A 138,997-nucleotide genomic window follows, 5' to 3' on the forward strand; every position below is an offset into this window, starting at 1 on the left:
CAAGAGCAATTTAAACCCTGTCAGGGGGATTGAAGCCCTCTAGTGACAGGTCCAATGGTCAGCGTCCATTCAATAGCATGTGCATAGGAAAGTTCCTTGTGAGCGAGAATGAAAGCAGCTGGCAAGAGAGGTCCAATGAACAGCACACGCAATCCAGTGGACCAATCGAATGGACAGCACGCACGGTCCACTGGATTGTGAATGAAAAGTAGCTGCAAACTAGGCAGCTTCACACCAGTTAGCTAGTTAACCAGTCAGTTAATCTCTGTTGATTTACCAGGTGAATTAATATGAATAGCTAGATAATATAATAATGATGATCATGACCATACTGATGACAATTATAGGCTGATAATGACCTGATTAATAAATTATAACAGATATTTTTACTTCAGTGTTTTATTCACTTCACCTCTCTATGAGAAATCAAAATCATAAGTTAGAGTGCTGCTACTTGTCCTTACCAACAGGCTACACGTATAAATATGGAAGTAAGTAATTTATTTCTCTGTGTTCTACTTTGTTTCCATATGAGTCGTGGCAACAACATAGAGAAATATTTTCAAGAAGTAAACCTAAATAGCTGCTACTTTTCATCCACGCACGCTGTTCATTGGATCTCTCTTGCCAGCTACTTTCATTCATGTGCGCTGACCATTGGACCTGTCACTAGAGGGCTTCAATCTCCCTCGCAGGGTTTAAATTGCTCTCGCGGGCTAATCGGACCTCTCTTGCCTGGTAACTGGATCTCTCTTGTGCGAAAAGGGTTCGTTCCCTCTCACATTTTTCGCACAACTTTTGTCCACAACGGCGCCTCATATCCCTGGACTTTGCAGCATCTGACTCCATGATGGAAGTACAAATAGCACCTGATCATGATTACAACATTACTCCGACGACCTCAGTAATGGCAGATGAGTTGGCAAACGAGAACGAAACATTAAAGAGAAAAATACAGGAGCTACAAAGCCAGCTTGAAACTTTACAGCTGCAGTCCCATTTTGGGCTGCAACATCTAGGAGGATCAGGCGAAGACATTTGTTTTTACGGAAAGATGGTCCATATTTTTTGGAATAGGATTAAATTAAACTCTCTCTTTGTGTGTGTGTGTGTGTGAGCGAGAGAGAGAGACAGAGTCTGTCTAGTTCTTTATGTGTGTCTAGTCCTCTGTGCATGTGTGTGTGTGTAAATTGTAAATTAAATTAATTCAAAAAGCTTTAAGAAAATGACAAGTGACTATAGAGTTGAGTGATCTTTGAATAAATAAAGTCCTCTGTAGTACAGAGGATAAAGAAGCACTGTAAAATCTGTTAAAATACTCTACTGTCAGGTTTGGGACTTCTATACAGATTTTGGCCACCAGATGGTGCCATCCAGAACTTTTGTTAGTCATTTAGTTAATGTGTTTCACCCGTGTCTTGTTTGTTCTGTGTATTTAAGTTGCCCTCACTGTGTCGGTCTTTTTTCAGTCTTTACCTATTGACAAATTGTTGTCAATTTGTCCAATGTTTGATAGCAAAGTTAGCTGGTTAGCAAGATAGCTAGTCCTCTGTGGCTGTCTGTTAGGTAGCTACTAAGCTAGTAAGTTAACATACCTTTGTAATTATTGATGTAACTGGAGACATACATCTTGAAGCCCTTCCCTGGCTTACTCCTTGGTGCTGATGCCGCAGCTTCATTGGTCGTTATGTTTGGAAGATCTTGAAGACATTGCATGTAGAAAGTAATTTTGTTGTCTACAAACTGACCAGTGTCGGAAAAATGCTCGTGCTTACTGTCCTCGAAACAGAAATCGTACAGTGTCATCTTACACAACTAGTCAATAGAGAGTGAGGAAGGGTGGGTGTCCTTGGCTTATATTTTATCTAGCTGGCTACTGAATGTCAATGGCAATATAGAACAAAGACAAAGAAAAAGTTAATGAATCATTAAGCACGTTTTTGATTATTATTTCTTTGTGGTTGTTTAGGTAAACAATTTAGTTGACAAGGTACTGAAAGCAGAACTATATATCTTTCGCTGAAGCTGGAAATGCTAACCAATCCTCTGTGAAAGTGAAACACTTTCTTGTGAAAAATGATTGGTTTAGCTATCAAGTAACTTTTTAATGTATGAAAAAAAAATGTAAAGTGCCTAAGTCGTAGCCTTCTGAGTAGTAAAAGACCTGCGGATCACATTGTTTATCTCCATCAACCCTGAAGGACTGTCAGAATAAATGGATAAGTCTTTAGTTTGTTTAGTTTTGAAGAGGCGCAGGCCCATATAGAATTTTATATGTTAATAAGAGGACCTTAAAATCTGCCTTTGCATGAATTGGGAGCAAATGACGGGAAGCCAGGACAGGTGTACTGTGGTCAGACTTCCTTGTTCTGGTCAGGATTCTGGCAGCAGAATTCTGGACCAGCTGAAGACTTTTGATAATAGAGGCAAGCGGACCAGAGTACAAAACATTGCAGTAATCGAGGTGAGACGTGACGAATGCGTAAACAATGGTTTCTGCATCAGCCATACTTAGAAAGGGCCTAACTGTAGCGATATTACGGAGGTGATAAAAGGCAGTTTTGGTTGTGTTTTTGATATGAGTGACTAGCGAGAGACTGGAGTCAAAAATCACACCAAGGTTTTTAGCTGTAGAGTTCTGAGAGATGATGCAGTTGTCAAAATTTAGGATAAGATCACTAAAATGATGCTTATGTGTAGGAGGATCAATAACCAGCATTTCAGTCTTACCTGCGTTAAGCATCAGGAAATTTGAAAACATCCAACCCTTTACAGCACAAAGGCATGCATCAAGGTTAGCCAATTCAGAGAAGTCATTGTGCTTGATGGGCAAGAAAATCTGATTATCGGCAGCATAACAAGGAAAGTTAATGTTGTATCTACGAATAATGCCACCCAAAGGAAGCATGTAAATAGAGAATGAGAGAGGGCCAAGGACTGACCCCTGAGGAACACCATAGTTAAGCTCATGATACTCAGAGGTCACATTGATATAGTGGACACACTGCTTTCTCTCTGAGAGATATGATTTAAACCAAGAAAGCGCCTGGCCACAAATGCCAGTTTGATTTTCCAGGCGCTTTAACTATATAGTGTGATTAACCGTGTCAAATGCTGCACTCAGATCAAGGAAAAATAAGAATAGAGAGAGCACCAGTGTCCATGGCTACTAAAAGATCATTAGTTACTCTAGTAAGGGTGGTTTCAATAGAGTGAAAACACCTGAAGCCTGACTGAAACATTTCAAATTAACTGTTAGAGGACATATGGGCTATAAACTGAGCAACTACAATTTTTTCAAGTATTTTTGAAAGAAATGGGAGATTAGAGATCGGCTTTTAATTATTTAAGGCTTCAGGGTCAAGGTTCAGATTTTTAAATAAAGGTCTGATCACAGCCATTTTAAAAGCGGAGGGTAAAACACCAGATTTAAGTGACATATTTAGAACGTTAAGCATTGTAGGGCTGACAACCGAGAAAAACCTGCAAAGTTTAGCAGGTAGAGGGACGAGGAGGCAAGAGGCTCGATTAGCAGAGTGCGGCAATTTGGACAGCGCGTCTAGGGAGAGAGGGCTAAATTGAGTTAAAGGGTGCACATGCTGATTAATCTCAGGTGCAGTGACAGAGAGCATGCAGGCAGCCTGATTTGATAAAGTAAATTGAATATCAGGATGAATTACGTCTATTTTTTGCGAGAAAAATTCAACAAAATGATTTGTAGTAAAAAGGCTAGATTGAGGAGAGTGATTCTGGGTAAGTTTAGATACTGTAACAAAAAGGAAGCTGGTTATTTTAGTTGACATTAATGCTTTTCGAGTAAGACATGGCTTTGGCTGTGAAGAGGGCTTGTTTATAGTCTATCAAGCTCAACCTCTAGTTTAGTGGCCTGCCAGTTTCGTTCCAATGTTTTACGCACCTGTTTCAGCACGTGGGTATCATCATTAAACCAAGGTGTTGAGTGTTTTCGCCTATTTTTTATAGTTAATGGTGCTATCATATCTAGGGTAGAATTTATACTGTCAGTCAAGTTGTTGAAAGACCTTTGCTGATCATTGAAATAGTTGAGAGCAGTAGGAAGCAGGTCAGCGAGCACAGCAGTGGTGGAAGCATTAATACAACGGCAGCCACGTACCGTGGTAGAAACAACTGGTGTGAACAGGAGAGTTACTTGGAAAGTAATAAGAAAATGGTGTGAGAGGGCAGCGGAGTAGGGAGAGACGACTATGCGGGAGACATCTAGTCCGCAAGCTAGAATAAGATCTAAAGTGTTGCCACTGAAATGAGTGTGTTTGTGGACATATTGTTTAAAGCCAAAAGTGTCTATGATAGCTGTAAAAGCTTTATTAAGAGAATCAGAACTGTTACTGATGTGGACATTAAAGTCCCCCAGTATCAAGATTTTATCCACTCTAGTTAGAATAACAGAGATAAATTCAGAGAACCCATCTAGGAATTTACTATAGGGCCCCGGGTGATGATAGAGCACTACTATGAGAAAAAATGATGTAGTGCAGGATTGCTTCACGGAGAGCAGCTCAAAGGAGGCAAAATTAGGTAAGCTAAAGGTGTTGGGAGAAAATTTAGTATTATAGATCAGAGCTACACCTCCTCCTTTCTTTGCTGCCCAAGCAACAAAAGAAAAGGAATAGTTAGGGGGCGAAGCTTCGTTTAAAGGGAGAAAAACATCTGGCTTTAACCAAGTTTCACACAAATCTATCATGTCAAGGCTAAGATCACTGATCAGGTCACTAACCAGCAATGCATTATGTGAAAGTGATCTACTATTGATAAAACCTAACCTCAGGAGGGAGTTAGTTGAATTGGAAATAGATTACTATGAGATATGGTCCATCTTACTCTAGACCAAAGTGAGCTACATGGGCGTTAAAGTACACTAATGGGAAAAGTCTCTCCTCTAGCTGAATACCTAGTCATATTAGTCTTAACATTACAATGAACATTATTCACTAGAAGGATACTTGGAAGAGGGCGACGGTTTTCTTGTTGTCTCAGTACTCAAGCTCTTTTGCTCCACTTCCTTCTCCATTGCTGTTTACAAGGTGTAGCAGGTAGGCTAAAAGATCTAAACAATCTAAACAAATCTAAACAAATGGTAGACCAAGATGGTCGCTGAGTCTGTTGAGTAATGTTTGGCTATAAAAAGTGCATTCATTGTAGATCTCATTGTCAATCAAAGCCTGTGTGTTGTGGGTGATCATGATGTTCCAAAATATAGCGTTGTTGCTGAAAATATTGTGAATAAATTAACAAAGTTAAAGTTGAGGAGGAGCTCAGAGATCCATAAGCAGGCCCTTTATCAACCAGTAGGCTTCCTTCTCTCAGGAGATGGGGGATACCCATACCTGCAGCACCCCATCTCCATAATGACCCAATACCGTCAGCCTGTAGCAAGTAAGAACATCATCCCCTTCTCATTACACCTACAATCACACACAGGAAATTGTCATGTTGGTTACTGTGAAACAAATATTTTCAACTTAATTTTTATGTATAGGCTGAATGTAAGAAAGATACAACAGGCATCATGCAAAGGCCAGGGGCATCATCAAACATACCTTTAATGTCCTTAAAACACGCTGGCGCTCCATCTTCCTGCGGGCACTAGAGATCCAGCCTCTGTTTGTTCTTAAGGTCATTGGAGCCTGCTGCATCCTCCACAATATCTGTCTTTTCCATTGACGTGGTGCTGGTGCCTAAACTAGTACCGGGGCAGCACTTTTCCACTGAAAAAATACTGGTGCCGGTGCCAAAAAGCTGGCACCGGCACGGCACCCCAAAATTGCTGGTCCCTAAAGTTGGAACTGTTGACGTCAGTGGCTATGCAAATGAGAACCACACGAGAACCAATCAGTTCAGCGTGTGATGTGTTTGGTACATGACGCAAGGCTGGAGTAACAAAAAAAGTCTGACCAAGATGGCGATGGCTAAAGGCTATGTGTAGCATGAAAATATGTATATGATTAAAATATACATGGTCAACCTTTTGTATCTACATCAACCCGGATTGTTGTTTACATGTTACATGAACGTAGTCGGAGCCAGAGAGGGAGAAAAACTTTCTCAACAGCTCTGGTCGGTGCAAATAAACCACTGTAGACCTTCATTTAAGCACTCCAACTTTTGAGCTAGGTGACAGGCTTGCTTTTTGGGGGGGGGGGGAATTTTGCCCCCAGAGCAAAAAGTGGTAGAGTGAAATTTGCGAGGTGTTTTGCTGTGTGGAAGCCTAGTGTAAAAGTAAATTTATCAAAAGCAAGCAAAGCAGATGCGTTCTGTCTTCCATGATTTATTTCCCCACGGAAATTATCCCAACTTTCACTACATAAGGTTTGGTTCCCAAACCTGTGGAAATGCGAGCTGGTTTTCAAAGGGCACCAAGCCAGCACTGGCTCCGCACCAGCACCATCCTAGTAGAAAAGAGCTAGAAGACTCTGAGCAAAATAAAAGTGACAGGTATTAGATAAGCCCCCCCCCCCACTTTTTTTATAGCACATTCTAAGAGGCTGTCATCACTGCGCTAGTTGATGTCACACCATCCGACATTCAACAGTCAAAATCAAAGCACTGCCACATTGGCAGGAAAGTGGGAGTATTGCTGGGCAAATGACTGCTAGCAGCTAGTCTCTTCGCCCGCTGTATTTATACAGAGTTAACATGGTGGATAACTGTTGTGCACCAGGCTGCCAGAACAAATGGGGACAAGTAAAAGAGGGAGCATTTTATCGGATTCCTAAAGATCCTGAAAGACAACATAAGTGGACTACTGAACATGCTAGAAGCAAAGAAAACTGAGTGATGGGACACCACAAGCAACAGATGCTTGTGTAATGACCACTTCATATCCGGTACAGAATACAATGCTTCCTAACATTAATATCTTATTATATCTTATTAATATCTTATCATTGTGTGTTGTTAAAAATTATGTCCCTGCCTTGCTGATATTCCACTTGTCGGGCGGACACTGTGCAGCTTTCAGAAAGAAAAGGACATTTGTTAACCTTAAGTGTTCCTTAGTAATTAAAGTTCCCTCTTTTTCACCCTTCCTTATCTATTTCTGTCATGCTCACTCTGCCTCTCTATCCCTATCCCCTTTAATCGGTTTTCTCTTTATGGCCCAGGCCTCCCTGTGTTCAGGACCAATGCACACCAAAGCAGAAACCACTCGCTGTAACACCAAACAGACGCCAGGCTCGATGTTTTAGCGCAGCAACCCCCAGACCATTTGGTCAAATGCTGATAATTGCGAGAGACCAGATCACCTCGGGAGGTTAGTTTCCCTGTGAGAATGGAATTCAGACCATGCCACAGGCCCCATCTGCATTGCTCCACTCGGACACAAACTATGTAGAACAAAAGAGAAATGAAACCATATGATATGATCCAATAAATACACATATTGAGTCATAACTGTTCGTATAGTCATAAATGCGCGGTAAAATTTAAAAATAACCAGGAGCCAAGTCACGAGCAGCTAATTGTATGACCATCAGTGTAACTGTGCTGTTTTTAATGAAAAAGAAACCATATTTGGTCTTGTTCAGGAGCATAAAATGCGGCGGATGTAATTTTACTATTCTTTAATGGGAAAAAGTTATGTAAAATTATTTCAAGCTCAAATTATACTTCCCAAATTCCAAGGAGTGTCTCCTCCCTTCAGGCAGAGACACGCTCAAAAGGATAGGAGCACCCCCCCGGTTACTCCTACCTGAACGTGGCTGGGCCTGCTCTTCTTCTTCCTCATCCCTTTTCTCTCCCTTCCTCACTACCCCTTTTTGTGTGTAAGTAACTCCACTAGAACATCACTCAGATAGTTCTTTTGGTTAAGTGTGCCTCTTTGTGAGTAATGCCTCATACTCCCGTAGTTTTTCATTCATACATACTTTAGGTAACGAGGATATTGTTGTCTACCGTTACCCAGCCGGCATTTCAATGTTTACTCAATGTTGAGTCAACGTCATGGACCAAGGTTGAATCACCGCTGAATTTTGTTTCGATTTTGAAAATCGAACCAACGTTGATATCGTGACGTTATTTCAACGTCTTACTTTTCAACATTGGTGAATATAAGGTCTTGCGTCGACGTTGAATTAACGTTATATTAAATACTGATTTTGTAAATCGAAGCAACACATGATAATAATCACATATTCAGAAGAACAATATATTACAATGTAGAACTCAAAATATTGAACTTTATTTAAAAGTCAGCTATTGTATTTAAAAACAGAACAACCACCCTGATACCTCTGTCTACACTTCACCAAAATGGTGACGTCCCAAATTACTATCTGTAACATAAAAACTTAAAACATAGAAACAGATATCCCAAAAACACCAGTAATTATCTCCCAACACACATCTACTTCAAACACGTTGTCTAACAACAAACAGTGAACCTTGCCCAACAGAGCAAAAGGGGCGGGGCCAACGACCACTCTCCGACGCTACAGTATTATATAGTTTGCAGTTGGATCAACATGACAATACTGTCTGAATCAGGAATTTACTGTACATGTCATATGTTTTCAGTGCAGTTGTTATATGTAATGCAACTTGCTGTGCATAACTTGCAATACTACTATCCATATACTATAAACACAAAAATAAACAAATCTAAATAAGTCAATAGTAAAGCTTTAATGTGATCAAATGAGACACCCTGGAAAAAGATGTTATGGCACTTTCCTGAATAAATCTGAGGGAAAGCAGCTGTTACAATTTTCTTTTGCTTGTTGTTGAAGACATTATGTCGATTCAATGTACAGATCTTTCAACATCAATATTTGGACGTTGCTTGTGTTAACATTTTTACAACCATTAGCATTAAACATTGTTTCAACGTTTTTTCAATGTTTCAGCGTTCAGAGCGCTGTGCTATAAATAGAGTTTTTCAGAATATCTGTAATTTCACTGGGTTCAGGTTCCAAAATAAGGTTACAGTTATGGCAAAGTGATATTAGCACTAGGTCTAATATTCACAGTGAACCATTAACCAGATTTTCCTCATACCATTGGCACGAACACTCTTTTGAAAGATTCCTCAATTGGTGTGGCCCACTTGGACTTTTTTGACGTTACAGCTATCTCTTCCTCTCGTCCATGGTTACACTGTCACACGCTGAACAACCCAGCTGATACATGGGAGCAGCTCTCACCAAGTCCAGCTGTGCAATTGCAGTGGGCTCCTAAGACAACCCCATCATTCCTGACCATAACCATGGCTTCAACTGAGGGTCGTTCAGTCTTTGGGAATGATTCACCTGTAATAAAAATTTCATGGTGTTTGCGCAATAACTGCTGTTTGATCACAAAGGTATAATTTCATGTATGAATTGATGCCTTTTGAAATTCATTCACACAGTGATAATGTACTTAACTCTTAAGAGTTAAGCGTTAGCTAGTCTATATCGTCGATTTACCAATTGGTAAATCGACGATATAGACTAGCTAACGCTACACACAAGTTGGCACACAGATCACATTACACTGCCCATTGCTTATACTAACGTTAACTAAAATGAAGTGACGCTTACCCTTCCAGTGACGACAAAGCAATTTGTAGCCGGTAGACTCAACAGCTGAATATTTATCACCAATCCGGATTTTTCCATTTGTAACCCTCTAGGCTTTCAAAGACTTCTTGTCCGTTCCAGCTGTTTCAATACACGTGAAAAGCATCCCGGGGCATTATAAGGGTCAGTAATGTTTAATACAAAAAGTTTTGCAATAGCGTTCAACATCCTTGTAATTAAAGTGTGCAGTGAACTCTGATGGCTTGAAATCTACGCTGGCACCATTCATTTTTGCTCACATTTTTCCTGACAACATGGCGACGTAAACAAAATGAGTCGCGTAATCCTGGGAGCTCTGTAGTTGGAAATACCGCTTATAAGCCATTAATAAAAACATTACTGAAATAGCATGAGAACACCAGTGTTATTACACAGATTATTACAGACTAAGTGAGGCTCTTTTTCTTGGATGAACAAACAATGGTCTGGGCAGTGATGATCGGGAGCAAAGGCAGTACTGATTGTAAACAATATCCAAGAATATATAGGCCCACTCAAACAAATGTAAATTAGCAGTTGGTGGTGTTCCTAGAACAGGGAAGTTAAGGTGGATATATTCAAATAAGAGCATGTGCTCCAAAATCAGTCTCACATATTCTTGGGATATCTCAAAATTAATTTATATGCGGTCGTTTATTCGGGTTTAACTTCCACCGTTTATTTCCAGCTTCAAGTGTAGCTTAACACGTCGTTGACGACTCCCACCCTCAGGTTTAGCTTCCTAACTGAATTTTGGCACCCATCATTCGCTATATGCAGCTTCCTGCGCACAGCACTACATTTCCCACAATTCACTTGGCGAGAGGACAACATTTGTATCACATGAGATTTATAAGTAGGCTACAGCGTACTATAACTTGGAAGCCGGTATTCACCATACCACAAGATACAATGTCTTCAAATCCGCACACGCGACGACGCAAAACAACTCCAGGCAGTCCAGGTAAAACGAACAAAATATGTATTTGGTCATTTAGTACCGTGCACCCTTGAACACATATTGTCCAACAGTGCGGACTACAAGAGAGGCAATGAATTAACTGGCAGAGAGAAGTTTGCTTTGTAGCTGTTGTAACTGCTGATGTATCATACTCTAGTACTCGTTATTTTAATGTGTTTCCTGAGATATCGTTACACCATTACGTACGTGTGTGCATACCGATCATTTAATGCGTGGATACGTGCATTCACGATACATCAAAAAAGGTAATGGGCGTGTCAGTGATGTGAGACCACTTAAAGGTTCGTGCATGACTTTGCACTGGCCTGTTTTACTTTAGATCTTGGTATCTCATGTGTGTGCATGACAAAGTGAAGAGCGTGGAGAATGATATTGTGAAAGTATTGTGAAACCGCACCTTTATTTGCACTTCCCTGTCCCCGTAAACCATAATGTCCTGTGTCATTGCCCATGTATCCTAATTTAAACCTGACTTTTAACGTGTCTTCAACATGAAACTTTTTAGCTCCTGTTGTTTGTAGTCATTTGACTGATGTGAACCGCAGAAAAAATTTAACTCTCTCGATCAGCCCTTGGCTACCAGTGCCAAAGCCATACAGTCACTAGATGTGCATTGCAAAGACATTCTACTGTAGGCTATTTACAGATGGAGCCGCGACAGCTGACGGAACTTCAACACGTGTGTATGTTTTCGCGTGTACACAAACATGTAGACATGTTTGCCTATATATATTTACATGTGTATGCGTTTGAGGATATGTGTGTTTGTGTGTGTGTGGTCACATGAAATAGACAAGATTCCTGTTGAGAGAGTTTCTGTGTCAACAGTCTTACTGAGAAAAACACACACACATGCACACACCATTGATAAACTTTAGCATCCTAAAAAGAAGTAGTATCACTGTCCAAAGGAATTAGTGCTGCAGAAAAGCACAGAGCTGTTTGTTTACCTCAACGTTACGCCGTTATCACTGATGGTGTTTACTGTTTTGTTTGTTCATAAAGAACCTCCCTGCGACTGTCAGGATGTCAGAGGTCATGACCCAGAGTCCTTGTGTGACAGGGCACATGAGCCCCACCTCCATCCTGATACCCCTGAGGGTCACTCCTCCATCTTGCCTTGTGCCTCCCAGCCGTTTGTCCTCTACACACCCAAATGTCCATCTGCACAGAGAGGTGAGGCTCCTTAGCCCCAGTGTAAGGGGCTCAAGTGTCCTGTTGGGTCATCCTGTTGTCGTGATGTGTGTAACACACGGTTCTATCTCCCAATTTTTTCTCAACGTATTTCCTGCATACACTGAGGAAAAAAGGATTAAAGACTGGATTTCGCTAAAGCCTGATTGGCATTTTCTCTTAAAAGAGATTCTGCTATGCATTGCTTACATGTGAGTCAGAATGATGCTTGATGTTTAGATGGCAGAGGGGGTCCAGTTTTGGATTTAGCTTTCCATGCGAGTCAGCAAGCTTGTTTCCTGAAGGAATAAACCTTTTGTCTGTGCACCCCCTCTCAGTAGGACAGAGTGCACACACACCTGACGAAGGACCCGAAGACGGTACATGTAAGAAAACTCTTAGTGCTGAAAATGAAGTGGAGGCCCTAAAGCTTGCAAACAATTACAAGGTTGTTACTCTGACATAAACATCATCACACTAATTCCTGATTACCAGTGCTTTTCAACAGTTACACAAGTGACTTTGGTCTGTTTATGTTTGCTATGTGAAGTTTGGATTCAGAAAATGGAAGAGCCATGTGACAGCGCGTCCATTTGAAGACAGATCAGATGTAGTCAAGGAACTTTACAGCGAGCTCAATGTTATCAAACCTCAAACGGGTGAGGATGTCTTTCGTAATCATCTACCTAGTATTATAACCAGCACGTATGTATAAAACCAGTTACGCTATTTTTTTTTTTTTTAATAAATTCCTATTTTGTGTTATTACAGGCTCGTTATTTACATTTGGAAATGTAATGTACTTTTTCTTATTTGGCTGGTGGGTTTCTCTTGTGTACTTCTCTGTCGGCCTTTTGATGTTCTTCACACTGATTGGGTTTCCTTATGGTATGTACTCACTCAAGCAAACATTCTGTTGCACTTCGGTCATTATAAAAAGATCTTTTTATGGTAACTGAAGGCTAACTGTTTAGCTAAACGCTAACGGCTCAACTGCACGCTAACTTTTCAATGTTTCTCTTCTTTCAGGAAAGCTCTGCTGGAAGTTGTCCTGTTATTTTCTGTGGCCATTTGGGAAAACAATAGAAAAGGTTTTCTCTTTCACTCATAAATGAATATAAACTTTGACTTTGAACACTGCTCGCAATAAGTGAACAGCATAGACATTAAAGCCGAACTATCTGTCTTTGTAGTAACATTTTGGACCAGTTTCATAATTGCTCCCTGTGTTCACTTTGATAAAACGTATTTGACTTTCATTTCCCTACGCTGCTTCTCCATTCTCTGCTAGTATGTAAATCAGGGATCTATTCATCTCTTTAGCTGAAAGTCACTGAGAGAGTACTTACAGTTATATGGGATGTAATCACTGAAACAACAGTGTTGTTTCAGCAATCTTGTAAACAAATTTAAAGGAATTGAAACTCTTGATAAAGCTTAAATTTATTTCAGTAATCCTTAATTAGTGGCTATGCGTTCTGGAGACATAGTACACTCTCTCTCTGTCTTTCTCTCTCTCTGTCAGGCCACTGCGTCAGTGAATAGATACAGAGTGAAAATCTTTCGTGGCGAAGCCACACCAGAGGAGACTGAGGAGATCAAGGTGACTTCTCCTCTTCTTTTGCCCACACCTGTAGAGGAGATCACAGAGGAGACGCAGGTCGTTTTAAAGGATGAATGCTGCTGGGTGAGAGTTAGAGACAAAGACAGTCTGTCTTCATTCATCCCCCCCTCTCTTTCAGTTCACTACATTTCCTCATCTGTATCAACACATTGTCATCAGTAGCCACTAGCAATACCATCTTTGCCTCTTCCAAGGAATAGGATGGCCTCTGATTTGAAGTTATGTTAGATATTGGAAGTCTGCAAAAGTCACATGACCGGGGTCCTATGATTAGATGAAAATTAGAAACTAAATAAATTCAGCTTTAAAAAAACACCTCTTTAATATGCAGGTGCTATAGATCACTCTGGTCCACCTTATCTGTGTTACAGTAGTCAAAGCATTCTGTCACTGAGTAAATGTGGAATGTGTTGAGAGTGTCGTTTTGTTTTCAGAGGCGTGGCAGTATGTGCGCTTGGCTGTTCCTGGGTTACCCACTCATGGCCGTCACTCACATCCTGCTGAGTGTGTTGTCCTGGTTACTGGTCTTCACCATCCCTGTGAGCAAAATGAGCACAAGGACCCTGGGCACCATCCTGCTACTGCCGCCTGACCAGGTCCTCATCAGTTCTGCCAAAGAGGTAATGACCCCAGTCAGGTTAGGAGATAAAACAGTTAGTTCATACACTGACCAGGTCCTCATCAGTTCTGCCAAAGAGGTACAGACCCCAGTCAGGTCAGGAGATAAAACAGTTAGTTCATACACTGACCAGGTCCTCATCAGTTCTGCCAAAGAGGTAATGACCCCAGTCAGGTCAGGAGATAAAACAGTTAGTTCATACACTGACCAGGTCCTCATCAGTTCTGCCATAGAGGTAATGACCCCAGTCAGGTCAGGAGATAAAGTGTATGAACTAACTGTTTTATCTCCTGATCTGACTGGGGTCATTACCTCTGTGGCAGAACTGATGAGGACCTGGTCAGTGTATGAACTAACTGTCTTTTTTTTTTTTTTACAGTCCCCACTGCTGTAAAACTTTACCTGTAGATGTTATTGTGAAGACATTCGGTTGTAGCTGTGTGCATATGCACTAGGGTGTATACGCTTATTACAAGCTTTTTTATCCTCTTATACTATACTGGATTCAGCTGAGCTTTAAAAGAGGTTTTAAAAAATCACTAAAAATATCAAATTAACACCCATCTCCTCCTCAGAATCAATCAGGACAGAGCAAAGTCCTTCTCTGCTGTTACCATGCCGTCAACTGCTACTACTACAAGTACACAGTGGATGGGATCAACGTGTTTGCTGTCAGTATCCTTCCTGTTACGTTCATTCAGGTGTCAGTCTTAGTTTAGACCCCTTATGAATGGTAACTCACCCATTTACAGCCCGCAAGTGTTGTGGCTTAAAAAAAACTGTCACTCATAAATTCACTGTGTAATGTATGTAAAGGAAAGGGTTGGCTTGTAGGATGCTGTGGTCCCTAAAGACTGGCTTTTGTAAGGCCTGGGTTTATTAATATTAATATTAATACTAATACTAATCTTAATATTGATATTGATATTAATATTAATAATACTCTGAGTACCTGATGCATTAGAAATGCATTGAGTCATGCTTGACTAGTACTTGCTTTAGTAGTTTTTGCACAAGCTAAAATGTTCAGTGAAGGTTAAGTCAATTCACCCTGTTCTCTATATTCTTAATCACAGCTGGATTGTGTAAGCTCCCTGTTTTGGGTGGTTGCTTTTCTTAGAGAGCTGCTCTCCCTCAGATCTCTTACCTTTAGTCATTGTTGCACTGGTGATCGGCTATGTGGACAAAGGCAACCAGTTTGTCAGCTCTGAGGTGAAGTTTGCTACAGCCATCGGTTCCATCATCCCCTTGTCTTATTACATTGGAATGGGCATTGCTAGGTGAGTAAAAATCACACACACACACACACACACACACGAACACACAAACAGTTCTACTTATAAGGTTACACACTCCTGGCAGAATTTGTGGCCACTGGATCCCACAGACCCCCCCCCAAAAAACAGAGACCCACCTCCGTCTTTCACAGTGGGTGACGGTGTGTTTCTCTTCATGTTGACTGCTTTCTGGTTACGGGCCATGTTGACTGCTCTCAGTTCAATCTTTTTCTCTACAGACCAAATTACTTTACTCCACATGTCTGGAAGTTTCTTTAGATGCTGTCTGGCATATTGCAAGTGGGCATTTTTTGGGCTGTGTCCACAAAAATGACTTTTCTTCTGGCACTTCTGGTGTGCGGCCAATTTGTTTAAGTGCCTCTTTATTGCACATGTCAAACTGCAACTCCACATTGTTCTAGAGGATTTGAATCTACATTTGAATAAAAGTTGCCCGTGGGTGTTTCTTTGCATTTCGCACAATTTCCCCGGTGGTTGTCGCTGAATTTTTTCTTGGTCGACCTAATCTTGGTGTCTAAATAACAAATACTTTTCCGCTTTCTAGAATTGCTATCAGATTTCAGAAACAGAGAATTAGAATGCAAGTCTGCAATGGATTCACTGGTGAATATTGTGATGCAAACATTACAACTCAGACAAACCAACATAGACATGAAACTGGGGACTAGGAACAGAAACTTGGCACAGTCTGCAGACGAACAGCAAATGCATCAACAAGATTTTAGAGGAACTTTGAAGCACAAGGACCATGTATATACACAGACACTGATTACAATCAGACAAGATACAGGTGCATTAGATTACAGGGAGGTTGAACAGGGTGGAGCAATGCGGAGTTAACAGGGGTATGAACCTTACATCCAAGACAGTCTTCAAAAAGACACTGTTACAGACCCTCAGATAGATTAAGCAGATCACTGTCATAATCTTCACAATGATCAAATTTAACTTGAGCGTGCAATAACAGGCCCACAGCACAAAAGGGTGTGTAAACGTAAGACACCTTCTATTGTCAGACAAGCACTTTTTGTTTATGAAATACAGTGATGTCATGCCTGTTACAAGGATGACTAGTGTAAATTTAGATATCTTACACCTTACAACAGTGACTGATCTTCTCTCATTATTTCTTTTCTATTAAAAAGTTATTTTTGCAGTCAATAGCACCAGGGACGTGTAAACTTTTTACATATGAATGCTGAAACTGAATCTTATTGGTTCCTCAGTATTTCAGCTCAGAGTAACTTTGCATTGGGAGCTGTGGTGAATGCAACGTTCGGCTCTATCGCAGAGATGACTTTCTACATCACTGCCCTGATCAGGGGTCATCGCCAAGGCAACAAGTGCCTGCAGGAGATTGTTAAGGCGGCGCTGACTGGGACACTGCTAGGCTGCATCCTCTTCATTCCAGTAAGTGAATGACCCAGTAAAACACACACACACACACTCAAGCTATCACCTAATCACAGTGCCTAACACAGAGTGTTATTCTCTCTTTGTCTCCATGTGTGTCTCTCTCCCTCTCTCTGTCTCTCTGTCCCCCCCCCCCCTCTCTCTCTCTCTCTCCCTCTCTCTCTCCCTCTCTCTCTCTCTCCCTCTCTCTCAAAGGGAATCTGTATGATCATTGGTGGTCTCAAGCACAGTGAGCAGAGGTTCAACAGCCGCTCAGCTGGAGTCAGTTCTGCGTTACTCTTCATATCTGTAGGAGGTAAGAGCTTATCTGTACCCCAGAATGACAATTCCTGCTCTCCCTCTCTCTCTCTCTCTCTCTATCTAGAACATTCCCTAATACGCCAGCTGCCAACATTCATCTTGTACTCCTCTCCTTTGAACACACTTCAAAACAGGTTTAATCCCACATTTCTGAGAAAATTCAAGGCAACAGTCATTCTTTTTGTCATTTTAGACTAGGGCTGAACGATTAATTGATTTCAAATCGAAATCACGTTTTGAAACAATGCCATTTGCAAATCGCAAAGACTTCGATTTAGGATATACGTTATGCAGCGTGTCTGACCCAGGGTTTAAATTGTCGTGTCAATGGTTTTACAAATTCATGCCGTCCTTCTTGTGTGACAGTCATGCTCACCAATCAGAATTGACGTGCTCCTCATGTACCAGTCATGCTCACCTATCAGAAGTGACCCAAGGCAATTGCGTAAACGCCCACCAACAACAAACAAGTGAAACCCAAGGAAAACGTTACATTCGTGGTGCGGAAAAATGGCCTCCACTGAGCCGGAAGCAATGTTGGACAATTTAGTCCTGGAGAAAAGCAGCACTTCGGTGGTATGGGAGTATTTCAGGTTTGAGATGATAGATGTGCAACAAAAGAACATATTGTGCAAGGTCTGTTGCAGAAGTCACCACATCACAAGGCAACACCACAAAACTATATCAGCGCTTGAAAAAGCACCACAGTGTACGAGGACAAGTATACGGCCAAAAAGTCAAGTGAAAATAGTGATGCTCTAGCCCAGTCTCTAGTAAACAAACTACTATTTCAGAGTCGTTTGTGACTGTTACACCATATGAAAATCTCTCACGAAGGCACCATTAGGTAACGAACGCCATAATGCATTATTTCGCTTAAGACATGGTGTGTGTTAACACTGTGAGCAAGTCAATGACCTACCTATTTCACTGTCAGAGATTGTTTACAGAAATGTCCTATTATTTTCTTATTGGAATGGTTTTATTTTTTATTATTACTTTATTTATTTACCTTAACACAGCCACAGCTTTTGTGATAACTGCTCTATGTTTGTGCATCATATGTTCTATGCCAAATAAAAAGAATTTAACAAATACATGTAGGAAGCAATTCATATCTTTAAGTTCTCATCCCTGCATTAGAATATAGAGCAATTAATATTTTGATGGTATCTCATGTGGTAATGCTCCATCACATGCTTTAAATCATTGCACAGTGAATATTGAACTGAAGCTTGACTTTAAAAAATTATGTTGCAAATCACATTGCAATCGCAATATCTGTCATAAAAATCACAATTAGATATTTTCCCCAAATGGTTCAGCCCTATTTTAGACCTATTTTTTTAAAGTCTCCATCTAAGCTGTGAATGTGTAGTCTTTGTGTGGCTCTGGTCATTTTCTCCATTTTCTCTGTTTGCTACTTCAGGCGTGTTTGCTCCAACACTTTTCTCTAAAGCCTATGGGAATCTCGTCTGTGAGGGCTGCACTAACTCCTCCAACTCCACCAGCAATACCAGTGAATCCTTCATCTGCCGAAACTGCCACTACGACCTGGTCAGTCACCTGAGAAAACAGAAAAACAGTTTCAGGCAGAAATGAATTGACTCGTGCTTAAAAAATCAATCCTAAACGTTTACGTAATAAACATGTAACCTACATATAATCTCATGTATGAATATTATATTAGTCTGTACACTATAGCTGTTCTGTGTCCCTTATATTTCTGTTATCATTCGTCTATGCCCTTTGTTTCTCCAGAGTGAAAATAACTACAGCCTGTTTCATAGCCATATTGAGTAAGTGAACATGATCAAAATATTTACGCAGCACTGTGTTTGTAGGTTGCACTTACTTAATGGAAAGATGTGCTGAAATCCATCAACACTCTTTCATATGTAATCTCCTTCTTACATGCGCTTGCATCCGGTGTGTGTGTGTGTGTGTTTGTGTGTGTGTATGTGTGTTGTAGGCCACTGGTGTACACAGTTTCTGCCCTCCTGCCGGTTGCTTACCTAATCGGTCTCATTTTTACTCTGAAGACTCACTCTCATATCTATGACATTCATGTTGAAGAAGGACAAGGTAAGTACTTTTGCTTACACCTTTCCCCTCACTCAGCGCTCAACAGGGTTACTCCAAAAGACAGAACCAAATGACTACTTCCTAACTCAGTCATAATATGACAAACATGCTGCTATATTTGACCAGAAGTGACCAGAAGGTTGTTGTTGGTGATGTGCAAAGAGAACTACTATGTAAATTAAACTGGATGTAACACTTCTGTAGAGATGTATATGGGTTTGCATGTTGAGGCTGGTTTATGTCATATGAGTGTGTGTGTGTGTGTGTGTGTGTGTGTGTCTGTGTGTGTGTGTGTGTGTGTGTGTGTTCCTGTAGAGGCTGGTCATCTGGGAGCGGTGGTGCACTGGTCTCGATGGAGGGCAATGCTCATTCTTATCATGGCCACAGTGCTCATGTCTTTATGTGCCGACCTGACCACAGAGCACATCCAACCTATTCTCAACCACCCTGCTATCTCACAGGCAAGACCAGAATACACTACACACACACACACACACACACACACACATTACAGTACACACTCACACTGCTATCTCACATGCAAGACCAGAATACACTTTACACACAAACCATTCAACACACACACACACACACACACACACACACACACACACACACAACAGTACACAGTCATACTGTTATCTCACATGCAAGACCAGAATAAACTTTACACACAAACCACTCAACACACACACACACACACATTACAGTACATATTCACACCGTTATCTCACAGGCAAGACCAGAATACACTATACACAAATCGCTCATACACAAACATACACCCTTACACACACACACATACACATACACACAAATTACAGTACACACTCACCCCACAATCTCACAGGCAAGACCAGAATACACTGTGCACACAAACCGCTCATACACACACATGCGCGCGCACACACGGACACACACACATTACAGTGCACACTCACACTGCTGTCTCACAGGCAAAACCAGAATACCCTGTACCAGGGGTATCAAAATCCGGTCCTGGAGGGCCAGGGTCCTGCTGGTTTTTGTTTTTACCTCTTCGTTTCCTGTTGATTTTCACCTTGAAAACGGGTGTGCACGCTCTTCAGCCATTCAGAGATTGTAATTAGTTACTCAACAAGAAAAACAGCTGGACCATGGCCATTCAGGACTGGATTTTGACACCCTTGCACTATACACACAAACCACTCACACATACACACACACACACACACACACACACACACATTACAGTACACACACCGTTTACTCGCAGTGAAGACCAGAATACACTATACACACAAAACACTCATACATCTGATACATACCACATTACACACAGACCACTCTGTACTCATAAACCCCTCACTACACACACATACACACACACCACACTACCCAGAAACCACTGCGCACTTTCACACTCTACACCATACACACACGCACACACACACACATCACATCTCACATAAGATACATACGGTGTACCCACCACACAATACACACTGCTGTGGTTATTTCTCTGTGGTGAAAGAAACCATAAGGATCACGTCTGAAGGAAATAACTCAGTGACGGGTTGAGCTCTGCTCTGACTGACCTGTGTGTGTCTGGTTGTGTGTTTTAACAATACTTCATTGGTGTGACTGACCTGTGTGTGTCTGGTTGTGTGTTTTAACAGTATTTCACTGGTGTGACTGACCTGTGTGTCTGGTCTTGTGTTTTAACAGTACTTCATTGGTGTGACCGTTGTGGCCATGATCCCAGAGATCCCAGAGATAGTCAACGGGATCCAGTTTGCCCTGCAGAATAACATTAGCCTGAGGTGGGCTGCCGTCCAGTCACGACTCAGTTAAACATGGGAGCCTTTGGAACAGAGATATTTGTTCATTATAGTACCATAATGTACTATAATTGGACCATGTCATATATCATATAATACATAACAATACCATATGTACAATAAGTTTTCTGACCGCTGTTTGTCAGTTCAGTAACTCATTTATTTAACCTTTAGTAAAGAATATTTTTATGCATATAGTCTTTCTTTTGATCCGCTTCGGTTTGGTTTATATCTGTGTCTTTCTGCGGAGGTTGGTTTTGTTGTTGATCTCAGGTTATCTCTCCCTCTCCGTAGCTTGGAAGTTGGAAGCTGCATCGCCGTTCAAGTGTGTATGATCCAGATTCCCTTACTCATCCTCTTCAATGTCTTTTACGTGAGTCGTCTCTCAAGTGTGAAAATGTACCCACTCATTAATGCTCCAGACAGATCTGAGTGAAATGAAAATGAATTATATGTATCCCCTCTTAAAAAGTGAAAAAAATCACCGTTTACATTTCAGATAGGTTGCAGATAACCGATTAGGTTGTGCTGTTCATAACCAAGTTTACTGTGAAATTGCTTATGTTGTTGTTGTTGTTAAACAGGAAGTGGGCTTTGTGCTCGTATTCAGTGACCTTCATCTGTGGACCAGCATTTTCAGTGTCATCCTTGTCAACTATATTTTCATGGACGGGAAGTCTGATTACTTTCAAGGTAGGGCCATTTAATAAATGAAAATGGTTTAGTTTGTGTATAAATATCCTCCCTGACTGATTGTGTGGGTTTTATCATGTGGAAACTGAAAAGGCCATGCCACACAATTTGCTCTTTGAAACATGAAAATTAAACCCAATGTTTAATGTGTTCCTAATGTTACTGTGTGACTCGGTTTTGGTTGTTTTGACTCTTCATGTTTTGACTCTTCATCAATTCATTTCTCTGATTTATGAAAAATATATTTTTCTACACCAATTAGCTTCCATAAGCAGGGTCAATGGTCTTCCTGAGTTCTGCGTTGTTCTAGTTACTCCAGCCATGTATGGCATTTTAAAACACTACATTGTTTAAACTGAAACCTTTTCTTCTGTGTGTGTGTGTGTGTGTGTGTGTGTGTGTGTGTGTGTGTGCGCGTGTGTGTGTTTGTTCACCACAGGTACAGCTCTTGTGGTGGTTTATCTGATCTTGTTAGCTTTGTATTTCTTTGCTCCTTCTCCTGCGGGGTGTTGAGAGAGAGAGAGGAGAGTGTCTATGTCAGCTCTTCCCTTTTACTAAACGCCACTACTACTTATCCGGAAAACTCCATGAGGCTTCGTCGTACTCACATTTACAAAAAGTTGACATTTTTTATTTTAAACATAATTTGATTTAACTTCATGATTGTTCTGTTTTAAAACATAACTGGTTGGCCGATGAGTTTGTATTAGAGATTTGATGAGAGGACTGAAGTGAATATATTGCACTAAATTGAACTGAATGTTGACGAAAGTATCTTTGTAGAAGTTTTGATAATTGCACTTTATAGAGAAATTTGAATTAATGTCAGAATAGAACAAATCTGCTCTCATGGTCCTCTAATATTTTCATGGTACATTTTACAGTAAAAGTAACGAGTACATTTTTTTTAAAAGATTTTGTATAGTTTTGCCCTGCCTTATTCTGGGATAGTGCACTGTGTTAGCCTGTTTCTTGATGAAACGTGTGATGTGCTGTAAAGAAAAATAAAATCGACAGAAAAACGTGACTAACCAAAGTACCAAAGAATCAGAGCGTGTAGTATTTTTTACCGCTTCAGTCAGTTCTTTCGATTTTCCCATCTGGTTTTGATCTCATTGTGTACATACTGACCTTAAAATGTGAAGAGTAAAGTTCTTGAGGAAGCTGTAAGGTCAGGGGACTGAAAATGAATTTGTTCATTCTGTTTCCATAGAAACCAGCAGGAAGGGATGTAGAATGCATCCCTTCCCATCTGCTAAACAAATGTAATGTAACAGAATGCGAATGCACATTCTAATGGATTTTGTAGTTTGTAAGAACAGTGTGAGGTTTTGCAAAAAGTATATTTGGCACATGTAGTTTATGATTATGTTCTCTCTCTCTCTTTCTGTGTGTGTATGTGTATACTTGTTTTTACTAACTTAGGAAGACATTTTGCTGAAGGCACACATTCTACTGGGAATATCTTGTCAAACTGGGGTCAAAATCATAGTCCCCTCTGTTTTGTTTTGTTTTTTTTTTATTTTGGGGGGGGGGGGGGGGGGCGGGTTGAGGTAAGGGTTGTTATTTTGTCCTTTATAATGGAATTGAGTAAAGTGTCCCTAGAATTTAGCAAACTTTGTGTGGGTGTGTGTGTGCTTGTGTGCATTTTTCTTTAACTCCTCAAGATGGCAGTAATCTACTTCAATGTAAATGCCATCCACTGTGGCACTGCAGTCGTTATCTCATGATTTTAATAACAGTACATCCCTGAAAAGCGAGATGACCTGCAGTAATTCAGGACTCTAAGCTTCTGTCTTATAGACTGATCCTCTTTTTCCCCTCCCTCTCACCCTCTCTCTCTCTCTCTCTCTCTCTCTCTCTGTCTTTCTGGGATGTTGAATCCAGCTAGACAATTCCTGATCTCCGCTTGATATTTTCATGTAGGCCTCTTTCTCAGCTAAATGTACTCCACTACGGAAAATGCCAATGAAGTATTTAAATTCAGTTTTAAATTCAGATCTCAGGCTGAATACTTTTTTTTCTCTATTTTAATTAGAAAAAAATCATCAAGAACGCATTCGTGTATTCACACATATATTTGTGGAGCTCTCAACATGAGATTTATTTTTGTCCTTGCTCGGTCTCAAACGGCAAAAAGCAGTGGGGTGTTGATTGAGTGCATGAGAAGTACGACAGTTCCTTCACCCCCTGAGAGCCAAAGATCTGCCCTGTGTCTGTCCTGAGGGACAGCCAGTTTTAATCAGGGCTGCCAACTAACCTCAGAGTGAAACGAAACAAGGGTGTGTTTTTATTGGTTTACTTAATCAGAAAACATCATTAAATAATGGAACTCAGTTCTAAAGAGAAGCACAGTATGAAAGTTATAGGTGAGAGATTAAATAATAATAATGATAATAATAATAATAATAATTATTATTATTATTATTATTATTATTATTATTATTATTATTATTATTATTATTATTGCTGTGGTTGTTGTCGTTGTTGTTGTTGTTTTTAATTTTTTATCCTAGTTTGAAAACTCCACAGTATCACAAGAACGCAAAAGAAAATTTTCATCTTATTTACACTGAGGTGATAATTGAGAAGTTCACCATGATGATGGTGACGCTGAAATTTCCTCCTCAATAAATCATTCAAGGTTATGTATACATCAGAAATGAACGTGTAAATAATGACTTGCTCCCTTGTAAATCTTAAATTGCGAATTCACTTGAGATTGAGTGTTACAAATCTGTCGGTTTTTACATACAGAAACTCTAATGAGATATGAACACTTATTTATTGAAGAATTAAAAACACAAAGTTCGCTCAGGCAATATTTCCTTTGAGTTAATATGAGGAACAGAGCAAGTACATCGAACTGGCTTGAAAACAGTGAATAGAAAAGACAACCTTTAAAAAAAAAGAGAAGAAAAGAGAAAGAAGAATACTTATTACATTCGGAAACGTAGAGTTAAACTTGTTACACTGGATAAAAAGTGTCGTGGTCTTAAAAGTTAAGTTTTAGTCCATAAAGCTTTACACCTTGTCTTCAGGTTGTGAAACTCGTTTTGAAATTGGGGATTTACAGCTGCGTAAATGATCGGGTTTGTAACGGACGTCATGCAGCACAAAGAGACTGAGAGAATTTCCAACTCTCTGGTGAGCTTGCTCTGAAATACAAAGAAGGGAAAAGTACGGTACAAGAAATATTAACCAGAGAAAAAAAATGATTCTGTGCAACAGTTTTAAAGCTAGTTCTTCTCTATAATGGAATGTATCAAAGACCGTACATTTTCCAGTCGAAAAAATGTTTTAAATAACTCCTCTGTGGTTTTTGTGTTGTACAATATTAAATAAATTGTGACCAGTTGACTCTACCTCCACCAATGTCCACTACTTAAACGAGAATTAATTAACTTTCTATTACATTTTCCGAATTAATCATGTAGACCAATGTTCACTGCATCATCACTGTCGAGTGCATTGGCCCTTGTGAGGAGAGTAGCACAAATGCAATATTAAGTATCACGAAGACGAGCAGGTTTGCAAGTTGCAACCACATATAGCATGTTTGAAATCGAAATTAACGATTAATTCCAAATTCCTAATATACAGTTCACTGAGTTGTGTGAATATAAACATTTATTTTCTTCTTAAAGAGAGAGAGAGCGAGAGAGAGAAAGAGAGAGAGAGAGAGAGAGAGAGAGAGAGAGAGAGTTTCTTAGATGTCAGATGAGTTATACGATATTAGTATCAGTATTTTGCTGAAACTGTCATTTAACGAAAAACTTGTATGCATGTAATAATACATATTATGCAATGTGTAAAATAGAAACTATTATTATTATACTGCTCTTAGTGCTACGATATCTGGTGTCTGATGTGAGTTACAGACCACTAAAGAAGTTCTTCTACACATAAATATTTGAAACTTACGATTGGATCCGCGTTTGTGTGAATAAAGAAGTTCAAAAGCACTGTCGCAATCAGCGGTATCCAGAACAAGAGGAATGTTAAAATGATATAGCCAGAGCGCTTCGCCAGTTTGCTCTCTTTGTTTTTGATGCCCCTCTCCCTGTTGGCAAGGGATGGCATCATACAAACTGCACCCACGACTTCTTCGTTTTGATCTGCGTTTTCGGCTGGACTAGCAGAGGGCCGAGTTTCTCCGGCCGGCAGAGGTGACAACTCCTCGACTTTTGCATTGTCTTCTTTCGTCTGCGGAGTACCCTTGCCATCATCTCCCTCCAAATCTATCAGTTGTGGAGCATTTGTGTTTGAATTCATTTGAGATGAATCACGATTTTGATTGGATGCACTGAGCAAATGTTCAGTTTGGCCAGGTTTTACAACATCTGTTGTTTTGATAGGCTCGCTCGTTGCATCCCTGTTTTTTTCTGCAGTGTCCGAGCAACAGGGCACGTTTGAATCCCCGGGCGTCATCTTTCCATTATCAGTAGTTTCTGTAGCCTCAGGCACCAACTGAGAATCGTCCGGTTTTGTAGTTATCTCTGGTTCGCATTTAACTTTTTCCTTCGTCTGCTCCTCTTCCATCTTTTTTTCATTTTCTCTTTTTTCCCCGGGGGAAATAAAAGTTCCCTTGTCAAATACTTTTCTGCTGTGAGCTTTTACTAGAAAGAATATTCGAGTATAGAAACAAATAATGATAACTAAGCAAATGGACCAAACTGGGATTAAAACGTACAGTCCAAAAGTGTCATACGATTTTAGTGTATCTACATCCACACGTTTGCATCTCACGTATACGGGGGAATCCTTTGCAAACAATACACAGAGAACTGAGATGAGGATAGATATGGTCCAAGTCAACGGAATCCATGTCATAATGCGTTTTCGGCGTTCAGATGTCTTAAATGGGTGTGCTATGGCTTGATAACGTTCAGCGCTGATGCATGCCAACGTGAGTAACTGAACACAGCAACTGAGTGAGAAGGATATCACCTGACCGTTACAAAGAATAATCCAAATGTCTCCACCGTTGCGTCCACCCAGGATAATAACCAAGAGTAAGGGACAATCTGTCGCGCATCGTAGGAGATCAATTACGGCAAGGTTGACCAAGAGCGCATTGTTGGATGTCCGAAGTGACTTCTGATTGTACACGGCCCACGCCACGAACAGATTTGCTGCTATACCTATAATTAAAGTTAAGAATAGCACCGTACAGTTTACCACTATAAATGCAACTGTGATGCTGTTTTGCCATAGATGAATGCTCGTATTTCCCAATACATTCGTAAAATTGCCATTCATCTCCACAGAAGAGAAATGATGTCGTACGTCCTCACTTCCATTTCTTTGCCATTTTATTTAGGTGCCCTTTAATTTTAAAGACAAATTTCCAAAATATCACGTCTACGCCCTAGCTGTCCTGTTCAGTTTTGAAGTTCAGAGCACAACCCGCCTAGATCTTGCCTATAACAAGGAGCATTGTGACTATTGCCGCGAAACAACGCGAGTTGTGCAATTAACACCCCGCGGAGACTCTGTCTTAGGAGAATCAATGTTAAATAACTCCATTCGTTTGCCTTGACATAGTCATAGCTGGATAGCATCAGTAATTACAGCCACAGAGGGGGTGAAATTAATTGGATCGTTTTTAAATGTTGACGATAAGATTGGAGGAGAACTCTGAGTAGGTACACGGCACGTATAGTCAATTTATGCACTAGTAGTTATTCCAAAAGGATATGATTAATCTGATTTTTGGTGTGATATTTTGGCGAGCACTGCAGTATAACGTGGAACTTTTCTTATTATGCCACCACAATAAGTCCATTCATATACTCTCGGTGTTAATTATACACCGCAATTTTGTTTTTAAAAAGTATAAATGTGGGATACTGGAAATTCTAATCTACTGATTCGCACATAGATGTGTCTCAACTAAAACGTTAATATCTGGTTAAAAAAATAGCTCTGAAAGCCTTTTTCGACGCTTCTGTAACCACAACCAACAAATTAAAAATTCTCTAATGATAGTTAATAGTTTAATCATAGAAAACTATATAACAGAGTAACTGACAGACTTAAAAAAAAGGTAAAAACCCCCCCAAAAAACAAACAAAAAAAAAAAACAGAAGAGAGAGAGACTGCCGCATTTCCACTAGAGGGGGGTGGAGAACAACATCTAACTGAACCCTTCAAGTTTACCTGACTACTATTTTAATTGGTACACCTCTTTACCTATCCTTTTGTCTAGAGCAGGGCTTTTCAATTGGGGCATCACAAACCATTAGGAATTCACGAGGTACTATGGGGGTTTGTGGGACAGTGATGTAAATCTCACTATCGAATTAAATTTACTTAAGGGGATGTCTGGGGAAAGTTATTTGGGCTGACCGGGTTCACCTGGCAAAAAAACACTGGAAACACCTGATCTAGAGTATTGAAAGTCTCTTTTTTATCACAGTTCAATGGTAAGTTTTGAAGTTCTCTTTGTCTTGAGTCTCCTGTGTTCATCTGTGGCTTGCCTCTGTGTTATTCTAACTGTCAGTAGAACTTCTATTGATTTCACCTCAGCGTCCTGTTTCAGATTCTACAGATAGATTCACATGCTGTGTACTGTGGTGATCGAGGTTTTTACAGAATCAGAGCCAAACAGACTAGCATCCTGTTCATTTACCTAAAATTATTACCTGAAAATACCTTGGTAGCAAATTAATACATTACCCAGGAGTTTCCACAGAAAAAGGTTACATCATCAAATTCCATAATCCTATTTGTAGATTAGCATGTGTGATACTCTTTTGTTCATAAAAGTCAAGCTGTCACAGCCAGACATTCTTAGATTAGGATTATATTAAGATGTACTGGCTTGTACGTTTCAATTATCAGCTCTCTCTCCCCTGAAAACCCCTAGTGACCTATATTATCAGTGAAGCAGTATGTGGGTAATATACCATATATGACCAGTCGACAACTCGTTCACGCTGTTAAAATTTTAATAATTGATCACAGTAAATGGATTTTGCTGTAAATTCAGAATGAAATATAAACAATTACACTGAAGCTGATCCTCTTGTGAAAAATGTTTATTAGTCCACAATCATAGCTGGCACAGTTTCAATTGGTTTGGACTGTCACTGTTGTTCACGATGTCCATATTGCCTTAATTAGAAAAAAAATTATATCAGGGAGACATTTTTCTGTAATCACTTAAAATTCTCTCTCTCTCTCTCTCTCTCTCTCTCTTTTATGATGTATTTTTAATAAGTATATAACAAAGTATTTACAAAGCGTTATAATGATTTTAACATTTCTAAACAAACCCACCCACCATCAATTACATTCTTGTTAACATAGCTATACATTTACTAACATAATGCATAAAATCTAAAAAAAGAAAAAGAAAAAAAAAAACACCCCACCATTATTAGATCACCACTGGAAGGTGAAGGACACTGATGGTTTTGTGACATAGGAAATGAAACTTCACTGACACATTTTTAAGCTGTTACATCAGAGGTAGATCAGATGGGCACTATCCTGTTGTTCATGCTAGTGATCCGACTCCTGGGCGCTGAGATCATCTTTACACTCTCATTCGGAGACCTGTGGGGGATGTAATGGCCACATGACAGAACCTCCAGAGCGCAGTCTCGGAACTAGAATTGACCAAACACATCAGAGAGTCATCAGCATGGGTCAGACAGTGGGAAAATGTGTTGTACATGGGAAAATGAAAGATATAACGAGGACTTCAAAAATAGTTCCACATTTTCCATTTATGAAGTTGAGTACCGAATTTCTTCCAGGGCATGAAAAATCCTCACTGAGACCTTCTCCATTTTAGCCAGTAAACTATCGATGGCAGCCAAACAATATTTCATTCATGTTTAACTTGAATTCAAACTCTCAGATGTTATGTACTTTTGGGATAGTCTACCACTGACGTTATACATAATTAGAAACACACACACATACACACACACACACACATACCTCTCAGCTGCACTCCTCATTAGGTTTGTACTGGAGATGAGAAGATGCACACCACCTAATGTTAACACTTCACAGACAAAAACACACATACACATGACAGACGTGCACACCTGCTTGTTACTCAGGAAGTAAATGATGGGATTGTAGACAGGGCTGGTTTTGGCGAAATACATGGGCATTGTAGCGACCAGTGGTGGGATGTATAGCTCAGGATCGACCACGACGATTACAGACAGGACGGTGTAAGGCAACCAGCAGATGAAGAAGGCTGCGATCATGGCCAGCACCATTCGAACAGCACGCTCGTTCTCCTCCAGACTAGACCTGCCTCCCTGAAGCTCCACGCTTTTGTTCAGCTTCAGGGAGTAAATGAGAAATAATTACGTTTACAGTGATGTTGTCTCACATGTAGGGAAACATTGAGCTTATCTCTTGACCGACGTCATTTACTGAGATAGCTTAGTACACGGAATCTGTATGGACACAGCTTGTGACTCCAAGTTAAAGTATTCTAAAAAAAAAAAAAATGAATAACAGATTTCAACACAGGGACCATTTTTACATGCATTAGCAATAGCAACAAAAACTAAAGAGAAAACAGAGAAGTCGTGATTAGCTTTCTTGCAACCTAAGTACCTTCCTCATGAAGATGAGGACCTTGGTGTAGCAGTAAATGATTATGCCAGTTGGCAGTAGAAAACAGAGGATCGTGTAGAGAATGAGATAGCTGTAGTTGCTCCAAGATCTTTCCTCCCAGCCAAGAGAACACGACGTCTGAACGCCCTCTGGCCCATACGAACTCCAGCCCAACAGCGGGGTCACGGCCCAGAAGAGGCAGAATGACCAAACGAACATGAGGCCGTAACAACTCCTGCGCACGTTAAGTTTGAAGCCGGCCATTGGCTTACACACCACGTTGTATCGCTCATACGCCAGCAACGTAAGTGTGCAAAGAGAGACCAGACCTGATGGGAAAACGGAGCACTTATGAATCACGCTGGAACGGATCCATAATGTGTAATTTACAAGTATTTTGTTTTTACAGAATGTTTATAATGATTGCTTATAATCAGTTCATTTGTTTTTCTGTTCCAAAGTGGAATCTGAAGGTCTTTCATTCCTCCTCATCATTACCTCTACTGCAAGAATAGTCAGTTTTAACAACAGGTTATCAAAGTGAACGCACTGAAAATCCATTTCAATATCAATTGACTTGCAGTCAATAGCCTCCAAGAAACTGTCTGAAAAAATAATTTTTACTTACCAAAATAATTGACTGCGAATCCTTGAAAAACACAGAATTCATCACCTAAAAAGAAAGATCCTTGGTAGTTCGTAACGGTCACGATCGCAGAACCACAACAGGCGATCATGAGGTCAGAGACCGAGAGACTGAGAATGATGACGTTCATTGCGTTCAGTAGATATGTATTTTTTAACATGACGGATATCACTAAAGAATTGTTAAAGACTGAGAAAAGCGTGTTGATAAACATGAGAAAAGACAGTATGCTGTAGCCCACCCGGGGAAATATGGTGGGTTTCACGGTTGGCATTAGCCTTAAATCGATATTTGAAGAACTGTTGCTCTCCATTGTACTTCAAAACCACCGTAGTGTGTGGCGGATACCGAAGAGTGTGCGCTGCTCTCTCGTTGCCATCGGATCAGAATACCATGTCAAGATTGTCCGTCTACTTACCCTGCCCACCGCATGAATCTAATTGGAAGCATCTGGCCATCTGTATCTCTGTCTGATCCCCTTTAAAAGTCATTTCTCAAATTGCTTTTGTAATATGAAGCTGCTTTGAGATTACATCGAATTAATCTAGCCTGTATTAGATTAGAACATCTTGAAGCGACAATGCACAGGCTAGCATCCGGAACTGACTCAAGAGCGCGTGGCACCTGGCAGGTCAGGCCATAGGACAACCAAAAACATGGATTTCTCTCCAAAAAATGGGGTAGTATAATAGACGGCAGAGTTATATCTTAACTGAACATCGTTTAAATAACACAAAATGATAAATATAAGGCTTGTGTTAATATGAACAATAATATGCCATTCAGTTAGAAAAAATGATACAAAATGAAAATTAGTATGCCAAACAGAAGTTTAGAGAGAAGTATTGTCATTTAATATGATGGATATTATAATAAATATCACAGTTAAAACAGTCTACATTTCATGTGCACAACAGAAATTCACAACCAACCCTCCTCTCCAACCAAAAAAAAAAGAAAGAAAGAAAAAGTAAAACCAAACGATCCCAGGCATTGTATCCACTGAAGGCTTCCATATCAAATAAGGGAAAATGGCTGTTCATTTCTATACTTTAAACAAACATGCTTATTCAGATTTTTTTTTTTTTTTTGGTTAAAAACTGTCCCAAGTAGAAAGAGAATACACATTCAGTTCAAGGCTTGTCTCAGTACAGAATGTGAACAGGTCTCTGATCAAACAATGCCATGCTGTATATTTAAGACCTATGGGTCTCTGAGGAAGAAAAATCAGCTAGAACTGACCGTAAAGCAAACATTTAATTCAGCAATGTCATTATCATTGGTCAATGACATAGCTATGAAGCAGGAAGTTATTAGGCATAGTGCTATCACAGACCAGAAGGCTCAACAAAACAATAGTTTAAAACTAACTACCTTAAAATCAAAGTGCAGAGTTTCACATGACTTTCACACCATGAGGATCTTTTACAGCAATGTTTCTTTGAAATAACAAATTACAATCACTGAAATAGATATTTACTGACAAGAGCATCTACTGACACTTCATTCCAGTGGCACAGTGCCTAAAGCACTGTCAAAAAAAATCTCTATGAGATATCAGTAAGGCATTTTCAAAAGTGAACAAAACTGAAAATTCAATTAAATAAACCCCACATGAACAGGGTCTCTACGTTCTTATGCTCTGATCTCTCCTCGTTTTTACAAAGGTTAGGAAAAACGAATTCCCAGATTTCCAAAAGTTCAAGTATTTCCTCCTCCTACAGACTTCGAGTTGAATAATTAATTCCACACTGCCCTAGCATTGAGGGCTCAAGTGATGTTCTCCGAAAGCAGACACTATTGCTTGTGACTAAATTTCACAGCGAGGCACATTCTCTAAAAACAAGAGCCTTTAAAAACACTCCTTAGTGACCAAACATTTATTCAATAGTTCTCTCACCGATATAAAAATAAATTCACACTGGCTTATTGCTTTACCACAAAACCACTGCTCACATTTTCCATCCTCTCAATTTCTTACCAAAACCCCATTTTGTAATGAAATACATTATTACCGTCATAAATAACAATACTATTATATGTACAGTACAGATATATTGTCGATAATAATTTCAAAGTCAAAAATAAACAGGAATCTTGAATGAGAATAAGTCACTTTCTCTCAGTAAATTTTCACGCTTCAGAAACAGCCCAACAGATCTTAAAGACTATAGAAAAACTACTGTGACCATCCCCCATGCCAAAAATTTCTCCATTTTATATCACAACAACCAAGTTTTGTTTTTTTTTCCTCTTCCACCCTTGCCCTCTTCTAATACATCAGTTTTTTCCTAATCTATGATACCCATCACAAAAAAGATCTTTTTAGAATTCTGACCTCCCATTGAAACATGCAGCTATGAAGAGAATATGAAACTGAAAGAGTGTTTATGCCATCAGATGTATGGAACATTCTAAACGTTTATTACAGCGATAGATGTGGAACATTCTAACTCTGAATTTGGACAGAGAAACGAACACAAAACATACATTAATACAGCTGATCTTTTTACTGTTTATACGAGAAAAAAAAGTCAGTTCTTGAGGATTTGCCTTTCAAGTTTTTAGTCTGTGATCAAGTGCCAGTGTTAAGTTCCAGACCTGTGAGTGAGGGAGTAAGGGGTATCTCTCTGTTCTATTCGGAGTCTTTGTCCACCCTGTGGCTATGAAAGGGGATGTTCATAGCCCCGGCACTGGTCTGCTCTGGCCAGAAGGGTGACTCATGCTGGAGAGGGGTGCGGCGGGGGTAGAAGGTGTGCTTCAGGTCGTAGTTGAGCAGGCAGCTGAGAGAAGCCATGTAGATGTCGGCGAAACGGGAGAGTCGACGGGAAAAGTAGGTGGGGTTGTGGTAGGTGCGGAACAGACTCCCAAACTGAGCGTTGAAAATGTCTTTTGTGCGTGACCTGTCACAGCATAATAAATGTTGTTTGGTCAGTGTGACACTACATTGTTGAATTTATAACTTCAGTAGGCCACTGAATAGGACTTCATGGCTTATGTTTGATTGCCCAGTGTGTTTCAGGGACATTAACAAAGCAATTTTAACAAAATTCTTCCTAAGAGTATTTGAAACAAAAGCAGTTCCCAAATGCTACCTCATGTCTTCCCTCTCTGTGATCCACTGCTGAATCACCGCTTGGGATGCTGGGTCTCTGTGCACCTGTTAAAAAAAGCAGAAAAGGCATTTAATCACCAACCTCTATACTGACTCGCTCAGAAACTTCTCCAGGCATGAGAAGGAGTCAAATATGGTCTGTCCTCTATAACAACATGTAGCAATGTAGAGAATTGATCTATGCCCATACAAGATGAAAAATTCATGTTTCCAGTACCTATCTTTAAGTGATATTTTATATGGCTGTATCAGACCCACACACTGTTCTAAAGTGTTCATTTTTTGAGGGGATAGTAAAAAAAAATGTGCTGAGGTGCAGTGAAACCCTGGTGGGAGCGCCCTCTGCTGGCCTGACCTGCATGTGCTCCAGCAGTGTGGTGAGAGCCTGCAGCCAGGTCACAGTGTGGACGTACTCCTCAGTGTTCATGATCTTTATCTCCTTACGCAGCTCAGGGATGATGGCCCCGGTCCTCCAGCCATGCTTCAGCGTCAGGTCCTGACGAAAAAAGGAGCATGTCACTCAAACGCACAGCAAGTGTTTAACAGATTACATAAGTGTTTATCACCAATAATATTACAGTAGTGACATCCACTGATTCCCTGTCGGTCACTTTTTTCTTAATAGATAATCATTTTCAACAATCATTATCATAACAATATAAGCATTATAATCATTTCCATTCCTCTCTCACAGTTCATGTTTGACTCAAGGGTACTCTCTTTTTTCACATTTTCACTTTCTCTCTCTCTCCCCCAGACACACACACGCATACACACATGCGCGCGCACACACACACGCGCGCTCGCGTGCGCAAACACAAACGCATGTGCAAACACACACGCACAAGTTTGTACTCATATCCTAGTGGGGACTTCCCACTGACTCCAAAGTAATGTTTTGACACGTTTCTTTTTATCAGTAACAACAATATAGTTTAGAAAAATGTTGTTCTCCTAGTGGGAACCAGGATTTTGGTCCCCACCAGGCACTTTTTTTAGATTATGCCATTTTACTCCTATCTTACTTGGAACTTGCCGGTCCCCAAAAGGATAGCAATACATAGGGCACACGAACACACACACACACACACACACACACACAAGACAGCAACAGACGGCCTGAGAACACATGCACCCAGAGGCATCATCCTGTTCTATCTATAGCAATGAGGGGTGAAGTCAGCGTGAGAGGGCGGTTCTGCTTACCGCTAGGTCACTGTAGATGTGATCTCCGAAATACAGCACCTTGGATCCCCTCCAGCCTGTGAGCCTTAGAAACTCATATAGGTTTCCCTGAGTGACACAGACACACACACACACACACACACACACACACACACACACACACCCTAACTGTTAACAACACAGTCTGAAATACACTTAACACATTACATATGTACTGAATATATGATATCAAAATTATCCCTTAAAAACTACTCAGTGACATGATCAGTTCTTTTATTATGGAAAATGACATCAGTGTTATCTATCAGCATTTAGAATAAGTCATTTCCATATTATGGAAGAGACTGTCATAAAATGAATCACTGGATAAACAACTATGTAATGTCAGAATAATATGTAGGATCTGCCCTCAGCCTGATGTCAGTGCCAAGACTGTTTATAATATATAAAGTCAAAATAACACAAATGATCCTGGACCAGTGTGATATCAAGGCCTAATACTGTTTTTACCTGTTTGTAAATTTGCCCTTTTTCTAAGTGATGAATCCTGTCCCATAGCAGCACTCCTTTATCAGTGACACGTCTGAATGGTCTTCAGACACACAACAAAACACACAAACACACAAAGAAAGAGAATTCAGTGCCAGAATCTATTGTACAGAACTGAACTAACACAGTAAATACTGCAGTCCACTAACAGAAGTGTTTGTGGTTGGCATGGTTAACTATCCCCTCCTTTTGTGCTTCATTCAAGGCAGGTTTGTCGGGATGACAAAGATAAAACTGTGAGGGGGGCCTTTACGGCGTCAGAAACAACGTTCAGACGAGTCTGCGTCGGCACACTCGTATGTAAATGAAGCCCCAGGGGCTACCGAACCATTTCCATGTGCGACAAAGCAAAACTTACTTTCTCCTGTCGTTAAAGAAACCGGGTTTGTCTGCCTGCACTATGACAACGTCAAAGAGGTCCCGCCAGTCTTTGCCAACGATGTAGTTCATTCCACGATTGCTGGAAATTCACCAGAAAGAAAAACACAAAAAAAAACCCCAAAAAGAAAAACAAAAACAAAAAACAAAAAGCAATGTCAAGACAACATCATTCAACCAAAAAACAAAAAGCAAAGTGGAGACAACATCATTCCACTGCAAAAAGCTCACTAAATTGTATGTAGGGGGTTTTCTGGGCAAAACATTTTAGTACTTACACAAAGTCAAAGGGGCTGTTGGTAATCAGGAACATTTTCTTTCCATTTTCAGAGAGCTTCCTCAAAACAGCATGTGTCTGCTCACCATAACAGATATACTTCTCTACAGACAAAATGTAAAAATTAGATAAGTCCAGTTCAAATGCTACAAAGTCAGATATTACGCAGATAAAAACCAATTCTGACAATCTTTACACCATGAGCTGAAGAGGCTCTTCACAAAGCTTTGCAAAATTATCTTCAAGTGCTGCACAGAGGAAATATTCACATTTCACAATAACACATTTCCTTTTGTGTCATAACAACTCATCTTTTTTTCTTTTTCAATTCCTACTCAACAAAGGAACACAAAATCCTTACAAACCCCTCCAAAGAGATAAGTGTTGGAAAATTACCGATGTCAGCCTCCACAGCCCGATACATAATTCCTCTAACATGGACATCTCCTATGGCCTCCTGTAAGCAGAGATACAAGCCAGGAACAAAAGATCAGAACAGCCAGACATGAAAGAACAAAGATACAGTGTTACTGATGTAGCTGAACTCATCACTCATGTGCGTGGCCTTTTGCATGTGGCTCACAACCTTGTCAAAGTCATATTTATTTTTCAAGGACAAGATAAAATTTTGTCTTTTATAAGAGACATGCTATCTAGTGTGAAAAGAACACAGTGGAACTTGCTCACAGATGTGTCAAATCTGTTCTAAATGAGTTTTTTTTTGTCTCTCCCTTTGAACCACTTCATTTCTTCCATTTTTTGTCTTTCTTTGTCCTCTCTCTCATTCTATCCTCCTCCTCCTGCTCACAATAGAACTGCTAGAGCACTGTAGATCAGACACAGATAGGAGTGTAAGAACCATCTCTCTAAAATTAGACACTTGCTTTCAAAGCTCAAAGATCCAACACACAACAATCATAAATAGCAACATTTCCTGTCACATTTGTCACAGCCTTTCCATAAGGGGGCTAGCATAAATCATTCTAGGATTCATTCCGTGCCGAAAACAAAAATTTGACCTTGAAACTGCCAAAAGGAAAAAAATGATGACCTCTAAGACTCGTGTTACTATTTCTGAAAAGTGAGTTGTGATCAGAAACTGACTCCTAACTTCTGGAGGTATTTTAAAGTTTAGGTTTACTGATATTGAGCATGAAAAAGGATTTTGATCATTTTAAGCAATAAAACATTAAGAATATGGGTTTAAGTCTTACTTTGACGTCTTTGTAAAGATGCACGGGCTCGTAGTCAATGTTGTGTTTCATGAAGTAGTCGTTGACACAGCAGAGCAGAGTCATCTCTGGGAGGGAGAAGATGTCCATGAACTGTTTCATAGTGTGACCATGGGAACTCTGAACAGACAAAAAGGCATCAGCACATTAGGAGAAGACCGGTACATTCTGTCACCCACGGCAACAGACGAATTCAATTATACGACAATGAATGCAATAACACAAGAGGCAATTTATGTTCATTGTGATAGGACATAACTCAAATAGGAGATATGAGAGACATACATGTGTCCATTAAGATATGATATAATATGAAAGATATCTCCACACCTTGCCATAAAAATCACTCATTATCTCCAAAGGAACGTGGGAGCCCTCATATAAAGCAATGACTTCTTTGTCTGACACAGGGTGAAGGCCCCTAGGGGAAGACACCAACACAGATGCCATTCACATCACTTCAGATTATTATGAAACAAAAATACATGTGCCCAATGGGCATATATGTCCTCAAATAATTCACGTTTAAAGTAACAGGATTAAATATTTAAATCAACTGTGTTTTGTGTTTGTTACAATTCAATTAGTACCTGTATACTGTTCCCAACTGGATATAATGGAAGGCATCTATCTTCATTAATAAAGCCTAGGATTGAGAATTAAGTATTAGATGTTTTCAACAAATTCATACATCCACACTAATAATATAGATACATTATCATCGGCAAGAGATTCATGACTGTTGACTCGCCTCATACAACACTTCATTTTAACAACTAGAAAGAGTTTCCATCTAACAAGTGGAGACTGAAAGCTTTGATTTGTTTTTTTATCGCACCATCTTAATGAACTGATCTAAAATGTGCATTCACTGGATCTGACTCATCTAGATAATTCTCTCACTGCACTGAGATCAGACAGGCCCACTCACCTTCTGGACGTCATAATGCAGCCCCCTAATCACAAAATTCGGGATGTACTCATACTCTCTCAGTCCCTCTGGGTACTGATGCAAGGGAGAGAAAGCTTGTTAGCCAGAGTGATGGACAGGACATATCCGGCAACACGAGCCAATTTACTCTGCTTTGACACATTCTACCACTAAGTGCGAAAGTAACCTACATACGACTCTATCATTTAACAGAGTCTTGCGCAGCATCTCAGCATATCTGTTCATATTTTCGGTTTAAATTATGCCAGTGTACACACACACACACACATGCAAACATACACACATACATTCACACACGCACACATTATCATACACACACACACATACACATACACATATGAGAATGACTGAAGGACAGAGGGAAAATGAGAAGCGTTTCCGCAGTTTGTTGTACTGACCCTGTGCTCTTCGATGAGGATGTCTCGTGCGATGTTGAAAATGAGCGTGTGAAGGTGACTGGAGTAGAACGCTAGAGTGTAGTCGTAGTCAAATCCGTAGATTTCAATGTCTTGTAAACTCATTTCGTTGTTGGCAAAGATGGTATCAGGGTTCACAAAATTATTTGATATAATTGGGACTAAATCTGAAGGAAGAGGACAACGAAAAAAACCTTTTTTGTTGTTGCTCAACGTATTAAACGGTTTTTAAAATAATTTGAAAAGAGAAACAGTCGCTCGTTGTAAAGCGCAGATCACAGTAAACCGCATGTTTACTTGGAACCTTATAAATTTCCAGTGAACTGTCATTTTATTGGAAGGAGTATTTATTCGTAGGAAAATCTGATTGTTGCTGTCAATCGGTGAAAACATGAATGTCAAGCTTTCTGAGGGCGACATCAGCGACTGATTCAAAGAACTTATTTTTATTTCTTTTGCTGTCTTAATACTAGCTTTAAGATCAACCACAAGACACGTACTCCGCTGTCATTAAAGAGATAAACTCCACCATGGAAATAAAGGGTCCATAAGACAAGATTTCACTAACTCAACATACCTTCGGTCTGCTTTTTGGTTTCATTGTAGACAGACCACAGCCAGTTGGTCATATCGTCGCCGTCCACAGAAGTAGTGCACATGTTCAGTATTGGTAGCCTTCCCTGCGGACTCCAGCTTCTCCGGGTTAAGAGACTAAATTTCGGTTCCCCTGTGCGAGCTCTCAACGGCGCCCGGGTATTTAATAGCCATGTTCCAGACTGTGTATGTAAAGCGTTACAGTGTGTAAGCAACCTCTGAAGGCCATCTTTGCTTCTAATAAGGCTCAAAAGGGGCGACGGCAAGGTCGGCATGACTGTCTCCTACCCCTGGAAACAACCGTTCCTCAACGAGATCAGACACCTTTACGAACGGTGGCGTTCAAGACCAGACCAAAATAAATTCAGGCGTCATACCAACAAATGAGTACAACACTTCCGGTTTTACACCCTCACTCTCAGCTTCACAATAAAAGTTACCGCTTATCAAACGCGAAGTTGAAAAATACTACTTTATACATATTACATTTATTATATATAAGCGAATGTTTTCATGGTATGGCTGAGTAGAAAGATGCCTGTCTGTATTTCCTGTTTGCTTTTTTAAAAACAGGAGTCCGACATGCGATGTAATTATATGCAAAAACCGAAATGTTTCCAAAGATTTGCAAATATTTGTTTGAAACTGTTCAGATGTTTAAAATTCTGAAAAACTAGTTAGTAACTCAAACTTGTGAACAGTCTTTACAGGGATTTTCTAGGGTTCATGTATACCACATGCCTTGCTGGCTGTTATCTGTGCAATTGCTGATATCTGTGCAATAACAAAGCTAATTCTATGGTAAAATAACTCCTATATTACTATTTTAGAACTTATATTACTTAGCAGGTTCCTTTCTGATATTTTCTTTTATTGCAATAAATGGAATGCACTAGGTATAGTACACTGGAAGAGTCAGTATTTCAATATTCTTTTCATTTAGTTATGAACCTCCATCAGCTGTAATGTAAAATACATTGTAAACATATATAAACTGTATAAGTTCAAACAACTTAGAAAAAAATGTGTATTGTAATAACTTTAATTGACAGTAATAAACATGGTAATTACTTGACAAAGAAACAGTTAATATTTATATGCCTTTCAGCTGTGAAATTACAAACATGTTACAGAAGCACTGTTTAACTGTACATATATATACAAGCAGTCACTGGCTTCTTCAAAGTGTCTCTATGTTTCTGAAACAGACTCTTTAGCTTTCAGTCCCAGGAGTTCTGTCCTCAGCTCTCCAGGCTTTGGTGGTACTTCTGGGATAGTCTTGAATACAAAAAGAAAATGTCAGTAACACTGAATTTATCACACTGAATTTAACACAGTGATTATTAACTTTCATTAGGTATTACAGAGATAGAAGACATTGACTCTTACAGTATTATAATGTAACCATAATGGGAAAACAATGAGCATGGAAATATGTGTTCTGAAGTCTCACCAGATCAGGCCTGTAGTACTGATGAACAACCTGTGCTCCAGCAAACATGGACAATATACTTGCCCCAAGCATCCGTAGGTACCTCGGCCAAGACACACCTGCGGGCATCTTTAAACTGAAGATAAGGGCACAGTTTATGTACATGGTGAAGTAGCTATATCATCTCAAGTCTCTGGCAAACATTATTTACATCATAAGACACATTCAACTTGACTTCTGTATTTTAGTTGTGGGTACATGCTATAGGTGAATTCCCCAAAACAATTAAATCAAATCACCCTGCAAACTGTGTTTTTAGTGTAACTACCAAACTACTAAAGATTTTTATCCCAGGGGCTCAAATATGGAAGAAGCTCAGTTTTCGTAATTTAAGTTTTAGATTAGTGAAATAAAAAATTGTTGAGTATTCAAATCGAAATTTCGTTTTTCTGATTACAATACACTCTGATTCAAATATATTAGTTGTTCAGTTTTTGTTATGCCTTGGGCATACTAACTTAATGAGACTGTTGGATTTTAAATCTTAACTTGGTCAAAGACTCTTTTCAGACTGTGAAAATTAGCCAGTTGTTTTGGGCACTATGTAAAAAACAAAAATCTCTCAGACACCAGTGTTGTTTGCGGATACAAGCTCTGCTTCTTTTCATATAAATGTTTCACAGTCTTACCAAATTTAAGTTATCCATTTCCCAATTTATTTCCTCTATGTGCTCAAAAATATTTGCTTTGTCTTGCTCGGCAGTTTAATTAGAGAGCTAAATGGGATTTGAAAAGCGTGTCAATGTGAAAGCTAAGTAGTGCAACAAATGACAGATGACAAACCACGTCAACAGAACAAACCTTCCTGTCGCATTGTATATTTGATAAATGTGACTACATGATCTTGCTAGCTTAGCGTACACATGACCTCCACAGAGACCCTGCTGTACTATGCTGTATTTTCTGCACCTTCAATAACATGTTGAAATCTAAAGCTCCTGTAACTTTGTAGAAAAACACATAACCGATATTTGACCAACCTTTAATAATTTCAAGGGTCCGATACATCAAGGCTTTGCCTACATGCTGTACGCCGCTGAATCTCCAAGCATTAGCTTATGTCACATGGACGCATTGAGTGACGTGCACTTTCAGCCAATGAATTATTCTGTTAAGATGGTAATTCCCCACGCAAGAGGGAACAGCATATGGATATAAACAATATTTTATTAGTGATCTGTCTCCACATCACATATTATATTCCATTGTAACTTTTTTATAAATAGAAACAATCAATTTTTATCGCATACACTCCATAAAGTTGACAAATTCAATTTTCACAAGTAAAAACAAACACGACTTCCCCCTTATTTCATGATTAGTAGCTTCTGAACTACGACGGACAGTTGCGGCTATTTTTGCAGATTTCTAGAACACATGATAAGCATCATCACCGTAGTCCAACTTGACTTCACAGCGTGCAGTTGTACTTTGTATCTGTTTTAAAGGATACAATGGATTCACGGTCGTGAGTTTCTGGCCGGCAGTGGTTTACGTTTTTTATGATCCCTTTGTAGTAGTACCTGACAGATGTTAATTTGATTTACCAGACTAGCTGATGAATAAAAAGGATTGCCACCAAAGTACTTGGCAGGTATGTTTATCTTGCATGTACCTTAATGTGTAACACAGTGGTTACGTGTATCTCTTTCATTCACTAGCATGATCTTTGCTGGCATGCTAGTGTGCGAGCATTGAATACGTACTAGCTTGCTAGCAGTGACAATAACAATAGCTTTGGCTGAAATTATACTGTGAACTTGCAAGTTATGAATGAGAAGCTTTTCTATGCAGCAAGACAGATTATTTAAACTAACTTTTCTGGAATGCCTGTCTGGTTGTTGTCCGCGATCCTATTAAAAACAATGCATAGAAGGTTTTAGCTTGAGAGCTAATTCTAAGAAGCAGATTTAGTAACACCAGTATGAATATTAATCTATTTAAGTAAATCCACCATATAAGATGGAAGAAAACCAGTATGCATCTCTGGCGGGTACTACGGATTATCTTCAACAGTGGTGAGTTTTCCCCGTCGATGTTCAGGGTCGGACAGTGGAGTCGTTGCAAATGTGACGACTTTCTTCCTATGATCTAAGCAGTGTTGTTCCGTCTCTTTATGCTTTCAAACGGTGTCAGTACCAACGTCTGTCAGCAAACGCAATTCTCACAATCGTGATGTTAACCTGTTATGTTGTTTAGGTGCGTTTTAGTTCTTTTGCGCTCCATGACATACCACTTTATCGTATAAATGCTACTCATACCCCGGTCTCTGAAAGTGTGTGAATCATATCCCACTTGTTTTCAGAGGGATTTTGATAGCTGTCTATTTAGTCATATGTTCCAGTGGATTTAGCGTCATTTCCTTGTAGATCATGGATCATTTTAGAATTATGAAAACTGGTTTCTCCAATATCTTCTCAGGTTCCAGTCGAACCAACATTACCCTCAGGCACACCTGGTTACCCAATACAACCAGATGGTTAACCCAGCTTACTGTATGGAAGACCGCAGAGAAGAGAGGATCATGACGGAACTGTCTGTCCATCAGGAAACAGAATATATTCAGCAAGAGGGTACTGCCACATTGGAGATTTTAGTTAAACTGAAAAGTTGCATATCTGTGAGGTACAAAAAAGATACACGGCCAATCAGATTACCTTTTCCTGTCTCCTTCTCCTAGCAGCCCCTGCAAAGGGCAAGAAGAGAGGAAGGCCCTCCAAACAGACGTCTGAGGAAAATGGGCAGCAGAAAGGACATGTTGATGAGTCTGCGAAGAAACCCAAGAGGACACTTGACCGGTTTAACGGCATGTCGGTGGCTGAAGTCATGACCAAAACCCTGCCAGACATCATTACTCATAACCTGGACATACTTATCGTAAGTCTCCTCCCATTCACTCCTGTGCATCCAGAATCTGATGTTAACAGTATTTTCTTCATCATTGCCGTTGGTCACGGCATAGCTCAAGGCTATTACTATTACTATTACCTGAGAATACATATTTAAAAAAAAAAAAAATAACAACAACTAATTTTCAATGGCATATCATGAACCGTGTAAATGTAAAAGAAATAATTTCCCCCCCTGTCAGATTGGCATCAACCCTGGACTATTGTCAGCCTACAAGGGAAGACATTACCCAAATCCAGGAAACCATTTCTGTAAGTCCCACCATATACTCCCACATTCCTTTAATCATATATACCATCTGTATGCTACCACTGAGTGAATAAAAATGACTCTCTCTCTCTCTCTCTCCCCATCTCGCTCTCTCTCTCTCTCTCTCCCTCTCCCCCCCTCGCTCTCGCTCTCTCTCTCTCTCTCTCCCCTCTCTCTCTCTCTCTCTCTCCCCTCTCGCTCTCTCTCTCTCCCCCTCTCGCTCTCGCTCTCTCTCTCTCTCTCTCTCTCTCTCTCAGGGAAGTGTCTCTTCTTGTCCGGCCTCACAGATGAACAGCTGAATCACATGCATGATCAGACCCTTCCGGAAAGATACGGCATTGGTTTCACAAACATGGTGGAGAGGACAACGCCTGGAAGCAAAGATTTGTCAAGGTACACTGGGTGGTCTAAACTCTGTCTCTCGAATGGCCATGAGTATTAATGTGGTCCTCTGTAGAACCAGGAGACTAATGGGCTATATTAGGCCACTGGGGTGAATTGCATGGAAGCATCACACTAAATTCTATCTGGAATTGATACACTTATAGGCAAGACCAACAACAGAGTTGGTGAGAAGAATGTGTAAAATGTGTATGTAAAAAGGTTTTATCTAAGAAGAAAGTTTAATGTGTCTGGTTTTTTCATTATTCTGCAGCAAAGAAATTCGAGATGGAGGACGGCAACTCTTAGAAAAGCTGAAGAAATACACACCAAGAATAGCAGCCTTTAATGGGAAAGGTAAACATGGACTTTGCCTTAAATACATTCATTAATGCTATAATAATAGTGGGAGAAATTGGCTTAAAATGGGAAAGCCTGTCTTCTAGACAGATTACAAACTACATGCTGGACCTGGAACTGCAGAGATAGCTTGAAAACATGGCCAAAAGGCTGTTGCCAGTCTAATTTTTAAACTATCTCTGTTTAAGAACCATATGACAGGCTCATGCTGAACCACTAAAATGTAGTGGCAATGGACACAATAATAAGCTAGAATAATGGTGTTGTGCTCTTATTAAACCATATGAAACATGAAGAAAACTAATGTATTATACAGCTCATCCCATTAAAAATTAAAGTCACTGAAATTTCATAATAACTTACTAAACTTCACTGAAACTTTTAAGGACCATTAAGGGGAGAAAATGTATTTCAGAAAATGTATTTTTGTTTTGAAATTAAAAAAAACTGTCTGTTTTCTCATTCCAGGTATTTATGAAATATTCTGCAAGGAAATCTTTGGAGTGAAGGCTAAGAACCTGGAATTTGGTCTACAGCCATACAAAATTCCTGACACAGACACGGTAAGGGCAATTCTCAGTCACCAGATGCTTTGCATGGGGCCCTGTGGAGCCATGTTTACTCTATATGCTTTTCAGTGTTTAATTTTTAATTGTTCCAAGTCAAAAATAGCAGGCAATTATCATTAGCTGTTAAACTGTTTACTGAATTTGTGTAAAGGTTGCTGTCACTTTTACACAGGTTTGCTACCTTATGCCATCGTCGAGTCCACGTTGTGCCCAGTTCCCTCGCGCCCAGGACAAGGTGCACTTCTACATTAAGCTGAAGGAGCTCAAGGACCAGCTGAAGGGTGATGTCAGGAGCCAGGAGGTCCAGGAAACCCGTTACACATTTGACCTAGACATGGCCAAAGGTAACGAGACAGTCAGTACTTTACAGTTTGCTATAACCAATGGATTTTACATAGTCACTAGGGCACTGTCCTCTTAGACACTCATTTATGACAAAGTTGAATTGTCGGCATATGTTAGACCAGTGAAATCAGACACATTCTCAAAGGATAGCAAATTATATTTAGATACAGTAGAAATTAATTTGTGCGTTGTGTTACAGAGAAATGTCCAGTTGGTAGACAGTTGTTTTGCTGTCTGAGACTGATGTTGTTTTCGTCCTCTTGTCTCTCTCTCTCAGAGGATGCCAAGAGGATGGCTATTAAAGAGGAGCAGCACGACCCTGGGTACGAAGCTTCCTCCTGCAGTGCAACCTACAGAGAACCAGCACAACCCACCAGCTTCTATTCCTCACAAACAGGTAAAAAGCATGTCTCAAAAAAAAAGAGCTTAGGCCTCATTTATAAACCTTTACATTGTCTCAAAGGTCATGTATACTTCCATTTTTCTCTTGCAGAAGTTTGTATTTATAAAAATCTGACTAATCTGACTTATAAAATCAACAAGTGACAAATCTTGCATCCCCTGTTTATGGTGGCGATGATTTGAATGATTTTCAACACATAAGAGTGTAAGATCACATCAAGTCATGATATGTCATCTGCATTACAACAGTCATCTGTTATTTCCTATAGTTTATGTTTTGCACTGGCTTGATGGAGCCTCTGTAAGACATGTCTGTACAACAGGGCAACACTGATTAGCTGTTAGTAAGGTGTAAGGGCATGGATTCCGTGTGGAGGATCATTGTCTCGTGTTTCAGGTGCCAGTTATAAGGATTACCCTTCACCACCATGCGAGGGGACATACAACCAGTGGACGATGCAGCCTCTTCCAGATCAAATACCAGATATCAGGTTTACCAGTCCTCCTGGAACAAGCTGAGACCTCTGATTAAAAAAAAAAAAAAAACCTGGGTTATGCCCTCTGTTGAACCTCAGAGTGTGTGTGGCTAAAACAATGTTGAAGAAAAAGAGGACTGTGTCACAAAGCTATTCACACTCCTTTTTACACTCATGCAATTTTCATTCATTTGTTTTTTTGTACGTTTTTTTTTTTTTTTAATTAATTATTTTATAAGTGTATTTGATTTAGGTCATGCATTGGATTTGTGGTTATAAGTTGGGCTAGCAGTCTGATCCAGAGCCACTCTGAGCTGTTACTCTCTGTGTCAGAGATCATGTGACTCTGTGACTGTCTTTGAGTTAATTGCCTTGAGCAGACCATGGCATGAGCCGTCATGCTTGGGACACACACCCATAATCCTCTAGTCTTCTACTACCCCCTAATTTCTTATTGCTCATGAGGGGAGCACACTGTAACATCTGTTTCCACTGACATCGAAGGAACATGGTAACACTCAGTGGAATATTGTCAGTGTAAACTTCAAGATTTTTAAAGATTTTTAAATTTCACAATTTTTATCAAGGTCCGCACACAATTCATACAAGTGTAGGTTCACTTAGGGTCAGTTTCATATAACTGAATTGTATGCTAAATGGAGATTCTCTGTTTGGAAATGGAACTTAGACAAGGACGTAAAATTAGTCTTTGTCGGAGAAACCAGCCCTGATAGGTGATCTTTCAGACATTGTTTTAAATAGGCAAAATTTCACTGGAGAGGGGCATCATTTACAGAAAATCTTTTTTAGCCCTGGGATGTATTCCAGAAAGCAGGTTTAGTGAAAACTCTGAGTTAGTCAACTCAGAGCAAGTACTACACCTCCTAATAGAAAAGCTCTATGGCTTTATTTTGCTAGGACAATGAAGCCATAGGGATCTTCTATTAGGAAGTTTACTGCTTACTCTGAGTTAACTAACTCTGAGTTTCCACTAAACCTGCTTTCTGGAATACCCCCCTGGACTAGGCTAAATCTGTGTTTGTAAAACGGTTACTGAGGATATTAATGTAAGCCTGAGGTAGGAGTGCATCACCGAATGCAAGAAGAGACTTTTTTCCTGGTTTTGGTCTTGACTGTTAATCATGGAAAATGATGTAGAAAAATAAACTGTTTCTGATCATGCACAAAGGATCTCGACTCAGAGTTCAGCAGCTCCATTTGTAATATATTTGTCATTGTTTAGTTTCTGAGCTGTCATGATGAGTGAAAGGATAAATGGCCTGTGTATTTGACTGGTAGCCCTCAATTTTCAATGTTTATTTATTGGTGCTTTTTTTATTTGCTGTCGGTATGCGTTCTTATTTCTGTGACATATGGTATTATGTGTGTGTAAAGTAAAAAAAAAAAAAAGTCATATAAATTCACTATGAGTAATGTTCCTATGGGAACTCCAGTAACTCTGGAACTTTTTTATGAATCCTTGCAAATTAAAGACAACACAGTACACAGTGTGTTCTGGTCTCTTGCTCTCCCTTTTTTTTCCAAAATAAAACTAAGGTTTGGATTTTAGATGCCTGAAATCTTTTGCAAACAATGAATAAGCAGGATAAAATACCTTGCAACATGTCCCCTCTTTAAAGATAAATATCATTTAGCCCAGAGATCAAAATATTTTGTTTTTGAACATAATGTCCAATGAAATATTTTTTGACAGAACTTAAAAGCAATCCCTAATATTACATGGCATACCCATCCTGACCTGTTGCCATTTGTGTTTTAAAAATTTAACAAAATACCAACTCAGTGGTCAAAAAGAAAAAAAGAAAACCCAGGGCATCTACTTCCCATGTTGCCTCTCAAATCACTGGTAGGTCTTTGCTCTGAATAGGCACCCCTCAACCCTACATGAGTCACTCATCATTGTAATGACAGCATATAATCTTGTTGTTCAGAAAATGTAGGTTTATTGACAATAAATAAATTGTAAGGCTTCTTTCAAATGTCTCAGCTCTCAGGACTGTGATTGGCTGTTTGATTCCAGTAGATATAAGAATCCCAGTAGAGGGTGTGTTTTTGGCTTGCTCTGACAGGGCCAGTAGCTTTACCTGTATAAACAGGAAGTGCTTTCTTATTGCTGAAAAAATCTGTGCATCTGATTAATACTTTCTCTATGAAAGGATTTCAGCACAACCCTAGGTAAAATACATTATTAAAACCCCTGAAAGTTACATGCTAAATGCCAAATGCGGACTCATCTATGAAGCTCTCGTTTGGTTGGTTTTCTATAAACACTATAAACTTCTATAAACTTTTTTATTGCAAGAATTGTAACAAGCACTACTGGACGTGAAATGGTCAAAAACCGGACACTTAATTGTGTTTGACCTTTTCGAATGCGGTTAGCTGACTCTTATTATGATATACCTAAACAAAAAAAGCAAACATAAAAATCCCATAAGGGACTGAACCACCAATAGTCAACAAGCGTAGAGTTCAAACGTCCACGCAAACCAAGACAACAGTGCATGGGTGGTACGCCAAATCGGTCAGTCAATTAAACATTCATTGAAAAAGCAAACGATAAACGATGACGTCAATCTATACATAAGATTGAATGAGTAAATAGTTTTCTGACCTATCATCGTTTTATAATATTATGTGAAGTATCAGCCAACAGGTCGCTGGTGAACTGGATGGTTTCAGAGCTTCTCCCCCATTTTGTGAAATGGTAGTTACCAGCGTCAAAATTGACTAGCCACCGTACAGCCTTGTCTTTGTTGCTTAACCAAATTAGCTAGCAAGATTTCCTCGACGAGTTTGCTTTTTTCGCAAGTTCACCAGCGTGCATTACTCTCATCAGTAAAGGTATGTAAATGTTGTGTTGATGAAAAGGTACGAAGTGGTCTCCCACTGCGAAAGACCTAACAAGTCATTGTCAAGCTACAGTTAACCATCGCGCTAGCCAGCCGCGGCAGATTGGTGAAGGCTAGTAATTCAACTGAACTGACTTAGCCACTGGCGAACTGACAAGCTATACTGCACTTGAAGTACGTCAATAAAAAGTCCACAAGACAAGTTGTATGACTGAATGGCTGGTGCTACTCATTAGTGTCAAATATGATAGCTGAATGTTTATATATATTACATTCAACACTTAGGTCCGAATACTAATTGGCAAGACATTTCCCACGAGTTTTCGTAGGAAAAGCATATGCTTATTAAAGGGCCAGCTTCCTGATTGTACATAAGTAAATGTAAAAATAAAAGGTTAAATCCCTTTTTACGAGATAATTAGATCACTCTTTAGGCTGTATAAGAATATTACACCACTGTGTATCTTGTTCAAATTATGATTAACTCTGTGATGAATTCGGTTCCGTGCTTTTAACAAGCTCGCCAATATCACTTGCTGGCTAGCGATGGTTAGCTGGATAAAAGTATTCCCCTGTCAGTTGCTCCTAACCGTTACTTCACGTAACATCAATATGCATATTACTTCATTTAAGTAAATCCCCTTAAGATGGAAGAAAGGCGCTATGGATCTTTCCCTGTTCCCTCGGAATACCTTCAGCATTGGTGAGTTGTCCCCTTTGTGAGTGAATGGCGCCAGGATTTTGCGCCTGTCTGGTTATGGATCTTATCCACAGTTCTCTACATCAGTGAGGTTTTCAGAAGAGGGATGCTAAATTCTACTGCCCTGCCTGTTTCAGACACTTAATAACTGGACAATGATAGTTTTGTCCTCACCCCTCGCATCAAAACCAGAACGGGGTACACCATCTATTTTGTTGCCGATTAAGGAAGTTTTAGCTTTCAAGCTCTTGATGTTTCAGTAGCATAGTGTTCAATGTGTGACTTTTTCTGTGAATGGAATTTTGAAATTTTGGCCAAGTTTTTTTTTTTGTTACGTTTAGTATAAGATATACATTTCTTTATTACTAATTTTTTTATTTATTTTTTTTATTTAGAGATTAAACTAACACTGTAATTGTTTTCAGCAGCGTCCTGAGCATGAAACCTGAGATGGAAAAAAATCCAGAAACCTTTCCCACAGTTCAGTTAAATTTTAGGTTGTACATTATGGAATCTGTGCAGATCTGTCCTGAGTGCTGTGGTGTTGAGTGTTTTCAGTCACGCACAACCTTAGTTTAGTTTTTGTCTCTCTTCTCTGACTCTAATAGGGTACAGTCCACCCAGCAGCACCTCCAGGCTCTGCATGCACAGTACCCGCACATGGCTCATGCCACCCAGTACATGGAGGGGCCCCCAGTGGAACAGGCTGTGAGGGAGACCTCTGTCCCACATCAGGAGACTGTGGCCCAGGAACAGCCTGCCGCACCACAAAAAGGTACTGAGAGGTCTTCTCATGCTGCAAGGATACTTAAGAGATAAATAATACAGTTTTATTACAGTTTATTATCATTTTTGTATTATTATCATTATTATTATGTTATTATTATTGTATTACAGGATACATTACCATTGTTGTCATTATTGATATCATCATCCCAGTTTGACGTCTTAGCTTTACTTCTTCTAGGTAGAGAAATGTAATTTGATTGGTTGCCTTGATATTTAGGCATTGCACCATATTTGTATGTGTTTATGAGTTTTTTGGGGTTTTTTGCTGTATGCATACAAGTTGTGTTTTGTGTAACTGATTGGAGATACTCCTGTTTTCCCTCTCTCTAGCCCCAGCCAAAGGGAAGAGAGGCAGACCGCCTAGCAAAGAGCCTAAAGCCAAACCTGGGCCCAAACCCAAGAAGGCGAAGGAGTCTGCAGATGGCACAGTAATAGATGGCAAACAGGAGAAGATAGATGAAGCCTTTAAGAAGGTGAAGAGGAAAGTCGATCGTTTTAAAGGCATGACTGAGGAAGAGGTCATGACCAAGACCCTGCCCGACATCCTTACCTACAACCTGGACTACGTCATTGTAAGTACTTAATGTCAATTGCTATATAAGGATTTTCAGTACATTTGATTGTGTGTATTGATGCACATAAGTGTTGCATGTGGAAAGCTTTCAAGATGTCACCTGGATATGAACATGAAATCTTTCTCTAAGCTAAACTTTATGATTTTAGAGGTTGTGCTGCTGTTGACAGCTCTCGTTGCTCATGTGCCTGAAGATGCCGGGATCATTAGGCATGTGTTAATGCAAACCTGAACAATTCAGAGTGTTTGAGTCTCTTTTTTTGCCTTAAATGTCCTTCAGATTGGAATTAATCCAGGACTGATGGCAGCTTACATTGGCAGGTGGTTTCCTGGGCCTGGAAACCATTTCTGTAAGTTGCATAAAGCATTTTACAAACTTAACATGTGCGGAAAGTTATGTCGTACCGCATTGAACTGTCTCAGATTATTGCATAGTGTTTTTTAATAATGGTAAAAGCCTAGTTTGTCTCTTGGAATAGATACATTTTTTTCTGCAAGGAAAATCAGTTTTATTCCATTGTGCAGTTGCGTTGATGACCATGGTGCCTCAGTCATGTGTGTGGGTGACTCAGATCATCCTCTGATGTCCACAGATGGAACAGGAAAGTGGCGTCTCTCACTAAAGCTGTTTTCAGGAAAGATTTTCTTTTTTGTTTGTTTTTATCCCTAGGGAAATGTCTGTTCCTGTCTGGTTTCACCAGTGAGCTACTAAATCATATGCACGACCAGAGCCTGCCGGAGAAGTATGGCATTGGCTTCACCAACATGGTGGCAAGAACCACACCGGGAAGCAAAGATCTCTCAAGGTCTGCCTGTGATCACAAATCAATATAGAACTATAATCGACATTATGAAGAATAACAGAATTTAAACACAAACTTAATTTAATCTTTTTTATTATTTGTTTGTTGGTTTGTAGTAAAGAGCTGAGGGAAGGTGGCAAAATCCTCGTTGAGAAGATAAAGAAATACAAGCCGCTCATAGCAGTTTTCAATGGGAAATGTAAGTGTGTGTGTGTGTGTGTGTGTGTGCGCGCGTGCACATGCGCATGCGTGATTCCCCTTAGAAATGCTTTCTCCCTACTTTCCATCTCGAACTAACTCATATCTCATAGCTATTTAAAATTAGGCTCATACAAATGCTAGGAAACATTAGTTAGTTAGAGCCCAAATCCAATGTCAGCTTGTTTAATTCACCTCTTTATTTGAGAATGCAAAGCACTAGCTTATTATTTCCCCCAGTTTGACATAATATATACTGCTTATTTCTCTGTGGAATATGATTCACATTAAATATCCTATTTTACTAACCAGAACCTGACAGGCCATCTGTAATTAAACAAAGGACAGTCAGCACACTGTGCGTTCCCCAGAAAATGAGTGGTGGAATTGTTCTAACTGGAGCAGACAGATGACTGTACAGACCTAAGAGACTAGAGACTTGACTCAGACCCATGACAGAGACTTGATACTTGACTTACTTAAAATGACCAGTCTACAACTGTGATTTGGATAAATGCACAAGACAGAAGAACTTCCCCTCAGTTAGCTCATTCAGTTTCTAATTCACCTGTAATGAATGACCATGGCCTGCAATATCTGACCATCACCTATAACGAACCGTGACAGTTTATAAACATTCAGTTTCTAAATTACCTGTAGTGAATGACCGTGGCCTGTAATATATGTCCGTTACCTATAATGAACCGTGACAGTTAAACATTGTAATATATGGCCATCTTCTGTAATGATTCGTGATGGTTTATAAACATTCAGTTTCCTATGTTTAAGGTATATATGAGATGTTCTGCAGAGAGATCTTTGGGAAAAAGCCAAAGACTCTCGAATTTGGCTTGCAGCCACACAAGATCCCAGATTCTGACACGGTAAGATAGTTTGCCACTGAACTAACATTTACAAACGCCGTGAGGGGAAGGTTGCCTCACTTTTCTAACATGCGTGTAGGTGTAGGTTTAACACGCTGATTTTTGATCTGATTTTCGTCCTGGTTGACAGGCCTTATACCTGATGCCTTCCTCAAGCGCTCGATGTGCGCAGTTCCCCCGCGCCCAGGACAAAGTGCACTTCTACATCAAACTAAGAGAACTCAGGGACCAGCTGAAGGGTGCTGCCAGACCTAAAGAGGTGGAGGAGGTCAGCTACACCTTCGACCTTGGCTTGGCCAAAGGTAAGAGACCTGGATACAGGTTAAGAGATGCCGTTATACATGGATACAGGCTCTTTTTAACAAGGCAATTCAAACTGCATTACTGCTGGCCTAAGCCACTAGCACCTGTAGGATGTACCAAGAAAAAAAGCAGTTATTATGGTTTAATGTTGTAAGACGGGAAAAGAATGCTGGCACTTGTCTTTTGTCGTTTCACTGTCTTTTTGACAGTGATGGGTACGTCTTTAGTACAGTGTCAATTCCTTGGCAGTTTTGATTAACTTAGGCTCAAGGCTTACACACACACACACACACACACACACACACACAGAAGTGTTCACAGTCACAGAGGGCGTTTGTCTAATTGCTTTTTCTCATGAGTCTCTGTGCTTTGGCTCTCACAGAGGATGCAAAGAGAATGGCTATAAAGGAGGAGATGTATGACCCTGGTTATGAAGCGGCGTACGGAGGAGCATACGCAGAGCCTGGGCCTGAAACAGGCCCCACCAACGGACACTGTGACTTCTCCAAGTCTGAGCACACCGGTGAGTACATGGTTCTGCTGGACAGCTGCTTCATTCCCACTGGTTACAACACATCGAGTTAACTAATTTACATATTTTGCACTTAAAAAGTTGCAGTTTCCTAAGCATGTTGCCTGTTTGCATTCACAACAAATCTGAGTTGTTGTGGACATTTTTAATTCATTTTAACTATGAGTGAACCCTGACGGCAGCATTGCACATTAAAGTGGTTTTTATTTGATTAAGCAAGAAGCCAAAGGTCAGTGACCGTGATTCTGTAAGGTTAAAACAGGAGTTCTCATGATCATTGTTCCTGACTCCTCAGGGACGACCGGAAAGGCATCCTCAGCCACCGGCCCAGTGGGCCAGGTCCCCGATGGCCAGTGGATGACCGAGTCCTTCACCGATCAAATCCCAGACATAGGGGGCCCCTCCCAAACCCGGGCAGGGTCGGAGGCCGTATGAGGGAGCGCCTGGAGCCGCATCATCAGGGCCTATGGGAACAGTCTGGTGCCACGGACGTGGTCCGACTGACTAGACTGGCTCTTAAGACCTGGCCACAGGCCTATGTGGGCGGCTTTCGGCAGGCTGTTACAGTGAGACATCAGACTAGACTGTGTTAGTAATCGACCTGAGCTAGAGAAGGAGATGGAGGGTGAGACGGTAGCCTGTAAGCACTGAAGGATTCAACTCCGACACTGGGAAACGACTTCCTCCCACTTATCCTCAAGACAGTGAACCTCAGTCCACCAGCTAGTTCTCCTTAAAACTCATCATGCATTTTTCCTCCCTGACAAAAAGAGGGAGTTTTAAATACTATCTCAACTATGAATTTAAAGTAGAAATATTAGAAAGTAGTCATTTCTATCAATGGTTTTAGAGGCCAAGCAAAGTCTTTTTTATCTTCCAAGATTATATTCTGGAGAGATATGAGCACTGCTGGACTTTTTTTTTTTTTTTTTAAATCATGTCATTTCAGGGACTTGTACTTGATTGTTTTCTCTTCTGGAAATATTGAAGTCCATTATTTAGTTAGGTCATTTAAATTTGGATGTAATTTACTGCTTGTCGCAGTAAAGTTGTTTACACCCTCTTGTTCCGAAATCTCACAATGAGACCACCAAAACAGTCAAAAGAATGAATGACAATGTTTTGTGTGTGTGTTTTTGTTTTTGTTTTCATTTGTTTTTTTTATAAGTACTATGGAAATTTTAACTAGATGTGTTAGTGAATTTATTAAAGCAACAATGCTTTGAGGTTTTTAATGTTTTCGCCATGTAATAAGGGTGAGATTCACCTTTTAAAACACACTGAATACTCCCAGCCTCACGGGTTTTGTTTAGCCATTCGTGAATACATCAAGGTTTTTAAAATTACACTTGTTTGGACTGCCCTTGGCTTTGTTCCAATTACTTCCAGGTTATGGAAAATTTACAAGGTTTTCCTATTGATTTCTTTCCTTTCAAAGATGGAGAGAAATAACTCAAATCTGTATGCCTTTAAAAAAAAATGTGATTTAGAGAACAAGTGGAGGAATATGTTGGGTTTGTGTTTACTTTTCTTCTAAACTTCTCAAGATTTCTGCGGTGCTGCATTGTGTTTCATGTGTCTAGCACAGACATGCCACCTCCTCTGGTACTGTAATATGCAATACAATACAACAGGTTGGAAGTATTGTCACTTTGCATTGTTCAAAAGAGTTACACCAATCTTAACACACACACTATCTTATTTTGTATATTTGTTGTCATGCACAGAAAGGTGCTATTTTTGTTTTACCAATGACTTTTAGATGTTTTCTCATTAAATATTTGTGTTTTCCAAGTACTCCCTGTGAGTCTTTTGAATTTCAGTTTCTTAACCATTTGAAATTGTTGTGTAGTATTGCTCTTCTGTAAATAGTCTTTCCTCTTTTTTCCAGTTGAAACTTTTCTTTACACCTTGGCTTTGTCCTCTTGTCAAATTAGAGAAGATTTTTTTGTTGTTGTTGTTTTTCTGACACTTGTGGGTATTTTGTGCTCCTGTTGGGCAGTGGTAAGTAGAGGAGATTTTAAGGAAGCTGTGACTGAAACAGCTGTTGGTGAGGGTGCTTAGGCAGCGGATCTCTTCCAGAAGAATCCGCGTCGGCCCAGGGTGGAGGAATCCTGGTGATCAAGAGCCCGAAAACAAACTGCGACACTTCTACAGAGCTTTCTCACTAAAATAACAAGAAAAGAGAGAGTCTCTGTTTCAAGTCTTTCAACCACCAAGGGCCCTAACAGTCATTTTTTACACTAAGTGTTTTCAAGCAGTTTGCTATATGTCAGAAGAGTACAATCCCACTGGGACTAAACAGATAGTGCGCAACCAGCTGAAAAGAAATTGCTGTGTTTATGGATTTTTAAGGTGTTTTCTCAGAGTATGTTTCCACAACACAGCACCATATGGGGGTTGAGTATGAAGCAATTGTGTCTCAAAATTTGCAGTAGTCCTACAGAATCAGTCAGTTTGTTAGTGATCTGAATATTTGCCTATTCCATTATTATGTTTGGGGGTTTTTTGGGAATGAACAATGATACAGTTTTGCAAATACACACCGTTTGGAGTCTGTTCGTTTGCACAAACGATGAGGAAACTCCCAGAACCAGTGCAGCAGTTTGAGTAGCCACTCTGAGATCCAGTTACCCAACCTGAATGACACCCATCACAACTTCACTATAACATTACCTAACACCCACACCCGATCATTGGTCATAACCTGATGCGTTTCCAGATATGAGAAGATTCATTTACAGTTGGATGTCAGTAACATCACTGGGGAGTAAGACCCCGTGTACCTCTGAGCTGTGACGTAGGCTGCTTCCAGAGGGAGTGTACAGGGAAGCAGGATGAAGGAGACCAGCCTCACCACGAAAAACTGCCTCCGAAACTCTTCACTGGCTTTGCAAAACACTAAGGGAGGGATACAACTTCAGTTTTGAAATCTGCTCCATTATTTGTGGCAGTTGTGTTTGTGTGTGAGACGTGAATGCCGGACAAATTAAAATAAGTATTAGTTACTTGCATTATCTAGAATAAGTGTTCACTCACGTAGTGAATTTGCATAACTGGTCATGAAAGGCTGACTGCATTCATTCCCATACCTTTTTTCATAGGCTCAGATAGTAGGCAAACAGTTTTATCATCGAACGGCCAGTGCTGTTTATTCAGAGGCCTCTGAGTCTCCATCCTCTTGCTTGTGTTCTTTGTTTGCTGCTTTATCTCTTCATAATCAGTGGGTGACATGTCGGTCAGGGTGACAGCAGATAATGAGTACTTTATGAGATCTGAAACAAGAAAACAAAATGTTGTTGATAAAACAACAGTCATTTGAGCATTTTTGAGTAATTATATTTCAATTCTCCGATAGCTATCTTGTAACAACGGCAACTGATTGGCCTAACAATGATTTTTAAGATTTCACTAATTTGTAAACACAGAGAGATGACAGAGCTAGAAGATGAAAAGGACTCACTGTTCTTCAGCAGAAAGCAGAGTGTATCCCTGTATCCATTCTGACAAATCTCAGCCATAATCTTTAGAAGTTTAACACAAATTCAGTTTGAATGCTTGTGAAAAGACAAAAAATCTGTTTGATGTGCTGAAACATAAAAATGTCACTTCAGGTACTTTTTAAAAAATATTTATTTTGAACTTTAACTTATGGTACCTCAGGTTCTGGAGGGAAGAAGCCACTGGCCACACAGAACACATTGTCATAGTTGACGTATATGCTGACGTTGTTGTGATAGACTTCTTGAAAGTAAACAGGACCATCTCTTGGGCAGATGTCACTCTCTCCAGAGAATGCTGAAATTGTGATGGTGTTTTTCAGCTCGGAATAAGGAAGATTGTCACTCAAAGCACCATCCACATAACGCTGGGGGAAGAAATGACAAATAGGTATGACATTTACTCACTCACTCCCTCAATGGAGTAAATGCATATACCCAAAAGAGCTGCAGTGAGTATTGGAAATTCTCCTGAGAAATACTGAATAAAAGGTCTACCACTCACAACTCCCTGATAACTGGGAGGAATCACACCACAGAATAGAGGGAAGAAACAGCTACACACCAAAGCCTGTAGAAAAACAAAAATACATCCAGTTACAGACTTATATTGACAGAGAAATGAACTGAAGTAAAATACAGTTGGAAAAACTAAACTTTATTAAACAAACAGAATGGTGTCTGAAAGATACACAAATGTGTTTGGCTCTAATAGTGTTCCTACTAGTTTAGAAAGAAAGAATTATTTTAAAAACAAATTTGTCCCTAATGCATCCGTGCTCTCTACTGTTTTATTATTTAATCATTGGCCAAGGAAGTGCAGGTCTTGAGTAAACACTAAACCCTTCAAGCTGTTCATAGTTTAAATCTGTTTCAAAAGTACCTTTACCTGAATAAGGTCCTGTTTGCTTTCAAACTCTGAGATCAATACGTTTCTCCTATCAGACACACGTGTGACGGACACATGAAGTCTTCCAGAGGCAAGGAGATGAGAGTTTTCAGGCAAGTCACGGTTCAAGAGCTCACGCACAATTTTCAGCAAGTTGAATGACGGTCGCGCGGGACCCAGGGTGCCTTTTCGGGCTTCTTTAGCAATTTCCATTAAATGTTCACAGCACTTGGCTTGAACAAAACAAAACCATTTCAATTAAGCTACGGAAAACTGTTTTGTGGTCTTATAAGGTTCCTCACGAACTTCCCATAGGTCACAGTTTCCAGGTTACCACCACATATTGTTGTGTCTGCAGTTATTTTAACAGCGTAATAAAATGATAGGTCACACATGGGCTATCTTCTTTACTATACACTAACATACTTTTTACAGCAATGCTCTGTCAAAAATGATAATGGAAGACAACTATCTTACGTGGAGTTTACTATCTGAGACAGATGACTATGCTGGCACGAACCTGTCGCGTGTATGAATAGGCCTACAGGCAGTGCAAACGTAGCGTTGTAATGACTTAACAATATTTCATACACGCTTAGATTAAATGGGGGTTACTATTATCCATTTGTAGTTGCTTTCTCTTCGCAATGGTTGCAAGTATCAGGGTATATCAACAGTTTTTCAGTTCTTGACAACTCCGTTTACGTGCAGACATTTTTATTCTGAACGCTAACAATAAAATGCCATTTTTAATTTCATGAACAACCTACCTGGGGACATTCGACAGACTATCATGGCACTGGTTAGAGCACCCGACGAGGCCCCTGATATTTTTGCAGCCCTATCAATAAAATTATTTGCTCGTTCCAAAAAGCAGCAGTAAACGCCAAAGTAATACACTGCCATAAACCCGCAACCAGCGAACGACATATTTAAATCTTTATCCAGCTCCATTATCCAGCCAATTCGAGACGTCTTTTTGATAGCCTAAAAATATACAAATAACACGTGTTTCCAGTAATGCAGTAGGCTACAGCCTATAGACATACGCAAGTAGCAAAAGACTTTAATAGTAAATACATGTCATAATTTAATATGCATTACGTCAAAATGTCACGTATTCTACTTTCTCAAAAGACCGTATGCCACCTGTCATACGGTATTAACCGAAAAACGGACTGTCGATGTACTTTACACTGTGGATGCACTTTAAACCGTACGGGAAGCGATTACCCGTTTAGGTTACTATCCCACAATCCATCGCTTTTGACCAGGACCACATATAAACGTATATAAAACAAGGGAAAAACAAACTGTATTACACTAAGGAAACGAGAGTGGTGAATCGAGGATGAGAGATGTTTTTATTTGTTAACTTTCTTATGGGTTGGTGCGTCGTTGACGCACATCATATTAACAGTGGGCACCTCTGTGGTAAGCGCTTTTCCGCTTATTTTCAGCGTCTCCTGACTGAAGTAGATATTTTGATCTATGGACAGCTGCCCTAATGCAGTCGCATCAACGTGAAACGCAAAAGGTTACGTCCCTTTCGAGACCGAACTTCATACAACGACAAAAATCTTGAGTCTGCGCGGCCATAAGATGGTCAGGTGTCAAATGTCCTTCTTGCCAATGAGAAGTTTGAAGAGTTGCAACAAATGTTCAGAATGCTTTTTTTTCTTGACAGGAGCGAAATTTGTATTCATTTCCTTACATTCAGTTGTTAGTGCGTTGTATTTTAGCCGGTATACTCGGCTATCGGTTTTGTTGCGTCAATCTTGTATCTGGCACGCCAAGTTTAATTTTGATAAACTGCTTCTTCAGACTCGTAAGGTAATAACATTCGAAATATAGGCTACTGTATATAAACATAGTGATGCACTTCGCTAGTATCACAGGCCTATATTACAAGCATAAATGGTAGGCCTAATACTCCCGTGCAATTACAATGTAATGACCCCCCCCCCCCCCCTGAAATTATGACTTAAAGAAACTTGGTCACCCTCCCCCATTACAGTAACTGTAACTCAGCCCCTCATAATGTTGTCACTGGATTACTAATTCAGTGCCAATCACTACACAGCTTTTCTTTTTTTTTTAAATCATGGTCAGATGGTGCTGCATAATTTCTCATATTACCAGATCACACCTCCAACTTATCTGTGAACAGGGGGTTGCCATGGTGTTTCAGAGAATCTCTTGAAGAAGCTCAGGCTTTGTCAAACCAGCTGAGTCCGATAAACCAGCTGCTCCTCTAGTCTAATGTATCTACAATTTGGTGCTTTGTATTTCAAAGGCATTGAAGAGGGGATCAGTAAGAATTAAAATCAGAAGCACCTTCCTCTCTTTAACTTACTTTACTCTATGCGTCAGCCCCTTAAACATGGACTTATGAGTGCATCTTTTTTCAGGCACTTACTATCTACTTATATGGAGAAGTTGTTTTTGATTCTTGGTAAAATGACAAAATGTTAGGAACAAAGTGTAGTCAAATTTTGGCCCTGGGCCCTACTGAGGATCACACATGTAACTCTAAGGACATCTCAGGGTGTTCTTACGTAGCTGATGCGGCAGGACAGATGATTGGCTGAGGTTCTCCAAATGGAACATTTAGTCTCGGTATAGCTTAATGGATTTAAAGAGGCATCGTTTTCCAGGACTTTTGTTGAACTGTTAAGAGGATGTGTCTCTCTGCATGGTACCACATGAGCTTGTTAATAGAGTTACTAAGCTGTCTGAGAACAAAGGTGTATCTACAGGAATGCCCTTAAGGGGGTGGGGCTTGTGTATGTCTGTTTTGCCTGACTTCTGTCTGACATGGGTAACTACTGTGCCATTATACATAGTATAGTATTTGAATGTAAAGATTACTCATAGTCTGACAAAATGGATGAGCATCTCATTCCAGTAAAGATGCTTTGGCATTTCTGTAATCGATCAGAAAGGAACAGGTAGTTGCGATAGTGATTACGCTGAGTTTGTTTGCTTTAAGTTTATTTTCTTTCTTAGAATTAAGTTTCTGGATTTAAAAGACTCCTCTCCTCTGCCATATATTCATAGACAAATCGTTATAAAAATTTGAATAAAATAATTGACTATTTTGAATATGGTGGACCTATTGAATGTGTGAGACACAGAGAAGAGTTGTTAGTGACATCAAGACATGAACTGAGAAATCCTGACATTCACTGAAGTGGACGCTCAATGTTGTAGAATTATGGATACAGCATAAAAGCATATTTTATCATTTGTTGGCACCTCAGATGGTTTTTCCACCAAGCACTTTGATTTTTATTCTTCTGTATTCTTCGCTAAAGACGGGCTCTTTATGAAGAAATGTAAAACACATTTCACATTACATAATGTGCTATCATGGATGTGGCATTGTCAGGACTAAATTTCCAAATAAATGTTGTTTTTTAAATGCTTTTGAAATGGTTTAAAAACAAACACCAGCAAATACTATGTGTACGTAAGTTTTTACATGTTTTTACATGTGACAGAATGAACTCGTTGACCAGCACTACAATAAGACTCTTCTTGCTTTTGGGTATAACAAAGTCTTAAACAAACGCAAAGAGCTACATTTTATGATTACCGCCCTATATTTTGAGGTCAAATATTTTAGGTAGTGAAAATGCGAAGTGCCTCTTGAACTGACGCAGCTGGTGCGTAAAAACAAAGTTCATCTCATACCTTGTACCTGTCGAAGTCTTAAATAATCTGGGTATATTCGTGTAATGCTATCGTACTGCAAACATAAATGTTAAATCCACAGACTGACATTTCGAACGAGACAGACAAGCAGCTGACCCCTACTGTCAGCTTTAAGCTTGAATTTTAGACAGGTGCTGTAGTGCTGTCCTCAATCAACCCGTCGGCCGAAAAGCCTATCCGTTTCATTCCAGCCTCCCTTCCATGTAACGTCACGTTATTTCCCATAATGCTATAGTTACTTCAGAGCGCATGCGCGATACATTCAGCAAGCGTCTTCCAAAGATGGCGGGTGCTCGAGATCCTCTAGAAGATATGCTCTACTCCGAAGTGGATGAAAAAGCAGTCAGTGATCTTGTGGGTTCCCTAGAGTCGCAACTTGTTGGGCAAAATAGTTTAACTGCCTCTCAGAGCGAAGTCAGGAGAGCAGGGGCATCAGGCACTGTTAATCACCACTTGGGAAAATTGCTACCCGCTCAATTGGGAACCACACAGGAACAACGCCAAACAGGACTCCACAAAGTGGAGCAAATTCAGGAGGTCAGTTCTAAAGACTTCAACGAGAGGATATCGATTTCTAATTCTGTTTCTTCCTCTCTAAATGTTTCCAACAACACTGGGTCTTCGGTGATAGCTACGAATCGTTTGCAATCACATGCGATATCAAACAACATAGTCCCCAATCCAACACCTGGAGTTGTAACTTTGCCATCTCCGATCTGTTCAAGTGACGCAGCAGTTGTAGCACAAACAAATACTGTCCCTAACAACAACCATATTACTTCAACCATACGGACTGTTTCTTCAAGAATACAGAGTGTCAACGGGAACAGTGGGACCGTAACGTTAAACTCTCCCGTTGTTGCTTCTGCGCCCGGCTCTGTAGTGGGCTTACAAGCCGAGGTATCCAGAACGGTAGCAGATAGTAGTGTAAACAGTGTTGTCATTGGCTCTGGAGCGGGTAACGGTAGCTCCAACATGTCTGTTTCTGAAAGCGCCAATACCGTTGGTGTTGTTGCGCAGTCCAATCATGTACTATCACAGCCTGTTATTTCTACAGAAAGTCACGCGACCTCTGCGATTGCACTGAACCGGCCTCCGAATCCGGCTGTACCAAACACTGTACATAACGCAAGTGACTCACAAGGCTCTGCGCTGCCTGTTCAGGGCGTCAGAACGGTCCCTCCTTCTGTCTCAGGCGGGCCATTAACAAATACTGAAACTAGCGTAGTGAAGTCTGACTCTCCCAACCACATAAAAACCATCGTCCCAAACCATCACTCTAACAACTCCGCAAACTTACAGCCCATTACTCCAGCTCCAGTTGTTACTCCTACCGTTACCGTGCAGTCAGGTTCTGTGGTTGCCCAAGTTCCAGTGGCAAGCACTCCTGCCAGTGTCACGACTTTGGCAAAACCGACGACAAATGTAGTAGGTCAGACCACCACTCTGTTGAGACCCTGTGCCCCATCAACAGGAGTAGCCACGGCAACGCCACCCCAACGACCTGGGGTTGTGACCACTCCCAGGGCAGTGGCACCTCAGCTGATAGTTCGTCCTCAGCAACAAACGACTATTCAGTTACCTCCTGGATTCACAATACCACCAGGTAAGAGTTTAAAGTATTTATGAGCTTGATGGTTAAATGGGAAAAAGTAGCAGTAATGGAGTTTACCAGATCTCTTTCAAATGTGCAAGTTGGGAACAGTTTCTGTTTCCACGATCCAGAGTCGTTGCTGTTGTGTTTAGCTCTGTGATTTTGTGTTTCTGGGCTCCAGGCATGGTGCTGGTTCGCACTGAGGCGGGTCAGTTGGTTATGGTACCTCAGCAAGTTCTGGCCCAGGTCCAGGCTCAGAACCAGGCTAAGAACAACTTGTCTCCAAGACCTGCCACTCCTACCGCTGGACCCACCTTCAGAGTCACTGCTCCTGCCGTGCAGGTACGATTAGCATGCTTCATAAGACTCTGCACATTACTCAAAGTAGAAGCGTGATTGTAAGTTTACAAAGCTGAATACTGAACATGGTAAATAATTCCCTTGCAGTCCCCTGGCACCCCACAGGCCGTAAGATCGGCTTCCCCTGCCCAGGCTAAAGTGGTACAGACTCTGAACCCCTCAAGTCCTGCTCTCCAGGTACCCCTAGCAGCACCCCCGTTGTGTTCCTCTGCCCTTTTTCGCCTCCCTCCACCTTTACTTTTTCCCATTTCCAGTGTGTGGACAAGACCTCATGTTAGACTCTTGAAAAGTGAAAAGTACAGTTCATCCTTATCCACTTCCCATGGCATTTTTTGAATGAGATGTCTTCACTGGGGTCATTGAGGGATCTACTGTTGTGAAAACAGTACTTGTGGTAAAACAATGGTCGGTAGTGTGAGTTGTTTTATCTCTGTAACAGAAAACCTCGGTGATGACGGTCACTCCCCCTCAGAAACCCATGTCAGTGATCACAGCTGGCCAGAGCACCCCATCTACCAAGACCTCCGCCTCCACACCCAAACCTGCTGTCACACTGCAGACTAGCAAAACGACCCCGGCAACGTCAGCCACGCCCACATCTGGAGCCCCTGTCCTCTCTCAGGTCACAGCTTTTCTCTATGCCTCTCTCTCTCTTATTCTCTCTCTCTCTCTCATTCTCTCTCTCTCTCTCTTTCTATTGCTGGCTATTTCCCTGTCTGTCTGCCTGTCTCTCTCTCTCTTGGTTGCTCTCTCTCTCTCTCTCTCTCTCTCTCTCAGGGAACAGATTTTTCCCTGGCACTAACTTAAGCACTAGTTCTCTGTGAACTGAAATAGAAGTCATAGAAATCCCAATAGTGGAAGTGAAAATTTGTGTCACATACTTAAAAAAAAATGTCTGAAACAGACTTTTGGTTTTAAACGCATGTTAAATCTCTGTTTCAGGAAATGCAAGAAAATGTGAAAAAGTGTAAAAACTTCCTTGCCACTTTGATCAAACTGGCATCACATAATTCCCCCTCTCCTGAAACGTCTCGGAATGTGAAGGCGCTGGTTCAGGACCTGCTGGTGAGTTTCATGGGGTCACTGAGTCGGTTATGGAAGAACATCCTCCATGAACATACACAGGGGAGATGTTAGCTTCTACAGTGCTTACTAGAACTATGAACTCTGTTTTAAAGGACCCTAGTAAAATTTTTTATCATGTTATACTTTGTGCCTAACTCAAGAATTCATTAGTTTTGAAATTATTTGATGGTTAGTTTTTGAAATGTATTAATTTATGAACATTTCTGTGTTCTATTTGTTGACAGGATGCTAAAATTGAGCCTGAGGAGTTTACAAATCGTCTCCAGAGTGAACTGAAATCTTCTCCTCAGCCTTACTTGGTTCCCTTTCTCAAGGTTGGTCTGTTGGCTTGTTCGCTAGATGCCCGTTTTTGTCAATAATAATCACTCTCGGGTCTTTTCAGTGTTCAGCATTTGAGAAATCGTTGTATTATTGGTGTCCTCAACACCATCAGGAGGTTGCTCTTTATGTGTTCAGCTGTTGTGAGCAGAATTCATCTTAACATTCGTTGAATTTTATTCTTTTTTCCTCGGTGGACAGAAAAGCCTACCAGCACTGCGACTCACCCTCCTCAACTCCCAGCAGTCTCTGACACAGCTGTCGTCTCCCCCCACCCCGGCTGTGACGGTGGTTAAGGCTTGCCCCCCCAGCACTCTGGCCACTGTGGTGCCCGCAGTCCGGCCTGCCATCGTCTCTGCCGCTGCCCATGGCCAGACGGCCACTCTGGTATTTTACACAGGGCTTTGTCTTCACAAGATATGCTCACAACTCATAACCGCTGTACTCACTGTTAACACCCTCCTCCTGGTTTCTGTCCCTCTCTCTGTTCTCCATAGGCCCTTAAGAGGCCGGGCACTCAGGTGAATCAGACTCGCATGCCTGTGGTGATAACGCAGACGATGCGACCGCAAGGTACGATCCCCTTGGGCACCGCTTTCTTCCATTCATCGTCGTCAAATGTATCAGTGTGAACGATGGACAAGCCAGAGATGGCTCTGGTACTGATGGGATTGAATTGTCCTGCGCTCAAACAGTCAGATCGCTGGAATAATTCATAACATAGTGGTTGATAGAGGTGCACCGATACCAATTTCTTAAGACCGATACGAGTACCAAGTATTTAGTTGTAGAGTATCAGACGTTACCGAGTACAGACACGAGTACTTATTTGGTGGGGGGAGGGGGGGGTGGTTACCAAGTATGAGTGTTTAACTTGCTGTATTGGCCCAATACGAGTACCAACGATTACTATTGGTGCATTACTAATGTTTGGTAAATTATCAACCATGCTCATACTATAAACTTACATTAGGTGTTGATATGTTAGAATAAAAATTCCTCTTAAATAGATCTACTAAATGGGTAGGTGGCGATAGTTTTTGTGTGACTGATGTCACTGTTGTTGTGTTTTTTTAAAATTATAAATGTGAAATGGAATTTTTATACAGAACAGCTTATGTGGGTTTTCGGTTGGTTGTTTGATGCATTTGTTGATTGTGGTTTTGTTGTTGTGGGAACAGTGGGGAGAGGACCAACAATACAAGTGAGGGGCCCTGTGGATGTTACTGTTCAGGCCTCAGCCAATCAGAAACAGAAGCTGAATGACCCTGGGGGTGGAACTTTCAGGTATGAAAGAATGTTGACATCTCAAATGCAGAATGGCAATATGGGCAAATACAATATGTCTGGATGCCACTAGGAGGCAGACTTTGTCTTGGTTTGAGGGGATTTGTCAGAGTGAACACCAAAAGCAAACAATAATCTCTATCTGGAAGGGCAAACCTTAATAACAGATTTTGACTAGCAGGATCTTGTATATTTTTGCTTGGATACGGTGGGTGTTTTGTGCTTAATATGACTCAGCAGATGTTTGTAAACTGGCTGTTTTCCCACAGTTACAGTTGAAGACAGCGTCATGTAAAAGTGTTGCATGGTGGAGGAGATGAGTGCTGGCCACAAAGTTTTCCTCACCCACATGACATGACATGCAGATTTTTGTTTTCCCTGTATTTCTGTTGTCATTTCCCTCGTTCCTGCAAGATCTAAATTATCACAAAGGTTTTAAATGGTCTCCATTCTCAGCCAAACAAATGATATAGGGAGCACGTAACTGAGTGGTTTTTAAACCCAGTCAGTCGGCCACTAGGGAGGAACAGGGTCCTGTAGAAGGAGCGTCTAAGGTTCCAGAGGCAAAGAGAACGTCTTTGTGATAAATGCAGAAAAAGTACCTGGCCAATACCTTGACACCATTTAGATTGAATCTGTTTCCTCCCTGTCCCATATCCATACTGTTGCCTCTGCTAAGAACTTTTGTCATTCAGATAATTTGGCTGCAGGTTTTTTTTTCCCTCCTCAATGAGCCTCAAACAACATGTAGCCTCATTGGTCAGTGTGTATGACTACTTAAACCTAGCTTAACACATGAGTCTATCCAGCTGTTGTTCGCACTTAGAGGTAATTAGAGGTAATAAGTTTATGAGCTATTATAACTTGGCAGGTGCATTGGGTTAATTATTGAGCAATAGACTGTTTTGGTATTAATGTTGGAGAAGTGGCAAACACACAGATCACTGCCCCAGATTTAAAATGCTTTAGTCTGACTGCATTGCAAATTCATATGGTAAAAAAAAATACTTGAAACACAAGTTTATTTTGTCGTTTTTTCTCTGCTTTCTCCTAGCAGGGATGACGATGACATCAACGACGTGGCCTCCATGGCCGGGGTAAACCTGAACGAGGAGAACGCTCGTATTTTAGCCACGGGCTCTGAGCTGGTGGGAACCCAGATTCGCTCCTGTAAGGACGAGGCGTTCCTGCCCACGGCCCTGCTCCACAAACGCATGGTCGAGACGGGTACGCAGCGCTCACACACACACACACACACACACACACACACACATGCTCACACTCAGATACACACACACACGCTCACACACACACACACACACGCTCACACACACACACACACACACACACACGCTCACACACACACACACACACACACGCTCACACTCAGATACACATACACACACACACATACACACACACGCTCACACTCAGATACACACACACACTCACAGAGCTCAGCATGTAGACACAAACTCACACACTGTTCAGTCTACACAGACACACTAACACACCATTCAGCTCTGCAGACATACCTTACAGACAGGTACAAATACTAAGACACACTCACACACACAGTTCTACACACAGATGTATCTTGCAAACACTTACAGACACAGCTCAGCTTACACAAACCCCAACACAATGTTCAATTCTGCAGACCTACCTTACAAACAGGCAGAAACACTAACACACATTCACATACATACAGTTCTACAGGCATATCCTACAAACAGGTACAAACACTAACTAACAGCTCAGCTTACACAGACAACACACAAACACACTGTTCAGTTCTACAGACCTACCTTACAGACCTGTACGAACACTAAACATAACCCAACTGCACTACTCCATCCTAGAAAGAGGTACCAAACCCTAAGAGACAACTCCAGGAGACGAACCCTAGACATGCGCACATAACTGAAACAGCTCATATTGCACTGTGTACACTCATCCTGTGGACTGAGAGAAAAACGAAACCCACACAGACATTCTATACATACACAGCCCTGTTCTGTGTGTGAGTCCAGCCCACCTGCAGACGCCTGATGCTAATAAATTGTCATAAGAGCAGCTTGAGCCAGGGAGCACATATGCACCTGTTACATAAACCCACAGGTTCTGCTCATTGCATGCCGCCTCCCAGAGGAGCAGAAAGAGAGAGAGAGAGATTAGTGCCAGAAAAGAGTGGTGACTGCTTTTAGTAGCACGGATGCCAGTTATCTCTTATAACTATAAAATATGTGGCTATAGTTTCCATAGTGAAGATATGACTGTGTTTTTCAGACTGACCGTCTGGCTGTAGTTTCTTGAATAAACATTTGGCCATAGATTCTACAGTAAACATATGACTATATGTTCTATAGTAAACATTTGGCAATATTTTTTATGGTAAATTTGTGGCAGTGTTTTCCATACTAACATTGTGGCTATGTCTTCCGTACTAGCCATGTAGTTCTGTTTTGTATGGTACTCATTGATATATTTTATGTGCTGAAGATATATTCAGTCATATTTGATATATTTTGAATGCACTGATCAGTTAGTGCCAATATCAGACAGCGCTGGAAGAGAGATACTCTGATGCAACGTTTGAATGCTTTGATGATGTTTGTACTTGAGCCATAATTGTATAACTATGTCCTGTTAGTTTCACACAAGGTTTAGTCCAAATCCCTGTAAATCAAATTCAGCAATCTCGATTCCATAATAATGCCTAATAGTGCTGGTCACACCCTTACCTTTGACTGGTCCATGAACCTGCCTTTTCAATCCTTACATTTACAGGCCTTTTTTTTCACTTTCGCTTTGATAGTGGAGAAGGATGGACATTTGGGGTGGGGGTGGGGGACTGTTAGAGGAACTCTCCTTTGAAAGGCAGAGTTGTGGTGTCATTGGTCATGTCCTGTCCCCTCTGTCTTTCCTTAGTGAGTGTCCAGCGTCTGTCCATTGGCTCTCCCCTCTCTCTCTCTTTCTTACTCTCTCTCTTTCTCTCTCTCTCTCTCTCTCTCTCTCTCTCTAGTCTAATGAGTTGTATGTTTTGTGGAGGAGCAGAGACCTCAGGCTGTGTATGAATAGTTTATGGGCCTCCTTCTGATGGCTCTCTGTCAGTTTTGTCATGCGTGCTCAAGTAAGAGGATCCTCCAGGCGTTTCCCTGACAAGGTCACTTATATACACACACACATGCATGTTCTTATTGACACAAGTAATACATCAACTTTTACTACATAAATTCACACACCCACCCACACATACATACATACATACATACATACATACATACATACATGCATATATCTACACACATGTGGAAGTACACAGTAGTATTTACATACATGCTGAAAAATGCACATTTTTCCCTTTTAATTTTTTCCAGATTTATTTAGTTTGGCGCTGTGTATGATCAAAAGATTTATCCCATAATAAAACCAAATTATGACTGATTCATTTAGGAGGGACTTCCATACGAGTCGCAACCCCTTAGCTCGGACCTTCTCAGTTATCTTCACCTTACTGTACCATCACTTCTGCTAGAGGTTAGCAGAACAGAGGGAGGCGGGGGAGCAAACAAACAAACAAATAAATAAATAACTAAAGTAGAAATGCGACCAAACCGAAATGTGCTCTGGTTCCCTTCTCATTCGAAAGGAAGCAGCCTCCATTATTGTATTTAACCAAATTTTCTCTTCCCCTCTTGCGCCTGATTTAGTACACAGCGCATACCAATGAAGGCCCCAGGTCATGTGCTATTACATGGAGCCTGGCTTTGGTTGTTATGCTGTCGCTGGCGGGGGGGTGGAGTGTGTTAAAAATGTAAATCTTCCTCTGGGGTGGGTGGGGGCGGGGGGCTCTGTGTGTTCTGAGGCTTCGGCTTTTTACGGCTGGAGGGAGAGGCAGAGAGGGAGGGAGGGATGGGCCGGGGACGAGAGACACGATACCACCTGCTGGTTGCAACTGCCAACTGACTAACTGAGCCTCATCTGGTCTGACTCTGAGAAGAATGTTCTGGAAAGGACACGTAACAGAATTCAGCCGTTATGAACAGTTTTACTGGTAATATCTTCAGTTTTTTGGACGTTTGGGCTGCCGGTGTTGGTTTTTTTCATTTGAATAAACAAATGCAACATTTAGCGTAATAAATGTCAGAAAGTTTCTGGATGTTCCATTTTGGTGCTAACAGAACACTGCCCTCTTCCATTTTTTGGAAGTCAAAACCTCGTGTAGTCCTTTTCTTTCCTTGTACAGCCATTTCTAAGTGTGTTTTAATTTCGCCCTGTGTCTTTAGCAAGAAGATTTGGTGTGACTGAGGTGTCAGTGGAAGCAGTGAGCCTTGTTTCTCACGCCACCCAGGCCAGACTGCGTAACCTGCTGGAGATGGTGTCTGCTATCTCCCAGCACCGCGCTGACTCGTTCAAGGTAAGCCCCGGAAAAAAAAAAAAAAAAGGCCAGGTCCTGGCCAAACGCTAGTTTGCCGTCAACAACAAAGTTCTAATTAAAGTCCTTTCGTCTGTGTTCTCTCTCAGACAAGCCCCGACTAATGATTACTGTTATAAGTCATGTTTATGATGGATGACTGTAATTGTCTTTTAGTATAGATCTGCCTGTTCTCAACGGCTTCCAGCAGCTTTTTTTTTCCCCCTCTTTTTTTAATTCCAGACGGAACTAGGAAAAAAACCCAATCCCAAGTCCCGCTAACTGAATCAAATTTGATGAATTTTGATGTGTGTGTGTGTGTGTGGGGGGGGGGAGTATTCAAACGGAGAAACGGCTGTGGAGGAGAAAAGGGAGATGGAGATGGGTGGCAGAGAGGAGAGACTGTTATGTAGTTTCTCTGTGATTAGGAGAGGAGCAGCTTCTAACGAGCGCTCTCGCTGTCTCTGTGAACGCTCACTCTGTTGACATCAGCGAAAAAAAAAGAAAAAAAAAAAGAGGGGCAAAACTTTGGAAGAGATGTGAAACCTCCCTGCGTGAGAGAGGTGCAGCCTCAGCTCCAAACACAGAGAGAGAGAGAAAGAAAGAAAGAAAGAAAAAGGAAGAGAGATAGAAAGTGATGAGACGAGTCAAATATGAACTCTGTTCTGGGTTCATAAATGTCACGTTTTTCAGAGTGCTGATCCAGGAGCAGTTTTTGCCTTTGATAATCCTCATGAAATACAATTATATGTACTAAAGGGGAAGTGTCAGTGTTACTCGTTGTTACATATGGGTTCTGGTCTAATAAGTCTGTATTTGTGAGTACTTTGAGTTTGACATTTGGCCCTCTGTCAAACTTCACACATGTAGAGCTTTACCTGCAAAAACTCAAAGCACAAAGTTCTAGTTTTGTCTGGTACCCCATAATTCTTCAGTCAGCCAAGAAAAATGAGGAGATGGGGGATAGGGGGGAAATGACAGAAAGAACTTGAATCTAAGGATTCGCTCCTATGTTAGAGCAAAAAAAAAAAAAACCAAAAATGTTGTAACAGTCATGAGGAGTTGTAAATGTCTGTAAATGACTAATCGTCAGTTTTTTTTTCTACAGGACGAGCAGCATTACGAGCAGTCGTCAGACGTCAGAGCCCAGCTCAAGTTTTTCGAGCAACTGGAGAGACTGGAGAAGCAGAGGAAAGACGACGAGGAAAGAGAGATCCTGCTGAAAGCTGCCAAAGTGCGTTTGAGTGACGAGCCCTCCACCAAACCTTTGCACCGCGTGGCTTTGTCGTATAGATTCAATCTGAGTTAACAGTTAGTACTGAGAAATTATAGAGCATACATTCATTTGCGGTGAACAGTATTGGCGCAGTAGGCTTTTAACACTCGTTTAGCTCACACTATGAATGCTAATGCTCAAGCCGCGGCTATTGTTTAGCGGCTGAAGCCCTTTGAGGGGGAAAAAATGCTTGTTTGAGTCTTTGCCGTCACATAGCAGTTCTGACTGTTCCTCTGCCTCCTGTCTGTCTCACTAGCCTCAAGAAACTTCCTCTCAGAGCTACTCGTACTGAAGTTTAGCTAGGTTAAAGGTTTAACGATCTCCCGTTAGTTTTTAGCAGTGGTTTAGCAATTAACCATGTGGTCTTAAAGATTACCATTGTATTACTGATACCCATTAGTCGCACCAGTATGAAGAGTTATCTGTATTTAATTGTATTTTCAATACTATATTAAACATTTTGTGTGATGAGGAATATACAGTTCTCATAGCAACATCAGCAGGGTGGCAGAAAGCTCCCAACACGCATTGCTCCAGTTCAGGTTTAACTTCGAATACTTTTTCGCTGGTTAGACCGGCCCATGGGAGAAGCAGGGAACATAAAAGCAGAGGTAATTAGTTGATGCTTAACAACTAGGCGACGCCGTCGCCAAAGCGCTAACACTCTTGTCCAAAGGCTCAGCGTGGCCAGATTCCCAGTGCTGCCATGTCCCCGGTCTAATTATATTTTTGTCTAATTGAGACGTCAGACAAGCAGGCAAGCAGAACTCCTAAAACTGCAACACAACCCGTCTAAATACTGCGACCGGAGCTGAGCCGTTAGCATGCACAGAGCTTCAGATCACCTCATTTCAAAACATCCACCGTCCGCATTATTGGTTTCCTCAAGCTCTTTCTCTTAGACGAAGCCCTGGAAACATCCTTTCGTAGCGATAATTGACATAGATACATTACATATTACATAGAGAAAATCTACAGACATATTTGATCATCTCCAGTAACAAAATTTCCTGCCTATACTCAGGCAAGGCGGAAAAAATTCAGTTAGAGTTTTGAAATCAGTAATTCAAAAGAAGGATAATATTGTATAGACTAAAATATGTTGCGGTCCAATTAGGGTCCTTTTGTTTATGATTAATGCAGATTTTAACTGAAAGTTAGATCAGGATTTTTAAATTATACAACTCTTTGATATTTCGGCAACAGATATTGAAAGAGTTTCTCACCACAGATTTATTTTTCCATGCTTCCCCTCTCAGAATTTTAACCTGTGTGTGTGTGTGTGTGTATGTGTTTATTTCTGCTGTGTATAGAGTCCTCTTTCTGAATATTAACCTGTGTGTGTGTGTTTGTGTTTATTTCTGCTGTGTATAGAGTTCTCTTTCTGAGTATTAACCTGTGTGTGTGTGTGTTTATTTCTGCTGTGTATAGAGTCCTCTTTCTGAATATTAACCTGTGTGTGTGTGTTTGTGTTTATTTCTGCTGTGTATAGAGTCCTCTCTCTGAGTATGAACCTGTGTGTGTGTTTGTGTGTGTAGAGTCGCTCGAGGCAGGAGGACCCAGAGCAGGCTCGACTCAAGCAGAAAGCGAAGGAGGTAAGCAGCGGCGGCAGAGTGGAGTTTTATCACACCTGACAGTTCAGGACACAGACACATGCGTTTTAAATGCCATGACATGCAGAGCACTTTACACACGTGACGTCAACTATGCTGACGTCTGCTTTGCAAAGTTTCCGCTCCGCAAGTTTCTACGCGAGTAGCTCGGCCACGCCTCAAAAAAAAAAAAAAGTTTCCCTCTCTCTTCCTCACTCTCTCTCTCTCTTTCTCCCTCTCTCTCTCTCTCTCTCTCTCTCTCTGTCTCTCCCTTTTTGTAAAGAGTTTCTTTTCCTGCTTTGGCTTGGCTGCTTTGAGTGACCGATGTAATGGTTTGATTGTGGTCACACTGTGATGTTTTTGATCACATTTTGCATCACATGTAAGCTTTGTTTGTGGAGCTGATGAAGACAGAGGTTGAATCTTCTGATGAGTTGTCCTACCTGGAAACAAGAAATGAGAGACCCAAAGGAAATGCTCTCTTAACCAATCAAAACCCGCTTTTCTTCAGGGATGCCACACTTCAGTGTTCTGTGTTGAAAAAGACAGAGGGCGCTATGGGTGACGCAGGGGGTGCATTGGTGACCATTTAAAGGAGAAAAAGTCATTTGTTGGAGTTGGTTTCTCTGGAGCTTGTTGGTGTTACGATACGGTGCCTCAGTGTGGCAAACCTGGGTGCTGTTATCATGCTCTTAACGATTTGTTTTTATTGGTTTCGTAAAATCCTATGCAAAGGCAGGCAGGAGTCTTAGCCTTGGCTTTCCCTAAGCACAGCATTAGACCATCAGCAATAGGGATAGGTCGGCTATTTTATTATTTTTTTTTGTCTTTTCTTCATTTAATTGGTATTGGCTTTGTTCAGAGCGGTATGAAGACGTTTAATCGATGGCTGTTTTCTAGCAGTCAGTCTCCTTGAGAGACTATAGAGTCCATGGCTTTGTTTTACTCAGATTAAGGAGCGCGTTTCGCATCGTTTGGAAGATGTGTTGCTTCTGTTTGTTTCAGCACTGTTTTGTTTTTCTTACCTGCAGGCATATCATGATGGAGCAGCAGTATTTGAAGCCTCTTTTGGTCTTTTTGTGTGCTGTGTGTGTGTGTGTGTGTGTGTGTGTTGTTCCTCTGTTGGAGATGAGAATATGGCTAACTAGCGTAATGAGAGAGAGAGAGAGAGAGAGAATGCGAGAGGAGATTCATGCCCGAGAGCCATATGACAGCTCCACGTCTTACTGAAGGCCTGTCTGACAGCCTGGAGGAACAAACACCCCTCCTCTCCCCTCTTCTCTTCTCCTCTCCCCCCTTCTCTTCTCTTCTCCTCTCCCCCACACATACACACTGTATTTTTCTTCACTCTCTCTCTCTCTCTTTCTGTCTGTTATTGGCTGTCTTTTTCTCTTTTTTGTGCTCTCTTAGTCCATCATGCACACTCTCTCATTCTCTCTGTCCCTTGCTCGCTCTCTTTCTCCTTTCTCCAACCATCTCTCTCCCTCTCTCTCCCTCCCTCTGTCTGTCTCTCTCTCTCTCTCTCTCTCATTCCCTCTCTCTCTCCCTCTCTTTCTCTAATATTCTTTCATCACACATACCCTTAATCAGTGTTAGGAAGACTGAAGGTGTTGGGCTAAACCAGTGTCTAGTTGTTAGCCCCTGGCCTCTTCTCTTGGCTGGGGAAAATGGATATTTTTGAGGTTTCGTTTGAGTTAAGATACATTTCTAAGAAAGCTGAGGCCCAAAGACGGGCAAAAAAAACCTTGGTGCTGTTTTGCTGCTGGAGGGTTACTGGCCCATTCCGTTATTATCACGTTGGCTCCTCAATTTCTCTGCCATTCTGTACTGACATCAGACGTGTGTGTATGTGTGTATCCATTCACTCATTTAGGTGTGTGTTTGTGTCATTTTCATCACATTGTTCATGTCTGTTCTTATGTGTGTGTCTGTTTGTATGCATGCATTTGTCTGTATTTGTGTGTGTGTGTGTGTGTGTGTGTGTGTGTGTGTGTTACCATATGTATACAGTACGCAACAGAAGTGAGTACACCCCTGTACAATATCACTTAAATGTCAAATGATTCAAAATTGTATCACCTCTCATTAATTGCATTATTTCTAAATTGACAAGTAGAGTATTTCCTCTTATGAACAATCAAAAACAAATACTTTAGAAAGACTATGTTGAAAATACATGCCTCAAAGTAGAAACTCAGTGCAACAAAAGTGAACACACCTGTGATCAGTGACACATGAATTAGAAAACCTGTCATCATTGAAACAAAATTGAGTACACCTGTGATTTCCAGTTCGTCTAATTGCTTGAACATGATTATAAAATGACCTGTGAACACCAGAACTATCTCAGTTTTGGACCTATGGGCTGTGTCTATCTGCATGTCTGCATCATGGCTCCACATGGAAAAGAACTGCCAGAGGAACTGAAAAATCTGACTGAGACTTCACAAAGATGAAAAAGGATACGGGAAGATCAGTGACCAACTAAAAATCAGTCAAAACACAGTTGCAGCAGTAATCAGGAGGTATAGAACAAGCCATAGTACCAGTAATCACAGGCTCGGTGGCCGTCCTCCTAAAATGACACTGAAAAACAGATGGGCAAGTACTTCAGACCTGGCACAGGGGTTATCAGTGGAAATGGGGGTGTATGTGACAGACAGCGTGAAGAACATTGCATAACATCAACCTCTGTGGGGGTCTCCAGGAAAAAAACCCTTGCTTGCTCTTCAGCACAAAACTGCAAGATTAAACTTTGCTCAAGAACATGAAAAGAAGCCTGATGAAATATTGGGAGTACATTCTTTGGTCAGATGAGACCAGATAAATTTGTTTGGTTTAAATGGGGTCCAGCATGTTTGGCGTGAACCTGGCCAGGACTACCACAGTGAATGCATAGCCCTGACAGTGAAGCACGGAGGTGAGAGTGTGTTGAAATGGGGCTGCATGAGTGTAAAAGGTGTTGGGGAGATGACATTTATAGATAGCACCACGAATGCCTGTGGATATACCAAAATACTGGCAGACAAGATGACTCCCAGTCTCCAGAAGCTTGGCAGAAGAGGAATATTCCAGCACGATAGCGATCCAGAGTACACTGCCAAAATCACACAAGAGTTTCTGAAGAAGAAAAAAGTGAAAACGATGACCTGGCCAAGTATTTCGCCTGACTTGAATCCAATAGAATACCTTTTGGGTATGACAGAACATCTCTCCAGAAGTTTGTGCGATACTGGTATCCTCCATGCAGAGGAGGAGGAGGAGGAGGATTGAGTCTGTCATCAAAAATAATGGTGGACATACCAAGTATTGATAAATGAGAAAATTTAATTATTATTATTGTTGTTCCGGTAATGGAATTTCAGCCAATAATTTGGATCCTTAATTTCCCCCCAATACGCATGGCGTAGGCCCTTGCAACTAACTGTTTCCTGGAATACTTGCAAGCTTGGTGCCTCTGTCGTCAGAGCCGTGAACATGTCAGCAGTGTGGATGTATTTCACTGTTTTCAAGAGAAGACAGTAGAATTGCAATTTGCCAGTGAATGTTCGGCTGAAGTTCCATGAGGAGGAAAGAATGTGAAGAGTTATAATACTAATCTAATCAGCCATCTTAAAACACGTCATGGCAACAATGTCTTCAAAGAATATGAAACTGCTAGCATTACCAAGAAAACCAAACCTGCAGGAGGCGTAGCCATTTCCATGTCGGAGGCATTTGATGAGGGCAGAAAATTTGCCAGACAAACTTGTTTACACAACTGTTAACAGTGGGAAAATCAACCGATCAGTCTAAAACATTAACCTTTTTGTCCTCTTTACTTTTTACAAGTTCAAGAGTGATGTTATCAGTTATCACACACACACACACACACACACACATACATATATATATATATATATATATGTATGTATATATGAGCGGTGTAACAAAGCATGTGTATTCGTCCTGGACCGTCACAGTACGGACGTTATGGTTGGATGCGTGCAATGGCACGGAGAATACACGGTACTCTATGTGCAAAGATGGCTGAACACAGTGCGGAACCAAATTTCACAAGTGCGAGTCTCTCATTTCACTCTCTCATAGTTGTTTTGTTCTCTTCTTTCTAAGATTGGGATCTGGTTGTGGTGCAAATATATGACGACATACGTTTTCAAGGACCTTATGTCCTTGTTTACCGGTACATTGTAGTAAGAAGTGAGCCACATTTCTTAATGAAAAATAGATGGCAATGCTGGCTGTGAATAGCCCACGATTGGCTACACGCTGCTGTAGGCGGCCATGTGCAGTTGTGACGTCACAAACACTCGGAATTCAGAATGGGCTGTAGAAAGGCTTGTTTTCCTCACATAGATTGTACGGCTGTATGAAGAGAAGGCATGTTTTCATACTTTGGCAATGTTTCCATAGCACTTTCATCTGAATGAATTCAAAAGGGCAAGGAAAATTGTGATTTCCATTCTATGGCACCTTTAAGGCACTACAGGCTGCACCGACTGTCTCAGGGGGCACTATACAACACTAGGTGGAACAAACTGTAACTTGCACGACTGTCTTTTCAAAGTAAATGAATGAAACCTAGCCTTATGCATTTGGGTTTTTTTGTTGTTTTTATCCTGTTGTACCGAACCATGATGTCCAAACCGTGGTGTGAACCGAACCGTGACTTCTGTGTACTGTGACAACCCTAGTGTGTGTGTGTGTGTATATATATATGTGTGTGTGTATGTATGTGTGTGTGTGTATATTTAATATCTTTGTGTACGTGTGCACGCATGAACATACAAGTTCTTTGTTATTGAATGTTTCTATTGTTATGTTGAGTAATTGAGACTGCGCTTATGTTATTCACTTTATTAATTAGCGGGCCTGACGGTTATGGAGCCTCCAGGGCGGCTGCAGGCTCTAATCCAGAGAATAGTTGAGTAGGCGCCACAGTCAGCCATTGCTCCTGGGCCAGACCCACCAATCTGCCGTCAGCTGTTGAAAATACTGGAACTCACCCATTCGCCCGCCACGCCAACCATTCTCACGACGAAGCCACGCTTGGCCGTAGTTTTCCATTTCATGTTTATTTTTTTCATGTCTGCTGCTTTGGCAGGTTTTGGTGATAGTGGCGTGTTTTTCCAGCAGACCACACATTTGTGTGTGTGTTTGTGGGTTTTCTCTCTTTTCTCTGAGGCGAGTCATTCTGCCCGGCTGGAGCGACGATAAGGATCAATGAGTGTTTGAGAGCAGTGCTGGCAGGGCCTGTTCCTCTCCTGACCCCTCTGAATAATCAGAGTCCAACAACCATTTCTCCCCTCTTTCTCTCTCTCATGCTCTCTCTCTCTCTTTCTCTCTCTCATGCGCTCTCTCTCTCTCTCTCTCTCTCTCTCTCTCTCTCTCTCTCTCTCTCTCTCTCTCTCTCTCTCTCTCTCTCTCTCTCTCTCTCGCTCTCTCTAAGACGCTCTCTCTCATGCTCTCTCTCTCTCTCTCTTTCTCTCTCTCTCACTTTCTCTCTCTCATGCTCTCTCTCTCTCTCTAAGACGCTCTCTCTCATGCTCTCTCTCACCCTGACCGCCAAGAGAGAACAGTGTATTTAACCAGCCCTGATATCTCTTTACTTTCTGTGTTAGGAACACACAGACACTCACACATAGACATGCAAACACACACACACACACTCACTTCCGCTGCCAGAGCCCTTGAGAACAAATGCTTGCTCTTTTTCAGTTCTCAACAGAATACAATTCCTGTCATAATCTCAAATAAATTCATAAGTACACAAGATGTAATTATAACTTTTTTTTAATTTTAATTTGTGACTTATACACAGATTTGATGGACTCTGACAGTTGTGTACCTTGTGTGTGTGAGTCATATTTCTCTGTTATAACTTAGACACAGGCAGCGGCTAGGGTCAGTTTTTCGATGACTGGCCATGGGAAATGCGGAGACCTGTATCAAAGATGGTTAACTGGGTTTGTACTTTACTCCACGTCAAAGGAATGAATGTGAAACTTTGGCAGTGCCTGTGGCTACAGGCTGTATGCAGATCAGCACAGGCACCAACAGCTTCTCTGTGTTTCTAGAACCTTCCTTTTAGCACTAATGGAGCCGTGTGGCGCAATTTTACACTTTGCCCCATTAATTCCTCTTTTTCTTTGTCTTTTTCTTTTTGACCCAACCTACTCCCCTCTTTTGTGTGCCTTTCCTAGCTGTTAGGGACAGGTCAGAGGTGGCGTGTGGTATTCTCGCTAGAGCTGTGTGTGTGTGTGTCAACTTGGTTTCTCCAAGGCAACCATGCGTGTGCATGCAATGTGCACGACTTCCCTTTCGATTAGCATAGCCCTGACTTAATTAGCATGTAAATGTTGTCTTGAATTAGTTTTCTGTCAATTTCCCTGTGTGGATACGTGTTGGGTATGGCAAAGGAGCTGTAAGCTGTGAAACATTTATTTAGCTAAATTATTTGTTGTGACGAAACAGTGAAGCTCTAACTATTTAGAATCGTGGAAGAGTTGCCTTTTTAAGTATGGGAGAAATTGCCAGAATGCCTGTAAAAGATGCCCAGAGTTACAAGAGATATAAAGTGTGGAACATGATTATATTGTTTATCTGAACTCTAATTGTGTTGCTAGATCGGTTACCATACGCATTGGGCATCTGAATGCTTTTGAAAAATTCTGAAGCTGAGCTTTAACCAGTGTTCCATCAACATCAACAGCCAACACTGAAAAAACGGAATTTTAGACAGAAGAATGGTCACGCCGTTCCAACAGAATTCTAGAATCTATGCCAAGGGTCACTGAAGCTGTTACGTTGGCTAATGGTGACTGACATTAAATGGTAGTGTTTCCTTTATTGTGAGTTTTACACACATGCACAGGCTCTAATGGCTGTGTGTGTGTGTGTGTGTGTGTGTGTGTGTGACACACAGGCCTTTCTTGCTGGCAGTGTTTTTGTGTGAGTTCGTGGCCGCCGTGGTGTGAGTGTCGGGGTGAAGAGAGGTGAGGACGCTCTCTGTGTTCCCTGCCCTGCGGTGCTCTCTTGGAGCTGGGAGAACAGAGCACGCTCAGACCGCCCCCCCTCCCTCCTTCCTCCCTCCCGCCCTCCCCCTCCTGGCATGGCTGCCTCTGTCACTGCCTGCCAGGACCAAATGACTTTACCTGGGGGCTGTGCTTTTGAAACCATGCTCTCTTTTTCTCTCTCTCTCTCTCTCTCTCTCTCTACCCCCCCTCCATCCCCCTCCTTCCCTCCCCCTCCCTCCCTCCCTCATGGAAAGAAATTGAATTAAGCACCCAGATATGGCAAAAGCATTTAGCTGTGCAGTGCAAACACACAAGTTTCTGACCAGCGCTGTTAAGGAACGCTCTTACCTCAGTGCCGTGCTGTAGACTAGACTTTAATTCTGTTTATACAAAATGGAGAAAAGTCTCTAGTTACCCAGGAACTCTGACTCTGAGGTGGAGTCAGAGTGGAAGAATGCATAGTCCCATTATAGCCAAAAGATGTCAAACATTTATTAAGTATTAATGTCTGACTGTTGGAAGAATTGACTCAATTCAGACACGCCTGCCTTTTCCCATGTGAGTGTGGCTGAGTAGTACAGTAACATAGTAACTGTGGATGAAAAGGATGCATTAAGGTAGTGCACCATGTCTGTGTTGTATATGAACTGTCATAAGTTCATATATTAATTTCATTGTTAACTTTTGTGTGTGTGTGTGTGTGTTTATGTTTAGATGCAGCAACAGGAGCTGGCTCAGATGAGACAAAGGGATGCCAACCTCACAGCGCTTGCCGCTATTGGACCGCGAAAGAAACGGAAGCTGGACAATCTGGAAGCCTCTGGGACAGAGGTAAGACTACTTCACCTCTCTTTACCCCTGGATTCTGTAGTCTTACACCTCTCCTTACCCCTGGACTCTATAGTCTTACACCTCTCCTCACCCCTGGATTCTATAGTCTTACACCTCTCCTCACCCCTGGATTCTATAGTCTTACACCTCTCCTCACCCCTGGATTCTATAGTCTTACACCTCTCCTTACCCCTGGGTTCTGTAGTCTTACACCTCTCCTCACCCCTGGATTCTATAGTCTTACACCTCTCCTCACCCCTGGATTCTATAGTCATACATCTCTCCTTACCCCTGGATTCTATAGTCATACATCTCTCCTTACCCCTGGATTCTATAGTCATACATCTCTCCTTACCCCTGGATTCTGTAGTCTTACACCTCTCCTTACCCCTGGATTCTATAGTCATACATCTCTCCTTACCCCTGGATTCTGTAGTCTTACACCTCTCCTCACCCCTGGATTCTATAGTCATACATCTCTCCTTACCCCTGGATTCTATAGTCTTACACCTCTCCTCACCCCTGGATTCTATAGTCTTACACCTCTCCTCACCCCTGGATTCTGTTGTCTTACACCTCTCCTCACCCCTGGATTCTATAGTCTTACACCTCTCCTCACCCCTGGATTCTATAGTCTTACACCTCTCCTCACCCCTGGATTCTATAGTCTTACACCTCTCCTCACCCCTGGGTTCTATAGTCTTACACCTCTCCTCACCCCTGGGTTCTATAGTCTTACACCTCTCCTCACCCCTGGATTCTATAGTCTTACACCTCTCCTCACCCCTGGATTCTATAGTCTTACACCTCTCCTCACCCCTGGGTTCTATAGTCTTACACCTCTCCTCACTCCTGGGTTCTATAGTCTTACACCTCTCCTCACCCCTGGATTCTATAGTCTTACACCTCTCCTTACCCCTGGGTTCTGTAGTCTTACACCTCTCCTTACCCCTGGGTTCTGTATTCATGTTATGGAGAAGAAAGGCCTGGGTGTGGGCCCATGTTTTAGGTCTCTCCCTACTCTCATGCACTTGCTTCAGCCTGTGAAGGCCTTAACAGGCTGATGGAGATGGTGCTGGAGCGAGGGAGAAATCTAAAATGTGATGAAAGTTTCAGACACACCCCCTGCTGATCACTAGTTACCACAGAGAACAAGAGAAGGGCCTGATCAGAACGGAAGACCAAGAGTGTCCTTATAGAGCGAAAAAAAATTTCAGATTCAGACATTCAGTTTCATTCTCAGACTTCCATTACAATTACATATTACAAAAATGGCCTAATAATTCCATTGTACTACTATATCAGCTCTTATCACTTTATAAACAAAGTTGACATGAAACCATAGCAATCTCTGAATTGGTGTTGGGGGGTATTTGGTGTGTGTGTGGAAGAACCTACTAAGGACCCAACAGAGAACACACATAATATCAGCGTACTGAACAGAGGCTTCTATTGAATAACCTGCCATTTAGAGCTTTATGGTCGCTGTAGACGCTGATGCTGTGCATTGCAGTCAATGTAGCCTGTATGAAAAAGCATAAATAACCCAATAAAAGCATTACTTCTGCTTTTTGACTGCACTGCTGACCTCTTTCACTACATTTTATCTTCATCGCTTCATTATAATCTTATCTTTTAACCCTCCCCCTCTCTTCTTTTTCTCCCTAAAATCCCCACGTGGCGGCTGGTTTTGTAGAACAGTGATATGTAATTTTTTTTTTCTCCACTTTTAACTCAATGAACCAGACTTTTATTAAGTCATGAAGAACACATAGGCTTGCACACATGTTTCAATAGGAAAGATGGGACCCTTCTCTCTTGATTTTCTTCACCGCTTCGCGTTTCTGTCTTTCACGTCCGTCCGCGGGAGTGCCTGCGGCCGTCCCGTTTTCTCTCTCCCCTCCCACCCTGTCTTCATCCCTCTCTCTCTCCCTCTGTCTCTGTGGAGTAAAGTGAATGTGACTTCTGTAAAGGGGTCAGTGTTGGCCCCGAGGGGCCCGTGGCTGGGACTGCACTGAAGGGCCAACCACAGATTTCATCTCTGCAGAAATGCACCCCAGGGCGGGGTCTGCGTAGCCTGGGGCGGTAGCCAATCGGGGAACCGGCGTCACAGGGCTTCCGTGTCGATTACCCTCCTTGTCCTTCATGTCAAAAAAAAAAAAAAAAGGAAAATATCAGCAAGAGAGCTGTCCGTTTTCTACCAAATAAGAGCTGCCCACAGACTTGATCTCTGCTTCCAACAAGGGCCATTTAGAGAAGAATGTCCCCACTTCCTCTTTTTTTTTTTTTCCCTTGGTCAGTTGAAATTTAAGGACCTTTGGTTTGTGAATTTGTCCGTGTGAAAGAGATCTTGGTGAGCCTTTGTCTAGACACAAAAGGCCTAAGGGTTTTTTTCTTCTCTCTTTTTTTTTTTTTAATCTGATTGCCAGTCCAAAGCAGGATGTCTATCTCTTTGCCGATCAAGCGTTCAGAACAGCAGGAAGGCCTCTGGGAGAATGGGGTGGGGATGGGATTAGGATTGGGGGGTGTATGTGGAAGAACCCTGAGGCTGGATTAGTCACAAGGGCAGGTGATGAGTACATTGCCCGGGGGAATGTTCCGGGCTTTAATAAAAGGGTGCGCGGATGCCGGCGGCCTTCCATTCCAGACCTGTCCTCAGGGGTGGAACGGGGCATGTCGAGAAGAGCAAAATCGCCCGTGCTTTCACCAGTCATTCACGCCAACACACTCATTCCACCCAACGGAGGTCAATGAGGCTGTTGATTTGAATGGAGAGATGAGAAGAGAGGAGACAAAGAAGATTGGAAAGAAAGGGAAAAAATGGATAGGGAAGAAAACAAAAGGAAGAGAGGGGATTTTTGAAATATGCAGCATCTGTGGTGTATGCATCTTTTTCTACTTTTTACTCTTTAATTACTGCAGCGTGGTGATGGTTTGGACCGATCTGCTCAAGACGTGTCATTAACTTTAATCTGCTCAGATCAGAAAAGAGAATGAATTGGGGGGGGGGGGGGGGTACTAGAAGAAGGAAAAAAAAAAAACCCAGAGGGATAGGGAAAAAGAGACGAAATGAGGTTCACTCCAGAGCAAGATATACTGTTGCCCTTGCCTGCGGCTGAATTAGCAGGCAGCTCATGGAAAACAATCCTAGGCTGGGAATGAAAGGAGAGAGAGAGAACCATTAAAAGCAGCCCGGAGCCATAGACTGCAACCAATATCACTAAAGCTGCTCTCTCCACTGAAACCAGGGCTTGCTTGCAGGCAAACTCTGTAGAGTTCTATAGCCACAATTAAAAGCTCACCCCCTGCCAGATCACCCAATGGGAGAATTGGAAGCGGGGGTGGGGGAGGGGTATGTTAGAGTGTGTGTGTGTGTGATTCGAGGGTGGGTGGGGGGCAGACACAGAATACCAAAGACTAAAGATTAAAATGTGGAGTCCCGAAAAAAAAATCTGCTGCTTTTCTTTGGTGCGTTGATTTCAACCCCAGCCAGTCGTCGAGTGGAGAAAAAGTCAGCGCTGACGTGGCTCCATCAGCATTCCTCTAATGGCTGGACACCACCTCAACCCCTGCCCCTGAAACACGCGCGCACGCTCACACACACACACACACACACACACAAATACCTCCCCCCCCCCCCCCCCCCCCCCGGAGTATCCCGGCAGGTTTAGTCTGTGTCACTGGAGATTTACCTTCCTAACGAGATTAATTAAAATGACTCGAATGGCCAGGGCACCAGGCGTTCACTGTTACTTTTTTTTTTTTTGGCTCACAGAGGCCCTGAAGCCAGTGTCTTGACAAAGTGATGTTGGCTACATGGTCACTAGACGCCCAGTGTCCACTCCAATAAGCGCTCTCTCTTCATTGTAAACAAACAGATTCCTCACCGCGCACCAGACCCCCCAGTTTCTACCACATGTGTACACACTCAGAGTCTTTGTGTGTCGTTTTATCCTTAGCGGCGTTAAGTGAGAGCGAGTGCGGGAGTTGGGTCGAGACGGTCTTTTCATGTGGAACATACTGAATCACGTGGAGTGTGTAATCTGTGGGTTATCTGCATGTGTTTTGGCATGATAACAGACTCTTTATGTTCCTTCTTATCAGTAGAGAAGGGAGAGATTCAGTGGAATAACTTAATGCCAAAGATTGCCTTTTTTTTTTTTTTTTTTTATGACTCCTGGCTACTGATTCTGTCAGCATCGCTGTGGTTTTTTTTTTTCTTTTTTTTTGCAGTCTTTGGGTGTCTCTCAGATGGATTTTGTTTGTCCCTAACTGTCTTTTAAGATTCAGTCATGCTGATATACCATGTTTGGATTTTAAAAAGAAATGCATAGCTGTGGTTAATATCTCCATCATATTTTAATGTTACACTAATATTGTTTTTTGGGGGTTTTTTGGCGGGGGGAATTCCATGATTAAACAGTTTCCTCATCTCACAGTTTTAATGTGTCTACATATAAATGTAATGCATAAATTCCATACTTTTGATGGCTTTTATGCTGATTTTTATGCAGTACCACTATCAATATGGCATTATTAACTAATGAATATGCAGAACTGTTCACCTGCTCATGGTGATGTCCTTCGCTTTTCTGGCCTACATCAATGGAGAGCATTCAGCTTCAGCAACAAAGTCCTGCCCTGAGCGTTTTTAAGATGCCCATGTCAGAAATTAATTAGCTTCCCTGTTAATCTCCAGAATTAAAATGGTGAGTTAGTCAGTTAGTGTGAGAAAGCAGCGTGTAACAGTTAAGGTCAGTGAAGTAGGATTCACTCAAATGCTTCATAGATTATTGTTTGTCTTAAAGCTTTAAATCACACAAACATACAGCAAGGGAGACTGTCACCACGGTAAAACCAGACAAATCCGTTTATTTCTCTTTTCAGTCCATCTGGGTTTTTCGTAAAGCTTTTCAAATGAATTTTTAAAGAAATACAGTCCGTTTGAATTTGCATTCATCTCTGTAACGCATAAGATTGCTCTAATTGGTTCTTGTTCCTCTTAGCTTTGTTAATAATCTCAAACTGTGGTCTTGATAACCAGTGGTAGCCAGTGTGTAAGATGAACTGCTGACTGTCTGTAAATAAATAGGCCACTCCATTTTTGTGGCTAGATTATTGGCTTCCTTTTCTCTGCTGAAATAGCTGGCCATTAGGAGAAGTAATTTGTGCCTCAGGCATCACTGCCAGGCAAGGAGATGGTGCCGAGTATATATCACACAGAGCCAACACTGAGGATAAAGAGCAGTCCTACACTCTCCTGAAGATACTGTACCCTTTTTCTTTCTTTTGTCTTCTTCTCTTTTTCTTTTTTCTCTCTCTCTCTCTCTCTCTCCTTCTGACGAGGGCTTGGGTACAGAGACACATTGATCTATGAATATCCCCTCAGCGATTATTAAATATTAAATCCAAGTCACACTTCTCTCTCACTCTCTTTCTCTTGCTCACGCGCTCTCTCACTTTCTATTGCTTGCTTTCTCGCTTTCTTCCCTCCCTCCTTCTCTCTCTCTCTGTTTTATTCTTACAGCTTCTCGTTTGATCAGTTTGATCAAGTCACACTTGGCTTATGATAGGGGAAAAAAAAAAACCTTCAGCTCTAGGATCAGCAGCTTTCAACACTGAGGAATTTTTTTTTTTGGTTATTATTTTGTCTTTGAATTTCAAATGGAGTGGACAATGGTTACGATCCAGTTGGCATGATTTATCTTCACAGTTTAACAGTTGAAGGCTTTCTCTGGGTTTACTCTCTGTAGATGGTTTAAATAAAAACCTCGTCTAGTTGACAGTATCTCACTTATATGGAGTGTCGTTATCCTTCTGTCTTTGGTTGCAGTTGTTGGTAGTCTGTAAGCCTCATATAAAAGTGAATGCACTCTTAGTGTAGTGAGGTCTATGGAATTGAATACAGGTTCTCCTCGTGTTACCACAGTGACTCTAAGTATGAGCCGTAGCCAATGACGTGGTGTCACAGCTCCCTCTTGGAATAGCAAAGACTATTTAATAACATTTGAAGCTTTTTTCCCTTTCATACTTGACTTCCCTTAGGTTAAGGTTTGGAAGTAGCGATGGGTGCACTGGGTGATTTTTTTTTCACGGGGTGGGGGGCCTTCAGAGACCCTAAACAGCTGTTGTAGCTGCTGAAGTATGAAGTAAGATTCCCTAATGGCAAGCGGGGGTTCCTTGGCTGATGTCCATCAGTCTCTCATGTTTGAAGTGGTTTGTGTATTTGTTTCAGTGTTTAGCATGAAGCAGTTTGTGTATTTTTTTCAGTGTTTAGTAGGGGTGTAACAAATTTCAAGTATATCGATATATCAAGTATCGCAATATTATGTTCTGTGATACTGTATCGATTCTCAAATAACACTGTATCGATTTTTAATCAGTAGTTCACATGCAAAGATTTGTGGCAGACAGAGGTTCATTTTGTATTGTTTAATCCCTTGACTGCTAGATGGCAGTGGTGTTATCTATCTTCAGCCATTTGACTGTTCCACTCCAATTTAGTAACGTAAACTGAGAGGATGTAGCATAAGGGCACATCGCTAACATTAGCATTAGCGAATCTAATGCTACTGTTAGTGGTAGCATTAGGTTTCCTAATGCTAATGCTACCACCGATGGCTGAATCTGAAAGAGTTAAGCTGGCTCCCGTGGCATACAGAGTAGAAGCGTGTTTCAGTGTTTAGTCTGAGGCGGTTTGTGTATTTGTTTCGGTGTTTAGTCTGAGGCGGTTTGTGTATTTGTTTCGGTGTTTAGCGGGAAGCAGTTTGTTTATTTGTTTTGGTGTGTAGTGTGAGGCCGTTTGTGTATTTGTTTCAGTGTTTAGTGTGTGAGCTGTGGAGGTACCTGTAGCTCAGCATGGGTCTGACTGCTGTGAGTTCTCACAATTCCCTGAATCCAATCCAGCAAAACTGGATTGGATTCAGCTTTGGTTTTTCCCATAGCTGTTGCAAAAAGGCAGTTGCGCCACTGTTTATCCATGAATTTTTGAGAAATAGAGAATTCCTCAAGGCATGAGAGCTGCTAGGGATGAGTGTTAGTCAGAACTGTGTGTGGTGGTGTCTTACATTCACCATTTATGACCTCTCTGTCAGTGCAGGACAAAATGGGGCCGTTGCTTAAGTTAAGGATATGTCTAAGACCAGTCCTACCTTTGACAAACCTTTGAGCAAAAAAAAAGGAGAAAAAAGACTTGAAAATATTGGAAGAAGCATTCTAATGCAGGTGTCCAAAGAAGATACTAGATATAGCAATCATTCAACAAAAGATATGTCAAAATTATTGGCACCCATAAGATTCTTACAAACAAACAGAAATATGCACTGACCTAGTATTTTAGATTAATCTTTCAAAAACTGCACTTTGGGGTTCTGATGCTTCCCGTAAAGCTTCTATGGGGCATAAAGATGAAGTAAGACGCAATAATGTTCTGGGGTGGTCTAGGACTCTTTAACATCCTCAGGCCGATGTTAGTCACAAAGTCCACTAAGGACCAGGATGTTTTATCCAAAACCCTTGTGGCCTCTGCCAAAAGAGTAAAACTTTGCTTCAGTTGCTCTTCCAGCAAAATAGCAACGCCAAGCACACATGAAAGTCCACAAAGAATTTATTAATTCACCAGAGAAAGTCAACATTTTGCAGCGGTCATCTCAGTTTCCGAATTTGATCCCCATTGAGTCCATGTGTTTTGAATTGAAGTCAGTCTTTGAACACGGAACAAAGGATCTTGAGGATGTTGAGAGATTCTGTACAGAAGAATGGGCTAATGGTTCATCCTAGTTTCTCTCTAGTCTCATGAAACATCATCACTCTACCCTTCCAGGGGAAGAACATGCAAGATGTTCGGAAGCCAAAGGGTGCCAATAATTTTGACTCACTCTCACCAGCCGCTTTATTAGAAACACTTAACTTGTAGTTATACCTTGTAGGTGTACAGGTAGAGACTATGGTCCATCTGTTGCCATGTACAATTTGTATTTCCCATCCATTGGGCCCTTCATTAATGGTTGGTTTCTAACCACAGGACTGCTACTGACTGGGTATTTTTGGGTGGCGGGCCACTGTCGATTGGTGGCAGATGGCTATCTGTTACTGGACAACTGTACAGTGTACTTATAGAATAGGTATACCACATTGAGGGTGTACTCACACTAGGTGATCCGTACTGTGCCCGAGCACGTTTGACCCCTAAAGTCCAGTTCATTTGACTAGTGTGATCCCTCTGTACTGTGCCCAGGCACGTTTGACCCCTAAAGTCCAGTTCATTTGACTAGTGTGATCCCTCTGTACTGTGCCCAGGCACCGGGGGCTGAACGGTGCCCGGGCCCGCTTGAAGAGGTGAGCTTGGGCACGGTTCAGTTGGACTCGGGGCACGGTACACATCTAGTGTGATTGCTAACCATGCCCGAGCACGGAACTTGAACATGACGTCAATGAAAATGATCTCTTGAAACTTTAATACATTGACACAAACATCACTACCAGTTCACAACAATAATACATCATTAACGTGTACATAGCTTACTTGAAGCACTTCAGGATGTTTAATGTCTGATATCAATAGGAGTCAATAGGATTTAAATCTCCTCAGGAGCAAATTCAGTGATGACAGCAGTTTAGGGTTGCCATGGTTTTGAAAGTCTTTATGCACGAACGTGACATGTCAGAGCGGGAACGTTGTATCGGCCAATCAAGTAGCGTTTCTTTTATGAATATTAATGAGTCTTCCCCTGCCACACTACATTTCCAAAATTCATGGCCCGGAACATTAAGCACAATGTGAGTGCAGGCCAGCAAGGGAGTGGGGAGGGGGGACAATCGTGCTTGGGCATGGTGCAAGGCAACCGGGCCTTGCGTGAGTACGCCCTTAGTCTTGGGCCAATGTATGTGTTTCTAGTCAAGGGAACAGTGAGTTTATTTGGGAATGTAACATTTGGTACAGTTTCATTTGAATGCTACTGAATCAAGTGGAAGTGTGTTCCGTAGTTCAAATCACAATGTAGAACAGTTCTATGATTTATTTATAGTCTCTCTGTTCGTTTTATCCGATAATTGTGATGGCAAGTAATTACAAAACTGTTAGGTGCTGAAAGTAAATGTAGGTGCCTCTGAAGACAGTTACCGTGAGAGAAGCTGAAACAACTCGATAGGGTTCACTGCTCTTTGTTTCCTCTAATGTCAGACACACTTTGTCTTCTGTCCTATTTAGTTAGTGTACTCAAAATGACTCATCTAATTTGGACTGATGTGGTGTTTAATGCATCATTAAAAAGAACTTGTTGCATCACGTTTCACCGAATTTTGCAAGACTTAAATCTTTCTGCGTGGACATACATTGGAAGCTGAATTTTGAATGATTTTTTGGACGTGGTTTTTTTTTGGTTTGTTTTATCCTTGGGGTTTTTTTTTTTTTAAGTCAGTTTCAGGGCTTTCTGAGAAAGTTCCAGTGCAAAAAACGGGTCATTCTAAAAACAGAACAAGGATGTCCATATAATAGGAGTGTGTTAATAAGTAGATTGGTACTCCTGCATGGAATTCCACCAGCAATGAATTTTCTGGCACTCCAGTGTTTTAATGTGTTAGACTTGCATGTAAAACTTGCCGTACACTATGGTCTAATTGTGTCATAACCCTTTTGAGAAAATGAAAGCAAGTGATTCATCCACAAAATCCCTTTAATTCATTTACTTAATTCATCTCACAGGAAAAGTTCAGTCTATTCACTGCTACTCATTGTCACTCCAGTGAAGTGACTTTGAATGAACTCCCTCTTTTGACTACTGAGCAGTGGAGAGAATATCAAACAAACCTTGTTTAGCAGCACAAACGCTCCACTAAACGATCATTCCTCTTTAATTTGCTTTGTTGTTCTTTTTTTTTCAGTTTTAAATGTGTGATGTGATGTTAATTATTAAGTCGTTAGGATTTAAGAGACTTATCTTCAATGAATTCTGATAGATGTTTGAGACTTTCTGTCTGATAATCATGGAGATTTTAATAAGAAGTACATTTTTTTTCAGATGGTTTTGCGGTAGATAAGAGAAGAGCCTTTATTAAAAATCCTTTGTCATGATCAAGTCGTTTTCTCCATTTGCCAAAGTGCTCCCTTATTACCCACCAGTGTAGGAGTTCCCCGCACTCTGTGAGGGGATTTGAAATTGGGATATGAAATAACCCTGAATTCCACTATCATTTTGGAACAATGGGTCCAAAAATACTGCGTAAAGCTTGCTCAATGCTAATATCTTGCTGTTATTTTTCATTTTAGTTTATTCTGTGTGTTTTTTTTTTTTTTTTATCTCATGGCTGTGAAGGTTAACCAGTAAGAGGTAGTGCTAAGAAACTGGGCCCATCCCGCGGTGTAAGATGGTGCTGAAGGGTTGACTTTCATCCCTGCTATAACCTACAGTCCTTTCCACCGCAGGCGACGGAACTGCAGCTTTGTCAGTATCCAGCTAATGAGAAAATCCCACTGTCCCTAAAGCAAGACATTTTAATTATGTGTTGTGTCAACTAGTTTACAGATTTAATCCGCCGTTAACACATATGGAACAGAGTCGTGCCTCAAATCGGCCAGAAAAACAACTGCTGCAACTGCCCTACCTTGGCCTTCTTTTTCTACCCCCACCCGGATCTATTTCTGCCACCTTGGGAAGTGTATGGTCTTTGGTGGTCAGGGTGTTTGAGAGAGTGTGTGGAAATGCTGATGTGTATTTGGGGGTGGGAGTGGGGGTGGGGGGGCGACTGGAAGTTAGTAGGGAGAGGGAAGGGTTAAAGCAGAGCGAGAGAACGGCTGCATCGCCCAGGGCTGCGGCACCACAGAGCCCGGCTGTGTTCGTGCAAAGGCTAGGCAAGTCATTTCCCAAATGCTACAGACGCACATACCCCCCAGGCACTCCCTAACCTTTTGAGGCTGGGATTGCTCATGGCAATTTAGAGTAATAAGGTGTTGCAGCTTTTTTCTCTCTTTCTTTCTTTCTTTCTTTCTGTCTTTCTGTCTTTCTTTCTGTCTTTCTTTTTTTTTCCCCTTCCCTCCTCTCTGGCGTTTAAGTCGCCATGAGTGGCTGTAAAACCACATTGTATTTATGAATTTTTTTCTTACATTTTTTTCTTATTGGTCAAGTTACACATTTGAAAGATGCACTGAAAGTGTTCATCAGGTTCACCAAAATGTACAATTTGACGCCAAACATTGTCATTATCTTTCAGTGCAACTGTATGACCAGAAAAAAAGTCAATTGACATGTATGCTTTTAAAATGATTATCTTGAGACAGGAATGTGCAGTTAGACTCACCCCTAAGGTACTTAATGTTAAAAAATAAAAAGAAGAAACTAACTAAAAACTAAAGTTTAAATCTCCTTTTTTTTCTTTTTATTTCGGATAACTTCCAGTTCAACCACATGGATGAAATGAGATTAAAAGGAAGAACGCACATACGATGATTTCCGTTGCAGCCTTTGGCGTGTAAATGCTCACATCTGTAATGTATTCATCTGTATCGGTGCACATTCAGGAGAGCTGAACAGGCTTCATCCCAAACACACCGTCAGGGCAGTTTAAAAAAAACAGAAAACGCCCTCGGCAATTTCACCCACACACATGTTAACTGTGAAACACCCTCTTCCAGTATTTTAATCTGTAGTGCGAATGAAGAAGAAGGTTTTTTTGGTTTCTGACTAAAATCAGAAGAGTTTAGAGCGCGATGGGACAGAACTGGTATCTGTTGAAATAATGATGAAGAGGAGGATGATGATGATGGCACTTGCACTGAAGCAACAGAAAGCGAAGAAGAGTGATTGCATATTTCTGTTAAATCTGCACCAATTTTCTGTTTCTGCGTGTGCACGTGCGCGCACGTGCGTGTGTATGTGTGCGAGATTATGTGAGTTCTCTGTGTGTATGTGTGTGAGATTATACGGGGTCTGCGTGCGTGCGTGTCTGTGTGTATGTGATTATGTGGGTTCTGTGTGAGAGATTATGTGGGTTTTTTGTGTGTGTGTGTGTGTGTGTGTGTGTGTGTGTGTGTGTGTGTACTGAAGCAGTAAAGTGTTCATGGGGATGCTGTAGCTTGTATATCGTCGGAAGGTTTGGTTAGGCCTGTATGCTTAATGCTGAAGGCCCTTAGCCCTGTGTCTCCTGAGAGTCTGTTCACAATATAGCACAGGTTCCCACATGTTCTGTTCCTGTCACAGAATGGATACCAATGGTTAGTAAGGACGCATTTGCATTACTAACTGTTTATAGTAAGCAAACGATCTGCTCCAAAAATGTTGTTCTTGGCACAGGGACTTTATTTCTGGTCGGTGACAGAATTGACTTATAGCTGCTCTGTTTTTATTCACCTTTTTAAATTCTAACTGTTCTAAACAGGAAAACACGTCATCGCCATTACACTCTCACAGAACGGAACTCGGCCTCACACATCTCTCAGCCAATCAGCATTCGGAACTGTTGCTCTCCGTTTTCTAAATTAATAAATATATATTTCTGTTGTTTTAGAAAAAGGAAGAGATTTGTCTCTGATGAGCTCCCCTTGATGTTTGTATGGTTTAAAACCCTGACAAATGATGGACACGTTTTTTTTCCCCCCATTCTCTCATGACTTAAACCAGCTTGTGACTGATGTTGATTTAATAGCAATGAGTCAGGATGTGAAATCGGCTGTTTTTGCATGTTGCATTTTTCCACATAGGTGGCCAACTTTTCCGCTAAAAAAAATTGCTGTTAAAAAAAAAAAAAAAAAAAAAAAAAAAAAGAAAGATGAAGAAAAAAACCCCCATCTGTTTGAAATCTTCTTGTGAGTCAACACGTTGCACATTGTCCTGTTTGTTGGTGGTGGGGGCTTCTGGCCGGTATTGTAACATTAGTGGACACGAGAAGCAGGGATGTATCCTTAAGAAGGCCTGTGTGTGTGTGTGTGTGTGTGTGTGTGTGTATTTGAATGCAAGCAGACCTCAGTCTGCAGGCTAAACCCAACTCAACCCCTCCTTTTGTGGTGGTTTGTTTGTGGTAGTAGTTTGATATGGGAGTGGTGTTCCCTGCTTTAAGTTCCAGTCTGGTTTCCAGCAAACCCGCATCAAACCTTTCACTCTGGCGTGCATGACCAATCCGAATGAAGATTACATGGTCTGGACGGAGACATGCGGACAAGGCCCCGCTCGGATTAACAGGTGCAGACATGTAACAGAGGTTAAAAGCGTGTGAGAGCGTTTACAGCCAGGTGTTTTGTCCTCTTTGTTTTGTTTTTTGGGTGTGGGTGTCTGTGTGTGTGTGTCTGTGTGTGTGTGTCTGTGTGTGTGTGTCTGTGTGTGTGTGTGTGTGTGTGTGAGAGTTTTAAGGAGAGAGCAGGGCGTGGAAGGTGAGGTAGGGTGATACAGATCACACATTGCCGCGGGGCTCTCCTCTGGAGGAGCGTTCTCCTCCTGCAGGCCATCTGGCACCTCCACATGCTTTGTTTTGTGTGCCTGAGATACAGAAGCAGCCCTGAGCACTGTTCTCCTGGTATGAAGTCACAGGCACCACCCCTAGCACCCCTCCCCAACACGTACACACAGACCCCCTACAGCAGGAAGGGGGGGGGGGGGGATGTTGCTGATTGATTAACATAATACAGGTGTAGTCTCTACCTTCTTTTGTGAAGGTGGGTGTCAGGACTCTCTCGCCTTGAGGTTGACAACGGAAACTGTCTTATCATGGTTCTCCAAATGCCTCCAAACCCTTTTGGTTTCAGATTAAGACGCCAAAGGTGTATTTGTGTCAAGCTCTCCTCTTTTCTTTTCTTTTCTCTCTTTTTTTTTTTTTTTTTTTTGTGACCCTCGCCTCCGTGTCGTCCCGTCTGGTGTTTTGGGTTAAACGCGCATGATTTAGACGCTGGTACAGTCAGGCACCTCAAAGAGAAGTCAGGAGTCTTTCCCCTGAAGGCTGAGGAGTGTCTCTCAGCCTGGGGGTAGAGGACAGATTTTCATTTAAGAAGGGTGCGGCGGTGATGCACACGCAGGCCTGAGCTAGAGTCTGACAGACTATACCCTAACAAGAAAATCACCATGTTCATGGAAAGAAAAAAAAGCAAAAGAAAAGAACAGAAAACTGCTAAGTCTCTGTGGATGGTTACTTTAAGAAGACTAAAAATACACTTTTGCCTTAAAGAGCTTCCCAACTAAATAAACCAGATACCTTAAAGAACCTTCCAGAAGAACATTCCAAATCCCCCCCACGCGCCCCCCCCCACCCCCACCCCACCCCAAAGAAACCTAAATGCCGTAAAGAATCTACCCACGGAATATAGAAAATGCCATAAAGAAGCCGCCACACATTGCTCTCCTCAAAAAAAAAAAAAAAAAAATTCAAATCTGTCGTTCTGCTCCCCAGGTCACAGGAGGCCCCGGAGGCTCGGCGCCCAGCTCATCTTCCTCATCCGCGCTTTCGTCACGCCAGCTCTCCCGCCAGCGCATAACACGGGTCAACCTCAGAGACTTCATCTTCTGCATGGAGCAGGAGAGAACCATGGCCAAATCAATGCTGCTTTACAAGGCCCTGCTGAAATAGGGTCCCTCATCTTCCCTCTCCGCTCCGACAGCAGGCCATCACATCCAGTCTGCCCCAACCCCCTTTCCTAGCCTGGCAGCCTGGTGGTATCCGATTTATCTTTTGTGGAACCCCCCGCGCCCCCCCCCTCACCACCATGTCAACATCTCTCTACCATCTGTACCCATCCCTTCAGTCCCTGCTACAGAGGCACCCTGTGCTTGCAAAGGCCCTGATTCTCCAAATTGTAACCCCACCACCCCTTTGTTCCCCCACCCGCCCAACTTCTTTCTCCCGACGTGTGCCTTCAGTCAAGCCGACGACAGAGTCACTGTGATCGTATTTCGTGGCTTGAAGAGAAATATGTGACAGTATTATACATCTAAACTATGAAAAGTCTTTTTATTGGAGATGTCAGAACACAAAGCAGAAGCCATGAAGTTTCAGGGTTACAGAGAGAGGACTGGAGGGAGTCTAGTACTCTTATCCCCAAATTTTTAAAACTTTATTTATTAAATTAACCATGTAGGTAATCAATTACTATATGCATTTTATATGTAAAATTTGTAACATGTTTTTTTCTTTCTCTTCTTGTGGTAAAAGCTTTAGTTAGTTTAGTGAGTGAGTGACATGCATATTTTAACTGAATGCCTTGTTTGCAGCATAGACACTGGAAATGTGAATGTACAGACTTGGTGTTTTCAAGTAAATTGTCTTGAAATTTTAATATTCGTTGACTTATATACCTCCAAATAATATTCTGAAGTCATGTGTTATTGTAATATCAAATTGTGTTTCTTTTTTTTTTCCTTTTTTTTTTTAACATAAAATTATGCAAAAATGAAGTAATTTGTGTTTACAACACTGATTCTCTTCCATCCTATTGGATGGATTTACACATTGGATTTCTAAAGACTTCCCCCCCCTTTCTTTCTTTTTTTTTCTTTCTTTCTGTGTGTGTGTGTGTGTGTGTGTGTGTGTGCGAGAGAGAGAGAGAGTGAGAGAGGATATGCTAAGTCTGCTAGTCCTATGTAAACAAAACCATTTGCTGCCCCTACAGCTTTGGTCAGTATCAGAACACCACAGGTTCATGACAGAAAACAGTACATGGTCCGACTGGATCAGAGTATTTCAGGCCTGCATGGCTCTTGTTATGTGTCAACAGTATTCCAGAAAAAGATCTAATTAGCTTGACAGTTATTGTAGTTACTACTATGACCATAATCATATCGATAAATGCTAATTTAGAGAATTTTATCTAAACCTTCCCAAATGGTAATGTGTATTCACTGACTCAGAGTTCAACTGTGCTGGACATTGCCCTGTCTGTCTGTCTGTCTGTGTGTGTAAAACGTCATACACGTGTACTGTAACTGTCTCCTGTATTGAGATGAATTTGAAGCAGCAGACATTTGGCATTGTTGTCTCATGTTTAGACTTGGTACGGTTTGAAGAGCTTCCGTGTGTGTGTGTGTGTGTGTGTCTTTTTTTTTTCTCTGTGGTATTAGAATATTACATAGCAACAGAGAGTGAACAATAACATAACATAGTTATTGAAGACTTTTATCTGTACACGGTTTCCGGCGACAGTACAGGGGAACGTTCCGGATCAATGCAAGAAGAAACTTGTAATCACATTCGGGTTGTTGGTATAGGCTATGTATTGTCTTTGAAACCTCATGTTTGTTAGAATGGCTTTATTTTTGCTACAGTGAACATAATTTGGAAAAAAAATATTTGGGGTTTTGTTTGCAAAGCTTTCGGCTCAAAATTTGTACAATTTTTTTGTAAAAGAATAAAGTTCCTAATGACAAACTTGAGTCTTATTATTCCTGAACCCACCCTCTGGTCCAAATTGGGGATGTCAACCGTTGTCATAGAGACACGAAAAAGTTTACAGAGGAACATCTTGCTTTGTGCGTTTGTGGTTTCGATAGCGTTGTCTTCTACGTGAAAGCGTGTGAGAAGCTTAAAACCTGTTCCAGGTGACATCTCATTTGTCTGGTGTGATAGCAGGCTCACACAAATGGAGAGAAAGATGGGCGCTAAAACAAAGGTGGTTTTGACAGCTTACCGAAGGATGTACTTTCAACACAACGCACTGCTTCAGCTGTCACAGAGTCAGTAACAAAAACCTGTCGGGAACTGCGTTTTGAGCAAAGCACCGTGGATCTCCTAGATGTTTTGGGATTATTTTTATTTCCTCATTTGGTTACTGAGTTAGTTGAGTGCAGGTCTGATGAAAAAAAAAAAACTCCACAATTTTATTAAAAGTTAAGCACCAATATGAGGTAAAAAAACAAAACAAAAAAAAGATACTGACACTGCAAATCGACACATGCCTTTAATACTACAATTATCAATAATTACTCAATACAAAAGCATTTTTTAATAATATACATCTGCACTTCACTGTAATAAACATCTCAACACAACATCCATAAGAACAAGTCTTTTTTTTTTTTTTTTAAATTATGTGACTTATACAAATTTTTTTCATGGATGGATTTCTTTTTCTCTTTAATTTCCGATGAACCTGAAGTGAAGCTTTTCGGAGTGAAACTTCAAAATAGAAGAAATCTGGGGCCAAACCGCCCCCATCCCCCCTTTTTTTTTTTTTTTTTGATATTTTTTGATATTCTCACCTTCCACCTTTCTACCACTGAAGTGCAAATTGTGTGAACGAGTTGAGGAGAAAGCCGTGAAATGTGTCATATGAGCGGCCTCTCCATACGGGCCCTCTCTCACATTAAAGAATCTATATACAGTATGTGACAGTGATGAAAAGAGGACAGTAAAACAAAGAGGTGCAGCTCTGTTTTCAGTGCCTTCTGTTCTGAAATTCCCTTATTTCTCCCCTCATTAAGACAGTACAAGCCAGTCAGGCCAATGATAGACCCCCTCTCCAGCCCAGAGCCCAAAATAGTTTTTTTTTTTTTTTTTTATGTGAATTTATATAATATCTATATCCTTTTTTTCTTCTTTTCAACTGTCTGTGGAGCCTTTCAAGTTTTCTTTTTTTTGCCCTCCCTTGTCCATCCACCCCACCTCCCCCTCCCAAAACTGTTTTATCTCTCTATGCTGTTTAGCTAAGGGATGGGTGAGTAAAAGGATTGTGGGAAAGTGACCTCAGTTCCCTGGGGGGGGTGGGGGTTTCTCTCTTAGCCCCCTCTGTCTCAGGCAACGCTGTGGCTTGAGGGAGAACAGTAATCCCTTATGCTGCCAAGACAAGCTTCTCCTAAACAGACACACTACAGTACGACGAGCCGTCTCAGCTCCACGTATATTATTCATCTCATTTTTTATTTCACCTCCAAAAAAAAAAAACAGCCGTCGCCATGGAGAGCGAACTTGTTCAAATGGATGAGGCATACACGTACCAAATATAATATCATGAATTGCAAGGCTGTCGTTTACCGAACGTTCGTTTAGATGAATGAGCGCGTCTGTTTTGAAGATTTACAAGACTAAAGTGGTTTGAGGTAAGTAATCTTAAAAAAAAAACCATTCAAAACAAAACAAAACCAAAAAACAAACAAAACACCCTGCTGAAATGTAGGAGTACTGTTCCTGTACTTGTGCACCATGTTCCTTGGGTAAAGGATTTAAAGATGCCATCAGAAAAGCTCTCACAAATAAACCCAGGTTTTTCCCCTCTGGCGCTATTTGTACAATATGACTCTCTCCAGCTCTGAATGCATTAATGTTACCAACGTTGACTACTTCAGCCACGTAGCCTCTAGACAGAGAGTCTCATGAAAATCTAATGTCTATTTCATGTACTGAGACAGGACCATAACAGTTCTGATTTGCATAAAATGATTGCGAAGATGAAACCGGTTGACTTGCGGATTTAAATATATGGCTCTATGACTGGAGAAACATACAGAGAAAGACTTGGTTATTGGGATTTTAAAACTGTTTGTTTGAATGAATTTTGCCCTTAAATATGCTGTACATTATTTCCACAGTTATCTCTCCCAGATGTTTCTCTTAACCTGTATGAGCAGGAGAGTGACGGAAGGTTTTTCCCCATCATTCTCTGTCTCTGACAATTTCTCTTTCTCTCTCACCCATTCACACACACACACACACACACACACACACACACACACACACACACACATACATACATACCAAGCTCTTCAATAGTATGGACTGCATCTAACAACAAAAAGAGCCTAAGAGAAGTTAAAAAAAGAATTGAACCTCTTTTTTTCTCCCCCAAGCTTCTTTGCTTTAAAGTATCTCAAATCGAAGTGATAATGAAATAAAGAGCTTTTTTACTCAGATTTGTGGTCAGAGTTACGCCCCCCCCCCCCCCACCCCCCCGTTGGCTCCCTGCAGTCTTAAGAGTCAACAGAGGAGAACTGAATCTGCAATGGTCCTGGTGGCTATCTCTCCCTCTTATAGCATCGTCATTTTTGGAGTCTTTGTGATTGGTCTGTTTAGCAGTGGGCTAGTCCAAGGGCTCCTGTTTGATTCTGATTGGCGTGTGAATAGACTGACATCGCCTGTCCTCACGACTCAGGATGTACTCGCTGAACTGGGAGGAGTCGACTCCTCCACCGCATGACGCCACCATACTAAACCCCTTCTGAAACAGTCTTTCCAGGACCTGAAAATAAGGTAAGCACACAGGGTCAAACAGATTAAAAGGTTATCCTGGGCCTCTGCTTTACATATAACACACACTGTATGTGTATGTATATATCCATATATATATATATAAACACTCCCGTTTAATTTCTTATTCATTCAATTCTCTCTTTCCAATACCCTCGACTCAGTGAGCATGTGTAAGAGAGAGAGAGAGAGAGAGAGAGAGAAAGATCTCCCCAAGGCTGTTTACTGAAGTTTGATTTGAAACCATCTAAGAATGGATACCAGTCTGACAGGTCCATCCAAAGCCCCCACCCCACATTCTTATTACAACCCTGATCTATAGGTCCAATCCGCACGCCATTGTCAGAGATCTTTCACCACACAGCGTATTCCAACATCTCCAGTGTGTGTTATATGTAAAGCAGAGAAGAAATGAAGTGTTTTATCTGGTGGAATGCTTGTAGATTTTTTGAAATTCAACACATGGGGCCCTGAGTGTTCTCTAACTCCTCCAGTTCTTTCAAGTATGCTTCACATGAAAATGAAAGTTCTCGCTTGGGGCTCAACAACCAGATAAAAAAAAAAGTCTCTCTCGCTCGAAAAAAAAGAAACCGCTAGAAATTCAGGCCTCAAGAAAGTGTCGACCAGTTTCATTACTCTGTCTGTTCAACTGAAAAAAAAAAAACTTGAGCAGCTCCTCTGTTATGTGTATAACAATGGAAAACAGTGAACCAGTGAAGACAGGCAAGCAGACATGCATAAACATATGTCCCCTCCTATCTCTGCCTCTCTCTTTGTCTGTCTGTTTGTCTGTATATATGTATGTGTCTGTCTGCCTCTATCTATCTATCTATCTATCTATCTATCTATCTATCTATCTATCTATCTATCTATCTATCTATCTATCTATCTATCTATCTATCCGTTTGTCTGTGTGTGTGTGTGTGTGTGTGTGTGTGTGTGTGTGTGTGTGTGCCTGTGTGCGCTCAGGTTTACAGCATGCCTTACTGGGCCTTGAATAGACTCACTGTATAAAAACAAAATAAAAATTCATTGTGTTGACAGCAGATGAAGTGAAACTGTCTCCTACCATAATTCCAGTGTTCCAGTAACCAAGTGAGAAGATTTGGGAATGATGACATTGAAAATTACTTTTTACACTCCATTTGATGACAGTTGCATCACTTTCTTGTACATTCTCCAGAAATCAGTTACACACAGACAAACACTCGTTGAAAATAGGTCACAAGCTTTTCATTTAAATCCCAATATACGACACAGGTCCCCACATATCCTGCATCATTGGCAACCAAATGTCCATATGTACAATTCTCTAACTGAACCATGACACCAATCAGCCATGTGCAACAGTAGAAAACTGCAGCTGTAGCTTATGTGCTAATTTGTTAGACTGTAAGTCAATTACACATTTATATAAAGAAGCATAAACCAGTGTAAGTTGTTTGAAGAAAAGCCATGTACATTATTAAAAATGTACTATGTGTGTATACATGCTGCAGGCGCTGTTGTAGTGCAGCACTTTTTTAAAGAAGGAGCTTTGTCATAAGGATAAGTTAAACATAAATTATGAATACCATTTTTCCTTCCCCGTTCTCATCACATTTTCCATGACAATATTTTCTTCTCCTAATTTCTGCCTCCAGGGTTAGATCTGTACATTACTGTGTGTGTGTGTGTGTGTGTGTGTTGTGGCACTTCCAAAATAAGCAGATTTAGTCAGCTGTGTTAACATCTTTGAGGGCATGACTGCACCCCGCCAGCTGTGTCACTGCACCTTTACCCACACCTGCCAAACACACCTCCATCTCTCCCTCCACCTCTCCCTCCATCTCTACCCTGTATTAGATATCTCCTCTCACACAAACACTGAATTCTCTACACTACACCATTCATTACACGCCTCCACCTCTCCCTCCATCTCTACCCTGTGTTAGATATCTCCTCTCACACAAACACTGAATTCTCTACACTACACCATTCATTACACACCTCCACCTCTCCCTCCATCTCTACCCTGTGTTAGATATCTCCTCTCACACAAACACTGAATTCTCTACACTACACCATTCATTACTCACCTCCACCTCTCCCTCCATCTCTACCCTGTGTTAGATATCTCCTCTCACACAAACACTGAATTCTCTACACTACACCATTCATTACTCACCTCCACCTCTCCCTCCATCTCTACCCTGTGTTAGATATCTCCTCTCACACAAACACTGAATTCTCTACACTACACCATTCATTACACACCTCCACCTCTCCCTCCATCTCTGCTACTGTTAGATATCTCTCACAAAAGCATGCTCTATGCCACAACAATCATGACTGACTAAAGGCATCCTTCTGGGAACTTCCATGATCACCCTGTTTCTTATTTTTCTTTCTTCTGTTTTCTTCCACTGAGTTAAGAGGCTTCTTTCAGCTGAGGCAAGTGTTTTACATGTTGCTAGCCTTAACTGAGCTAAAATGAGAGCGTTTCAGCTGAGATACCCTCAGCAGACCAAGATTAGCGTAAACGTTAGCTTAGCGCTTTCCGTACCTGTACGGAGTTGAGCCTGCAGTAGCCGTTGAGAGGGAAACGGATGACATGCGTGGGATCCTGGTTCCAGCCAGCATTGACCGAGTTGCACATGACGTCTCCGGTCTCAGGGAAGATCTCCTCGATGAGCGCCTTGTCTCCGCTGAGGGCTATCCTCTCTCCCAGGTCAGGGGTCACACGCACCACCAGGCATTCACATGGCTGGGCCAGCCGCCGCTGCTCCCGCTCCTGCTTCCACCGCTCCAGCTCCTTCACCATGGGCGTCAGCTGGTAATACCGCGCCTCCTCGTATAACAGCTGGAACTCCTGCAGAGACATGACCAGTCAAGGATGGGTTTTTTTTGTGGGTAGTGTGCATATATATACACATACACACGCACACGCACACACACCCCTACACACTCACTTGCTCACTCACAAAGGCACACAAAAGAAATGTATAAACAATAGACGATATACAGTACATACAGTGTATGTGATAACATGGGCATTTCATCATACAGCTTCAGTATATCCGAGGCATGTGATAGTGGCTGTTTCAGTGTTTGTCAACACCTCATTAAAAGCCACTGATCGTGTTGGACAACAGTGGATATGATTTAAAACAATACATCCATTTTTTTCCTATTGTGGCATTCCAATTCTTTGCTCATACAAACAGTAACATGAAAAGGAGGAAAGAAAACCTGTGAAAAACCCCCTCCAGGATTACAGTCCCAGTTAAAGGGAAGGCCTTTGGAAATTAACTGGTTCAGTCAGGACAAAAGAGGATGGGGGGGTGTTATAAAGTTTAGTCCATCTAACCTTCTATAGTGAGGACCAAAGAGGGGAGGTCTGCTGGCCTGTTTACCCCACACACAGTAAGCCTGATCTGGGCTGCACAGATTGCTGGCCTCCCCCTAAGGCCATCTATGTGCTAGAGGCCATTCACCCCAGCTTCACTCTTGCCTCTAATTTCCCACTAGACCAGATGGCACCATAACCGAATGCTAGCATTAAAAAAAAACACCAAAGAGCCCCTCACAATCACAGCTAAGAATAGGGTAAACATGGATGTCTGTTCGGCAAAAACAATTAATGAAGGGGTAAACTCGAAAGGGCTAAAAAAAAAAAAACCCCACATAGTCTACACGCTCTTTAGAATGAGATACAAAGTATGGTACTAGAAAAGACCAAACAAAAAAAAAACCAAAAAACACCCTCCCGGTCTAGAACATTCCTTCTGCTAAATCCCCTCTCCCCTTTCCCCTGTTCTAAACTGAGTGAGGTCACAGAGGGTGTGTGAGACAATGAAGGTAAACAGTTAAAGTAATGTATATTGGGAAACGGAAAAGTGAGATGACCTTCTGTTTCTCACCACTACAACTCTGTAATCTAATTCTCCCTCTGGGTGTGTAACATTTGTGTCTTGCTTAGATACAGAAACAGAAAGGCAGTTATTTTCCTCTGCCCTCTATGACTACTTCAAACCACTCCAGGCTACGCCACTGAGAACAACAGCATAATACGTATTAAAGAGACACACAATATTTTATAATTATCACAAGCCAGGGAGTTGTTTTCTCTCCCAGTTTTTCCTTTCTTTTCCCTCCCCTCCATCCCCTGTTCTTTACCCCATACGGCCGATGACAGAACACATACAGAGATGTTGGCCCTCAGGGTTTGGCTGAATCAAAGAAAACAGTGAGTCCCCCCTCCACCCCCCTCCCTTTCCTTCTTTCCTTTCACTGGTCTGCAGTATGGGCTGGCTAAGGGTTTTTTTTTTTGTAGACAGGGGTGTGTCCACGTTGGCATGTCAACGTGAACCAGCGGTACTTGTGAATGTCATCTTTACTTCCCGAACAGGGAAATCTTTTCCAGACAACGCATCCATACAGACAAATTACACCTCGGCCGTGCTATGAGACGCTAATCTTTGGGCGTTGACTGACAGCACATCACTACAAAAAAAATACCAGTAAAAAATTTGCTGCAACAGTTTTTAATTGGACACCTTAATTACTTTACATGATAGATATGTTCAAAGCGATTCTTAAAATCCCAAAGCCAGGGACATGCAGGTAAGGCTCTTTTACATTCTGTAATATTTCCTCGAGCGAAAGACTCGGCTGAAGTACCAGACCTAACCCGTTTCCCTCACATCAGGAACGAGACGGAAGACTTATTTCTGTCACCCGCTCTTTATAAAAGCCATATCAAAAAAAAAAAAAGAGAGAGAGAACCCATCTCTACACCTGGTTAATAAGAAGATGTGGAAGAAGTAACCGAACGCATGAATCGATTTTCGTACATCCAACGTGTCAGAGCCACCGGCCCCCTGAGGCACTGGCAGAGCCAAGATGGAACTGAACATCCTGATCAGTTCAGTCAGGCAGTCAGATTTGCATATTTCTAAGATCACATGAAGGCAACGGTTAAGAGTGATGGGTGAAGTGTGAAGGCTTGAGCTTAATGAGATGTAATGAGGTGTTTCTCTACATTTCCTCACTTTTTTTTTACACTTTTCACTTGTCTCGTTTTCTATTCCTCGCCACCCTGAAGAAATACGAACTTCAGGGGTAAGAGTTCGCTTTCAGTGTGCAGAATGTTGGCTTCCCCATCCATTGATCTCACTGTCACAAATGCATTAAACCAAGCAGAGTTTCCACTGGAGGAAGCCCAGAGGTTAGAAATACACCAACTGAATATCTGTCCTGCGGGGTAAACCAAAGCAGGACTGGGTAAAAAAGGAATGATTTCAGTAAACTGAAATCTAAGCCATTACTGCAACAGTGGAAAGAAAAAAAAATACAGATTTGGGGCAGCTGGTTTTACTCCTAATTTTAATTTTATCATACACTTACATCTTATGGACCGTAAACAAAATGACGTAGCAATTTTCATCAATAACCTCTATGAGACGCTAATTTGTATCTTTTTTAATTTGAGTTTTTAAAAAAAAAAAAATATGCGACAGTCGTGAAACATTCCCAACAATATTACCTTAAAGTCCTCGGGGAGAAGCAGCTTGCTGGTTCTGAGGAAGCTGAGGATGTAACGGAATATCTCTCCGTCCCTGTCGATGAAATAATGCTGCTTCAAGCTGTCCAACACAATGGGCTCAGTGCCATTAAACAGACGACTGATCCTGAGGAGCAAGCCAATGGAACATACACACACACAAAAAAGAAGTTGTTTAGTGAAGCTATTTATCCATCATTTCAAACAACAAGGAAAAAAAAAAAAAAAGCTGGAAAAAAAAAAAAGATCTAGCTTAAGTTTTTTTTTAAAGTCATGCGACCATCAAGTGGTTCTAACATTCCATGGTAAATTCAACAAGTCTATGACGTAACAAGAAACAAACGAAGAGACAAAGATTGAACTGGTGTTTTTAATTATAGTTGTTTTGCTTTAGAGCATCTATTTATGAAAATACTCAGATTCAGATTACTGTTATCGTTTTAACATGTACAATTAATATGGCATACTAATAAGTTTTCAATTACATAAAAATCGTTAATTGGTCAATAACAATATGAGGTCATTAAATGAAAGATGCAACAACAACTAAGAAAGCAGAGATGTTCAGTACAACCAACATGGCGATTAAGTGGGCTACCAGCTACCTAGCCCTCGGAAAACAGGGATTGAGTTACACAGGTCACTGACAGGTGGTACTAAAAAGAAACAAAAGAAACATAAAAAAGAAAAAAAAAAAAAAACATGCTTTACTCTCAGTATAGTCTTGCAGTTTATAGTTTTTTTCATTTCTGACTGCTTAGTCTGTTATAACTCTGTTACATGCTGTCAGTAGATACCAGTGTGGGTTCCTGCTAGTTCTTAAACTATGCAATTGTTTTTCTGAACTGACCCCTTTAATGCGTGAAATTTGAAGGTGTTGCTATGACAATGTTGCTTTTGCCTTTGTGTTATAAGCTAGCTAGGCAAACATGTCAAACTTGGGTCTAGACTAAAAAAGTGAGTTGGTGTCTGCTATTCAACTTAGCAAACTACATAGAAAAAAGTATTAGCCATGTAGTTTTTAATTATTAATTTTAATAATTAATTTATAATATTATACGATGTGAGTGTGCTAGTTAGAGTGTTATTGCCATGACAGTGTTAAGTTGTATTAGGTTTTAACATGTTACTGAGATACTTCCAAACCACACCCTGCATCCAAAATACAGTGGGTTTCTGCTGGCTTGAAAGGCATTTTAGTGACCCAGGAGATTTTAAATATATTGATTGTTTTAGTTAAAAGCCCATAGTCCAGTTCACATACTGAGACGCTACAACCTATGCAAGGCTTTGGCAACGTAAACGTGAGCACCTATGTCCAAACATTAATAACTGAGAATGGTACATATGAACAAGATGAAAAATTGGAGGACTGGGGAGATTTGAATAATACCTAATGATTTAAACTATTTTAGAATATTTCACATCATTGCCTACGACTTCTCTCGTGTTGAATCAGTTTACATCTTGTCTTTGCAAAGATGTCCCTGTTTCCTTTCATGCTTTCCCTTGCCTCTTTCTCTTTTTCATTCTGGAAATTGATACTAAACTCTTTATAAGAAAACCAATTCTCCCTGTTTTGCCTGTGGGGGTCCTTTCTCATATGGTCTTGCAGTTCCTCCAGTTAGAATTTCACCACATTGCTTCCGGCAATCTTAGTTTTTCATCTCAATTTCTTTCTGTTTTTTTTCCTTCTTCCCAAAAAGCAATTAAATGGTGCCCCCCCCCCCCCCCCCCACAGACACACACACGCTATCTCTCTCTCACTCTCTCTCTCTCTCTCTCTCACACACACACACTATCTCTCTCTCTCACACACACACACTATCTCTCTTTCTCTCCCTCTCTCACACACACACTTCTCTCTTTTTGGCTCTTGCTTTGTATTCATTAATAAAGCAGAGATAGCTCAGCTATGTAAACTACACGATGAGAGCACATATGATAGTACCCCCCCCTTTCTCTCTCTCTCTCTCACGTAAAAGCCCCCCACTCCATTCCACTCATTCCTTCTCAGAAGGAAATGATCTGTAGATATCTATGGATTACTGTTGGGATAGGAATTTCATGAATCCACAGTTCAGACTAATTCTTTCCTGGCTAACAGTGTATTTCCCTTGTAAACCTGGAATACAAAGATATAGTTTCCTTATTCTGTTAGTTATAAATTAAGTGACTCAGAATCCACATGAAAGAAAGCACAGGAATAGCAGCAACAAAGTATATCTGTGGTCAGTCTATGCTTCAATTTTTAAATAGATTAATTTTGTCTTAAATGTAAATTCAGTGTTTAGTGAAAACTATCCAACAGGTTATATGGTTTTCAGGCAGAATTGGAATAGCAAGTATTCAACAGGCCAGTGTTTAACGCAACAAACGAAAACAGGTATAAAAGTGAGGTACTACCAAATGAATTCAGTCATCCAACATGATTTCTCAAATAATGGCACATCCTAAATATTTTCAGTGTTTTTAAAACCTGCATTTAATGGATTTGAAAATAACCATCACCTATTTTGATTGATGTCAGGAAAAGACAAACTCATAGCCTCACCTTGAGTCTGGGTATTTAGTGAGCGTTGCCAGACTGCTTGTGTACATGTGTCCTCCGACGTCGATGTGGACCGGAGCGTTGGCCTTGGTCAGCTGAGCTGGCAGAGGGATTCCCTGAGCGGCCAGAGGAGAGACTGGAGACCGAGTCAAAGACAGACGGGACATGCTTCTTCCCTCCTGTTGACCGACACAGAGAGATAAAACTTTTCACGCTACTCAAACGCGCTTGAGCTTTCTCTCCTCTCACAAGTACCTTTTTTTTTTTTTTGCCTTAATCAGAGGTGTTACTAGGTTCTGTAGCTCACATGAGATCAGCTGAATTCCTGTCCATTCGTGTGTTTAGTGTAAGAAAAAAAAATTGTGCCACAAACTCTAATTAAGTGTATTTGCATCCCTTTTTTATACAGAACCAGAGGGAAGGAAAGGAGTGATGCTTATTAACGAGCAGGAAAGGGAGAGGGAGAGATGGATTCGACTCTGGGTGTCTACCTGCAGGCAGAGAGAAAAGTGTAAACTCCTAATTAAAGGTACTCAGTAGAAGTGTTAGACACATTCCATGACAAACACAAAGTTGAACCGTAGAAAGTTTTATATCACAGCCTAACTTCAGGTAAATTAACAATGCAGCTAAATTAAGACAATACCTAAATAGCAGGGTGTCATTACAGTTCAGGATTTCACTGCCAAAAGTACTTTGGTGTGTAATTGGACTATTGTGTAGGTTATAATCTAAAGTTTAAATCAACAACATGTAAACATTAATCCAGGTCTACAGTCAACAGCAGATGTTGAGCAGTCACTCATATTTAATGTGTCTGCATTATTGTTGTTGCCCAGTGCTATGACAACAATTCAAAGTGGTGGCAAGGAAATGTACACTATTTCAATGAGATGTAGTAGGCGACTTACAGCGAGCAGAGAACGCCAAAGGCTTATCCCGTCATGTCTAACTGCATCTCATGTCTAGGACCCCCTTGATAACATTAGCCTATTCATGACATATTTGCGTTAAAAGTGACATTTTGGTTTCCACACGGCCGTATCCTGAGTAAAGGTATCTGTTAAAACCTGAAGCTTAGGGTTTTAAGTGTAAGTTTAGGCTTACACTTAAACAGGGACGGTGAGAAATATGTGACCGAAGGAAAAACAGGCATGGACACAGTGAAACATATGCCGACGACGGCTAAGGGTAGAATGAACCTGGATGAAATTTCATTCTGGATGCATATATTGAAAAGATCGTTTCGTGCTGTAAATCTATGCCTCTATTGACCAAACAAGGGCCGTTACAGCAGCTCCTGTTTAACTCATTACACTTAAAGACAGGACAGATGAACCCACAAAGCATTATATTATCTGCAAGAGCCTTGTTTAACATACATTAAAGGAAGTCGGTAGAAAGATACGACAAGGCTATTAACAGTTTGGTGTTGAATCAGTTAAGCGGAAGCCAACCCACACGACAAATGGCACACGAGACAAAACTACACTAAACTGTTCGTTTTTGAGACTACATGTTAATCTACGGTGTCTTGTAAGAACAGCGTGATTAAACTGTTATATTTCAGTATGAATTGTCGTTCAAAGAGCACAAACCAATATCCATGGAGCACCGCTGAAGCCAAGAAGTCATTCAAACTAAAGTCTCCCTTTCTTTTACTGTTGCCAGAATAATCTTTTTCTTGAAGGAGGCAGCACTCAGATTCATATGAGCGGTTACAAATAGGTTCAAATACGTTGAATTACAAGGAAAAAGTATGTCATAGAATTCACTGTACCGTTTCAAACATTTTAGGATGTCCGACCAATCCGAAGAGTATAGTCACTGTTTCGTTGTCCTTAGGCGAGTTTCTTAAAATTACAGAGATCCGACACCTCGATGGTCCAAGTCGCCTTTCAATTTGCTTGTAGTAAAGAATCCAAATGTCTGAACGGTGAAAGTATTTAAACGCCGCGAATCTAACGCCGATGGAAAGGTGTAGACTGTTAGGTCGCTGTGGCTTTAACACTCGATTGATAGCGAAGTGATGGTAAGACCATAGACTAGACACTTCCACAAAAGCTACACAGGGAGCAAGCTCGCGTCCTTACCTTGGAAGACATCGCCGAGCCAAGATCCTTCACCTTCTTTAAAACATTAGACTGATCGTGTCTTTGCCTTGTGTGTCTTTCTCTCTTTTTTTGATGTCTTGATCCTTTTTTTTTCGTCCAAGCGTGACTGCGTTGAAGACAGCGTTCCCCTCCGAATAACAGAGGGCAACTGAAAAAGAATTCTTGCTCAAGGCTTTTCAAACGCCCTGGGGCAAGGATTAGGCTACAATTAGCTCAACCCTTCTCGCTCTAGTACACGTTACAAGATGAAAATGTGATATTCTTTATAAATATGTTATGAAACATTGTTTTTATGATGAAGTAGGATTAATTTTCATGTTCCTCACGGAAATTAATATGTGGCTATCTTGACTTTGTGCGTACGCTGATCTACCCAGATAGCAGCATGGCTTTTTCTCTGTAACCTATGATGTTTGATGATAGTTTCAGCGTAACTATAGCAAAATCTGATGTTTAAACATATAATGTCATTCATGTAGTTGTACTGTCACAATATTTGACATGGCTTTGATTGTCTATTTTAAACTCTTTCTGAACAGGAACTTCCAGTTATTTAGTGCGGCAAAGATAATTATCATTCTTTTCCATGTACAATGGCCGTGTAACATTTTTTTCTGTGTTTTCTGCAGCCTATTCGCGGAGATATTTCACAGACTAACGACATCCTTTGGGCCATTAAAGCCGAATGACGTCTATCGACATGCATTCTGCAACTGCAAAAAGCGCCCCCACAACCTGCCTCCAGCGAAACGCGCCATTTCAATTACTGCACACGGCTAGATGGAGATGTCTGACTTGATGACCTCTCCATGCAAGCAAAGAGCCAGGTTTACAGCTGTACAGAGAGCCAGGTAGCCTGATTTTGTAAAAAAAAATGTACCGCTTTGCAACTGTAATGAATCACTGAGCGGATTCATAAGATTTCTCTAAGCTTTATCTTTACTGTAACATGGGTTTTTGCAGGTTGGATACAAGAGTTTCTACACAGGAATCTCACCAGAGAGAAATATTAAAATATTATCACATTATCTCATGTAAGGTAAGGTAAGCAAGAGAGAACAAACTACAGTCTCAAAATATCTGTTTTTCTTTCTTTCTTTTCTTTTCTTTTTCTTTTTTTTTGGATATCTTTAAACAGAGTTTGGTTAGGGATCACCTGCATTGTTGCTTAAGGTCAATAAGGGACTATCTAAAAAGTGCACCACCAGAACTATCCCACCCTCATAGGGAGTAAACTGCAACAACTTAATAATACAGTCTGACAGAAATCTAATATCTGCTGAAGTGGAGCAACTTATCTCTACTGAAGGGCTTGCAGCTGTCAGATTTAAACAGAATCTTTTATTGAATGTTGTCAAATAGTTCTTAAACCAACCACAGCAAAGTCACCCTGCTCTCAGTTTTGAAAATATGATTTATAAAGTTCCATTTCATAATGTTCTTCTATCTTTACGACATCTCTTCAATGTGTTATACTACAGTCACAAGCCTCTTATGAAAATACATGGGTTTTAAAACACTGATGTCGTTGAATTTTGATTTTTCTTAAGGATGAATTATAGTCGTGATCTATTCAGCGTTCAGGCCTTCTGTCTTCAGTAGAAGTGATTATAGATTGTAAATAACCTTTAAAACCACTTCTAGCAAAGACAGTACTCTCTCACAACCATTGTCCAAATCATACTTTTTGAAAAGTTGAGCTAGGCTTAAATTTTGGGCATATTTTCTGTTGAGTGTGATGCTCTAGTTTGAAATTCATTGGACATGCCTGTGTGTAATAACTTGATGAAGAGTGTCTAACCTCTTGTGAACACACTGGAAATTTCAGGCTTTAAAAAATGTCCTCGCTGTGTTCAGGGGACTATTTACTTTTGAATAAATCACTGCTGGTTCACCTCTGTTAGGCACAGGTTATACACAGGTTATAATGACTGCATATTTTGGACCAGCCTAATAAACAAGTCTAAACACCAAACCCATAATAGGCTAATTAAGGGACAGTAACATAGACGCTATATGCTGACTGATAAACTGCTGTAAAACACTGTTGTAAATGATCAAAGATGTTCTCTAAAAGTCAACTTTGTCTTCTCTCTCTTTCCTCATAGTGTCAGATGTTTTTCGACAAATATGTGTGTGATATGCATATTTCTAGTGTAAAATGTGGATTTTAGTTGGAACACTTAATGTTTAATGCAGTAGAGTTTTTTTTTAGCGAAGATTATATTATTGGCCCTAACACTAGGGATTGTTAATTTATCCCTGAAAATTCGTTCACAAAAGAATATAGTGAAAATTTTAATTAATTAAAGCTTAATTTGTCCTTTTTCTACTTGATAAATTCAGAGAGGATGAATTAAGGCAGGAGACGTGTGCCCAGTGATTAGTTTATTCATTTAGCGTGAGTTTTACATTTGACATATGAGTCTGATACTTTAATAACTATTTCATGGTATCACATGTTGCCTGACTTAAATCTGTCAGAAGCCATCCACCTCTCTTATAATCAGAGGTATCAAACGTAGAGGAATAAAACTTCATGCTTTTTTTGGGGGGGGGGGGGGGGGTGTTTGGAATTTCAGATTGTCTTTCAAGCTGTTTTGGCTGAACAAAACCAAGGTTTCTACTTTTGCCTGGGGGGGAAATTCGTTTTCCTCATCATTCAAACTAGGAGGAAGAGATGATATTTTGTTCAATTAAAGTAACAGGCCTGGAGTTAGTTCAATTACTTGACGTACAAGGAAGATGTAAATTTAAAGATTTAAATAGCTTAAAATGTTGCCCGGAGCGTCTGCACTTAATTTCCTTAATTTACGGGGGAAGTGAGAAAGCGATGGAAAAACTGGTGATTCTGATTACGAGCATATCCTCAGTAACATTCTTTAACACCTCAAAGCGCTAGCTCTTCCCGCCACAGAACGACAAGAAACAGCTCACACTGCAGGCCTATAGCCCATGCATGACGTTCACTGCTTTTTAGAAGAAGATTTAAAAGAATTTTTAAAAAACTTTCTTTTTGAGAAAGTGTTCACATGCATACCATAGCACAGTCGTGAGCTAATTGTTTTGTAATCTGGACATGTGATATAGTTATTGTGCTTTGAACGTTTCTTTTTGAAAGGTGCAATTTAAATACGCTTTGTTATATAGTATTGTGCTGTATTTATTATATGATCAGGTTGAGACAATATTTTGGAAAACATCTGAAATGTTAAATGTTAAACTATCAGTATAATAACTATGAGAAAGTGAATAGTGTAAATGTTACCACATTGTCCACAGTTTTATCAGTGCAAATGCAGCACTAATTTGTGCTGCTGGCCTCCTGTTGAGGGTAATATCGTCTGTTCTTGCAGAAAGTAAGGCTTTCAGTTGGGGGGGGGGGTAGCTGTCATATCAGTGAACTGTTATTTTTATGTACAAGGCAACCTATTGTTGTTTGGCAGTGGAAGAAGTGTCAGTAGTCTAATTAACAAAGCCCACTCTTCCCAATTGTTCCCTCCTGTTGAGTGCTAACTCATTATTTCGCAACAGCGCCCCCTGCTGTATAAGAAAGATATAGCAAAAAAAGAAAACTAGGCACCATGTGCATTTAACAACTACAGTTTAGTAACCTGCTTTAGCACTGTTAATATAAATTAAGAGTATATAAATTAACCAGTATGACTGAAGTATATAGTTTATAAGCTTGCTTATGGTGGTGATTCATGATCTAGATTTACAATATGTTTTGGAAGGGATTGAGGTAATCAAATTTGAAATGACATTGATAGACATAGCGCATATCTATTTTGTATGCCTATAAAATATTTTTAATGTTTTCTTTGTCTCACCCTCAGGTCGCTTTAGACATGAAAGTGTCTGTCTAAAAAAATAAGCTAAACCAAAGTCTTACAAAAATTCAAACCAGTGTCTCTCTTTGTTCTGTACTCTTGATGATAAAATGGAGGGGATTTTGCTGTGTCCTTTGTGCTCAGGGCTTTTTTGGCCTGGGGTGATGTGAGACAGAGAGGGAGGGAATTTAAAGAGGGGATGCCTGAAGCTGTCCTCTGTGTCCAAGGTAAAGGTGAGAGATTTACTGCAGTGAATTTCAGAGGGGGAAGGGAATATTATGGTATCATGTTATACATCAGTGGTTCTCAATTCTGCTCCTGGGGGACCCCTGCTCTGCATATCTTCTATCTGTCCTTGCTCCAAACATACCTGATTAGTGTGATTAACATGCTCTTGATTAAATCAGGTGTGCTCAGCCAATCAAAAGTGCCACTATTGAGTTCGGTCAGGTAGGTGGAGCAGGAAAAGATGGAAAGCGTGTAGAGTACAATATACTGCACATGTCACCTGTACAGACTTTGTAAAAACCTGATAATGGTGATCAGATGATATGACACAACTGGTTATTTATATATTAATTTATTCATTTATTTGTCTGCCTGTCTATCTATCTATTTGTCTATGTATTTATGTTAAATGCTTTTGTTTAAGTCTCATGTCCAGTAGCCGTAAGATATATGTGTGCACATGCTCTTTAGACTTGGATGCACTGGCACATTTCTCAACTGCTATCTCTTTGGGAACATTGCAGTTGCTAAGAACTAAGGTAAGACACAGTAGGTAGATTTTAGCTCATGTAATGCCATTTTTCAGCACTGTGAGGAACTTAAACTTGATTAGATTCGAATAAAGAGATCTAATACATATGAGTGTGGAATAAAACAAAATATCATTTTCATGTCATTTACAGATAAAACAAATATTTATTAATGTACCGAAATCGTAACGGAAAGTGTCAGCTCCTTCCTGATACTTTTTTACACTCATTGGCAGTGAGTAGTAAGGCAACAGGTTTTTTAGGTAATATCTTGGTACAGATTTTTTTTTATGCACAAAAACACTGTAACAATTATACATTCACATGAGTCAAAACCTCTTTTTCTCATCTTTTTTTTTTTTTTTTTTTTTTTTTTTAAATCAGTGGCTTGAGCACTGTTTCTGATGCATCCCAAGTGACCCAAAGATTCAGAAGTTTCACTGCTTCTGTGTTATCCTGTAGTATATACAGTGTCCATCAGACAGGTCAGTTTAACAAAGCTAAATAACATATGCCAGATTTAAAACTCGCACAGTCTAGAATCTTCCAGACAAACGTGAGAAAGAGACAGGTTTTTCTTAATCGGTTGTAAGGCCATGTGTTTTGTAAAATGACATTGTTTGGGTTACTGCACTTAAATTTTTAATTCACATTAGAGCTAATGCAGCTCTCCTGTTTAAAGCTGAGATTGTAGGATATATATTAGCAATAGTATTTTTGTGCCATGAGACACATTTAGATTTTTCTTTAATGAATGACATTACTTTGCATTGTATGTACATATTGCACGGAGGTGGAAGACAAGCAATAAATTTCTGGAATTAAATATGAGAATAAGTAGTGCAAACATAATGTACTGAAAGTGGGCAACATGACGTCCATATTTTCAGAAAAAAAAACTGTTCTTAGAAAAATTCTGGTTTTCAGATGTGTTTGAATAGTAAACGTAAAAAGCATTTATATGTAATGCACTTCATTATGGTTGAAAATATGGTGAAAAACAGATTCACAATTTGAATAGCAAAACTGTCTGTATGTATTATGTAAAATCTGAGTTCATACCCAAGTTCCAATACTAACTTTACACTGACACTGAGAGATGACTTGTACTTTCTTTCTATGGGGGTTTAGTGGAGTGACACTTACAGTAAAGTCTATGTACTAAAATAAGTAGCTGAGTAAAATACCGGTACTGTAAGTCTGTGTTTAAGAACTGCAGCCTACTTAAGTATAATAACTTTCCATCCCTGATGCTAGGTGACTGAATCACTCCTTATGAAATTGCCTGACACTGCACAGAAGTGATTCGTATGGATGCCTACATGTACAAAATCATTACAAATTGAATTCTTTCTGTGTCCCTTTTGTTTGAATGGATTACTTTAAGAATCTTTTGGACATTACATGACTGATGAATGGGGACCAGCCTGTCTCCTCTGTGTGTGTGTGTGCATGCGTACATTTGTAAACTATTTGAACTTCTGTTCAACCTGATTTTCATCCAAAATGTGTACCAGTTTAAGCAGAGCTATTGAATACACAGGTGATGCAAGAAATCAGTTAAATTCCATATAAGACTTTTTACTGCTCAAGGACACAATGAAATTCCCCAATTCCTCAACACAACTCCATTAAAAACAAAACATGAAATTGCACACTCATCAGTATAAATCTTCAAACGGCTTGGAGTAGTTGAACATGAGGTAGTCCATGTAATAAAAGTCATAGGCTCTCTGCCTTTCTGTCAGGTTCAACTGAGAAAAGTACTTCTTGGTGATGTGGCAGGAAGTTCTCTCCGCGTTAGGGTTCCTGTCTTTAAAACTGGGGAAGGTTAGATTGGTAGGGGCACCGATACTCCTCAATAGAAAATTAGCTTCTGCCTCTAACGTCTCAAACTTTCCGACGAAGTCATAGTCCAGCAGGCAGGGACTACAGAGCTGCCCCACCGGCTCCCAGTGAATGTCCATTCCCACCGGCCTGTGAACGTCCAACAGGTACTGTATAAACTCTTTAAACGTAACACCTTCCCCTGTGCGGAGAGCCGTCCGCGACGCGTTGCTACGGTAACGTGAAATGATGGGCTTTCCGAAGACTGGATGGTAGTAAGAGTTCGGGCTCTCGAACTTGTCGCGAAAAGCGGACACGAGCCTCTCGAAAGGCTCCCTCAGGAAGAGCACTTTGGTGTAGGTCTGCAAACGCAGCGCGATTCCCTGACGGTCGAAAGAATCCAGCCGTCTCAGGTGGTTCCCGTAGTGTACGTCCTCGTGTTGGATCTCCCCCGTAGAGGAGGCCAGACCTTCAAGGACCATCAGGACCCTTTTCCAGTTAGAACAGCCCACTTTGGGCACCTCGCAATACAGAAGCTTATATCTGTCCGCAACAAAGACTCTCGATACGTGATTGCGTGTTATAGTCCTCTTGGCATTGCTGCTTCTGTATTTCTCACACACTTCTCTCATGAGCCGTTTTCGGGACTGCTGCGCACGTGCAAGCTTCTCCACGTTGCTTTTTTCCCGTCCAGAGATGGCACTGCTTGGCTGCGGTACTGCCGGGCCGTTCTTCAGCAGGAGTTTCCGATGATTTTTTGTCACTCGGGCTGCGGTCATGTCCATGTCTCTGGAAGATGATAAAACAGGACGTTGGGCCCATGGGAGGACGGGGAGCTGTGCTGGGGCCGTAAGACTGGAAGAGCTGCTCACTGTTAGACTATGTGGTTGTCTGTCATTTTCAAGACAATGAACACAAGGGCCCTGTTAAAAATAAACAAATATAGTCTTACATGTGTTTTTATCTGAGAATTCTGCACTCTACATCTCTTGTAGTTGTCTTTCTATCTCTAGTTATACATAATGGTTGTAGAAAGGACTTTGGGGAGGTGAGACAGAAATGCAAGCAAATTATCCCGCTTGTAGCAAATATCACCACAAGGTGGCAGCATTGCCCAAGTCTTAGTTTGTGTGTTCAGCAGTTAGAATCTGCATTATTACCGCAGTACACTATGAGTCTCAGAAGAGGAACGCGGTATGATTGGAGCATGGTTAAATGATATGACACACTAGCATGGCTCAGGAAGCCATACATTACATAAATACAATACATTTTTCCACTACTGTCAAACAGAAAAATAATCAACAGACTTCCTCTTACGGCTGCCAGTTTGGATATAACCTGGATATCAGTCACACACACTGATAGAGACATAGCTCACCTTTCTTCTTGATGGCCGTGAAGCAAATAAGAGCATTTCACCTAAGGGGAAAGATGAAGAGAAATTCAGTTTGTACCCTTCCGTAAATAGTCTTCATTTCTGTGTATGATTGCTTCTGTTTAAAATGAAATAAAAAAAAAAACAACTTTTTGTTCTCATACAGTCTCTCATTGACCTTAGGGTCAGTACTCTTGTCACTCTCTTTCACCATCTCTCTTATGACAGCGGGCTAGGTATTAGGTATACAAAAGGCACACAGTCCCAGAGCTGGGTGGAATGTATTTGGCTAAAGGAAAAAAAACTCTCAAAGCCTGTCTGTTTTACTTTGGAGTGGTGCATTGTTTCGTTTTGAGATCTAAGACCAGGGTCGTCCTTTGGTTTGATAGTGTTAGTCTCCTGAGGAGTCTTATGACTGTCAGTTACACTGTCTGTGATTTTCGGTCTTTTCTTGATTTGAAAAAGATGAGGAGAATGTTAGTACTGCTCGACAAATTAAGTGACACTGTGGCAGGTGTACTCATTTTCCTTATGAGAAGTGAAAGATTGAAAATAGTTATACTTTTTAAATCTAAATCTCAAACAATTAACTCGGAGTGTCCACTCACCATAATTTCAACCTTTGGGATAAGTATATGGACAAATGCATGTAAAAGAATATATATAAGTGAGATGTTTGATTTTTTCCATAAATTTACAGTAAAAATTTTTGAAAACAGAACTTGAGTGTAAGCTGAAACTGAACTAAAACTTTCAGCTTCAAGACTGAGGTGAAATGGATTTCAAATGGCTCTGTCGTGAGCTAGCACTGAGAGAAAGGAGAACATCAGTGAACACATCATACTACTGAACCATCCCTCTTTAAACACAGTGACAACAACAAATGAAGAACGACACTGAACAATCAGCCCTGCGTTCTTTTCAGAGCTGTGACGGCCTTCGATGTGTCCTGTGAGTGGCAAATTAGCATACTCTGAAAGCTGTTATTATCCTGTTTACAGAGCTAGTCTTTTCAAACCATGGCACAATGTTAAGAGTGATATAATGACCTTGTTTCCCCATGCACTCAGTCAAACCATATCTTCACATGGACATAAAGAATAGGAGAGAAAGGGCAACGAGACAGAGGGAGGTGGACTCCTTTGGGGGGGTGGAGGAGGGAAGGAGAGTGTGTGTGCGGAGGTCTCTGTGTTTACACCAGGAGCAGATGGCAACACAGCAGTTCCACCAACATCATCTTGACACCAAAGGGCATTCTATGCAAACAAGATCTGTGTCAAAAGCAACAGTGAGGGGGGGAAAAAACACCTTTGGACCTTTCCAACCAGAAGAACCAGCCTAGGTTCAGCTGACAAGTTCAAGTTAGGAAAGAGGAAACGTAGAAGAGAAATCATTTTAAAGAAATCTTCTAAAAGATGCAGTAGTCCTTGGTTTACAGTATCTGCTGACTCCAAGTGGTTTTTCGTCTCTGCAAAACTGTGGGGGAAGAAGCGAGGTCAGATCTGTGCACAGATTAAACTGCATGTGTGTGTGTGTGCTTGTGCGAGTTTGCAGAATATTTTTTATTAGTGGGGGAAAAAAACCCTCCTCTCAGCTGTTCGTCGTCAGCGATGTTCTCTGCTGTCTGTCCTCAGAGGACTGAGAAGCGAGGGAGAAGTTCAGAGCCTAGAGTGGCGGTGACTCAGACACTGTCAGTGAGGAAAAGAAGTTGTCTCTGTACTGTGACACTACCCTATTGATGGGCTCAGATGCGTATTGATCAATGTGCTGAAGCCCTTGGGCCACTCTGCTATGATGGATTCATAGCAGAGATGAAGCTGATGATAGAGTGAGCTACAGCAAGGGCATGCTGTTCTCTCTCTCTCTCTCTCTCTCTCTCTCTTCCTCTCTATCTATCTATCTTCTCGCTAACTCACTAACAGCACAATCCAGTCAGAGAACCAATGCTCAGGGATATTCTAACACCTGAAACTTGCTCATGCATGGATAGAAAAACAGTGTGTCCGTATTATGAAAAATGTAAAAGTAAAGTCAATTAACGTTTGGACTCACTTCTGCACCTGCTCTGGGTTTTTGCTGGGAGTAGTGAGCATGCAGATGGCGAATATGCCGATGTTTTATACATCAGCTCCGCTGTATTGTTTTTATGCAATGGATGAATGCACATTTTCTAGAAACTCTGCCATCCGATTTCTCGCTTATTTCTGGCGTGTATAAAACTTCTCACAGCACCTGGTCTGTCAGAATCAGAACTGTATGGTTTCTACACATTCGTATACATAGATTCAAATTCGTTTTGACACATTCGTATGCATCTTTAATGTATGCATAACTGCTTTAAGATCAAAGTAAGACAATTGCGATTGTGAATCTGTTCTTCTAAAAGGCAAAACTGGAGCTAATTCATTATACTGGTAAGCAGATGCAAAAGTTCCTGAAAGGAAATGGGATTTTTTTTTTTTTTTTTTTGAATTTCAAAGGAAATCTTCAACATAGTCTCATTCTTTCTCTGTTGCTTTATTCATAAGACCCCGCTGTTTTGAGCCCAGTTTTTCTGCATCCTAATTTCTGTCATCTCGTGTTATCTTACTTCATCTACAATGCCTAACCTATGGCAGAGCAGTTTGGATTGAACCAGAAGCACAAACCCCATGTAACTTTCTGACTGCATATGATTCTACAAAAAACATCATTACATGAGGCTGTGGCACTTAGGCAGAATTTAAGATGACAAAATGAAGCCAGAAGAGGAATGCTTTGTTTTGAGACAGACAGAAACAGGAGAATGGCTTTAAAATAATCTTTTTTAAACTGTGTGTAAACTGAAATCGGTTCCCCATGGCTCTCTGAGAAACATTTTAAATGTTTTTGAAGTAGGTCATGGTTGAGTGAAACTAAAAAAGAGACTTGAGATGAAAAGAAGATGGATTATATTCTTGAACTTCTGATTGCTTTGGTATTTTCAAAATCAGCTGATTCTTTTTTTTTTTTTAGGACTTGTGCTAAACCCTAGTCTCCCCCTACCAAGAGTAGCTGTCATCTTAACAAACTAGCCCAAATAATGAAGGAGAACAACACTGAAGTTAAAAATGTAATTGCTCTCTTTTTCAAGAGTAAAAGGAAATAAAAAACTGCCTGAAACTGTGTGTGCACAGATGCTTTTTTCCTCAGCTGAGATATTATTGCACTGTGTTATATAGAACTCTTAGCTTTTTAAGTAGGTCACCATATGGAGAAAAATCAAAAAAGAGGTAGAGACACAGAGAGAGAGAGGGACGGAGAGAAAGATAGGAGATGATATATGTATACCACTCCTTGTTTCTCCCTCCTGACCATTGCAGTCCAATCAAGCCTATAAGGTTAGGGTTCCATTAGTAGCAGGTTATATGAGCTCCACCAGTCACCAGAGTGTAATTTCACTTTTTGCCCCACAGTTCAAAATGCTACACTGCTTTATTACAGCAGTATACCTCGGTATGGCATTGTTTATAGTTTATGTATATGGCAGATTGGAAGAAAGTTACGTCAAGCATCCGGAAGTCTTATAGATGGTACTCTGTCTGTACACCCCATGTAACCTGAGCGATGAGGGAACCTTACAAATAAAGGCATACTTGTTTTAGGTAAACGGCAGTCATGTGGGGGGCTCCTTTATAAATGCCAGTGCAAAGTATATGTAATAATCCCCTTTTGAAGGTTATGGGTTTTTTTTCCTTCGCCCACATGACAGGAAAAGGTCCCAAGGAGTCTCTAAATATTCGATGCAGCCGTGTTAGTGTAAAGCTGAGGTAAAACCATAAATCCAGGCCTCCAGGACAAGAATAGGCTATTCTTGGTGAAAAACTTGGCTAGATGACGTTTGGGACCCTGAAGTCCAACGTTAAAAACACCATAAACATTGAAGAGTGATAGGCTACCTCCCGAAAAATCTTCGATCTGTTCCCAGCAGGGCAACATGGGAGAAAGGCGTTTTCACCCCCGGCCAGTCAGTTTGTTAACGGTTAGTTTAAATTGCGAGTCACTTCGTCAAACACTCCAAACAAAACCACTCCTCTTTCTCTCCTCCGGCGCTACGCGCAACCGTAATGAAGATATAAAAGAAGGAGATGCAGCTTGAAGCTGGTTCTTAAGAGACCTGACAGTGAAATATGGCAAGGGAGACTCGCCGTCAGACGTAATAGACAAACTCATCGTTCATCAGTACACAACTTTTCACTAAATCAAATCAATATGTCATGAAGGTGCTGACAATCTATGGCACCGCACAAAGTTATTGATGTGCCAGGGAAGAACGGGTTCTGCAAATGAACGTGTGAAAAGAAAATAGAAATGTACAATTTTCTGTGTCACAGCAAAATATAGGAGACAGACTCTAAACATGCCGGTGGTGGTGTGTCAGAAGTGGTTACTTACGTTATCAATTTCATACGCCCCTTGTTAACGGAAATATGAAATACTCTCGAATCGTAGAGTTTAAATCAACAAATAATCGCCAAGGCTTGCAGATACAGTACTCATAGATTCACTCATAGAAACACGAATGTAGCAATTTTTTTTTACCAATACGGTGTGCCTGTCTCCTTTTCTTGCATTGTGCTAATCAATCAGTATAAAAATCATCTCTTTCTCTGACAGAGACTAAACAAGTTTTCATAAACCCAATCAGAGTTTTTGTCAGTGTGAAGGTAATTGGCTGTTACTCTATCTTAGTTGACCGTTGGAAAAAACATCAACGGAGGAAAAGCACATGACAAAGAGACTTTTATAACACTTCTGCGCAGTACGGTAGTGTCTGTTTTCTCAAAAGCCAGCGTTAAGTTAACAGGTAAGCAGTTTGTCACCCAGCTGTCTGTTCATTCCTAAACATCAGGCAGTATCTGCAACTTCCCTCTGCAATGATGTTTAAGTCCTTCATAACTGACTGCAATGTCAGTCAACTTCTTAAAAGTGTATTTTTCTTTTTAATTCAGCTGATTAATGATCAACATTCATTTTTGCGGCAGCTGATCCTAGGCTAATGTGTGATTAATTAGACCAGTGAGCAGTAGGTTCTATTCAGGGATGTGGACCAAAGTCATGACACCACACTGAATAACATGAGCTTAGAATAAGAAACTTCTGCTTCATCAAAGTGAGTCTGTTGAAAAAAAAAAGATCTGGCACTGTTGGATTTCTATTCAGATGTGTTCTCTCTCTCTCTCTCTCTCTCTCTCTCTCTCTCTCTCTCTGTGTGTGTGTGTGAGTGAGTGTATTCCTCTCTGTGTCTTTGTAAGGATGTGTTGTCTTAGACACACAGGAAGCTGCAGGACTCTGCCCTCCCCCCCCCCCCCCCCCCCCCAGCCCTCTCTCTGTCTTATTATCCCGTTTCCTATCAGCAGAAATAGCTGTGAAATGGAAGCCCTGCTCCACAGAGGCTTCTGTGCACTTGTGAAGAGGATGGATCAGGAATGGCTTTGTGGGGGCCATGTTTTCTGTGTCATGCTGATACTGGTCTGAAATATTATGCCCCAGTACTGGGTAAAACAAAGGAGCAAATTCCCAGGATCTCAGTGTCATGTAGAAAGAGGTGGTTAAGCGATAAAAACTTGTGTGTTTTAGTACAATTTTGTTTTCTATGCATTCTCTACATGTTTTTGGTGTTTGTGTTTCGTTTGTTCATTATTATTATTATTATTATTATTATTATTATTATTATTATTATTTGCCATTGAAAATCAAAGCCAGAGTGATTTCATATGGAATCTCTTAAAGAGAACTAGTATATCTTGCAGTGCCACAAATGATATCTGCCAAAAACAAATAGTTTTACGGTCTGTTATAATAAAGTGTGCATATTTCAAGATCTGTTGTCTGAGTAGGGGCGGCACGGTGGTGCAGTGGGTAGTGCTGTTGCCTCACAGCAAGAAGGTCTCGGGCAGCCAGGGTCCTTTCTGTGTGGAGTTTGCATGTTCTCCCTGTGTCTGTGTGGGTTTTCTCCTGTAGCTCCGGTTTCCTCCCAAAGACATGCAGGTTAGGCAAATTGGAGACACTTAAATTGCCCCTAGGTATGAATATGTGAGTGTGTTTTTCTGTATGTCTGCCCTGCGATGGACTGGCGACCAGCCCAGGGTGTTTCCACACCTTTCGCCCTATGAGCGCTGGGATAGGCTCCAGCACCCCCGTGACCCTAATCAGGATAAGCGGCTTAGATAATGAGTGAGTGAGTGTTGTCTGAGCTGATACAACTCCTAGTTTTCTCACCAGTTCTCTGTGTTAGTAATCGTAACCTCCACATTACGCTGAATGTCAAACTGCCACATAAGTGCATGATCCATGGGTAGGAGAGAAGGGCTTTTTTGTCAATACAGCGTGACCCAGAGATCTGTAATTATGCTCTTTATGCAATCCATAATTGTGTTTACAATGAAGGTTGAGTAATTTAACACTGAATCAGGCCCCTTGAACCCACAACATATAGATAGATAGATAGATAGATAGATAGATAGATAGATAGATAGATAGATAGATAGATAGATAGATAGATAGATAGATAGATAGATAGATAGATAGATAGATCACGTATAGATAAATAATGATCTTTCACTGATGCAAATCAAGGGTAAGCATTGTATTTTAAGAGAAGCTCCTTGTCAGATGTGACACAATTCTTCCACAAGGCTGTTAGAGCTGTGAGATGGTGCAGGTTGTCTTCAGTGGGCGTGGGTAAGTCAGATGTGAGATGAGTTGTGGTGGGTGGACAGTAAGTGGGAGCTCTCAGCAGGCCCAGCCGGACGTGCTCAAGATGAATCTCGGCCCTTTATTGTTGTTGTTGCTGTTCTTGTTGTTGTTGTTGTTCTCCCGTCGTTATCCGAATGGGCGTTGACAAGCCCCGCAGACTCACTACACATCAATATTTACATCTGTCAGCCCATCCTGGAGTAAACAGCTTCACTTGCTACTGGCAAAGAAGTGAGAGTGGGTGGGAGGAGGGGTGGAGGTAGTAAGAGGAAGGGATGGATGAAGATGGTGTGGAAAAGGAGAGACCGAAAGGATTCGACGGACGACAGAGTGATTGATTTATATTTTGGTGACAGCAGTGTGAGGACAAGGGGGGGGGGGGGTTTGTAAAAAAAGGACAGATGGAACTGGACTGATGGTTGGGGGGGAGGGGTTATTTGCTGTGAGAGGTGTTCGGGGTTTTTTTTTTTTTTGGCTTGGATCCCAGAGCCAAAGCTCAAGGCATCATTTTAACTTCACACAGGACTTCTGCTTCACAGGAGCCCGGTCTTCACAGCTCAGTAGCTCACGCCTTGGTTGTGTTTATTTCTGAGATGCTTTCATTCTTAGACTGTATCCTGTTGTCTCGTGTGTCAGTGGACCCCCTGGAGTGAAAGCCCTCCTGTTGTGAACCGTTCTGTGTGTCAGTGCAAGTCCCTCTCCTCTTCATGTTCTTCCTGTCTGACTGTGTACAAAGCCGTCACCTTGTTAGGATCATTAGCAGACATATCCCCCTTTCCATCTCTCTCTCGCTCTTTCTTTCTTCTTCACTGTCTTTCTTTTGTAACATGAGAATGCGCTGGGGTTGCCTTGAATTACTGGAGACTATACTTCAAATGCTAAATTCTTTTTATCCAGTGAAATGTTTTGAGATGTCTTATTTGGCTGATTTCAGTTTCCTGCCTTGTCCACACCAGTTTAACACATTTCTCAGACTGTTATCCACCATCTATTGCCATCGCTTGTCATATTATAACTTAACTCTCATATTACTACTTTACTTAATGAGTTTTCATTTACAAGCTAAACTCAGAGACCAGAATCTTCCTGTTATGGTTTTTTTAATGTTGTATATTATTACTTGATGTAAGTTTGTGCATAAACAATATTTGACATTTAGGTAGGAGCATGCATCTCAATTTTCATACCTTTCACCTCTAGGCAATTTCTCTCTCACTCACTCTCTCTCTCTCTCTTTCTTTTTTTTTTTTAAGAAATATATAAGCATGGCAAGTGAATGGAGACATATTTTAATCTGACATGTTGTTGGTTGAACATGTATACAAACAGAATGTGTGACTCACAGCCAAGTCACAAGACTTGGGCAGGCGATGAGTACGACCTGATAACTGAGATGAGACTTGTACCTGTTTGTTATGCAGTGCGAATGGTGGAGAGGGGCTTTTCTCTTTTAATTCACATTAGAGGTTGAATTCAGTGCAAGCACAGTTCACTTCACTGGAAGAGCTATGTAAACACGTCGTTTGACAACCAAAACAAACTACACTTAGACATTAAGATCAGGTATTCTCAAGGTGCCTAAGACGCATTTGAAAATAAACCAACAGTCACTGTTTAGAACATAAATGAGGGAATTGAACAGAAAACAAAACACCAAACCTATCTTTTATTTCTTATCTGTTCTCACTCTGGCAGATATGATATGACCACAGTGTAGTGTGTGCTGACTGGAGTGGGGACTGGCGCTGTTGGGAAGGTGGTGGCCATCTGTATGCACAAATGTCTTAGATCAAAACTGGGCAAATATTAACTGAATTCTGCTGGCCAGTGGAAGATCCAATCCCACACAACTCTCTCTCTCTCTCTCTCTCTCTCAAGGACAGGATGTGATGTGGACAAGACGTTCCTCCAGGGAAAAGATTAATCTGAAGCTATGATGAAAATGGATTAGTTGTGATAGAAATTTTTATACCAGCCTGCAAACATGGTTTTGTTTAAGTGTTGCATTCACAGGAAGAGAGGATTTGTACAAGCTGAGCAGAAATGATTACTTATTTCTTGACCTTGAATGACCTTGAAGGGATTTCAAGGGGATCTCAGATGGTAGAGCAAAGCAGCGTTGGTGGGTTTATTCCAGCAGAGTAGCGTTATCATTCAGATGGAATCTTCCATTTATACATCTCAGACATCAAAAAAGATACATACATAATCTGCACTATTCTTAGTCAAGACAGAAATAAAAAAAAAAGAAGAAAAAAAGTATAAATGCAAAAAATTGTAAATTGCTGTGCCAAATTGATGTAATCTGGCTAAAATTAAGATTCTTGCAACGGCAGAAATCCCTTGGTATGTAAATGTTAAATGTTTTATTTTCCACTTAGTGGAGGTAAGAGATTCTGTAAGTGTTTGGAAGATCTTGACTAATACATCCCCTAACCTGTAATTTGTTCAGTGTATACCAGTAGGTGGGCGATAAAAATTTGAGAGATTGTGATGAGAATGCAAATAAGGAAAATACATGCACAGCCATCTAACGGCACACCAGTAAAGAAGCAAAGAACACGTTTCTTCCCAAATTGTGGAGTGAAACTGCAAGGACATGTACCTGATAAAAATTTTGAGTAGTGTCTTGCAAATACAGTGACACTTTCAGTAGCAAGATATCTCCTGAAACAAGGTGCTGTTGTATATTGTGTGGTACTGCCACCAGTTGTCAGCTAAGCAATAACATGCAGTGTACAGATGTTGCACTCTATTGCATTATTTATGCTCCTTGATTGTATTAATTGACTGTATGTGATGATGAGTCTGTTCATCTGACCAGAGTTTTCTATGCTTCTGTATATCAGCTATTTACTCTCAGCCTCTGGACACTCCACAGGGAGAGGCATTTTCATGAGTTTGTGATGTGTGTGTGGAGTCTGCAGAGTGTCTGTGTGGAGCATGTGAGGAGTGTGTGGTTTAGGGATGTGGTGTTTGTGGAGTGTATGGTGTGTATGAGGTGTGTGTGGAGTGTATGATGTGTATGAGGAGTGTGTGGTGATGTGTGTGTGAGGAGTGCGTGGTGTGTGGTGTTTGTGGAGTGTGGGTGTGTGTTGAGTGTATGGTGTGTGGTATGTGTTGTGCGGATGTGTGTGGCATGTGGTGTTTGTGGAGGGTATGGTGTGTATGAGGAGTGTGTGGTTTAGGGATGTGGTGTTTGTGGAGTGTATGGTGTGTATGAGGTGTGTGTGGAGTGTATGGTGTGTGGAGTGTATGATGTGTATGAGGAGTGTGTGGTGGTGTGTGTGTGAGGAGTGTGTGGTGTTTGTGGAGTGTCGGTGTGTGTTGAGTGTATGGTGTGTGGTATGTGTTGTGCGGATGTGTGTGGCATGTGGTGTTTGTGGAGGGTATGGTGTGTGGAGTGTGTGGAGTGTATGGTGTGTATGAGGAGTGTGTGGTGGTGTGTGTGTGAGGAGTGTGTGGTGTTTGTGGAGTGCGGGTGTGTGTTGAGTGTATGGTGTGTGGTATGTGTTGTGCGGATGTATGTGGCATGTGGTGTTTGTGGAGTGTGTGGTATGTGTGGTGTGTGGAGGGTATGGTGTGTATGGGGAGTGTGTGGTGTGTGAGAGGAGTGGGTGGAGTGTGTACTCACGTTTACACACACCTTTGGAACGTTCTGCAGCTTGCTCTGATAACAGATCTATTTATATCCTAAAAAAATGTGTGTGAGCTTTCATATGTGGTGTATAATTAGAATAACTGAAGTGATCTTTTCTAGGAGAAATCCACTCTGCTCTTTAAATAGCACCATCTGAAGACCCACATATATATTCCTCCTCTCCTGTTTTGAATGCATACACTCGGACAAGATTTTTTCCCACATACAAACCCAGAATAGTAGGTGGTGAAGAGAGATTTAGTGAGAGAGAGGAAGTTTTGTTCTGGGTTTTTTTTTTCTTTTCTGTCCAGGTCTCTGATAGATGACTCAGGGGAGCGATGAATCAACGGCCAGTGATGTCACTGTGACCCGACCTCCATATTCTTAACATTATGGATTACATCACACACAGATGAGTCATCCTGGGATAATTCCATTTAAAAATCAGATACAGTTTAGGATTCTTTTAAGCTGCTCTCTTAAGAACAAATCTGATATTTTGTCTTTAATATTATATGTCGTTCCAGTGAAAGGACCCAGTGAAAAGTCAAAAACACTTGCCATTTCTAGGGGACCATGTTTTTGCATTGCATTATTTAAAAAAATACTAAAATGCCCAATGAGCTTCTTAGATTCAGCCAACATAGTTGTGACTAATATTGTTGTGACTATTGTTTGCCAAAAATACAGTAAAAAAATATGTGAGAACGCTATGCATTCATAATCAGTTTTCAGTGTTGTACAAACAAAAGACATTTTTACCTATTTTGGACCCATGTCCTGGGTTTCAGACTTACTGATATGACAGTGTAACTAATGTGGATTTGTGTATGTACAAAAAGCAACTTGGGCATAGTTGGACAGAGATATAATTATGGCTATTTCTGTTCTTATTTATATTTATTGAAAGAGCCATTTGCATCGGTGAGATGCATCACACTTAATAAAACTTTAAAAAATGATATTTTCCTGAGAAATCTTGGCTGAACGTGAGAGCCCATCTTGTAGACAGTAAATGTACTGCAGTTGTTGTGAATATAGTCATGTTACACACATACACTTACTCACACACACACACACACACACACACACACACACACACACACACACAGTCAGCTGGGGTTTGAGCCATGAAAATTCTGTTTGCTTCATCTTCCACATTCGTCTCAGAATACATGTATAAACACAACTCCCGCTGGTCTGACCGAGGTATCTGCATTCAGCTTTTTAAGTGATCTTACACAACTCAGATACTGAGTTTGACATCCTTAGGTAAAACACTAATTCAATGTGTTTTCAGAGGTACTTTTAGAAGTACTTTTGTGTGTGTGTGTGAGGGGGGGTTCTCCGCAAGCTTAGCTATTCAAATTTGGTGTTGGTCCACATGAGGCCCTGCAAAGGTTCGGTCATGACCCAGTCAGCTGTTTTAATGAGGACTCGTAATGAGATTTTTAGAAGTTTCTTTGTTATTGTTGTTTTTGTTGTTGTTGTTATATGTCACCACTCACATGAGAGGAACGAGAAAACGTTTTCAAGGCTTATTCCCTACAGCCAACTGTTTTTGTGTCAGCTGTGACTGATAATTGCAGGAGTAGCGGTGTTGTGTTGTCAGGCGTCATTTGGAGAGGGTTTAGTGTAACACCAGGCTGAAGGACATCTAACCAATTAAACTTCATAAACAGATTCTTTTAGGAGGAGGGAGAGAAGAGTATTGTTTCCATGGATAGGTAGATTTTTCCCAAGGGAGCTGGGCCTTGAGCTATTGTAATGGTTTTGGGATTCACAGTCAGGCTTCTCTGGATTTCTTCAGAGAAGAGAGACTGTGTGCATGGGTCAGTAGCTCTCCAAGCCTGCTACTGGTCCTCTTTTTGTTCACACTCCCATTTTCTGTCCTGGCTAGTACAGTGTGTGTAGCCTTGTGGAAAAGAATGAGTCGTTGTCCAGTATTTGAACAAAAGATAGAACTTGTTTGTATCTCACACGCTTACATTTAGTAATAAATGACTTTTTGTCTGTGCACACAACGCGTGTGTCATCCTCTGTTTTTTGAACATACAAAAAAGGCTAGTCTGGGAAAAAAAAAAGGCTTGTGGCAATTAAATGTTCACAGAGCCTTGGTTAGCAGTTACTCGCTCAATGGATTTAACAAGTTCACTCCAGCATTTAATTGTTTACTTTTAATTGAAGTGATTGGCATATTCGGTGTAAATACTGAAGCATGTTACAGTTCAAGGTTTACACATTATTTGTTCGATTGTCAGAGAAAGCGCTGTCCATTTGAGATGAAATTCCATTTGCTTAGTCTGACTGCACTATTGACACTTTTCTCACAAGCCGAGGTCTCAGACACAACGGCTGGAAACATGGCGTGTGTTTCTTGTAACAGTGCTTTCTGCCGTTTGCTTTTGCTACTCTACTAAATGTTGAGCTGCTGTGGTGAAAAAAAAAATCCATCTTTTCCAGAAAGCTAACTCTAGCATGTCGCAACCGTATTCAAGTGTGATGTCTCCTGAAACCTGTCTCCACCACATGGGTAAATGAAAATAACAATAATGTGTTTGCCATGATAAATTGTGCAACGGAGCAGATCTTCTTTAAAGGTCCTCTGAAGTAAATTAAACCTGGAAATGCCAAGCAGCCAGTTTTTTTTTTTTGACTGTCCATTTATGGTAAGTTTCACTCAGATGCGAGCTGTAAATCACCAAAACAGAGGCAAGCAGTTTTTTTCCTCTGACTCTAATGAAAGGCCAAACATTTTTGAATGCTCACATCTTTTCTTTTCTCAGGTCTATCTTCCAAAACAAAGAGTGTGCTTCCATTAAATCATTCAAAAAACTGGGAGCTGTTATCCTTTTCAGTTGAAGGACTGTAAATAGAGTCAGAACGCTTAGGACAGCTATTGTCTTTCCAGTTGGATGAAAGTGTTTGGCCAAACTGAGCTACTCCCAACAGAATCAAATATAATTTGACTAGTAAGAGTGAAACTGAGACACGCCTTGAGGGTAATAGTTCACCATTTGAATTGTGTTTAAATGAATTAAACATTAAAAAGAAACATGATGATAATTAAATATAACTGGTGAGTTTGTCTGAAAGATAAAACTGAGTTGTAATTTAAGACAGGTCTTTAGAAGACTTATAAACTGAATCTAGGGTTTGACTTCACTGTTTTATTGGTTCAGTTAGCAGTGAGATTTCATAACTTGTCCTGATCTGAGTCTAGACTGTGACAGTTCTCTTAAATAATATGTATTTCACACACACACACACACACACACACACACACACACACACACACTGGCTGCTGTAAGAACTTTTGAAAAGGAAAGCATGTATTGGCCCAGCTGCTCTGAGAGCACTAGTTTTCATGCCATTAATTGTTGGGGTTGAGGGGTACTGTAATATCGTCATTACCATGTCTTCAATTAAACACACAACAAAAGAGGTTTTTAAAATTCCGGTTTTGCAGAATAGATAGATTAATGATAACAGTGTTGTAAATTACAACACCTTGAAGAAAGTCATAACCTCTAATGGCTTCGGTAAGTTCATCTCTCTAATCCCCCCTAAAAGTCCACAGAACAATAAAGGTGCATGTGAAAGCTGAAACTGAAAGTTTTTAATGAACGTCAATTGTTAATGATTAAAGCTGATTGACTGTCGGATGGACATCCGTTTCGCGGACCGCAGGGTCGGTAGACAACAAACTTGCTCCGTGAGAATGATTAAATACGAATTTACAGACGCTGACGTAGGCGGGAACAGTGATGAATGGTACTATCTTAAGAGGCAAGCACCTCCATCAAATTCAAAGCACTCCTTTCTTCTGAAAAGCTTTCATTTGTTTTAATTAGTAAAATTATACGAGTAGAAAGCTTTCTTTGAATCAATTTAAGCCATCATAATTAAAGCATTTCTCTGGGTGACATTTATTTTCAGCAGGCGCAGACCTAAGAGAGACCTCTCTGAATACATTAATGAGGGGTCTGAGGATAATGACAGCTTAATTCCAAATATCAGAAATACATTTGCCTTTTCCATAGGACTATTAATATTAATATTATATTTATGCCAATGTTCAGCATCATTAATGCTCTTGAAGAACAGGAGGGTGTGAATGTATGTTATTAATCTTTAAATGACTACATGTAATATAATCTGTGTTGCCCTTGTTACTCATTAATCAATGTATGATAAAGATGGGATTGTACTGGTGCATTTCAAAGTGTTTTTTGTGGTCAAAACTGTGTTTAGGAGAAATATATATATATATCTATATCTATCTATCTATCTATCTATATATCTATCTCTCTCTCTCTCTCTCTCTCTCTCTATATATATATATATATATATATAGATAGATAGATATAGATATAGATATATATCTTTTTATAGCATCGGTCGTGCGATGTTCAGCAGACACGGCAGAAGAGAGGGATTTCTTTTTAAGTTCACCCAAAGGCTAAGCTTTAGGAGACAAACGCATCCGCTCCTTGAACTACGCCTGAACTCTGAATGAAGGGCCGCGCACACAAAACTAATGGAACGGGAATCTGAAGATGGATCTGATAAACTCCCTCTCACCCCAAGATGCTCTCCGGTGCGGGCGCCCCTTTCCTGGTGACAGATTTCACCCTTAGTGCCGTATGCAACACTCAATCATTACACACATTCTCCACTGTCGCAAACCCTACAGAACCTCCTCTTTTTGTTCTTTTCCAACTGCCTACAGGATTCTCACTTCTTCTCTCTGTCAGTTAAAACACACAAATTACTCTGAAATTCAGCTGGAATTGGACTGTCACTCTTAACTGAAGTAACCTTACGGCTTGATATTTGACATTACTGATGGCTTTGGATTGTGCTTTACCACAGTATTACTGGGAAGACTGTCATAAGCAGATCAATGTGAGTGTGTGTGTGTGTGTGTGTGTGTGTGTGTGTGTGTGTGTGTGTGAGAGAGAGAGAGAGAGAGAGAGGATGGCCTATATAAGAAGGGATATATAAGAAAGGACAAGCTTGAGACGTGGTAAAAAAATATTGTATGCGGACATCCACCCAAACTGGGTATATAAATGTTTTTTATAATTCATATCCCTTCCAAAGGCATAAGGGATCTCCCTCTCTCTGTCTTTTCTCTCTCTTTCTCTCACTCAAACACTCTCTCTGTCTCTGTCTCTGTCTCTCAGGACTGGGAAGAACAGTTTCTTTTACCTTATTAATGACTTTTCCGCAAACAGCATGTGAACAAAGACAGCGTTAGTGTATTCTGCCTGCACTGGTGTGTGCTGTTATATATATAGTGTATGTGCATTTTGTATGTGCATAATGTATGTGCACTCTTACCATTCATGACAACTCTTAAAAGTTAAATTTAAGTTAAAACGTCATATTTCATATGATGTTCTGTTTTTTAAACTAACCTTAATCAAACCACCATCCTTTTTTTTTAATTTGCAGATGTCCCCACTGTATCAGAAAGACATATATGACTCTGAAAACAGTAAGATACTGTACTAATATGCTTGCATGTGTGGTGGGTATGAAAACAATGTCTTCATAGAAAAACAAGCCTTTGTGCTGTGTATAGCTGCAGCTTTATACAGATATATAGATTTATTCATTGAAACTCAAGGTTGTGAACATGCGTTTGCTGCTCTCTCCTTTCAGTGCTTTGTGCCCTGATTATGTCAGTGCCCCTGGATGTGAGACCTCTGTTCGCCCTGGACTGTGTGGTCAGGATGTGGGCAAGAATAGGAATCAGTTAACCCAGTATTCTTCTCTCTCTCTCTCTGCCCTCTCTCTCTCTGCTCTCTCTCTCTTTTTCTCTTGGGAGAGGCCCAGTAACCTTGACCATGTCCCCCGGTGTCATCCGACTTACCGATACAAAGCCTGAACAGAGTGTTTTTTTTTCTGCCAGTCTGCCTTCTTCTATAAATACAGCACCCATGATTCCTTGCGTGCTAGCTCAGCAGTATACCTTCCTGTTATGGGGATGGGTAGAATAAGTCTCCTTTACTGAAAAAAAAAGTTGTGCATGAGTGAAACTGAATGTATTTTGACTACATGGTGCAGAGTTTGAATTTTAAGTGTGGTGTCTTTATGCTGGGTGAAGTGGAGAAGGAGCAGATTGGGATGGAGTGGTTAAAAACACAAGCTGTTGACCTTAGAGAATTGATGATGCTTAGCGAAGCTAACATGCTGCATTAAAAGAAAAAAAAAATGTATTCGTATATTCAGTGTTTTTAGTAGAGAAATATGTTAAATGTATATTGGTTAAAACTGCTTCATATGAATGCCCTTTTCTTTTTTTTTTAAAGAAAATTTGTATAACTATCAGAAGAGACATATCCCCACCTCCATCTCTCTCTTTCCCTCTCTCTCTCTCTCTCTCTCTCTCTCTCTCTCTTTCTCTCTCACACACACACACACACACACACACACACTATCCTCTGTGAAATACAGCTGAGCTCAGAGGTAGAGACATTAGTTCCTAGGTGACTTAAAAGTACCAGATTTCTCTTTCAAAAGCAGCTACTCCGAGGACTGACGGATTAAGAACATTCAACAGTGCAAAAAATCTTTCTCATATCTTTTCACATCACACATTTGCTATTGTTATAGGAGGTTCTAGCACAAAAAGAATTCTGTTTGACAAACCTTTAAAAAAACCTCTTAAGAGTTATCCCTTTGTGTGTTTGAGTTTTTGGGCTGCTGATGGAGGTAGTGTGTGTTGAGTGAGTCAGAATCTTTGAAGTGTGTGGGGAATTCACAAAGCAAGCTTTTGTTACCCGGTGGGGTTTTTTTTTCCCTACCATCCTTGAACTAGTTTAGATTTGAAGGACTCCTGCCCACTGTTGTGTGGGTTTTTAACTGAAAGTATGATTAGACTATGCCTCTGGTTCATGGGCACTCCGAAGCACCCTCTCCCCAAACTGACGGCCCAATCACAGTTCAGACACATGAACTGAGAATCAGCCCCTCAAGGATTACAGTAACTAAAGAGTTCATTGGAAAGTGATGGGAAAACATTTTCTCCCAGAATCTGCACAGTTGTTGGCCAGAGATATTGTGCCAATCTCACCAGCATGCTTTTAGTGAAATTCTTCACTGATCTGTCACCAACCCAGGGCATAGAGTGCATATCCTCTATCTAATAGACATCTGACAATGCAGTCAGATCCGGTGGGCAGCTATGTGACATGTCATAAATAATATATGAACCAACACCCTAAGTCCATTAAAATACACTCAATGGCCAGTTATAAGGTACAGATGTCTAGAACTGGGATAGATCTCCTCATTGCTTTCGTATTGGGGTGCTAGTTCATGCTAATGTAATGCTATCTTTTAAGTGTTACGCTCATGCTGAGAGCAGCCCATTCCATCTCATCTCAATTAGACTGAGGACTGCAGTTAAAGTCCAGTTATAGTGAACTCACTGTCAGGTTCCTGGAACAGTTTGGAAGCTGTGCATGCTTTGTGACATGGAGCATTATCCTCCTACTCGTTCATGTGAGGCAGGGTAAACTGTAGTCATGAAGGGATGTACCTGGTCAGTAACAGTGTTCAGATAGGCTGTGATATTCAAACATTACTCAGCTGGGTGTGTCATCAGTCTGTCCCACTGATGCCAGGCAGGATGGGTCAGTGGACTCAAGCTCCAGCGAATCCTGTCTCTGCCAACAGCACAGTGCCACAGGAACCACCACCTCACCTCACAGCTGTCCAGTGCTGGCAATCACCTGCTCAGTAGAGCCTCCTCTTCTCTAATGCACAAGCACTGTTATACATGAAATGCCCTGGAGAGGATGGCCGTTTCAGATGCTAGAACCTTAGGACGTGACAGCAACGATTGTACCACACTCAAAGTCCCTGAGGTCACTCATTTTCCCCACACAGATGCTCAGTTGAACTGTAACTGGATCTCCTGATGCTCATACGCACACTCTAAATGATAAGACACAGCCGTGAGACACAGTCTGTAGGAGTGATCTACTGTCATGGTGGTATAACTAGTAAACTGGCCATCCAGTGTACATTTAAATGCACAAAGGCGATTTTTTGTTTGGCCTAGATTGCAGAAGCAGAGAGCGAGAGAGAGCAAGAGAGAGAGAGAGAGAGAGAGCAAGAGAGATCTGTTCTGTCCAATTCAGGCCCACTTTGTCTGCTTGTTTGCAATGAGAACCACCCTAAGCGATTTCTAATTAAGCCACAGTGTTAAAACAAGGCCTACATCTCGTTAAGACATGTTTGTGTGTGGAATCAAAACGGAGGATAGCTTCTTCACACATCTAACACCTCTTTTCTAAGTTTAGAACCCCAGGGAGAAAATGTAATCCACAACAAGGCACGTCAAGAACACAGCAGAGGAGGAAAAGAAAAACAAAAAAAATGTTTTGATGTCATATAATGTCTTCTCTGTCTTGTCTTAATTTAATGAATTAAATATTAATTAATAACTGCAATAGTTAGAGTGTGAGATGTGATGTCTTCAGGTGAAGCTGTTTTTGAATTCACAGACAAGTCAACTGGAACTGCATCTTAGGTTTGAAATATTCTTTTAATGGTTTATTTAGAATGATAAAGCGCCATTCACGAAAAGTGGTGGAGCAAGTGCTCATTATTTTCATGTTTGAGTTGTCGAACAGAACCCTAATGTCCGTGATGCATTTTCTATAAGTCTGTGGTGTTTAATCCGCAGCATCAGTCTCATAGTTAGCCCCCATTGCAATTAAATTAAAGAGAAGTGATGGTCAGAGATGCACGTGTAACGATAGCTTTGCTACTTTACAGTTTCACTGAGTGCAGTCTGAAAGCAACATAATTGATTAAACCAGAATCAATACATTCCTTTTTGGGCATTTGAGAGCACTGCTTAAGCGCTACATGCATATGCTAGACGCGTCGGAACAGTATCACTGTAACGCCTCTATTGCTCATGTGTTTCTAACCCTTATAATGACTTGCAATAGTTTGTGCTCTGACGATACCAGAAATAGCCAAAGAGCATCAGAATTCCTTTCTCCTAGCCAAGTCTGATAAATCATTCATCTATTCATCCCCCAAGTTAATTATTAAATTTTCAAGATACTATCTCTGTCCCTACCCTGAGGGAAAGCCATGGATGTTTGTGGAAGGGGGTCTGGGACCACTGTCAGCAGCTGCGCTGTCCACTCAGCTTTGCTTTTAGTCCGAAAGCTGTTGGCTCCTCATGACAAAAACACTTCAAACAACCATATCCCCA

At 40.9% G+C, this 138,997-nt stretch overlaps 11 protein-coding genes across 12 annotated transcripts; 4 read left to right on the forward strand and 7 right to left on the reverse strand.

Annotated features, from left to right (window-relative positions):
* The first annotated feature begins 10,484 nt into the window (after nt 1-10,484).
* Nucleotides 10,485-22,092, forward strand: cax2 (cation/H+ exchanger protein 2). Its single transcript, XM_030790271.1, has 20 exons — nt 10,485-10,536; nt 11,560-11,730; nt 12,069-12,175; nt 12,278-12,386; nt 12,499-12,615; nt 12,757-12,818; nt 13,253-13,414; nt 13,786-13,971; nt 14,546-14,645; nt 15,109-15,250; nt 16,495-16,678; nt 16,877-16,976; nt 18,411-18,538; nt 18,743-18,780; nt 18,954-19,066; nt 19,382-19,527; nt 20,774-20,868; nt 21,181-21,259; nt 21,471-21,579; nt 22,019-22,092. The coding sequence occupies exons 1-20, from the start codon at nt 10,485-10,487 to the stop codon at nt 22,090-22,092; spliced, it is 2,274 nt and encodes a 757-aa protein (XP_030646131.1).
* A 2,489-nt stretch (nt 22,093-24,581) lies between these two features.
* Nucleotides 24,582-26,841, reverse strand: LOC115826492 (uncharacterized). The gene is made up of 2 exons (XM_030790393.1): nt 25,504-26,841; nt 24,582-24,737 (listed from the first exon to the last, which is right to left on the reverse strand). Exons 1-2 carry the CDS (start codon nt 26,839-26,841, stop codon nt 24,582-24,584), a joined length of 1,494 nt encoding a protein of 497 aa, XP_030646253.1.
* A 2,219-nt stretch (nt 26,842-29,060) lies between these two features.
* LOC115826951 (opsin-VA-like) lies at nt 29,061-31,127 on the reverse strand. Its single transcript, XM_030790906.1, has 4 exons — nt 30,797-31,127; nt 30,169-30,497; nt 29,643-29,888; nt 29,061-29,195 (listed from the first exon to the last, which is right to left on the reverse strand). The coding sequence occupies exons 1-4, from the start codon at nt 31,125-31,127 to the stop codon at nt 29,061-29,063; spliced, it is 1,041 nt and encodes a 346-aa protein (XP_030646766.1).
* Nucleotides 31,128-33,449: 2,322 nt separating this feature from the next.
* Nucleotides 33,450-39,787, reverse strand: nt5dc3 (5'-nucleotidase domain containing 3). The gene is made up of 14 exons (XM_030790504.1): nt 39,496-39,787; nt 38,901-39,085; nt 38,482-38,556; nt 38,141-38,196; nt 37,881-37,971; nt 37,533-37,670; nt 36,715-36,775; nt 36,320-36,422; nt 36,022-36,123; nt 35,625-35,706; nt 35,136-35,222; nt 34,285-34,425; nt 33,910-33,974; nt 33,450-33,717 (listed from the first exon to the last, which is right to left on the reverse strand). The coding sequence occupies exons 1-14, from the start codon at nt 39,785-39,787 to the stop codon at nt 33,450-33,452; spliced, it is 1,746 nt and encodes a 581-aa protein (XP_030646364.1).
* A 757-nt stretch (nt 39,788-40,544) lies between these two features.
* On the reverse strand, nt 40,545-42,051 carry uqcc6 (ubiquinol-cytochrome c reductase complex assembly factor 6). Its single transcript, XM_030789300.1, has 3 exons — nt 41,985-42,051; nt 40,966-41,080; nt 40,545-40,790 (listed from the first exon to the last, which is right to left on the reverse strand). Exons 2-3 carry the CDS (start codon nt 41,071-41,073, stop codon nt 40,704-40,706), a joined length of 195 nt encoding a protein of 64 aa, XP_030645160.1. The 5' UTR covers nt 41,074-41,080; nt 41,985-42,051; the 3' UTR covers nt 40,545-40,703.
* Nucleotides 42,052-42,511: 460 nt separating this feature from the next.
* Nucleotides 42,512-46,739, forward strand: tdg.2 (thymine DNA glycosylase, tandem duplicate 2). The gene is made up of 11 exons (XM_030790614.1): nt 42,512-42,598; nt 42,950-43,022; nt 43,426-43,616; nt 43,685-43,881; nt 44,096-44,165; nt 44,421-44,556; nt 44,819-44,901; nt 45,373-45,467; nt 45,646-45,817; nt 46,096-46,215; nt 46,618-46,739. Exons 2-11 carry the CDS (start codon nt 42,967-42,969, stop codon nt 46,737-46,739), a joined length of 1,242 nt encoding a protein of 413 aa, XP_030646474.1. The 5' UTR covers nt 42,512-42,598; nt 42,950-42,966.
* Nucleotides 46,740-49,491: 2,752 nt separating this feature from the next.
* On the forward strand, nt 49,492-55,239 carry LOC115810037 (G/T mismatch-specific thymine DNA glycosylase-like). The gene is made up of 10 exons (XM_030771942.1): nt 49,492-49,561; nt 50,878-51,044; nt 51,389-51,630; nt 51,913-51,982; nt 52,303-52,438; nt 52,552-52,634; nt 53,423-53,517; nt 53,648-53,819; nt 54,203-54,343; nt 54,648-55,239. The coding sequence occupies exons 2-10, from the start codon at nt 50,930-50,932 to the stop codon at nt 54,785-54,787; spliced, it is 1,194 nt and encodes a 397-aa protein (XP_030627802.1). The 5' UTR covers nt 49,492-49,561; nt 50,878-50,929; the 3' UTR covers nt 54,788-55,239.
* A 747-nt stretch (nt 55,240-55,986) lies between these two features.
* On the reverse strand, nt 55,987-59,903 carry LOC115824075 (patatin-like phospholipase domain-containing protein 2). The gene is made up of 9 exons (XM_030788174.1): nt 59,512-59,903; nt 58,742-58,974; nt 58,358-58,423; nt 58,011-58,220; nt 57,816-57,876; nt 57,445-57,627; nt 57,139-57,253; nt 56,899-56,991; nt 55,987-56,519 (listed from the first exon to the last, which is right to left on the reverse strand). Exons 1-9 carry the CDS (start codon nt 59,693-59,695, stop codon nt 56,504-56,506), a joined length of 1,161 nt encoding a protein of 386 aa, XP_030644034.1. The 5' UTR covers nt 59,696-59,903; the 3' UTR covers nt 55,987-56,503.
* A 2,809-nt stretch (nt 59,904-62,712) lies between these two features.
* On the forward strand, nt 62,713-96,855 carry LOC115826033 (transcription initiation factor TFIID subunit 4). The gene is made up of 16 exons (XM_030789716.1): nt 62,713-64,064; nt 64,234-64,394; nt 64,500-64,589; nt 64,852-65,034; nt 65,355-65,477; nt 65,723-65,812; nt 66,018-66,203; nt 66,314-66,389; nt 66,998-67,103; nt 68,161-68,330; nt 71,393-71,523; nt 72,629-72,754; nt 74,335-74,391; nt 82,119-82,235; nt 83,295-83,307; nt 96,616-96,855. The coding sequence occupies exons 1-16, from the start codon at nt 62,741-62,743 to the stop codon at nt 96,780-96,782; spliced, it is 3,120 nt and encodes a 1,039-aa protein (XP_030645576.1). The 5' UTR covers nt 62,713-62,740; the 3' UTR covers nt 96,783-96,855.
* A 4,365-nt stretch (nt 96,856-101,220) lies between these two features.
* kctd15a (potassium channel tetramerization domain containing 15a) lies at nt 101,221-111,588 on the reverse strand. 2 transcript variants are annotated; one of them, XM_030789903.1, is made up of 5 exons: nt 111,577-111,588; nt 109,487-109,662; nt 106,915-107,059; nt 103,933-104,238; nt 101,221-101,379 (listed from the first exon to the last, which is right to left on the reverse strand). In XM_030789903.1, exons 1-5 carry the CDS (start codon nt 111,586-111,588, stop codon nt 101,221-101,223), a joined length of 798 nt encoding a protein of 265 aa, XP_030645763.1. The 2 variants fall into 2 exon arrangements, with proteins under 2 accessions (XP_030645763.1, XP_030645754.1); XM_030789894.1 differs by lacking the exon at nt 111,577-111,588 and adding an exon at nt 111,264-111,275.
* Nucleotides 111,589-117,849: 6,261 nt separating this feature from the next.
* On the reverse strand, nt 117,850-118,800 carry LOC115826792 (carbohydrate sulfotransferase 8). The gene has a single exon (XM_030790730.1). The coding sequence runs from the start codon at nt 118,798-118,800 to the stop codon at nt 117,850-117,852; it is 951 nt and encodes a 316-aa protein (XP_030646590.1).
* Nucleotides 118,801-138,997: the final 20,197 nt, after the last annotated feature.

This window comes from Chanos chanos, chromosome 1 (assembly GCF_902362185.1).
Source record: "Chanos chanos chromosome 1, fChaCha1.1, whole genome shotgun sequence".
Taxonomy (NCBI): Eukaryota; Metazoa; Chordata; class Actinopteri; order Gonorynchiformes; family Chanidae; genus Chanos; species Chanos chanos.

What these genes read in the sequence shown, in the direction of transcription:
- cax2 (XM_030790271.1), top strand. Translation starts at nt 10,485, where the DNA reads ATGTCTTCAAATCCGCACACGCGACGACGCAAAACAACTCCAGGCAGT. An exon ending in AACAACTCCAGGCAGTCCAG is followed by an intron (nt 10,537 to 11,559) that starts GTAAAACGAACA and finishes TTGTTCATAAAG; the next exon opens with AACCTCCCTGCGACTGTCAG. An exon ending in ACTGATTGGGTTTCCTTATG is followed by an intron (nt 12,616 to 12,756) that starts GTATGTACTCAC and finishes CTCTTCTTTCAG; the next exon opens with GAAAGCTCTGCTGGAAGTTG.
- LOC115826492 (XM_030790393.1), bottom strand. Translation starts at nt 26,841, where the DNA reads ATGAATGGCAATTTTACGAATGTATTGGGAAATACGAGCATTCATCTA. An exon ending in ACACAAACGCGGATCCAATC is followed by an intron (nt 24,738 to 25,503) that starts GTAAGTTTCAAA and finishes TTTGTATTTCAG; the next exon opens with AGCAAGCTCACCAGAGAGTT.
- LOC115826951 (XM_030790906.1), bottom strand. Translation starts at nt 31,127, where the DNA reads ATGGAGAGCAACAGTTCTTCAAATATCGATTTAAGGCTAATGCCAACC. An exon ending in ATTCGCAGTCAATTATTTTG is followed by an intron (nt 30,498 to 30,796) that starts GTAAGTAAAAAT and finishes TTTTCCCATCAG; the next exon opens with GTCTGGTCTCTCTTTGCACA. An exon ending in TCCTCATCTTCATGAGGAAG is followed by an intron (nt 29,889 to 30,168) that starts GTACTTAGGTTG and finishes TACTCCCTGAAG; the next exon opens with CTGAACAAAAGCGTGGAGCT.
- nt5dc3 (XM_030790504.1), bottom strand. Translation starts at nt 39,787, where the DNA reads ATGCCGACCTTGCCGTCGCCCCTTTTGAGCCTTATTAGAAGCAAAGAT. An exon ending in TTCTTTAACGACAGGAGAAA is followed by an intron (nt 35,707 to 36,021) that starts GTAAGTTTTGCT and finishes GTGTGTCTGAAG; the next exon opens with ACCATTCAGACGTGTCACTG. An exon ending in CACTGCTGGAGCACATGCAG is followed by an intron (nt 33,975 to 34,284) that starts GTCAGGCCAGCA and finishes TTTTTTTAACAG; the next exon opens with GTGCACAGAGACCCAGCATC.
- uqcc6 (XM_030789300.1), bottom strand. Translation starts at nt 41,073, where the DNA reads ATGCCCGCAGGTGTGTCTTGGCCGAGGTACCTACGGATGCTTGGGGCA. An exon ending in AGTACTACAGGCCTGATCTG is followed by an intron (nt 40,791 to 40,965) that starts GTGAGACTTCAG and finishes TTTGTATTCAAG; the next exon opens with ACTATCCCAGAAGTACCACC.
- tdg.2 (XM_030790614.1), top strand. Translation starts at nt 42,967, where the DNA reads ATGGAAGAAAACCAGTATGCATCTCTGGCGGGTACTACGGATTATCTT. An exon ending in AAATCCAGGAAACCATTTCT is followed by an intron (nt 44,166 to 44,420) that starts GTAAGTCCCACC and finishes TCTCTCTCTCAG; the next exon opens with GGAAGTGTCTCTTCTTGTCC. An exon ending in AGCAGCCTTTAATGGGAAAG is followed by an intron (nt 44,902 to 45,372) that starts GTAAACATGGAC and finishes TTCTCATTCCAG; the next exon opens with GTATTTATGAAATATTCTGC.
- LOC115810037 (XM_030771942.1), top strand. Translation starts at nt 50,930, where the DNA reads ATGGCTCATGCCACCCAGTACATGGAGGGGCCCCCAGTGGAACAGGCT. An exon ending in GCCTGCCGCACCACAAAAAG is followed by an intron (nt 51,045 to 51,388) that starts GTACTGAGAGGT and finishes CCCTCTCTCTAG; the next exon opens with CCCCAGCCAAAGGGAAGAGA. An exon ending in AGATCCCAGATTCTGACACG is followed by an intron (nt 53,518 to 53,647) that starts GTAAGATAGTTT and finishes CCTGGTTGACAG; the next exon opens with GCCTTATACCTGATGCCTTC.
- LOC115824075 (XM_030788174.1), bottom strand. Translation starts at nt 59,695, where the DNA reads ATGGAGCTGGATAAAGATTTAAATATGTCGTTCGCTGGTTGCGGGTTT. An exon ending in TCTTCCCTCCAGAACCTGAG is followed by an intron (nt 57,877 to 58,010) that starts GTACCATAAGTT and finishes AAACTTCTAAAG; the next exon opens with ATTATGGCTGAGATTTGTCA. An exon ending in GCCTACGTCACAGCTCAGAG is followed by an intron (nt 56,992 to 57,138) that starts GTACACGGGGTC and finishes GGTGTCATTCAG; the next exon opens with GTTGGGTAACTGGATCTCAG.
- LOC115826033 (XM_030789716.1), top strand. Translation starts at nt 62,741, where the DNA reads ATGGCGGGTGCTCGAGATCCTCTAGAAGATATGCTCTACTCCGAAGTG. An exon ending in ACTTGGTTCCCTTTCTCAAG is followed by an intron (nt 65,813 to 66,017) that starts GTTGGTCTGTTG and finishes CTCGGTGGACAG; the next exon opens with AAAAGCCTACCAGCACTGCG. An exon ending in CCTGGGGGTGGAACTTTCAG is followed by an intron (nt 67,104 to 68,160) that starts GTATGAAAGAAT and finishes TTCTCCTAGCAG; the next exon opens with GGATGACGATGACATCAACG.
- kctd15a (XM_030789903.1), bottom strand. An exon ending in TTCTCCCCGAGGACTTTAAG is followed by an intron (nt 104,239 to 106,914) that starts GTAATATTGTTG and finishes ATGTCTCTGCAG; the next exon opens with GAGTTCCAGCTGTTATACGA. An exon ending in GCAGGCTCAACTCCGTACAG is followed by an intron (nt 101,380 to 103,932) that starts GTACGGAAAGCG and finishes CCTTATTTTCAG; the next exon opens with GTCCTGGAAAGACTGTTTCA.
- LOC115826792 (XM_030790730.1), bottom strand. Translation starts at nt 118,800, where the DNA reads ATGGACATGACCGCAGCCCGAGTGACAAAAAATCATCGGAAACTCCTG.